The sequence below is a fragment of the Chelonoidis abingdonii genome, chromosome 3 (assembly GCF_003597395.2).
Source record: "Chelonoidis abingdonii isolate Lonesome George chromosome 3, CheloAbing_2.0, whole genome shotgun sequence".
In the NCBI taxonomy this organism is placed as follows: domain Eukaryota; kingdom Metazoa; phylum Chordata; order Testudines; family Testudinidae; genus Chelonoidis; species Chelonoidis abingdonii.
Window position 1 is genome coordinate 16,229,894 of NC_133771.1, and position 131,559 is coordinate 16,361,452.

At 44.5% G+C, this 131,559-nt stretch overlaps 2 protein-coding genes across 2 annotated transcripts; one reads left to right on the forward strand and one right to left on the reverse strand.

The window, feature by feature from the left end:
* The first annotated feature begins 12,144 nt into the window (after nucleotides 1-12,144).
* On the forward strand, nucleotides 12,145-35,007 carry MEP1A (meprin A subunit alpha). The gene is given in 17 exon segments (XM_032777619.2): nucleotides 12,145-12,213; nucleotides 12,295-12,319; nucleotides 12,427-12,480; nucleotides 13,709-13,717; nucleotides 13,720-13,748; nucleotides 13,859-13,934; nucleotides 15,122-15,239; nucleotides 19,061-19,236; nucleotides 25,514-25,735; nucleotides 26,430-26,515; nucleotides 26,517-26,580; nucleotides 29,215-29,430; nucleotides 31,434-31,796; nucleotides 31,799-31,903; nucleotides 33,000-33,173; nucleotides 33,991-34,195; nucleotides 34,778-35,007. Coding segments are annotated over 17 exon segments (2,139 nt in total). The 3' UTR covers nucleotides 34,926-35,007.
* Nucleotides 35,008-51,274: 16,267 nt separating this feature from the next.
* On the reverse strand, nucleotides 51,275-121,559 carry ADGRF5 (adhesion G protein-coupled receptor F5). The gene is made up of 18 exons (XM_075063632.1): nucleotides 121,346-121,559; nucleotides 95,596-95,725; nucleotides 86,898-86,961; nucleotides 84,534-84,704; nucleotides 80,653-80,832; nucleotides 80,022-80,234; nucleotides 78,790-78,994; nucleotides 73,551-73,738; nucleotides 73,175-73,381; nucleotides 71,858-72,070; nucleotides 69,382-69,531; nucleotides 67,777-67,982; nucleotides 65,664-65,843; nucleotides 63,136-64,533; nucleotides 59,002-59,043; nucleotides 58,843-58,902; nucleotides 55,706-55,790; nucleotides 51,275-51,966 (listed from the first exon to the last, which is right to left on the reverse strand). The coding sequence occupies exons 1-18, from the start codon at nucleotides 121,420-121,422 to the stop codon at nucleotides 51,887-51,889; spliced, it is 3,849 nt and encodes a 1,282-aa protein (XP_074919733.1). The 5' UTR covers nucleotides 121,423-121,559; the 3' UTR covers nucleotides 51,275-51,886.
* Between the last annotated feature and the right edge of the window lie 10,000 nt (nucleotides 121,560-131,559).

Below are 131,559 nucleotides of genomic sequence, written 5' to 3' on the forward strand. Positions count from 1 at the left end.
AGGAGGAGAGGGGAGGGCAAGTTCCTAATGCCTATGGATGTCATATAGAGCCATCATTTTAAATTACCTCCATTTTTGATTGCACACATCATTTATTTCAGACACAGAGACATTTATGCAAGATTTCTGTTGGACTTCTGTCAGTGCACTTACAATGAATTACAATAGAACAGCTTGATCTCAACTGTCACTTGAAAAAGGGTGCAGTCTCTAGGGGGCAGTGGCTCAGACAATGAGCTTTACCATTCACCTAGCACTGTAGCCAGATAGCTACTGGAAGCCAATGTCATTTGTGGGGCACCTGTATAATGTGCTCGCTGTGAGAGCTGTATTCCATCCCAGCTAATGCTTCCAGGCTGGCCCTATGTAGAGGGCACCAAGACAATTTTAGAGATATCAGAGGCATGGGGAGGGGATAGTGCTTGTGCCTGTTTGCATTCTCCCCCCACAATGAAAATATTTACACAACTGTGGAAGAAGGGTTGAGGGGAAACATGTGGTAAATTCTTGGACTCCCACAGTTCTGTGGTGAATAGAGGCCTTCTCTCCCCAATGCTGCTAGTCTGACCATTTTGTGAATTATAGAGCTGGTTGAAAATTTTAAATAGAAAATTTGATTTGTGATGAAACAAATGTTCACAGAAGGTATCTGCTTCCCTCAACGTTTTTTTTCCAATGGAAACCTGTAAACTGAGGGGTTGGGTTTGGGCAGTTGCACTTTGGTTGCCAAAAGCGAAACCATTTTTATTTTTTGGAAGAAAAAGTGACACTTTACACTGAAAATTTTGATGAAAACAAAAATGTTTTGTCTTGCCAAAATGCTCCCAAGGAAAAATACCCATTTTCTGACCCTCTCAAGTGATTTATCCATTTAAGCTGCAGATCTGTGAGCATCCAGTCGGTGATGCCTCCATTCTTAGCAACCATGTTTTTCCTTATGCCAGAATGGGGACTGGAGAGTACATGGAATGGAAAAAAGAGTGAGCTTATCCTGAAGAATTTGGGGCACTATTAAATAACCCTCGTTGGGTCTCAGATTAGGGATGGTTATGAAATGGGAAGACAGCTTAATCAATAAGTTGATTTATGGCTGCATCTGATACAACAAGAACCCAATTTTCTGTACAAAGTGCAGTACTTTTGATGTTTATAAGTGGTTGCTGAGACCATCATTGACAGCGTGGTATACCAGCATATACAAAACTAGCTGGTCTTTTACAATGTACTCCTTTAGGCTGTTGTGTCTGGCAGTTGTGGCTACCTGCACCTCCACCTTTATGGTATTCTCATCCTTTTGTCTATTTTTGGGCCCAAGGTCAGGGCAAGATTTCACTATTTCCGTGATTTTGAAATTGGCTTTTTAGGTTTGAGATCAGAAACTCCACTGAAGATAAGGGTAATAATGAAATGGTTATGCACATAGGCCTAAAGGAAAATGATTGGGTTTTACTTACTAGGCTGGGAGCAGTACAAGCAGTATCATTCTGCAAAGGTTCACTGACATCTTGATAGTAACATACATGTGTTGATTCATTTGATAATTTGTAACACAGCTGAAAAGCAATATCCCGGAAATAAATGCAGGTAAGCAAAAAGGGTGTGTGTGTGTGTGGGGGGGGTGGAATAAAAGTAATATGGCAGTGTGATGAAAACTAACATTAGATCAGAGCTTACTTTTGGGACCAGCAAAACCTACAGCCAGGAGGGTGACAGACAGCTCCCCCAGTACGCTGGAAAATCCCACATGTAACATGGACGAAGCAGATTCTGCAAAGGAGGTGAAAATGTGTGTGATGCTTATTGGCTACCTCCATGGAGAAAGGAGAAGAACTGACCTTTCAGTCACGGTGAAGGATAGCCAGTAAGGAGGATGTAGAGCTGGGAGGAGAGGAGGGAGGAGGGGTTGAGAGGGAGGTGTTGGTGCAAAGAAGAGTTTAATAGGCAATCGGACACCCTCCAAGGATAACCATGCAGGGAGCCCATCACATCGTAATGTTTGCTTCCCTAAGAGTACTCCTGGGCAATTAGTGGTCTGTTCATAGATGTCCACAGAATGAAACCACAGCCAGAGGATTGGAGAGATAGTCATGTGGGTAGTCCAAGCAAGGGGTCCTCTGTTCCGAAGTGTCCTGTAGAATGAAATGGTAGGGGAACCTCAAGGGGGGTCAATCTAATTTAACATCTGTTTGGTTCATGAATTTTACACTTATATGTATCTTTAGCAAGTTACTTGGTATTAGACTCTCCTTTGACAGAGATATAGGCAGGAATCTTTCTGCAGCTTAAATATCTTCAACCCTGCACTGGGACTTTGCTCACACTCTTATTGTGGGAGAGATTTTCCATTTCCTGCCATCGCTTGCTATCTATCTTTTGTGGTGTGCCTGGTTTCCTTACTGATGGAGGACGTTGTGCTAGTTCTTACTGTCCTCTCTTGTGATATTTTGTTTATCGAGGTAAATATTTTAAAAGTAGGGCTAAGTCATGCGATTAACTTTTAAAAATTAATTGCTATTAAAAAAATTAATCACAATTGCTGTTTTAATCATATTGTTAAACAATAAAATACCAATTGGAATTTATTAAATATTTTTGGTGTTTTTCTACATTTTCAAATATATTGATTTCAATTACAACACAGAATACAAAATACACAGTGCTCACTTTTATTATTTTATTACAAATATTTGCACTGTACAAATGATAAACAAAAGAAATCGTATTTTTCAATTCACCTCATACAAGCATTATAGTGAAATCTCTTTATTGTGAAAGTGTGCCTTTCTACAAATGTAGATTTTTTTTGTTACATAACTGCACTCAAAAACAAAACAATTTAAAACTTTAGAGCCTACAAGTCCACTCAGTCCTACTTGTTCAGCCAATCGCTAAGAGAAACGAGGTTGTTTACATTTACGGGACATAATGCTGCCTGCTTATTTACAAACTCTTCTAAAAGTGAGAACCGAGATTCACATGGCATTTCTGTAGCCAGCATTGCAAGTTATTTCCCTGCCAGATATGCTAAACATATGCCCTTTCATGCTTTGTCCACCATTCCAGAGGACATGCTTCCATACTGATGATGCTCGTAAAAAAAAAAAATGTGACTGAACTCTCTGGGGGAGCATTGTATGTCTCCTGCTCTGTGTTTTATCTCCGTTCTGCCTTATATTTCATAATGTAGCAGTCTCAGATGATGACCCAGCATGTTGTTCATTTTAAGAACACTTTCACTGCAGATTTGACAAAACACAGAGAAGGTGCCAATGTGGGATTTCTAAAGATAGCTACAGCACTCGACCCAAGGTTTAAGAATCTGAACAAGTGATGTCCTAAATCTGAGAGGGACGAGTTGTGGAGCATGTTTTCAAAAGGCTTAAAAGAGCAACACTCTGATGCGGAAACTACAGAATCCGAACCACCAAAAAAGAAAATCACCCCTCTGCTGACTCAGATGATGACTCAGATGATGAAAATGAACATGCATTGGTCCGCACTGCTTTGAATTGTTATTGAGCAGAACCCGTCATTAGCATGGATGCATGTCCTCTGGAATGGTGGTGGAAGTATGAAAGGACATATGTATCTTTAGCACATCTGGCATGTAAATATCTTGCAACACGGACTACAACAGTGCCATGAGAACACCTGTTCTCACTTTCAGGTGACATTGTGAACAAGAAGTGGGCAGCATTATCTCCTGCAAATGTAAACAAACTTGTTTGTCTGAGCGATTGGCTGAACAAGAAGTAAGTCTGAGTGGACTTGTAGGCTGTAAAGTTTTACATTGTTTTGTTTTTGAATGCAGTTAGTTTTTGTACATAATTCTCATTTGTAAGTTCAACTTTCATAATGAAGAGATTGCACTACAGTACTTGTATTCAGTGAATTGAAAACTACCATTTCTTTTATTTTTACAGTGCAAATATTTATAATAAAAATAAATAAGAAGTGAGCACTATACACGTTGTATTCTGTGTTGTACTGAAATTAACATATCTGAAAATGTGGAAAACATCCAAAAATATTTATATAAATGATATTCTCTTATTAACGGCATGATTAATCACACAATTAAACATAATTAATATTTTAATTGCTTGACAGCCCTATTAAAAAGCTATCTTAAAAGTCAGTTTGATGATGACCATTTCACAATTTGGATTGTATATTTGACATTAAATGAAGAAAGAAAACCTTTAGGAGGCATATCTATAGGGCCAGGTTTTGGATGCCTTAGTAGGCTATCCAGAACTTACACTGGTGGTGCATAAAACAGGCATTTGTATGCATAAGTGCTGATCTGAATGATCAGAGGAAAGTGACAATGTCTAAAACAATTAGCTATTTGTATAGTTGACTAGAATGTCCCCAGTTACATTGGATTGCATAAAAAGATATACAGAATATAAACCCTCCTGCTTCAGGACACAAGCCAACCACTAACACCCTGGAGGTTAGGGAAGAAACTTCGTCCATGGGCAGGTGCTGTGCAATTGTCTGTTATGGAGATTTTACTCCTTCTGTTAAGCATCTGGTATTTAGCCATTGCCGGAGACAGCTTACTGCAGTTTGGTGTGACGATTCTTATGTATTATACATTTCTGTACCGTTAGAGTAGGTAGAGAGACAGACCTGAGCTGCAATGGTCAGATCCAGTTCTGAGGTTTATGAGGTGCCCACATACAGGGCCTGGGTTTGGTAAAAGTATAACTGAAATTCTTGATAAAATATATTATTGCATTGGCCGACTGTAAACTGTGGTTTATCCCATTTCAGCTACAGGACGGCACGTTTTTTTGAAGGTAATATTATCGTGTCGAAACATGTAGTTGATCTGATTATGCTTCGGGGAGGTTGTGGCACATGTTTTAAAATGTTAAGTAAATCCACATATTTTTTCTTAACAACCAGAGAGAAATGCTCACTGAAAAACTACTCATGTAGGTGGAAATTTCCCATCCTTGCATCCTGAGTGGTAGTTTGGCTAACAAGGCTCTTCGTGCGGTGGCAATCTATTGTTTGTGTTAGATACACTCCATATTTGTGCAGCTTGCATGTGGTAGTGATTCAGTTACTGCTGAATTACACAGTAGTAATGTTCTTTACACTGTCAAGTGGATCTTCAGCTGGTATAAATCAATGTAGCTCCATTGAAGTAAATGTAATAGTCCATCTTATGTTATCCAGGGAAATGGTCCTCGGTCTTTTGAAATGAAGATAAAGAATTAAACTCACAATACAGTGGGTTCCTGGTATACTTTGGGGTTGTGTTCTTGAAAAGGGCGATGGATACTGAAATGACAGATACTGGGGAAATTTTCCCCATAAGAAATAATGGGCCACCCCACCTCTTCCAACCCCCCTCCATTCCGCCCCACTTCTTCATGCCCAGTTCTGCCCCCTCCTCCGAGCATGCCCCATCCCCGCTCCTTCTCTTCCCTCCCAGATCCTCCTGAATGCTGGGGGAAACATCCAAAGAAAAGCTATGCAAAAGGTGAAGCGACGCTTAAGCAGATCAGGACCGACATGAATTGAAATATATTCCCCTATTGATGAATGACGGATACGTTAAATGACAGATAAAGGGGAGACATATACTTGGGACCCCCTGTAGCAAGAATGTTAAACTAGAATGACAGATTTTTTAAAAATATATAAAGTTTAAAGCATTCCCGCTCTTTTTTCCAGGAATGTCCAAAAGGCTTACCAGTTCTTCAAGCTGAGAGTCAATCATAGACAAAATTGCATCGATTGATCATCATTTTATAAGAACTAGATACTCAGATAAGTAAAGTGCATTTATGGGCAATCTAATTCCATGCCCTAGCTGAAATTCCCCTAAACATGAGTAATAACTATTAGCAATAATCCAGGGATTGAAAATCCCTTGTGCTCTGAAGTTTGGACAAGTTACAAGGATACAGTCGCTGAACATATTTTATTGGAACGTGTATTTAGCCTTTGTGTTTTGAAAGCCCTGGAAACTGAAGTTCAAAAAGCAGGTAGCAGTAGTTCAGACCTCTCCCACAATGAGTTGCTAAACCTTTTCTGGAAGGACCAACAACTCTTTTCACACAGGCCCCTAAAAAGGAATAACTTTTGATCATTACTTACATGAGTCGTATTCAAACTGCGGTCCTAGATGCAAAAGGTTTGTATGCTGCTTACTTTTCTCCTGGCCTTCCCAGTTCATCCCTTCCATTAGTTTTAATAACAGTCATAAAACAGTGTAACCACTCAATGCAGCTCAGTGGTTTGAGCCTTGGCCTGCTAAACCCAGGGCTGTGAATTCAATCCTTGAGGGGGCCATTTAGGGATCTGGGGCAGAAATCTGTCTGGGGATTGGTCCTGCTTTGAGCAGGGGGTTGGACTAGATGACCTTCTGAGGTCCCTTCCAACCCTGATAGTCTATGATTCTATGAACAGAAACAGCTAGCACACCGTGAACATTTTGGCTTTGTGCGTTTTTGGGAAAATGAACATCAGCCCAAGTTCATGAGTTATGAACCTGGGCTGTATTACAGATGGAGAGTAGCTAACTGTAGAGCAATAAATCCAAGGGAATGAGAAAAGGGCTGACTAATTCATTTGTGACCTTGCTCCCCATATGCTTTATAGAAATATGCTTATGAGTGTAAATATGACATAACTGGAATATGGTTTATGCTAGGTATGCCATGTAACATGTCTTTGCAAAGGTTATGTTCAGCTGAATATATTCAGCCTATTTGTATGCATGTATCATTTTGTCGGAGAAAAACTCAGTTCTCGCTTTTTCGTTTGGGTGCAGCAAAATCAAATACTTTATTATTTCTCCAGCAATTGCAATAGAGGGAGGGGGTGCCTTAGGACACTGGGTTGCCCCAGTCCTGGACAGGTCTCTCAACAGGTAAACAATTTCAGCAGCATTTATACCTTTGTTACAGACAATAACTAGCAATAATATAGACAATAATGAGCAACAGCTGCATTTTGTTTATACATGGGCTATCCTGCTATCTTATTTTCCTCACTTCTGGGCGCCAGTCTACGTATTGATTAATCAGTCAAGGTTCGGAATAACTTCTCACACAGTTCTTCCCTACTCGCCTCACACTATCTCACTTCTACAAATCTTACGTCATTAGGGTTACAGCTGGCCTAACTTCTTTGCTAACAGACTGACATGCATTAAGATCCCCTACAAATCCTTGTCAATTCTTTTGCTTCTCCCACAATTTTTATATCTGAAGTTATATGAGTGTTGGCTCTATGTGTGTATTTAAGTTGTTTGCTGTAGGAAGTACATAAGGTAGATTTGGTTAACATAGGGTGAAGGGGTTGTTCAAGTAATTGGGAGTACTTGGCTAACAATGGACCTTGATAGATGCCAATCCACATCTGAGCTTTCCTGGGATCTTTCAGACTAACATTTAGGCAACGGTGTCGGCCTGTAAAGAACTGAGTCATGCATGGACATGTGACTTGCCCATGTGATTCCAAAACTGCATCTTGTAGCTGTGATTCTGCAAAGGAAAAGGCAAGGGGTTTCCACCTGCAAGAGAGACTATATAAGGCCCTGGGAAACCCCTCCATTTTGTCTTCAGCTGGCTCAACTGATAACCTCTCCACCCCAAAGAGATGCCTGAAAGAAACTGGAACAAAGGACAAGAACTACAGGGGTGTGAGTGATTGCTGGACCCAGACTAGGAGAAAGTCTAGTCTGTGAAAGAAGCTCATTGGAACATTTCTGTGGGTAAGATTTACCTGGAGTTAGTTTCTTACTGCATTAGGCTTAGACTTGTGCGTTTTGTTTTATTTTGCTTGGTAATTTACTTTGTGCTGTCTGTTATTACTTGGAACCACTTAAATCCTACTTTTGATATTTAATAAAACCACTTTTTAATTATTAATTAACCCAGAGCAAGTAATTAATTCCTGGGGGAGCAAACAGCTGTGCATATCTCTCTATCGGTGTTATAGAGGGTGAACAATTTATGAGTTTACTCTATTAAGCTTTATACAGAGTAAAATGGATTTATTTGGGGTCTGGATCCCATTGGGAACTGGGTATCCGGGTGTTGGAGAAAGGAGCACTTCTTAAGCTGTTTTCAGTTAAGCCTTCAGCTTTTGGGGGATATGGTTCAGACCTGGGTCTGTGTTTGCAGCAGGCTAGCGTGTCTGACACAAACAGGCAAGGTACTGTAGTCCCAAACTGCCAGGGAAAATGGGCTCAGAGGTAGTCCCAGCACTTTGGGTGGCATTTCCAAAGGGGGTTTCTGTGACCCAAGCCATTGCACCATTCATCAGCCATTTCTCTCAACCTCTTTTAGCTATTTAGCTCTCTCCATTCAAAGGGCAATATTCACTGCTGGAAGGAGCAGCCATATTTCCTCTGACATGCTGGATTTGGGCCACTCATGCCAGCAGTGAACCTGACCCTGTCTGTAATGTGAAGCAGGCAATGATGGAAAGATTCACAAACATATTGCAGTAGTTCAGGAATAAATCCTGAGAAGAATGTTGTTTAAGTTCACACACTCAGATAAGGCCAGGTCCAAAGGACACACCTGTGGCAGTAGATAAAGTAGATTGGGGTGTTTTTGTTCTGGCCACGAATTGGGAATATAAAGATTGAATAACTGATTTTTTTCTAATAAAGAACCAGGAAAAGTGTTGTTTGGGTCATTACAGACCCCAGTCCTGTAGCCCAAATGTGAATAATCTTATCTCTATCAATGGCAGTATGGGAATTTTGAAGTCAGTGACACAAGTCACATGAGAGAGGGCTGCAGAATCAGGCTCTTGGCTTGTAAACAGTGTCCCTTTTTTCACTTTCTTTGACGTCAGGGATCATTAATTCTTGCTTTGAATGATACCCAGTGCACTAGCTCACATCAAGCCTAGGAATCTCAGCTAGGGCATGGAATTAAATTGCCCATAAATGCACTTACTTGACTCAAGCACCACCACCATAGAATATCTCCTGGCCCCAGTGCAGTGGATCTGTAGCCACATCGGTCCCAGGATATAAGAGGTACAATGTGGGCGAGGTGATAGCTTTTATTGGACCAACTTCTGTTGGTGAAAGAAAGCTTGAAAGCTTGTTTCTCTCTCACCAACAGAAGTTGGTCCAATACTACCACACCCACCTTGTCTCTCTATGCCCCAACTAATGTGTAAGATTGATATAATGTCACTGTGAGATTGAGTGCTGGCATTTCACTCAGAGTAAGAATCAAAGACCCATGACGTTAGATTAACTAATAAAAAACACAAAGGTCAATTTTACATTCCCAGAGAGCAGAATGCTCCAGCTTTTACCTTGGTTATATGAGGCACTCAATAGTTGTTCCACCTTTAACAATAAGAATATTATTTGTGACCTTATTCACTTTCACCAGTCTTTAATGGGAGTAGCTTTATTAAAGCCAGAGGGCTTGCACTAATAGAAGTGAGCTCAGAATCAGGGCCCTATTGAAAGGCCTAGTCTTCACTAGGAGGTTTTTGCCTATTTAACCATTCCAGTATAGTTCAACCGGTACAACCTTCTTAATATTGACACCAGGATAAGCATCCTTATATGGATATAACAGTATTGTTTATTCTGGTTCCCCAACCAGCGTAAACTATACTGATATCAGCACTTTTATACTGATATAACTGCGTCTACATTAGAGCTTTTATTGGCATAAAGTCACACCCCAACCAACATAGCTATGCCAGCAAAACTTGCTAGTATAGACCTGCCAGTCAAGTTGATATTTAAGAAATTAACAGCAATACTAGGAGGACTGGAGTTACTCTCCATTTAGGAGCCAGTTCAGAGTTTCATTTGTAGACCTCAAATGTGTCACCTTCATGAAAGGGCCATAGCCTCCATGTGAATGTTCATATTGGCACCAACAAGCATAAACACCCATTTTAGGCATGTGCGAACTCTACAGCTAAATTTTGAAGGCTTGATCCAGCTCCTCTGGAAGTCAGTGTGAGTCTTCCCATTGATATCTATGTGAGCGGGATCCGGCCTTAAATGCTGATTAGAGTATCCCATTAATTACCTTCTGCATGGAACTAAACAGAGGGATTACAAATTCATTCCATAGTTTGCACTTGACTCAGCCTGTTGACAGTTTGCGTGGCACACAGAAGTATTGTATATATTGCATTCATTTCTTGAAACATCTTTTCTTACAGATCTCATCCCTTGGATGAAATCTGAAGTCCCAGTGTATCCTTGAAATGCACTGACTCTAATCACAAAAGCTGTAAACAAAAAATCATCCACTACAGACAATATAAACTCTTTGATTTAAACAACAATTGTGTTCCATGACATCAGCACATTTTCAGTTGAACAACTTAAACTGAACTTCTCTGGTGGTTTTGGCAAAGTAAACAGGTAGCTTCAACTCAAACTGTTTAAGTGTCTCAGAAAACTGAAAATGCGTCTCATAGATATGAGGAACTTCTCCAAGCAGAACTGTGCCTTCCTCCATGATTCAGTCTTCCCGTTGATCTCTACTGTGCATAATACTGGCGACATCCTTGAATCCAAACTCCTCCTCCCCTATCTGTACATCTACCGATCCCCACCCATGCAATATTGAGCCCGTTCAATATTTCTGCTGAGATTCTCATCCATGGTTTCATTTTCCTTCTTCTTGACTATTGCAGATTCCTCTAGGCTAGCTTCCTCTAACCCCAGCTCTCCAAAACTTGTAAAATAAAGAATGCTGTTACCCATGTACTCAAACATACAACCACACTACTCATTTGCTTAAACAACTCACTGACAGCCCTCTCCTGACCCTCATTCATTTCAGGACTCAGTTCAACATTGCTGAGATGTTTTGATTTAGGGGGTACTTCTGGTTTTACTTTTGTGGAAAAGGCAATTATGAATGATAAGATTTCATTAGACTTGGCAGCCAAAATTACACCTGTGCATTGGCTTCAATGGGAGTTGAAATGGAAGGTTGTATTTGACTATGTCTCTACTTCCTGAGCCATACTAATATTTGGGGATGCAGTCTGTATGAAAAATGCTATACAAAATAAATTGTATTAAGTTAAAACAATGAGGAGTCCCTGTGGCATCTTAGAGACTAACAAATTTATTTGGGCATAAGCTTTCATGGGCTATAACCCACTTCATCGGATGCATGGAGTGAAAAATACAGTAGGGAAGTACAAATATACAGCACATGAAAAGATGGGAGTTGACTTATCAAGTGGGGGGTCAGTAATAATGAGGCCAATTCAATCAAGGTGGATGTGGCCTATTCCCAACAGTTGACAAGGAGGGGTGAATATCAACAGGGGGAAAATTACTTTTTGTAGTTTATTAAGTTAGTACATCATGAGGTGGCCATATAAGCACTTTTCTTTATAATCCAAAATGTTAACAGTGCATCTGTGTATCTTTTCAGGATAATTGTTCTTCCAGCAGCTCCCATTGGCCTGGAGCAGCAATCCGTGGCCAGTGGGAGCTGCGATCGGCCGGATCTGCGGATGGGGCAGGTAAACACAGCAACCCGGCCCACCAGGGGCTTTCCCTACACAAGGGCGACCCCTATTTGAGAAACCCTGTGCTAGAGTAACTGAAATTAGAATTGATTGGCTCTAGTTTTTTTGCGGCCCCAAGCAAAAAAAAACCCAACAACCTCCAAGAGCACAACAGCCAACGCAAAAAAAAAACCAAAAACCTCTGAGAGCGAACTGCTGAAGCAAAAAAATGCCACCCCTGGAATGCCGCAATGCCGCCTTTGGAGTCGTGCCGCCCCAAGCGCGTTCTTGGTTTGCTGGTGCCTAGAGTTGGCCCTGTCCGCAATGGAAATAACTTCCTTAATCTCTGGGCCAAATTCAGACCTGGAAGTAGTACTTGAGGTCAGGGTCTGGCCCTTCAGCTTTTGAAATGAAGACAGAAAGATATCAGGCTGCTCAATTACATGTTCTTGCAAATGGACTTAGGTAAACAATGATAATGATATCTCATGCAACTGAAAAAATACTTACTATTTTAATAATAACTCTCCTGGTAAAAATGATGGGTTCAAAGTTTCTTTCACGATGCTAAGTGCAAAGTTCAAGGAACTGCTCTATAAATTGTAAGCGTTGTGAATTGTAAATACCCTGTTTTCTCTCTTCACTGCAAGAATGGTTTCCAGTTACTTCTTCCCATGCCTGTCTCTCATATTATGTTTTGCCTATTGCACTACATTCTCGGTAAGTCTAACTCTTGTATTGCCAGATCTTCTCTTTCAGCATGTTATACATCTTGTACAACATGTATTTTACTTCTTTCAGGTTATACACCCTCCAAAGGGAGATGGTAAGGACTCAGTAAACTATTTCTAGTGTTGAGATATTTTCTTTTATTTTCTGTGGGTGAAGCGGGGGATGCATAATGTTTTTCTTCTTTATTTGCTTTTCTTATAGCACGTGATGCTGATGCTGGTGAATTGAGGGAGGACATTCCAGCAATAAATTTAGGTGGGTTGCATTTCTAATTCCCATGTAGTCTTTTTGAGATGGTTGTAAGCAAAATGCTGGTGCAGCCTTCTAATATTTAGAAGCTTTTAATTTTTTTTTTGGTCATTTTTTTTTTGAAAAACTGGGTGATATGCTCAGGCAGGGCAGGCAGTCATATCATAAACAAACATAGTGAAGGCAGACTGGGACTGAACATCCTCCTGCAACACCAGTATTCCTGAATCTTAGCTCTGCAGCAATCCTGCTGTCCAAGCTTTGGGCTTCTCCTGGATGAAAACCACAGGTCATACAGACCTGTGTGGTAATTCTGTGATATTAATGAACATCCACTAGGGTGAGAGCCTTTCACTCCTCAACACTGAGGGCTATTGGGCCAGGTCTACAGCTGAGGGGAATTTACGTTGAAGTGAATGATACTATTCCAATTGACGGTATGGCCCAGAATGGGGTTCCAATTAGGAATGGCTTTAGAAGCCAGTTAGCGCACACACACCCCCGCCATAACAGCTGGTTCTAGAGAGTGGGCAGTAATTTAGTGGCTTTACTGTGTTTCTGTCTGAACTGTATAGAAATTACATGGAAAAACACACAACAAAATAAACCCATCTCATTTAATTTTCTATTTTTTTGTAATCTGATTTTGATATATAAATAAAATATATATTGTTGCATATACAAATATATTGATAAATATATATATGCATATTCTATTCTATTCTTATCATTGGAGTGGCTTACCTAAGGATATAGTGGATTCTCCATCACTTAAAGACTTTATGTCAGAACTGGATCTCTTTCTAAAAGAGATGCCCTAACTCAGACACAAGTTATCGGCTTGAGGCAAGAATCATGGGCTGAAATCCTATGGCCTGTGTTATACAGGAGGTCAGACTTGATGATTAGAATAATTAGAATAGTTTCCTCTAAACTTAAAATCTATGAAGCTATGATTATAGTGAGGCAAAGACATTGGAGCATAGACAGCCATAAGGCAGAGTAAACCTCTCATAACGTGCTTTTTAGTAACCTGTCGAATTAGATAACAGCATCTGCTGTTAATTTAGAGACAGATCCATTACTTCAGTGAAACTAGAAACAGGCCCTTAATAATTATCCATAAATGTCAACTTGTGGCCTTCAAACTTCCATAGTTCCATAAACTCAGCATTTTTCAGGATATAAAATTTGAGATTTAATTTAAATAATCTATTCCTAAATTGCTTTGCAGCTGCTGGCCTGATATCTTTCAGGGGGATATCTTACTGCCAGTAAATATTTTGTAAATGCATGGATATAATTCGTACTCGTCATATTTGCAATACTATTAACCCTCTTCCCTATTCCAGGAGGGATTAATCTTTCCTTCTGTTTTCAACAGAATGACCGTAATGCACTGAGAAATGAGATCTACAGATGGAAGTTCCCTATTCCCTATATTCTGGGTGATGACCTAGGTAAAGCAGACTATATTTTACTCTTCAAGTTTTAGGGCCAAATCCTGGTCTCACTGGAGTTGACAGGATACCAGAATCTGACCCAACAGAAATGACAATATTCCATCCAAAGCTTTTCAAAATACATAAATAAGCAGGCCCACCAATTACACTAAGATCAAATTCCACGGCATCACAAAGATATAGCCAAAAATGTAATTTAAAGTGTTTGTGTCTTACTGCGTGTAGCAGGGTGGTCACCTGCTCCGAGCCTGAAAGGGTTACAGCTAGAGCGACCAGACGTTCCGATAAAACCAGGACCGTACCGATATTTGGGTGGTTGTCCCATGTCTCGACTAATCAATTTGTCCCTATATTTTGCTCTGCCGGCGGACATCCCCGCCATATGTGTCCCGATATTTTCTTCATCTCATCTGGTCACCCTAGTTACAGCCAGCCCTGGAAAAGGGCTGGGGCTGCGAGTTAAAGGCTAGGCTGATTGGGGAAACAGCCTCAGCTGGGGCCACACCCCATTCAGGCCACAGCTGGTCTTATAAAAGGCTGTGAGCCAGGAGTTCAAAGAGTCTCTCTCTGACTGTTGAGAGAGACAGGCCTCGCTGCTGGGGAACTGAGCAAGGTACCTGGAGTGTAGCAGGGCTGGGGGAAGGTGAGAGGAGCTTGGGAGCACCAGTCTGGAAAACCCCCAGGCTGCAGGCCTTGCTAAAGGTCAGGAAGGGTATTGGGGTTGCAGAGGTGCAGCCCAGAGTAGGCAAAGGCAGCAGATCCAAACCCCCCCTTTGCCAATGATGAATGGCTTGTACATTGCAGTCTGCCCCAGTGAGCAGGGGCTAGATGGTGACTGGCAGTAGCCATAGACTGAGGTGAGTCGGGATAGAGGGTTGGGGGTTCCCCTGGGAGGGGAGACCCAGAGACTGGGGGGATACTGCAGGGGGCAGAACCCTAGAGAAGGGACACGGGGGTCCGAGAGGGACATGGAGGCCAGTGACAGGCAGGGGACCACCCTGCAGAGGGCACTCCGGAGCTGGAAACAGAGCTAATTCCCAGGATGACCAACAGGAGGTGCCACAGCGGTGAGTTGTTCATCGCTACACTGCGATATAGCATAATGCATGTACAGCATATAGCTTATCTCCACAAACAAGTGATCTACAATATATTAAAGGTACTTTTTGAAATATATTTTCCAGATCTGAATGCCAAGGGAGTCATACTTGAAGTGTTTGAAATGTTCCGTCTTAAGTCTTGTGTGGATTTCAAGCCATACGAAGGAGAGAGCTCCTATATACGATTTCAAAAATCTAATGGGCAAGTATTATGAAGACCTCCTAAATTCTTGTTTAATTTTCTTTGTGTAGATTTGCTGCATACCCTTAAACAGCCACCACCTTCTTCCCAAGAGGTGTTTCCATTTCAGTGGTGGGCAAAGTGGTCCCTCTGCACACTCTTTACCTATTTTGCAGGCGTGTTGGGAGGCAGAATTCGGGCTTTGAAATCTTTGGAAGAAAAGATGCCATGAAAGCTCAAGTTATTGAAACGCAGTTTTTATTTCCTGTGTATAAACTATCCCCAGATCTTGAGTACAAAGGCAATAACTAGAAAAAGATAAGAATCTTATCAAGTGTATCACTTATGTATGTTTCTTTTTTCTCAGGGTTTCTTAAAGGCCTTTTCAGAGTCATAAAGATTATTCTATTTTCCCCTGTCCTCCACTCTGCCTTGGCTCATTTATCCTCCAGACTGAAGATATTCTTTCTGGATCCCATCAGGGCCCGTTCTGAGTCATCCAGAGAAGTCACCAGTGAATGACATAAAGTGGCAACACTTAGATGCTTAGATGCTGAGCATGTTGCCTCTGCAAAACTCCTGCTGGCCCAGGTGCAAGAAACTGAAGTTAATAGCTCAGATCCCAGCACATTGTGCTGCTATAACATTAGAGGTAAATATGGTGTCCAAAACTAGGCCAGTGTATTATATACTCTCTCATAAGATTTCTAAGTGTTTCTCATCCTAAATCCCTCTAGTGACAAATTCTTCTTTATCACAAGAGGTGGAAGGTTCAGTCTTCACTGTTGAGGGTGGTGTCTGTATGTATATTCCAATCTGGCCAAGTGTTTCATTGCAAAATGGCACCCAAGATGAGACCATAAGAGGAGAGATTAAAAAGATTCAGACTGTTCATCTTAGGAAGGAGACAACTAAGGGGTGTGTGTGTGTGTGGGGGGGGGGGGATGATAGAGGCCTATACAATCATGAATGGTGTGGAGAAAGTGAATAGGAGAGCATCAATTACACCTTTACATAGCATAAGAACTAGGGGTAACTTGAGGATAATTTCAAACAAAAGGAAGTACTTCTTCACACAGCACACAGTCAACCTGTGGATCTCATGGCCAGGGGACGTTGTGGAGGCCAAAAGCATAACTGGGTTCAAAAAAGAATTAGATACGTTCATGGAGGATAGGTCCATCGATGGGTAGCAGCCAAGGTGGTCAAGGACGCAGCCCTATTCTCAGGGTGTCGTTTTGGCAACGGAGGTGGGGAGTTCAAATGACACCCCCATACCCCCTTGGGCCAAAACTTTGAAAGGTCTCAATTCTGCCTTCTTCCTGTTCTTCTCCTCTCGTGGTACTGCTCTGCAATCTACCCCAATAAAGGAGAACTAACAACTTAAAATGCCTTGTTCAAAAATGTTAAGTAACACTTAACCTTCAAACTCCTGAACAGCAAATGTAACTTTACTTGTCTGCATAGTAAAGAGTGGCATTTTTATCTGTTTGAATAATCAAAGTGGTGCTTTCCGTGCCTTCTTGGTTGCAAAGATTTGAACTGCTTTCTGAAGGTCCACCGTCTGGGCCAGCTCATGCTCTGTTGAGATGGTTGCAAGGCCGACCAGCCTCTCCTGTGTCATTGTGGAACATAGATGTGTTTTTATTAACTTCAGCTTGGAGAAGCTGCGTTCTCCACTGGCAACGTTTACAGGAATTGTTAGAAGTATGCGCAGAGCAACAAAAGCATTTGGAAAGAGGGTGGTCATCTTATTTGTGCACATATATTCCAGAACAGGCTTTGGAGTTGATCCTGCTGAAATGTATCTTGAAAGGGCTTTCAGTTCATCACCTAAATCACTCGCATCAATATCGCGCATGTCAACACTGTCTCTAGTGCCCTGCATTGCTGGTGTAGGTCTTCTTCAGGTATAGTGAGGAGTTTTGGAATATCATACAATGTACCAAATATACTGCTGTGTTCCTGGAGCTGCATGAAACATTCTTCAGCTGACCGTATTGCACAGTCTAGCACCTGGTTAAAGAATTCAACTTTGAATTGTTGTTTGGGTTCTCTTATGGGATTATCCGGTGTCTCTTAATCAAAATGTCTTCTTCTTTGGTGACCTTGAGGAGGGGAGCGAAGAGGGAGGGACCTGGGCCTGCCGTCTTCTCCAGGTCCCAACCCAGGGACCCTGAGGTTTGTGGTGAACCATTTGAACTAGCGGTTCCTTCCCTGGGCTACTTCCCTCTCCTGCCCTTCAGCTTGTGAAGGGGCTTCTTGCCCTCCTTCTACACAAACCAGGTGCCCCTTACCTAGGGTTTCTTTTGGATTTCTCAGCCCACTGGAGCTCTCCTCCAAACTTTCCTTTTATCTCTCTTCAAAATTGTTCTCTTCTCCAACTCCTTCAAACTGCTCTCTGCTCCAACCAAACCTTCCTGCTCCAACTCCCACACTGTCTGACTGAAGCAGGGGTTTTTATCACATAACTGACTGCTGGTGCTCTAACTGGCTTCTGGCTTCAGGTGCTCTAATTGGCTTCAGGTGCTCTAGTTAATCTATAGGAAACCTTCTTCCCCTTGCAGGGAATAAGTCTCCCTGCTAACAGTCTCCTGCTGCCCTCTGGCCATGCTGTATCACAGTATGTATGTCTGTTTGTGTATGTGTATGTGTGTGTGTGTATATATGTGTGTGTGTATGTATATATGTATGTATGTGTATATATGCAAGCAAGAATCAGGCTGGAGATAACGAGGTTAGTTCAATCAGGGAGGATGAGGCCCTCTTCTCTCAGTTGAGGTGTGAAAACCAAGGGAGGAGAAACTGCTTTTGTAGTTGGCAAGCCATGCAGTCTTTGTTTAATCCTGAGCTGATGGTGTCAAATTTGCAGATGAACTGAAGCTCAACAGTTTCTCTTTGAAGTCTGGTCCTGAAGTTTTTTTTAGCAAAGGGCTTTGGCTGGGGCTGCAGGTTCTGGGGTGGGACAGGGCTGGGGAGGAGGAGTTTGGGCTGCAGGCAGGCTGCCGTCAGCTGGAGAGGGGCCAGAGACTCCCTGCAGTCCTCTCCCCCGCTGGCATCACACTCACCTCACACCACTGTCACTGCATGTGCTTCTAGAGCCCCTCTCGGGTCCAGGAAGCCCCCTTGCTTCCCTTATGGTGGGTGCAGGGGAAGGGGGCTGCCATAACTTGTACACCTCCTCCCCTGCTACCGCCCCTCGCAGTAGCCTCACTGGGGGTGGAGAACGGGCTACCCCTTGACCAGTGGGAGGCAGGATAAACCTGGGTCAATCTGTCCTGGCACTAGTGGTGGGGGGTACTAGGACCCTGTGGCGGCAGTTGATGCTGGTAGTTGGCAGAGCACAGCGCGGAGCTACAGGGGGCAGCTGTCTGCTGCCCAGGGCACAGGCAGGGATGCTTGGAGGAGGTGCATGGGGACAGCAGGCCACAGGGAGGAGGACCTGGCCTTGAAAGCTGGTGAAGCCGGGTCCCTGTGCCCTGAATATTGCTGGAACATAGACACCACAGGCCCATATAACTCACTGCCCCGTCTGCAATCACATCCGCCAACTCCTTTAGCACCCTCAGATGTAGAAGACTGTAGCGGAATACGATACCAGTTTTCAAGTACATAGAAGTTTGTTACGAGGAGGAGAGTGAAAAATTGTTGTTCTTAACCTCTGGGTATAGGACAAGAAGCAATGGACTTAAATTGTAGAAAGAGTAGTTTAGGTTGGACATTATGAAAAACTTCCTAACTATCACAGTAGTTAAGGGACTGGACTAGATGACCTCTTGAGGTGCCCTGCAGTCCTACACTTCTAAAGTTATATGACTATGCAATCTCTCTCTCTTTCTCAGGTGCTGGTCCATGGTGGGTGACCGACAGACTGGACAAAACCTTTCCATTGGGCAGTGGTGTGACCATAAAGCTATTGTAGAACATGAGCTCTTACATGCAATGGGATTTTATCATGAACAGTCAAGGACAGACCGGGATGATTACGTGAACATCTGGTGGGATGAAATTCTTCCAGGTCAGCTTTAAATGGCAATACAGATTTTAGGAATTACTGAGACAGAAAATACATTATTTTTCTCACTAGTACACTAGGTTTTAAAGCCTCCTGACATGGAATTTTAGAGCCAGATGAGAGTTGAGGGTGCAGCATTGGACATCTCTAAAAGCTGAAACTTGTGCACATTTAGATGTAGTAGGTAGTTTGACATCATTTTATCTCCGCTCTGCTTTTTTTCCTGAGGATAACACAGATCAGAGAGGCAGCATTGCCTAGTGAATAGGGGACTGGCCTAGATGTCAGGAGCCCTTAAGCAAGTCACTTCACCTCTGCTTTCCCTCTCCCTATTTCTCTGCATTCTCTTTTTGAATGAGAAGCTCTTTGGGGTTGGGGCAGTGTTTTACTATGGAGTTATACAGTACTTAGCACATTGTGGTCCTAGTGCTAGACGTTCATGTGATATAAATTATAGTAAGGAAAGGAGAATGCACACATAAGTAGAAGAATGGAAGAATTGAGGTCCAACAAAAACCTGTCCCATGTGACCATGTAACAAAGGACTGGCATCCTTATTGCTAGTCTCAGCACCAAGATCGTGAGCCACTCTTTTACTCTTAGTGGTGGTTCTTTTTGCTCGGTGTTGAGGTACGTTGGTGGGACTGTATAGGGAAGCTTGCAGAGTTGTTGCATGGTATATATGATTTCAATCACCAGGGCTATCCACCCACCACCTTTCACAAGCACTAAATAAATGCAAGACAAACCGAAAGAAAATGTACCAGAATAATTCAGTTATCTAATTAACTGATGGTAAAAATACTCTCTTCTGTCCTCCAAGCTGAATAGCTGTCATTTTGTATGGAACAGGTAACAGTAGTGTATGCATGCTCACTCAGCGCTGCCCCAACATGTGTCTGACCCGGATGGTGGCAGAAAGGTCTCTAGAAGCGAGAAAGGAGTTGAACGTCCATGCCCATTCCTTCTTTAACATCTGTGTTGGGACTGCCAGCATGACTGGGGCAGCCAACTGTTGATGGGGGGCTTTACACACCATGTTTTTCACCATTAAACTGAACTAAGAACAACTTGCCTCACTTAGGTCACCAAACAGTCATCAGATGGCAATAATTTTCAGTTGCTATTAACTTGGGCTGGATTTGAACCAGCAGTAAAATATAATAATAATAATTAATTAATATTAAATACAGGGCCTACATGCCTCAGCTGAGTTTGGGGTTCCACTGTGCTAGATGCTGAACAAACACATAGTAAGAAACAGTCTCTGATCCTTGCAATAGAAAAGACAGACCAGAAAGTATAATTATCCCCATTTTTCAGATATGTTGAAAGGCTCCACAACCCATTACCAATAGAAGCATAGAAAGGTAGGGCTGGAAGGGACCTTGAGAAATTCTTTGATGCAGTCCCCCATGCTGAGGCAGGACCAAGTCCTAGACCATCCCTGGCAGGTGTTTGTTCAACCTGTTCTTAAACACTGCCAATGATGGCAATTCCACAGCCTTCCTTGGAGGCCTATTCCAGAACTTAAAGTTTTTCCTAATATCTAACCTAAATGTTTCTTGGTGCAGATTAAGCCCATTGCTTCTTGTCCTACCTTTAGTGAACAAGGAGAACAACTGATCACCGTCCTTTTTATAACAGCCCTTAACATATTTGAAGATTGTTACTAGGTTTGCACCTTAGTCTTCTTTTCTCAAGAGTAAACATGCCCAGTTCTTTTAATCTTTCCTCATAGGTCAGGTTCTCTAAACCTTTTATCATTTTTGTTGCTCTCCTCTGAACTTTTCCAATTTATCCACATCTTTCCTAAAGTGTGGCACTCAGAACTGGACACTACTCTGCCTGAGGCCTCACCAGTGCCACGTAGAGCAGGACAGTTACTTCCCTTGTCTTACATATGACGGTCCTGTTAATACACCCCAGAATGATATTAGCCTTTTTGGCAACTGCATTACACTGACTCTCATTCATAGAATCACAGAAGATTAGGGCTGGAAGAGACCTCAGGAGGTCATCTAGTCCAACCCCCTGCTCAAAGCAATTTGTGATCCACTATAACCCCCAGGGCCTTTTCAGCAGTACTGACACCTAGCCACCATTTTGTGCATGTGCATAACAATTACCTTGAATTTTCCTTCCTAAGTATAGTACTTTGCACTTATCTTTATTGAACTTCATCTTGTTGAGTTCAAACCAAATCTCCAATTTGTCAAGGTCATTTTAAATTCTAATCCTGTCCTTCAAAGTGTGTGCAACCCCTCCCATCTCAGTGTCAGCCACAAATTTTATAAGCATACTCTCCACTCCATTATCTAATCATTAAAGGAAATATTGAATAGTATAGCACTCAGGACTGAATCCTGTGGGACCCCACTAGATATGCCCTCTCAGTCTGACAGCACACCAGGGATAGCTACTCTTCGACTATGGTCTTCAACTGGTTGTGTGCTCATTTTATGCTAATTTAATCTAGACCACATTTCCCTGTTTTGCTTATGAGAATGTCATGTGGGATTATGTCAAAAATCTAATTAAATCAAGAGATGTCATAGCTACTGCTTCCCCCTATCCACTAGGCCAGTAACCCTGTGACAAAAGGAAATTAGGTTGATTTGGCATGATTTATTTTTGAAAAATCCATGCTGGCTATTCCTTATAATTCTATTCTTCTTCAGGCACTTACAAATTTATTGATTAATAATTTGTTCCAGTATCTTGCCAGGTATCGAAGTTAGGCTGACTAATCTATAATTTCCTGGGTCTTCTTTGTTCCCCTTTTTAAAGACAAATGCTATGTTTGCCCTTCTCCAGTCCTCTGTGACCTCACCCATCCTTCATGAGCTCTTGAAGATAATGGCTAATGCTTCTGAGATTGCTTCAGTTAGTTCCTTAAGTACCTTAGGATGAGTTTCATCAGTCCCTGCTTACTTGAATACTTCAGTTTAGCTGAATAGTCTTTAACCTGTTCTTTCCCTAATTTGGCTTGCATTCCTTCCCTCTTTTTGGCAATATTAATTGTGTTGATTATCGGATCACCATTAACCTTTTTAGTGAAGATTGAAGCAAAATAAGCATTAAACATATCAGCCTTCTTGATCCCTGGAGCCATCCAGTCATCAGTTTTCTTTATTCTTTTCATATGATCAATAACACCCCTCTCTGCCTGACCTCAACTCAATATGACACATCTAATAAAATTGGAATTGACTGGGAGCATTATAACATTCTCCTGCCTAATCCAAAACAGGAAAAAATATAGCAAGTGCTTGTTAGCGTAACTTTACTGCAGGTACAATCTTCTGCAGGTGTCATTACAAACTATAGATCCCACTTCCCACTGAAATAAATCCTGCAGGCCTTACTGAAGGAAAACACCTCTTCAAGTTTCTTAGGGGAGTTGAGAGACTGCAACTCCAGCTGGGCACTGTATGAAGGACACAGTGGAAGGTTACACATGCAGGGCCAGCTTCAGGCACCAGCGGAGGAAGCATGTGTCTGGGGGGCTCATGCTAAGGGGCGGCATTCCGTCCATTCTTGGGACAGCACAGTCCGGGCAACTTTTTTTTTTTTTGTTTGAGGCGGCAAAAATATTAGAGCTGGCCCTGTCCACATGCCTTCCTCATATCTTGTATTTGCATAAAGACTGGATCATCTCTGACTATGAATCACTGGCAATAGGTGTCAGCAAAGGCTGGATCTGTACAACCTGCCAGCTGCTTCTTTTATTGGCAGCTAGTGCAGTGCTCTTTTTAGAAGAGATCTTCATCTGAAAGTTATAATGGATCTTCTGCGTGGATAGCTTCCTCTGACCTGTAAAAAGCTATAGTGCTACACTGGGAGGAGTTACATCCTTTCTGATAATTAATCCAGTCAAAGGCCTTGGCTACACTTGAGAGTTACAGTGCAATAAAGCCACCCACAGCACTGTGCCTCACTCCCCATCCACACTGGCAAGGCACGTACAGCGCTGTGCCTCCTTGGCTACAGTGCTGCTGGTACTCCACCTCCCAGAGAGGAATAACAGCTGTTGCGGAGTGGCTGAGATGCTGGTGCTCCAGTGTAAACAGGGAGTAATGTTATTATGCAGTGATTGGCCTCCGGAAACTCCCCATAATCCTTTTAACTGAAGCTTCCTCTCTTTGTTTTGTTGTGAACTCTGGATGGGGAAGTGCCCTTTCAAAGCTGTGTTTTGGGGACTGCTTATCAAAAAACCAAACACAGCTACTGTTTGCTTTGAATAAGTGAGAGGCAGGCAGGGGAGCTCCCTTTGGAATGCACACAGCTAGTGTTTGCTTGAAGAGAGAGGCGGGGCGGGGTGGTGTGGGGTGAGGGGGTTGGGGTCCACTTCCACAAGCGGCTGCTTATCTGGTCTATGAGAAAAAAAACACACAGCTGCTGTTTGCTTCAGTGAGTAAGAGAGGGGTGGAGGAGGGAGGGGGGTTGGAACTTACAAGGCAGCGTACTGACACACTCTCAGCACCCCCAAAAACCCACTCTCTTTCCCACACTCCCTGTCACACTCCACCCTTTTGAAAAGCACGTTGCTGCCACTTGAATGCTGGGATAGCTTCCCATAATGCACCGCTCCCAGTACAACTGCAAGTGTGGCCAGGACAGTGCACTGGCAGCTGGCAGTGTGGACAGACTGCAGCGCTTTCCCTACTAAGCTGTACGAAGACAGGTTTAACTCCCAGCGCTGTACTGCTGCAAGTGTAGCCATACCCAAAGTCTCAATTCAAATCTCTAAAAGGAAATAAACATAAACTTCCAAACAATCCTCAGCTCTGAGTCCCAGACCGTTGTGTTGAGCATGTAGCTGCTACCCCAATAAGCTTCACTGGGAAATAGTACAACTGAGGCTATTTAGTAACAATGGTTCATTCAGTGCAACCACATGCTATTTCTAATTGAGGAGAATGAGAATTTTAATAGCAGTGAGAAGCAGCCAAAACATTCACGGTATAATTTGAAACATTAATTTTTTCTCTCTTTCTCTTAGACTCTGCAAGCTTGAAACTGGTCCCTTCTGTGAATTATTTGCACTAAATAGGGGCCATTTTTCCTTGTAAAAATAGGTCTTTCCTTTTTTTATAGCAACATTATTTACAGGAAAACAATGGAAATGTTACAATTTCATGTGCTTCTGCAGCCAAATTGCCATTTTAGTGTCATAGGGAATTGAAAATGGATAAAATTGCAGCAAATGTTACAATATCTAGTGTGGAAAAACTGCATTTTCACTCAGCTCTAAATGGAAGATGGCTTTTGTCTGGCACGCCAGCGGAGACTGGGAGCACTCTACACGCTAAGGATGCATGTTGCATGCATCTCCCTACTGAGGAGAAATACCCCTGGTTGTTCTACAGTGAGCCGAATACCCAGGCAAACATTTGCCTCAGTAATTAAAGGCTCCAGAATGAAGCCTGTTCATCATTCCTTAGGGCTTAATCCTGCAAGGTGCTGAGCAATCTGGTCCCAATTCTTGCAAAGCACTTATTCTTGGACTTAACTTTTAAGTGTGTGAGTAGTCCCACTGAGGTCAATAGATTCACTCACATGAGTAAAATTGAGCAATTACATGCATGCTTTGCTGGATTAGACCCAGAGAGTTTCATACTTTGCAGGATTGAGGCCATGGCTAGAAGAAGACAAACTGTAATGTGAGTCATAAAGGAGGCAGAGAAAGGAAGCAAATGAGACTGAAACAAGGAGATGTCTGAGGACCTTCAGAAAAGGAAAAAACATTCAGAACCACTTTTTCAAAATGTGGCCTTATATATACGTGCACCATTTCTGAGCACTGTTACTAGCACATGCAGGCACGTGCACAAGTTCAGACTCTGCTCTCATTGAACTAGTTTACATAAGTGAGTTACGGCAGAAGTTGGCTCTTACGCGCTATAGGTACAAGATGAGTGACAGTCAAGCACAAATATATTTCATGCATGAAAATTCGATCATTTGCCTTCACGAGTGGTAGCACTCAAAAGCTACAGCTGGCAGTTATTTAAATGTGCACTAGCAGAAGACACGTGAAATGAAAACGGGGATCTAAAATAAGAGGACTTTGTTGTCAAAATTGCTTCATAAACCAATAATGTAAGATTCTAATTCTAACCATATGGTATTTGTCTTTGAAGCCACCATATTGATTCCGTTCTGCATTAATATATTGTAACTTTTGAGCTTTAGTATGTCCATCCCAGGGACATTTTTGCCTTGGGAAGGATTCTGACCATTTTAAGAATGACTCACTCATTTGTTCTTTCACCAGGCCAATCTCACAACTTTGTGAAGTACGACAACATGTTAATCTCTGACCTGAACACCCCTTACGATTATGAATCAGTAATGCATTACGAGCCATTATCATTTAACAAAAACGAGGGTGTCCCAACAATCACTGCGAAGATACCAGCATTTAATGACATTATTGGGCAGCGCTTGGATTTCAGCACCGTTGACTTAGAAAGACGGAATCGCATGTACAACTGCAGTAAGTCCACACTGAGCCATTGTCAAGTTTGCTGTGTTTTGGGGCTTTAACAGGATTTCTTTTCTCCCCCTTAATTTTTATGTCTAAATAAATAAATAAAGAGACGAGAGATCCAGACTGGGAGGAACTATAGAAAACTTGTCCTCAGTTTACCTTACTGCAGTGCTAATGGGGATGGGTGATGTGTGGAGCAGGTTATTTTCCCCATCCAAATCCCTCTGTAGGTCTCTGCTAGCCATTACTTCTTTTGAAGCAGTCCAGTAAGTGAATGAAAGACTTAAACTCATCCAATTCTATACTTCCTTCCATGCTGTGCTTATTCAGGGATCCCCCTCAATGAATTAACTTTCTCCTCCTTCAGATTCTTGCTTGAGGGTCACCTCGGTTGTGACAGCTCCAAGAAATCAGCCAATTGTCAGGTTGGACATCCGTCAGGGACAGCTGATTTTATTTGCTACCTTCAGGAACCAAGAAGTTGTGTAATAGCTGTCTATGGAATCATTTTGAGTACTCAGGGAGGGTAAAGGTTGCAGGATTGTATATGTGCTGTATGATGTGTTGCACAGAAATTTATCCATCAGGAAAAGCATACAGAAGGGAAAAACAATTTGAACAGCATTATCCCAGTCTTCCTTAAAACACATTTTATTTACTAGAGGCGTCTTTGGCTTTAACTATATGCATGTTCTTCCAGCTTCCACTCACACCCTTTTGGACCAGTGTGCTTTTGAGTTTGCCAATATCTGTGGCATGATTCAGGGCACCAGAGATGACGCAGAACTGGGTCCATAAGAAGAGCAGCCTCGCAGGAGAAGAAGACCACACGCTCCTCGGACGCTGCAAAGGTAAAATAAAAAATAAATATGTACCTGACTAAAACTTAGGGACCCCAAAGGTCACTTGGTTCATGCCTTAGCGAGGGTAACAGCTGTGTTTTAAAGACCGCTTCGGAGAGATGCTAACATTGCAGTCACACTTGGAAAATCTTGGCAGCTGATCAAACTGAAAGGTACTTCAAAGCCAGGAAAAGAACTATCTTTGAGGATACCGTTCTAAGGAAGGCTTGTTTGTTATGACTCTGGCCACGCTAGCACCCTTTTCCCTTTTCACAGCCCCTTGGCAATGTGCTTTCTTTCGATAATGAGGAACAAAGGTGCCGATATTACCAGTGCCAAATCAGAATCTTTTTGCAACATACACTATATTCTCCAAACCAGCTCAGCAATATAGAAGAGGACAAAGAACATGTATTATTGTTTAATCAGAGGTATAATAAATATATGCTGGAATGTGACCTGCCATGCCTGCCACCGTTTGATTAACAATGATTTTAGCACAACATAAGAGTGAAGAGTTGCATACAAATCTCTGGTAACTGTTACCTTTGAAACATAAATGAAGAATGAGGTATGTTGGGACTGGAACAGTCTTAAATCAATATTTGATTTCCTAAAGAATCAAACAACATATGATTTTAAGGTCCTTCTATTCAAGTGTTTAATGATAATTTTACACAAAATCCTCAGTTTTCTGTTTTTCAGATTAGGTAGAATCACAAAAATGCAAGGTCAGTCCCTAGTATGAGCCAGTGACAGAGCCCGGCAGCGTCAGTCCTGGAAGCATTTGCTCACAAATTAAAGTAAAGAGAAATTCCCAAAGGCTTGTTTGACAGCTAAGGGCCTGATTTGCCACTGCTTAGTCAGGCAGAACTCCCTCACACTTTGGGAAAATGTGACTTCAGTGGGAATTTTGCCTAAATAAGAAGTACAGGTATAATGACTCTTAGCATGAGCCACTATCATTTGAGCTAAAGGAGTAATTCCATTTGCTGGCTGTGGTGGCACATTCTTATCCTCTTACGTGGACCAGCCACTAAAGTGAAGAAGACATGGAGATTCACACTCTCTCAGGAATGGTTACACAGGATCAGATACAATTTTAACTAGGAATGGGAAATGATACTTGGAAGTAATCCAAAGGTCACCAGTAGAACATCCTGCAGGCTTTCTTTGAATTCTTTCCCCTCCTGTGATAATCAAAGTCCAGGCACCCCCAGGAGAGAACAGGGGGTCTGAACACCAAGGGATAAGCAATTGAATCTACAGGTTCTACACAATGTTACAGAGTAGAGCTGTAGATTAAGTACGGTCTTTCATGAAAGCATGTGATGTCCCAAACTTGGTGGTCATTAGGAGATCAGTGAGGAGTCCGGTGGCACCTTAAAGACTAACAGATTTATTTGGACATAAGCTTTTGTGGGTAAAACCCCACTTCTTCAGATGGTTATGGCTATGAATGTATGTGTGGAGATATGTGTAGAACATTGTACTTGTAACAAAGGTGCAACTGCAGTGTTACCTCCCACCAGGCAGGCAGGTAGGGCACCTTCCAGGCTAGCTGTTTACATGAAACAAACTCCAAGCACCTGGCATTATGCAACCCAGGGAAAGATAATGGTTGGTGAACTAAGGCAGGAGGGAGTTTCCCTACTCTCTGTAACCATGAATTCCCATAGCCTGAAAGAAAGAGGAAAAAAACTGCAAACCCATTGAGTTAAAAGGGAAGGAGTTTGAAGTGCAGGCTATCCAGAAACTGAGGGCCAGCATCTAAGCAGGGTGCTGTTTCTTAAACACTGGATCCCTTCTAGGACAGAGGGCATGCTGGGAAACTGTTCAGTGGCAGTAGGTATCTTGTGTTAGAGAAGGGGATTTAGCTAATATTAAAGTGTAAAGTCTGAGGTTGCATCTGTATGGTTAATTTCTGTGTTACTCATATGTGTTTGCTTTTCCTTATGATTTCATCTTTGAATCTGATTTTTCTATTAAATACACTTTTTTTTTACCTTAAGCAGTTTTCTGCTGACTGGGGGCAGGTTGTACTCCTTCTGGGATGATGATCCCAAAAGGAAAAGTCCAAGTGTCTGGTAGTTAAGAACTCAGGAGATAGACATGGGGAGACTTGGACGCAGAAGGGCTGTTGGGGTCACCCTAAAAGGAGTAACTAGGTGGGTGGAAGCCCTTTATGCTTGAAGGCTGGCTGCTGGTGTCGGAGCTCTGAGCTACAGTAGCATGGCACTAAGGCACCCAAAGTTACAAGGCAGGCAGTGACAGAACCTCTTTCCTGTCTGTGTGATCCCCAGAATGTCACATCCCCATTTTTTATTTCACAGGTGTAACTAAAAGGACTTTGGCTGTGTGACAGTACAGTCTAGTGGCTAGAGAGAGACTGGGGTCAAGCCCAGGATACTATTCCTGGGTCTTCTGTGTAGCCTTCCCGTGCTTCAGTTTCCCTGTTGGTAACATGGGGATATGAGACAATACCTAAAAAGACAGTGGTGCTGTGAGGCTTAAGAAAAGCACCACTAACTATACATGCAGTTGTTTCTTCTGCACTGCACATACATTTATTCCACCACAAGTCATATGCAGCAGGCAGAAAGATTAAGAGGAGGCAATAACTGATGCTCACTTTCTCTGTAGATGCTGGTTCTTCCATGTACTTCAACACTAGCTGTGGCCAGGCAGAAGATATGGCTCTCCTAGAATCCCGGATCCTTTACCCAAAGAGAACTCAGCTGTGTCTCCAGTTTTTCTATAAGATCTCCGGAAGCCCCTTGGACAAGCTTGTCATCTGGGTTAGAAAGGACAATGGCACCGGAATTGTTAACACACTGGTTAAAGTCAAAACCTTTCAAGGTATTTTTGAAAATATTAGACAACTACAAAAAATTGGAGTGAGTGAGGGGATACCATAGTGTGTTCAGAAATGAGACAAATTGGTTCAGAAACATGGGAGTTTTCCCAAACCAATCAGGTCAGCATCTTGCTATCCAGGTAGGCATTTTGGTATTTGAGCACAACATACCTACTACGTGGAAGGCTGTTTACAGGCCCTGAATGGTGAAATTCGGGTGGTCCCAAGCAATATAGGTCACAATTTTAATGCTTTGGGTAAGAGCAAAGCAGGCCTGAAAAAGATTTACATTTGTACCGTGAGGGGTAACTAATCACTGTGCTCATGCAAATAGGAGCAATGATCCCTGGCATTGTTAATGCAAATAAGAGCTTTCATTCCTGACAACTTGCACTTGAATTTGCTTCTAGAGCATTTTCCATGCAGAAAATTCATTAACTCCTCTTTGCTTGCCAGCGGAACGTGGTTCCAATGAGTCACTGAATTTAAGTGGCACCATTTAATACAAGTGCTTTGACTTCAAACTTTAAACTTGTGTCTGAACAGAGAACACGCCGAGCATCCTGGGGTCACCCTGGAATAATAGGGAAGGGTGAAGGGGTAGCCAACAAATGGTCTCAATATGCACCACACAGTCAGAGACCTAGTAGTCCAGATTCTGATACTATGTCAGTCATACTAAATGATCCCTGACTTCATGAGCAATCCCACTGATTTCAATGCACCTGACATGTAGAAATCAATTGGACTTCTCAAGGAGTCATGTGCTATTCAGTATGAGTAAAGGTATCAGAATCTGGCTCTCCTACAACAAAAAAGGGCAACATTCAGCCCCTATGTCACTCTAACGACTGCCATTGAGTCATCTCAAGGAAGGAAGGATTTGGACCTGATGGTTTATTTTGAGATTACTTTAGACCAACTTAAAAAAATGGAAAACCAAACATTGATGAGAGTTGCCACTTTTGTGGGTTTGCTTAACAGCACAAACTCAGCTACCATGAAATGGTTCTGTTGTGGTAGCAAAATCCAGGGAGTTTTGGGGATCTATGAATATCTTGCAGGTGGGATTTTCAGGATGAAAATGGCAAAATCGGGGTGATATTGGGACAGCTGGTGCCAGACTCTCTGAGCCTTTTGTTTGTCTTATTGACCTCTTATATCTTTTGTCTTTAAAAGCGTAAGCTCTTTGGGTTAGAGACTGCCATTTACTAAATATTTGTACAGCATCTAGCACAATGGGCTCCTGGTCTAGCTGGCCTCTGGTGATACTAAAATATAAATGTCTAATAGTAATAATAACAACCTGAGATCTCCACCCTTCAGGGTTATGGGGAAATCCACATGTCTTAGTAAGCATTTAAATAAGTGGTTGGATAACAACAAATGTGCTACTAAAGACTTGTCTATGCCACAAAATTAAGTTGACTTAAGTCAATGTACAGACACCACTGTAATTCATGTCCACATTTACTCCTTCTGTCAGTGGTGAGTGTCCTCACCAGGAGCATCCACTGACTGAAGTGGGGCATTGTGGAACACTGACAGCTGGAGTCTGGCAGCCAGACTCACAAATGGCTCTCCCCCACCCCAGCGCTGATAGCCCTAGCTGTCAGGTGGATGCCAGGCTCACAGGTGGGGGCCCCACTGCTCTGGGGCTGACAGCCCGAGCTGTCAGCCGGGGACCAGGTGAGCCACATGCCTGGCTGACAGCTCAGGCTGTCACACCAGGGTGGGGGAGGAGGCGGCTGACAATTTGGGTGGTCAGTGATAGGGCAGGGGTGGGGCCGTTACCACATCAACATAAGTGCTACACCTCTTGTGGAGGTGGAGTTATGATGTTGGCATAGTGGGCCACTTACTTCAGCGGAAGCAGCATTCTAGTGTAGACACTGACGTTATTGGTGAACGTAAGCCACCTTGTGCTGACCTAACTCTGTAATGTAGACCAAGCCTATGGTGTATTGTTATTAATTGTGTCCTTGGTTCTCGTTTCTTCCCATAGGAGATAGCGACCACAATTGGAAAATTGCCCATGTGACCCTCAATGTTCAAGAGAAGTTCAGATACGTCTTCCAAGGACTCAGGGGCAATCACAACAGCTCATCTGGTGGAATTTTTATTGATGATGTCACCCTAACTGAGACACCGTGCCCTGGTGCTGTATGGCTCATTCGGAACTTCACCCGCATTCTCCAGACTTCTGTTTCAGGCTCTGTGATGCGTAGTCCCCGGTTTTATAGCCCTGAGGGCTATGGTTATGGAATAACTTTGTATCCTCATGGCACATCTAATTCCTACTTTCCAAATTACACCCGCATTTCTTTTCACTTGTGCAGTGGAGAGAATGATGATGTTCTGCAATGGCCTAGAACAGACAAGCTATTATAACGGTGCTAGACCAGCACCCTGACATCAGGAACAGGATGTCCTCGAGCAGGAGCTTCACGACAGACAAGAGCCAGGTTTTGCCGAGTAAGTGGCTTCTGCGTGAAAATGACTGAAACAGCATACACAAGAGAGAGGGAGTGTGATCCAGTGGAGAGGGCATGGGACTTGGAGTCAGGAGGCCTAGTTTCCATTCCCAGCTCTTCTATTACTTTGTTGGGTGACCTTGGGCAAGTCCCTTCCCTTTTTTGTGCCTCAGGCTCCTTATCTGTAAAATAAGACTAGTGATACAAGCTCACCTGGGATAAAAATGTGCTCTATAAGTGTTAGGTGTTTATTAATAATTATTGTTTATTATTATAGGAGCAAATGAGCCCAGAGATATGAGTTTGATTCTAAATATAAAGTTCTTCAAAACGAAGTCAAGTCCCAGAATTCTGTCTGTGTTCTTAGAATGGGTTCAGGGAGGTCAGAACACTTCCAAGCCAGTGACATGATCTGATGAGTGGTGTGTCACAATGTGACATTGCAACGCCACAAGAGCATCACCTTCCCGTCATGCGCCTGACCAACTGAACATGCAGATTTTGCGGTTTGGTGACCTTGAATACGGACAGCTTGGTTGCATTTAGATTGTTACCCAAAGCAGTTTATTTAATGAGTAAAGTGGTTGGAAATCTGTGGGGGTTCTAAGTTATCATCATCCAAAGCATATCCAGTAATCCCCCATCCATATTTCTGTCTTCATCTATTGCCTCTTGCCTTATATTTAGATTATAAATTATTTGGGGAAGAGGCAGCACAGTGGGGTCCTGGTCCATGATTAGAACTCCTGTGTGATATTGCAATACAAATTAATACGAAGAATAAAGAGTTTGTCAAAGTAAAACCCCAAGAGCTGAGTCCCATCTTGCCATACCTTTCTCAGTATGATCTTTTCTATATTAATGTTTTTAATAACAAAGATTTTTCACAGAACAATAATGATTGATAAAATCCAGAACCTCTAAACTCTCACAGAGGTATTAAGAATCTAAATCTGACTTTGTGGCATGACTTCACCACTAGTTTAGTAATGCAGAAAAAGTCCTTGTAAAGCTTTAACATCTCTTGCTGAATAGCATTTGGTTCTAGGCTTTTTGCTGATTAAAACCAAGTCATGCATAATCATATTATTTTGCAGATAAAAATGATACTTCAATATGGGATAAACCATCTGTGGTTGGAACATTCGACCCTTCATGCAACTGTAACAGAAGCTTAGACTGGGGGTGGAGTAATTTCATCTCTCACAAACAGCTGAGACAGAGGAATTTCCTGAAAAATGATGACCTCATTATTTTTGCAGAATTTAAAGGTGCAGAATCTTTTCTTTCTCTTCACAGAATCATAGACGATTAGGGTTGGAAGAGACCTCAGGAAGTCATCTAGTCTAACCCCCTGCTCAAAGCAGGGCCAACTCCAACTAAATCAAACTAAACAGGTTCTTCTTTCAATGTCAATTCAGATGGGTATTCCAATAATGATTGTCATCAATCTCTGAGCCACTTCTATTTTGCTGGGACAGATTTTTAAAGATGTTGAGTTTGGTCTATTATATAGTATATATAAAACCTTAGAGCCTGAGATTTTTGAAATCCAGATCCACATTTTGCAGTCTGAACCCATCACTAACACACACAGGAATCACTTCACCAATAATTGAGATTACTTGGCAAATGACTTCATTGCAAGGCTTCTGTGGTAACTTTCTCTGTAATGTCCTCACACAGGGCTAGCTAAAAGGGGAAACTTCAGGGTTCTAGTACTTGGATGCCAAGATGGCATAAGCAGGAGGAGTTTCACTTTATTAGGCACTGGAGAATTTTCAGGCTATGCAAAGGGCACAGGTTCTATATATGTGTGTATGTATGTATATGTATATGTGTACGTGTATGTATATGTATAGAAATGTATGTATGCATTTATATACTATATATATCAATGTATATAGCAAGGGCATGTTCTCCTCTTTTTATACATGCAGAGCTTCCTCCAATACCAGTGAGAGCTCCCTACGTGGGGCAAGGAGAGATAATATGCCATTGCTGAGATCCTTTGGGATGAAAAGTACGATGTATAAAAATGTCAGTTGCTATTACCCACTGTGTCTCTCTTTATTTCCTTTTTAAAAGATCTAACCTATCTCAAAAAGACTGAAGTCCCTATTAAACCAGCCCAATCCATCACCAAAGGCCTCATTCTTGAAAGGCAGAGGAGATCAGCCCTGGACACTGGCCCCCTTGAAGACTGGTCATCCTACATGAGAGACCCGTGTGATCCAAATCCTTGCCACAATGATGGAGTCTGTGTGAATGTGAAAGGGAAAGCAAGCTGCAGGTACCAGGGGCCCCTTTTTTGCCAGCCGCCAATTTCTCATGCACTAGCTGATGCATCTAATAAACATTCAGCTCATGAGAAGCTAAAACTCTCAGTTCACCACTGCAGACATTAATATCAAATCCTCCACATTGTCAGGCACAGTGATGGGAACACAGTATTCGTTTGCTCAGCCTTTGGGAATTCTCTTTTCAGCAGTCCTCAGGGCAGTGCAGAAACTGCTCCCTCTGTGGGTGCTCCCAGGGGATGTAAATTGCCCTAAAGGAAGTGAGGATGATGTGGGAGACTTGGTCCAAGCCCTTCTATTGGGAACTGCCCCATGCAACCCAGCCATCTTGTGGGAAGCAGGGGGGAAAGTCTCCTTGAGTTCCCTCTCTTTCTCAGCTCTGGGATGGGATGGACCCTGCTCAGGGTTGTGTCTAGATGGAACATCCTCTGTCAAACCAAAGAGTCCTCAATCTACAGCAGACAGGCTCCTTAGTTCTTTCAGGAGTTCTGAATGTAGATGGATGATCTTGCAAAGGTCCTGCAGGGCAGGAAAACACCTGCCAAGCCTTTACATTTGTTGTCTTTTATTCCCAGGTGTCCTTCAGGCAACAGCTTCTTCTATACAGGTGAGAGATGCCAGGTGGCACTGGTCCATGGGAATCTCCTTGGAATGATGGTTGGTGGAGCTGCCGGAACAGTAGTAGTAATTAGCATAATTGTTTCCATGCTAACTAGAAGATAAATGCTTCAGCTTGATGATTTTCCTGGAGCTTGGGAGCATCTGGTTTTTAATGAAAACAGATGCAGGAATAAAATATGTAGAAACTCTCAAGATATGGATATAGAAATGTTCTACTAAAATCTCAGTGACAATGCTTTTGCTCTGCAGGGCATAGAATTTAAAGAGTCCTCACCTAGAACTTCTGTTTAATAAAAGTTTATAATATGAGAACAACCTGGAAAATCTTTTCTGTGTGTCTTTTTATCAGACTGTTTATTCTAAGACAAGCAGGAATGAAGCGATCCCATGCATTTGATCTAACCAGTGGAAAATAGCCAACATCCAAACTCAGATAAAGTAACTGGAAGAACTTTTTAAATGATTGAGAGAAATTCCCTTATGGAAAAAGCCCATCGAATTCAACAGGAACAGACCCAATGGGCTTCTTTAGAAATATAATAAACCTTGATAGCAATTACTCTAAAAACCTATTGGCCTAAATCCTCAGCTGGTGTAAATTGATGTAGCTCCACTGATTTCTATGGAGCTATGCTGACTGAGACCAGCTGAGAGGCTGGCAAACAGCATGTAATAGAACATAAGCTCCTTTCTATGAATCTTTGAACCATCCTATGGATTCTATATCAGGGATATAATTTTATATTAAATCCTAGTTATTTTCTATTAAATGCTATAGGAACTTTCCATATGGAGTTATCAAATATTTCAGTGCTGGTCTGTTCTGTGGGCCCAATCCAATGCCCATTGAAAGCAAAGGAAAAACTCTCAATAACTTTAGTGAGCATTGGATCAGGCCTTAACGATCAAAACACAGCATTAAAACATCAACAGAATTACAATAGGGATGGATTTGGCCTTTCAGTGCTTAGTGCTAAATTCAAATGCACATGGAAATATACAACAAAGTCACTGTCTCGTGGAACAAGGACTCAGGGGAGAGGGATGGGAATGTTTTATAAAGGAGACTGTGAGGTGCTGAGTGAATCTGGTGAATGCTGAACATCCTTAGTTCCTATTGATGGTGGTAGGAAGTGTTCAGTACTTACCAGGATCATATATTATCAAGTGGGGTTCCAGTTATTTTCCACATCTGAGATTTTATTTCCCAAGTTTCATCCAAAAGCAATTTCATGTAGGCAGAATACAGAACTTTTGAAGACAATGGAAGCTCAGACAATAGCAATTGGAATGACGCCACCTAATATTTATCGGACACCTGAAGGAGTAGCTATAGCTAAGGGGAAATGGACCATTGTGATGGGGTGTACCCACTGGTGAGCTGGAGCTGGTTCCCACCGGTTCGCGGGAACCAGCTGTTAAATTTAGAAGCCCTTTTTGAACCAGTTGTCCCGCAAGGGACAACTGGTTCGAAAAGGGCTTTTAAATTTAACAAAAGCTCCAGCAGCTCCCTGTCCTTCCCCTGGCCCCAGCTCACCTCACTCCGCCTTTGCCTCCTCCCCTGAACCCTCCCCCTGCTTCTCCTCCCCCTCCCCGGCTTCCTGCGAATCAGCTGTTTGCGCGGGAAGCCTGGGAGGGCTGAGAAGGAAGCAGTGGCTTCCTGCAGGTGAGCTGGGGCAGGGGGGTGGGAGCGCGAGTGCGAGGAGGGCGCCAGGTGCCGCACAGCTCCGGCCTGGCCCCTGACCCCGTTCCTGGCCGGTGCGGCTCTGGCCCAGCCCTGACCACGTCCCGCCAGGCGGTACGGCTGTGGCCTGGCCCCCAGCCCCAATCTTGGCCAGGCGGGTACCCCAGCTCTGGCCTGGCCCCAGCTGAGTGGCTCCAGTCCCAACCCCGGCTGAGTGGCTCCGGTCCCAACCCCGGCCCTGGCTGAGTGACTTTGGCCTGGCCCCCACCTCCAGGCAGCACGGTAAGAGGGCAGGGAGCAGGGAGGGGGTGTTGGATAGAGGGCAGGGGAGTTGGGGGGGTGGATTAGTGTTGGAGCGGTCAAAGGGGAGGGAAGAGGGGGACTGAGTGGGGCAAAGGTCCCGGGGGGGGCAGTCAGGAAGGAGCAGGGGTTGGGTGGGTGGTGGGGGGCAGTCAGGGGTAGGGATTCCAGGGGCAGTCAGAGGACAGAGAGAAGAGGTGGTTGGATGGGGCAGAGGTTCCGGGGGTCCATCAGGAATGAGCAGAGGGGTTGGATGGGGCGGCAGGGGGCAGTTAGGGGACAGGAAAGGGGGGTGGATGGGGCAGGAGTCCCGGAGGGGTAGGGGGCATGACCGCCTCGTAGCGTAAGGGGGAGGGAACCAGTTGTTAATATTTTGGTAGCTCATCACTGGGTGTACCTGACCCTTCGAGGCCCCCTTCTGGAGGCCCTGGGGGGCTGCCACTTCCCACCACAGGAAAGGAGTGGTGAAGGTGCGTCCTCCAGGCCTGCCTAGAGAGGGTGCATAGAAACAGCCAATCAGTGCCCAGCAGGCTCAGATAAAAGGAGCTGCAGGGGCTGAGCATGTCAGTTTCTGGCTGGAGCCAGTAGGGGAGGAAGGTGGCTCTGCTCTGACCAAAGGGAGTTTGATGGGCTGTATCTGCTAAAACTGGGAGCAAGAGGACCTGAGATCTCTAGCCCTAGGGTAGTGGACAGAGGTGCAGAGGCCCAGGGAATATAGCAGCAAGCAAGTAAAGGAAGCAATATGTGTTTGATGTATATAGGGTCCCAGTGTTGGGACCCAGACAACTGGGGGACCCGAGTCCTCCCAGCAGCTGGTGCTGGAGTGGCCTAAGCCCCAGAAAGGGAACAGGGCTAGTTTAAAAGCCCAAGAAAAGGGGCTAGATTTAAAAGGGCCCAGAGACAGAGCTGAACGCCCTGGTGAGGGTAGACTGACAGTTCCAGGGGCACTCTTTACTAAGACTGGAGAAGGGGATAAGTTTCCCTCAGAAGCCTGAGCAGAAGGCTGAATTTAGAGGAGCCCAAGAGTGGCTGAAGAGCGAAGGTGCCCTCATAAAGGAGGGGCTGAGTCCAGTTTGAGCCAGGGACTGGAAGACTTTTGTTTGTGTTTTGTTTTGGACTTGACTGCCCCAGACGGGGTTTATCTGTTGTTGACTGTGTGATTTATCTGGGGAAGTGAGCCACTGAAGACCTGCCTATTGAGGTCGACAGCATATAGACGGCTCCACAAGAAAAAAGATTGTAGCACCACACCCAGCCAACAGGTGGCTCATGAGAGGTGAATATCTCCCATCACAAGCAAGCACAACTACTGTGTGAGCAGTGGGTTGTATGAGGTGGACCAGATTCTACTCTGTTACACTTGCTTTCAATCTGCAGTTTACTGCAGTGTAAGAGAGAGCAGTACATGAAGACTGGCTATTTGAAGAACCACATATATGTGATTAGGGCATTATCAAGAAGTAAATGGTGGGGAAGACTGCGAGCGTATGTAGAAGTTAAGAGATTAAATATAATCCCTGGTATGAAAAACAGATCATGTAATAAAATATAATCGCTCCTTATTTCCCCGCTATCTATGTTTTTCAGGTGTTATCAGGGAGGAGGGAGAAAACTTGTTCACCTTAGCCTCTAAAGATAGAACAAGAAGCAATGGGCTTAAACTGTAGCAAGGGAGGTTTAGGTTGGACATTAGGAAAAAGTTCCTAACTATCAGGGATTCTGGAACAAATTGCCTAGGGAGGTTGTGGAATCTCCATCTCTGGAGATATTTAAGAGTAGGTTAGACAAATGTCTATCCAGGATGGTCTAGACAGTATTTGTTACTGCCATGAGGGCAGGGGATTGGACTCGATGACCTCTCGAGGTCCCTTCCAGTCCTAGAATCTATGGATCTATGAATCTTGCTCTCTTGGTTTGGAATTAAATCAAAACAAATATTGTTTTAACAGACTTTTCACCATTGGCTATCCAACTGGGCCTGAGATTATACCTTATGATAATATACACATGCAATTACCATTTGTCAACTCCTCATGTTAGATGATTGACTCCACCTAGGATAAAATATTAAAAGCTACTTAAGAAATGACGCGTTATTTCTTTGAATAAAAGGCAAACCCTCACAGATTAATAAAACGATATACCATGGCATTTCTAGCAAATCTCTTAGAACTGAAAAGCTCTCCTTAGCCTGCAAATTATGAGAAGCTGTTTCTTTTTAAAACTGCCTGCAAGTATGATGTGAGAAGTTGTAACTATTTCATTCAGGGCCTGCATCCATTTGAGGGCCCCTTGTGGTGTTGCTCTAGGGATCCTCTTCCTTAGAAAAGATTTCTTTTCTCTTTTTGTTCCCTCACTTTCTCCTACCTCCCTGATCAATACGCTCAGGTGAAATTCACCCCATGCAGAGAACCAGCATAAAGGCCTAGGAGGTACTACTAGTGATGTTCCATTTAAGTACTGCCATGAGTGTGATTTCATTGGTACCTAGGCCTTTTGGTCACATCATTGTACTGGGAATTTTGTAAGTTATGGTACATGTGACATCCTTTGTAAGGCTGCGGCTCGCACCCATAGCTAGCGGCAGCATCATTCCCTCCATATGTGACCAACCAATGACAGTGCTTTCCAATTTGGAAACTTGGGAACTGGACAGAGACCATCACATTGGTTGGAGTTGGAAGGAGGCAGGGCGGCAGGTTTGCTTGCTTGTTTTCTCTAGTAGGCAAAGTGTAATTTAAATGGTAACTGTAGAAGGAAATTTGAGGCTCCCCTATGCTTTGCATTCTGTCCCATTTTCATAAGAGGGGAGGTGTAAGGTGTCAGGTTATGCTCCAGGCCTGCAATACAGCCCTTTGGAATCACTCTAGCAATGCAAAAGAACTCTAACGTATTCAGCACTGCACCACACTTTTCCAGGCACCTCATCTAGGGAGCAAGTGAGTCCTGTGTTGGGGTGGGAACTTGGCCAGCATGCACTGTGTTCCAGGGATTCCTTGAGGGCCATTACAAGATGAAGTAAGTTAGAGCATTCTCTGGAGGGTTTGATTTAAATTACTGATCAATGAGCCATCAGATGACTGCTCAATCAGTTTATTAACCCAAAATAGATCAGCACTATACAGAAAGGGGTAATATTTGACCCAATCTGGGAACAGGTTTGCAGCTTAGATTTTCACTGTTGCAAGGGTCTGAGCTCATTTTGACTCATGTTTATACCAGATTTCACTATCTTATTATAGACCTTTATTTTCCTTTCTCTTATCTAGTTCCCCAATGATTTCTAGCACCTGCACCAATTATTTGTATCTGTTCCTACAGAAACCAGGAACAGAGGTCATACACAGTTCACTGGAAGCCTGACATGAGTGCAAAACACACTGGGAGTTTGGTTTATGGTTAGCATAAAGCCTTCTGGACATTTGATAGTGGATAACAAGCCCGAAGGGTGCTTGTGACATAGCAAGGTACAGTCCAGACTAATAAGCAGCTGTGTCACCCCTTCCCTGCAACCTTGAGTGCCTGACAGTGACTTGCTCAAGTAGCTCCTACTTGGGCTGCTCACAAACAGCCTTCTCGCGTGCCAGCCACATCCTGAGTTCTGTGTGTAGCTTAAGCCTGCCAGTCACACATCAATCACACTCTGGTTTTCACCAGCCTGAGTTATACTCCAGGGTGACCTCAACACTCCCACCCCTGCCCCCCCGAAATGTATGTCTTGCACTGCCTAGCCCTCTCCTGGACGGGACAAAATATTTTAAGTCCGTTATTCTTTAAAGGGACTAATATGCCAGTTTAGCTCAAATAATTATTCAGACCCTTCATTTAAAGACACTGGATTAGATAAAACAGAAAAATAAGTTTATTAACTACAAAGTCACTGTAAGGCACCCAAGGTTGCAGAACACAGATTCCTTTGTTTAGGACAGACCTGTTTGCTGGCCTCTGTTTGGATAGGGCTATGGGGATTGGAACCTGTGTTACTAATACCAGACGGTGGCATGTTATAACTTCACATACAATGTTGCCCCACACATATTTTGCCAGGACAATACCAGCAAATTCTGAGTTTTCCAATGATACTTTATAAGGAATACTTTGTACAAAGATTATTATAATAGTGTGCAGGGTGAGGATCCAGGGGTACATTCTGTCACAGTGCTTGAATTCATACTGAGGCTCAGATTAGCCCTTGATAGCTGAAGAGCTCATGGAGAGGACAAAAATGGTGTTCGACCACCTTTGTCACCCGTCTCTGGGTCCTACACCGAGAGCAGCTCAGCCCTGCTTGAGGATCAGGACCTGTCCTGTGAACTCTGCCTTTTGCTTCAGCTGCTGAACTGGAAGGCACTTGTTACCGTCAACTTTCAGAGCCTCAAAGCGAAATGTTTAGCGTGGAGCAATGTGTGTAAACTAATAACCATTGGCCTGAGAGCCAGGGCATTTCATGACATTAACCTGCTTTTTTTCTGGTACCCTTATGTTAACGAGTATATCCATGGACACGCCCTTGGGAAAGGGCCTAGAAACTTAACGAGTAGCCTATAACCAAGGTGATTTGGCCTCTGTTTTCATTCCTTTTAACTGTTTCTTCAACACTGATACAAGTATCAGAGGGGTAGCCGTGTTAGTCTGGATCTGTAAAAGCAGCAGAGAATCCTGTGGCATCTTATAGACTAACAGACGTTTTGGAGCATGAGATTTCATGGGTGAATACCCACTTTGTCAGACGAAGTGGGTATTCACCCACGAAAGCTCACGCTCCAAAACGTCTGTTAGTCTATAAGGTGCCACAGGATTCTCTGCTGCTTTTACTGATACAAGTAACGGTGAAGTCAAAAGTTTCCCCCCATTGCTATCAATGGCTCTGCTGCAGTGGTGTAAGCATTGTTATAGGCAAGCTTTTTAACCAGTATGTCAAGTAGACCTGCTCTGAGGCTTATGATGCTCATGGTTCCCTGGGGGACCTGTTTACATGGGTGCTCCCACTGTTGCTAGCACGAAGGAAGTGATACCTGTGATGGGAAATTTTTGCTAAGTAATCCAAATACAGAGACCCCTGTTAGTATACAGACCTGCTTGTTAGCCTGACCAGGTCTGACTTTCTTTTTTTTATGTAAGCAGAGTCAGGTTGAGCGCTACCCTGACATCTGGTGGTGAATTGTAGGGAGTGTGGAAAGAATCTCAAGAATTTCAAAGGGTGTGGAAAGATTTGCATTGGCATCCACCTCACACTTAGCATAAACCCACAGCAGCTTGGGATGGTGATTTTAACAGCTCTGGGATCCCCAATTTCTTTGTTATTGAGGCAGGAGGAAAAAAGAAGTTTGTCACCCTGATTGTGTGACTGGGGAGCTGTGGGACTACTTTGTGACAGAAACAACTCAACCTCAGTTGGGTGGTACTTGCTTAACATGGGACAGGGGTTCCAAAACCCTATGACTTAAGAGAGGTTGGGGGAGTGGTGTGTGTACTTATGGTATGGGCCCCTTTTGTGGGCCTAGAACACCAATTGCATATCCTTTTCTCTTCACTGTTAAAGAATAGAGTTAATTTTGATTCAATTAGGAATCTATCTAAAGCTAAGCTGAATTCATGTTGGACCAATAGTGCACCAGCACCAGGGCTTCCCTACTAAGAACTGAAATCACTGATAGAGCTGAACTGAGTGCTGTGTTAACTAGTGGGGGAGTCTGAAGACCTACTGTTAAGTGGCTAGCAGGACGAGTGAGCAGCCATGAACAGTAGCAGCGTATACAGGTTCTGTCAGGGGTAGTGGGAGAGCAGGCACTGGGTGGGGGTGTGGTGAGCTGTTTGGTGAAGGCTGCAACAGAACTTCATAGAGAGGCAAAAGTAGTTGTCCTGGCCCATGTCAGGGTCCCGTTAACACCCTGTGTGGACTTCCCCCCCCCAATTTCCACCCAGGCTTTGCGAGGGAGGGGTAAAACTCTACAGATAAACCTCTCTGAACTCTGGGTGGCCAGCTACCAGAGATTTTTGGGTTCTTGGACTTTGGGGGATTGGACTTAAGACCCTAAGGGGAAAAGGACATTGCCAAACGTACTGGGAGGTGGGTTTTTGTTTATGGTTTGTGTTATAACCCTGTTTGTGGTGTTTCTCCATGGGATGCTGCATTGATTCCTTTCTTTATTAAAAAGATTTTGTTACACTCAGACTCTGTGCTTGCGAGAGGGGAAGTATTGCCTCCTAGAGGCGCCCAGGGGGGTATGGTATGTAAGTGTCTCAGGTCACTGGGAGGGGGGCTCGAGCCGGTTATTCATTGTGTTACTGAAACGGAACCCCTGGATACTGAACTCGGCCCTTGTTGCTGCCAACCCAGAGGGGCACAAGGGTTACATTTATATTCTTACATCCTTACTAATAAGTGTGAGCAAAGAACAAAGACACCGTGTGTTGCTTCTGCCCAAGCAGATGGGTTTATTATTATAATCAGAAAAGTGAAGAAATAGTAGAGCTAAAGTGTTGCTGGGTAGAGTGGGAGTTTAATATACGAGTGTATGCTTGAAGAACAATCCTGCCTCAACTCCTCTCCCATGATAAGGTCAAGCAATCAGTCTGTAGGGGTGAGGAGGATGGGGGGAAGGTGTAAGAAACACCAAAAGCCAAAGAAATTCCTGTCCTTGACCGAAGCACAACCTCACTCCTTACCCCTCCCATGGGATACAAAAGAGGTGGTACCAAAGCCCCAGAGTCATGAGCCTCCAAAATGGAACATGACCATAAATTGTAGGGAGTGGGACCAACAGTGTGTACTACAGGTATAATTATGCCTGTTAAGAAAGAGGAGGTGGGAACGGGGACCCAGGTAAAGGCTCTGCAGTGTCAGAACTATGGATATGCTTGCTTGAAACTAATCCCAGTAAACATCTAATTGCCTGAACTTCACACTTCCTGTCTTCTGAATTATGTCTGTGTGACAAGAACCAGGGGAGGGGTGAAGGGAAAGCCCCTAACAAGGATCTGAGCCCCTGACGTTTAGGAAGGCTAAGGCAAAAATTCACACACACAGAAGTGAGACAGAGAGCTACTGCTCCAGACCAATAGTTCTCTGAGTTGTGGGAAGACACTCTTCAGTAATGGTGATAAAATCTTGTTTAATTGAAATGGTGATGGGGAAAATGAGTTCTTGCTGTTACACTATCAGCCTTAATAAAGCGGGTGTGATCTATGATAACTTTTAAAGCAGCTTGAAGGAGATAAGCTATGTAGAAAGTTCTACTGTGGACAAAGCCTACGTGATCAGTAACTTCCTGATATGTCACATACAGCTGCTGATCAGGCAGAATATTACACATGGCTCAGAGAGATAGGATCCCGGCTGTAACCTGATTTAGCAACTGTTTGGTCTTACGTCATACCTACACTACAAATCAAGGCTGACACAAGTTATATGGGAATATAGCTGCCACTTGGGCACATGCATACTTGATTGCTTGTGTTGGAACCAAATACTCAGCAGGTGTCAATGTAAAGCATTGTGCACTGCACATAGGTATCTCAGTGGGCCATGCACCAGCATCTGGTGTAATACCTTTTGGGGCACTTTCATAATGTTTTATGGGATAGTAATGACTTGCCCTGGGATCTCTGGGAGCTAGGAGGTCAACTTTCTCCATCCCATAATATCATCCATATCCTATAATTTTTTTTTTTTAAATACCCATAAACCCACATGGCACTTTTCAGTCTGTCATCTCTGACAGAACAAGGAGTCTGCAGAGGTATGCACCATTCTCATGAATATTGCAAGAAGAACCACAACAACTAGAGCCATGAGGATATCTTTGAGGACAGTTTGCTGAGGGGCATAGTGGAAAAATAACTCAAGGTTGTTAGTAGTGTTGGTGTTCATGGAACAGTTGCAGCTGGTCGAGTGCTGCTTCTGGGCCTGAGAAATGAGCACTGACTGGTAGGCTTTCATCGCAATGTAGGATTGAGATGACAAGCAGTGGCTGAAGAAGTTTCAGATGCGAAAGGCCCCATTCCAGGACCTGTGTGTTGAGCTTGCTCCAGCACAGGGACACCAGAATGAGAGCTGCGATGATGGGAGAAGTGCGTGGGGACTGCACTGTAGAAGCTTACAGTGCCGGATTGCTTCTGGATAGCGGGAAATCATTTTGGAGTTGGAAGGAAGAGGCACACTGGGGGCTGTTGTCATGCAAATGTGGGGCCACTAATTGTCTTCTGCTATGCAAAACTGTGACTCTTGGCAATGGGCAAGAAATAGCGGGTGGATTTGCAGCAATGGCATTCTCATACTGCATTGCGGTGATAGCTGGCACGCAGTCCACCTTATCACAGAGTATATTAACAGAAAGGGCTATTTTTCTGTGAAAGCGACAAGGTAGGTGAGGTAATATCTTTTACTGGGCCAACATCTGCTGGTGGAAGGTACAAGCTTTGGATCTACATAGGTTTGGGGAAGGAAGCAGAGTGTCTTTTCTAAATAGAAATAGAGACAGATTGTTAAGCAGAAAGGGTATTACATGTTGGAGGTGGTCAACTGAAACAAAGTAGGCAACTGGCTGGGGGTAGATTGTCATGCATAAAGGGTTCAAAATGGGTAAATATGGGTAGTAGGCAGTGTGATGTGTTAAATTGTTGTAATAAGCCAGAAAACCAGTGTCTCTGTGAAGTCCATGGGTTTGGTGTTTAGTAGAGTTATGAATTTAAGTTCCCAGGTTTGCCTTTGAAAGCTGCACAACACCTGTTCTCCCTCCTCTTCCTGCTTCTTGTTGTTCATCCAGGCATTTTTGTCTCAGGCTTCTCCAAGACACTCATGGTTGTCGGCATAGGTGGCGTATGAGTCTTCCATTTGGGGAGTCTTACACATGAGTGCCAGAAGCTCCCTGGAAGTGTGAGGGGGCACCAGCACCTTCCCTCTCCTGTGGTTCTGAGTCCAGCACAGATCGAAAACTCAGAAGGATCCAATTGTCCTGTTTATTTTGGAGGGGGGCAGAATTTTTTGCGATGTCTGTGCTGTTGAATCTGAACTGCAGCCATGATTCAGAACACCCAAGCTCATTTAAACCTATTTCAGAGCTGAAAGCTGCCTTTACAGCCCATATCTAGAGGAAATCTTTCTGAGCAAACTCTGCTTCCCCTCCCCAATCCTCCAGGCAAGCATTGTGGTATCAGCCCAAACAACTCTGAGGCAGGGTGGTTCTTACGATCTGTGCTCTCTACCTGCCGTTATGTACGCTAGCATCAGCCATTAACCAGTCACACTGGAAAGGATCCAACGTGGTCTCAATCTAATATGTCTTTGTGAGAGGGTACTGGAGTGATACAAAGTCTCCAGTAAATAAAGGGTTAATTCTGGCTGCGCCCTCCCTGCCTCCCCTTGCTCAGGATCAGGCTGTTGTGGTGGGAAGAGGCAAAATGGCTGCAGGACGTAGGGCTCCACACACAGGCTCCCCCCTAGTATGAATGAATCTCAGGCTTGGGAGGGGTTTGTTGATTATATTTGTCTGGCTTAAGGTAGGCCCTGCTGCAAACTGCTGAGTTATCTCATCAGCTTACATCACTCTGCAGAGCAGGATTTATAGCCTATCTTAGAGAGAGAGAGAGAGATTCAAAGATCTGGGTGTGTTTCCCATTGCTACCTACTAGGATCCTATCTATGCAGCATGAGGAATAGGACTCACTCAAGGCTTCCATCCAACCCCTAGAAATGGTCCTGAACCAAAACCCTGGATCCAAATGCCCCTGAACTGTACACTGCAGTGTTGTGGACAAATAATGCTAGACAGTTGTGGAGAATCAAGGCGTTACCTGTAGTATTTTTGATAAGTAGCCAGTGCCCCTCAGGTTATGTTTGAGACTCACCGGCTTGAATGCCAGGAGTTAAATCACAGAAGGCTGCTGAGGGAGAATCCCACTGAAAAATGAAACAATAACACAGATGGGAGTCCTGGAGGAAACAATGGAAGAGCAGTTTATTGGGGAATAGCCCCCATCCGGCTCCATCCAGGCTTGCTGTCCAAGGCTGAGTCTGGGATCAAAGGATCCTAAATCTACAAAATGCTGGCCTTGGAGAGGAAAGTGAGGTATCAGTAGCTGAAAGCTGACACCTCCCTTGGAACACGGGGAGCATGTTGTGAGCAGGAGCGGCTGGCTCTCGCAGCTCAGAGATGGGAATAAACTGGACCTCCCTCAGCTGTGGCTAGAGAGAGGCTAAGCAGAGGAAAGGAAGTCTGTGTCTGAGCCTTTTCTTGTATTGATCGAGTTTCCTAAATGCTTTGTACCTTTGAGGAATGAATGAATGAAGCTTTGCTGCTGGTTCAGTGTCACTGCAAACAGATGTTGTTACTGGCTCCTGAAGGGAAACTCTTACAGGGACCAAAACTGAGTTGGGCCTGGTTCGTTAACAGGGTTGGGAACCAGAGGGGCTGCAGCCCAGAGATCCAGTCTGAGAGTGATCGGACTGTGTGGTTCGACCCAGAGAGAAATACAGGGAACCAGGTCTGTCATCTATGTGGCACATTCAAGAGGAACTAAAAGGGCTTGAAGGCATAGTTCACCTAATAGCCCTGACAGCTGCCATCTTTAAATAACACCTCTTTTCCTTGAGTTACAAACATGGGACCAATGCTTTCCTGACAATTCTTTACATTTTATTTTATGATGCTGAATGTTACAGGACAACACACATCTGTCTCCTTTGAGCTCTATGCAAGCAGATTTTATTAACAATTAACATTGCAAGATATAAGTGCGTACAATAAGCACGGGTGCATTCTCGTTCTTTTATACTTTTGAGATATAAACTAGATACAGTAACTCCTCGCTTAACGTTGTAGTTATGTTCCTGAAAAATGCTACTTTAAGCAAAATGATTGAATCAAATTTCCCCATAAGAATTAATGTAAATAGGGGGGTTAAGTTCCAGGGAAATTTTTTTTGCCAGACAAAAGACTATATTATATATATATGTATACACACATGTACACAGTATAAGTTTTAAACAATTTAATACTGTACACAGCAATGATGTGTGTGAAGCTTGGTTGAGCTGGTGAAGTCAGACGGTGGGATATTTCCCAGGGAATGTCTTACTGCTAAATGATGAACTACCACTCAAGGGCTAACATGTTGTTAATGTCGCTTCACACTCTGCAAGGCAGCACGCATGGAGGGAGGGGAGACAGCATGGCAGATAGAGCCAGAGAGACACACCCTGTGCGTGAGAAAGGGAGATGTGCCTTGCACCTTTAAGTATGCTGACCCTATTCTAAGTGCATTGCTTTTTTAAGTAGATTAGCACGTTGAGACAGCAACTGCTGCCAGCAAGCACTCTTAGTAGTGAGCCCTGTAGTGTCCCCCCTCCCTGTGGAGATAAGGTACAGGAGATGGGGGTACAGAAGCAGGGGGAAGAGGGGCACCCTGACATTAGCACCACTCTTCACCAACCCCCTGAACAGCAAGCAGGAGACTCCTGGGAGCAGCTCCAAGGCAGAGGGCAGGAGCAGCACATGACAGTGGGGGTCAGGTGGGAGGAGGGACGGCTGAACTGCCTGGCAATTGATAGCCTGCTGGGTGGCTGCCACACAGGGAACTTAGGGGAACAGGAAGGGGGCTGCCGGTCCACCCTGGTTCCAAGTCCCCACCAGGTAGCTCCAAAGGGCTGCTCTTCCTGCAAGCAGTGGACAAAGCAGGCAGCTGCCAAACAACATTATAAGGGAGCAATGCACAACTTTAAACGAGCATGGTCCGTAACTGATCAGCAACGTAACAATGAAACAACATTAACCGGGGCGACTTTAAGTGAGGAGTTACTGTATTAGGGAGAAAATGAAAGTACAAAAATAAAGTGCTCTCCTTTGTAAAGTACTATAGACAGTATCCTATAAATGGAAGACATTAACAATTACTTCTTTTGAAAAGGAAGGGTTGTAAAATAACACTGAAAGAAGCTGCACAGGAATTACCGGAATTTGACCCAAAGCAAAATCTTTTAAGCAATGGAATGAGAGGTGGTTAAGGAAATTCCCCCTAGATTTTGAATATACTTTATTATACATTTTTGAATTCCGAATCCCTGTCTGGATTATCCAGACAGATGGTAGATAATGTTGTTTAAATAACAACCTGTTAGCTTATGTCAGTCCTTAAGAGGCTGTGTGACTGCTAAACATGGGTTTTATTTTTCTTGACAATCTTACCTTTCGAAAATGCAGCTGTTGCATAAATGTATCTTCCTTGGGGCAATGTAACACGCCTACTCTAAGCTTAGGTGGCTAGCACATGACAGTGTCATGAAGAAACAGGGCCGCCCAGGGGGGAAAATTTGCCCCAGGCCCTGGGCCCCGCAGGGACCCCCATGAGAATATAGTATTCTATAATATTGCAACTTTTTTTTTATGGAAGGGGACCCCCAAATTGCTTTGCCCCAGGCCCTCTGAATCCTCTGGGCGGCTCTGTGAAGAAATCATGGCACAACAGTTTTCATAGTTCACCGCAATGAAATGTGAATTTTACAGGGTATAAACTCCAGAATTGTTGAGCAAATACTAATTCTGTGGGTCAGTTCTATGTAGGGGAATATCCGCAATCATAGCTATAAGGCTGACATTTGTCGTATGTGATGTAGCACCTTTCATACTGCAGGATCTCAAAGCATTTTACAGATGATAGGCTAAGTCTGCACTTTAGGCATACACAGGTAGCACTGGAGAACACTGTGTCAAAGGATTCCCCTTTGAGTCCCAATTCCCTCCTTTGCAACCCTCCGTGTGCTGGTTCTGCTACTGTGGCCAGCAAGTTGGAGCGGCAGAACCAAGACTCTGAGCATTCGAGGCCACCTGCTCCAGAAAAGGAGGGAGAGATTAATACTGCTTGCTCTTATGCATTTGGACTCAGAGTTCAAGCAGCTCATGCACGGGCCAAAGGGAGATCTCACAAGCCCTTTTCCCCCTTGCACAGCCATGTAGTGCAAATCAGAATCGTTCCCTCCACTCCAGCTTCCCACGGTCCTGGACCATTAATCAGTGAAAAAGCATTTTGACCCCATGCTTAACCAGGCACAGGCAGCTGCTCTCACCCACTCAGACAGATGAGGGCATTGGGATCTGCTATAAAGTCCCATTCCCAGAGGACAATCCACCTTGCAGTGATGCTGCAGGGGAACTGGTGAGGGGCACCCCTAGACGTGGATGTGGTTATTGACAGCAGTTCAATGTCACAAATTTAGCACAACAGATCAGGGTTGATGCTTTCACTTGGTCCACGGCCTGGCACTGCTCTTGCATAGGGGGAGGGCTCAGCTGCCTGTTTGAGGCAGCTTTAGCGAACTTAGGCAGGGCTGAGATTCTTGACTACAGTCTTAGCCCACATCCTTGTGCTGGGGATGTGCTTGTTACATATTCCCCATTAGGTCCCTTTTCAGCAAAACCCTGAAGCATGTATTTCAATCTTTCCCTGCTCAGCAAAGTCCTGAAACACAATGATGTCAATGAGACTGAAGAAAGCACCTGAAATGAAGCACATGATCTGTGCTTTAGCAGTATAGGGATGGACTCCTCTGAAGTAGGGTCTTTGTCCTCATTATGAGGCTTGAATAATTTGGCAAGCACACAGCAGTGTTCTCATTAATGCAGGATCCATTTCCTGTTAGCCATTGAAACTACAACCACTTACAATACTTCACACCTATTCTAAGATCTGAGAATAAGGAGGTCATTTCAAAGAAGAACTTTCACACTGGAGGAGACTTTAAGGCAAAAATAAATTGCTATGGGTATAAAGAATTTGCTTGCCCAATACTTCTCTATTTCCCTTCTGCTATCATCCCATGCCCCTGTGTAACAGTGACATCTCTCTCCCCACAACACAGGTTTCATCTTATAGTGCAGTCACAGGACCAAATTCGCCACATGCGTACGTGGGCCCAATTCCACTGAGGCTAAATGGAGTTGCACCCACTGATAATGGTAGTGAATCTGGCCCCCTAATCCAGAACTGGGTGAATTTGTGAAATACCTTATGCCAAATTTTGCATGAAGAGTTCCTTTTATTGCAAACAATGTTGTCTTTGGCCACGAGTGTTTTGCAGGCAACTCTCGTAATCCTGGTTTAAGACATCAAAATCTGCAGCCATGGAAACAATTGTGAAGCTACAAATTCAGCACTGTGATAATAATTTACACCCCTTTCATCCTGCCTGGCACTCAAAGTGTTTTATGGTAGTGCTGATCCTGCAAGCCCTCCGAGTTTGGGCCTGCCATTGTGGTCAATGGAAGATCACTGAGTGCTTACATGATGGGACCTTATATACATATACCACAGGAATGCAGCCACCTGTGGACTGGAGTGCAGCAACCAACCATCTCCTAACACATTATATACCCATGAAGAAGGGGGAATTTTAGCTAGGGATATAAGGTAAGCCATCATGTTCTTACAAAAGTCCCATAGGGGGCCTTCAGTGTTAAACCACAGCAAGAAACACTTAGGTTTTTAAGTCACTTCTCTGACAGACCTCCCTGTAGTAATCATCAGGGTACTCCAGGTCTCAGAAGGTCAGCACTCTGAGCTAACCCATCTGGGGTTTGAACCTGTCATTCCAGGAATTCTAGACAGCTCAAGCAAGAAATTTAGACTGCTAAACCACCTGCCCCCTACAGGAGTGAGTAGGAGGGAGAGGATGGGCTGGGATGCACTTGTGCATATATTTATTCATTTGGCATCATTCAGAAAATTGGAAAAGTGAAATTATTAAGACCATGTGAAGTCTATTGTCATGTCAATTCTGTGCAGTGCTGAGCACCTCCATGTTGATGCTGACCGCCTTCAACTGTCACTGAGATCAAGTGGAGCCTACGCAGAATATTTTAAAAATTTTTTTAGCATTAGTGGTCTCTTTAACATTCCACATCATGAAACTTCCATACAGGTTAAGTAGAAGGGATGCTTGTTAAAGAACACGCCAAGGCACAGTGCAGTCTGGGTGATGTCCACTTCTCTATGATTCATAGAGTATTTTTTCATTCTTTTGACGTATGGCTCACAAAAAGACCCAGGTCCCTTCACACATTCTTGGTTCAACATTTGCAACACATCAGTGAAACACAGAATATGTGCTGGAGGTGTGCTCACTAGACGAACCTGTTGCTTCTGTGGAAGAAATATTGTATTTTCCTGAAAAGAAAAAAAAAACATGTTTTGGAGTTAAAGACACACTGTGCTGGTTCTATGTTCCACAGACCCATCTATCCATAACAAGGATTCCGTCTGGACAGTGGCTTCATCACAGACCACAAAAACAACATGACTTGTAATTTGCATCAGATGCTAACACAGACAGAGTACGCTGATTTGCATTAGATTAGATTGTTTGAAAGTGACACCTGAATTCCATGATGGAGTTCCAGATGCTGATGTAAATTCTGTCTCTGCAAGCCGACTGAGGCCTGGATTCTAAAGTGGGGGCCCGATGATAAACTCGTACATTCACAGTCAGGTAGGTCTAGATCAGTGTTTCCCAAACTTGGGACGCTGCTTGTGTAGGGAAAGCCCCTGGCAGGCCAGGCTGGTTTGTTTACCTGCCAGTACGTCCCTTGGCCTGCGCTGCTTCCAGCAGCTCCCATTGGCCTAGAGCAGTGAACCACGACCACTGGGAGCCGTGATCAGCCAGACCTGCGGACGCAGCAGGTAAACAAATGGACCTGGCCTGCCAGGGACTTTCCCTACACAAGCGGCGTCCCAAGTTTGGGAAACACTGGTCTAGATGATCTAATCGTCCCGTCTGACTTTAAACTATACGAATACTTAGGTAGCTAAATAAGTGACTCAATTTTCAAAGTGCTGAGCACCCAGTAGCTCCCATAGAATGCAATCAGGCTACTTAATGAGGTGCCTGAATACAAATGTGGGAGTATAACTTTAAATACCCATTTGGGAAAATCATGGAATGGTTTTTAAAAAATATAGGACAAATTCTGTTTGGTTGTACTGATGCAATCTTTTTGGCTTCAGTAGATTTTGCCCCAATAAGTGGTTAAAAAGACACTTTTAAAACACAATTGTTTGGTATCTATTATATTTACCTCTTGGATCAGATACCGTGAGTCACATAGGACTAAATCAAGAATTGCCTCTCCCCTTATGAGGTCCTGGACAAGCTGCTTGAAGAAGCAGTCATTAATAGAGTCTAGAAATTTAATCTCTGCATCCCACCCTGAGGTAACACACACAGTGTGACGTTATCTGATTACAATATGACCATATAGATCATTGTACAAGATTTGCTGCAAATATATAACAGTGGTTGCAACAAAATTTGTCAAATGAGGTGTCTATGAAAAGGTTATGATTTGCTGGTTATGATTATGCTATCTGGATGTATCATTTTTGTATGTGAAGTTATAGGTTTTGGCTCTGTATTTGGATTTCAAATATTTGCTCCTGGGGTAATGCCCATGAAGTAATTAGCCAGCACATCATGGAGGAACTATTCAAATTGAGTAGCCCATCAAAAAACATTTCACTGACAATGAACCATGGGAGATGCCTATCTACACTTAATGAAATTTCCTGCTGTGACTAGGCAAAATACATGGACATGTGACTTGCCCATGTGACTTCAAACTCCATCTTGTTGTAATTTTCCATAGTAAGAACAATGGGATGCCCTCCACAGGGCAAAAGCTATAAAAGGCCCTGGAAACACCTCCATTTTGTCTTCAATCCTGCTCCTTACCTCTGGAGGAATCTTGCTACAAACTGAAGCTCTGAACAATGGCCTGAATGACCCATCCAAGCTGTGGATGTATTCCAGTGACTTGACCTAAGCCAGCAGTTTATTTCATCACTGCTGCAATCTTAAACCAAGAACTTTGCAATTACTGTATGTAACTGATTCCTTTAACCAATTTTAACTCTCACCTTTCTTTCTTTCTTTCTTTCTTTCTTTCTTTGAATAAACCTTTAGATTTTAGATACTAAAGGATTGGCACCAGTGTGACTTTTGGGTAAAATCTAAGTTACATATTGATCTGAGTCTGTGGCTGGTCCTTTGGAATCAGAAGAACCTATTATTTGATGAAACTGGTTGTAAAGAACCACTCATCTCTGAATCCAGTGTTTTTGGTGGTGATATAAGAACTGGACTGCCTGAGGAAACTGCCTTTATGTTTTCTTGTTAGCCAGTGTTGTGAAACAGGAGTTTAATGTTGTGGCTGGTTTGGCATATCTTACACAAGAATAACCATCACTTTTGGGTTTTGTTTGCCCTATTTCTTAGCAGTTCATCTTGAATTTGGCTTTCTCAGTTATGACCCACTTAAGCACCATTACACACAGACAAATAGGAATAGTTGAAATCCTCAATATTATTGGGTTTTCTGTTTTTGTAGCCTCTCTAATCTTCCTGAGCATTTCACAATCACGATCACTGTCCTGGTTAGGTGGTTGGTAGTACATTCCTACTGCTATAGTCTTATTATTCAAGCATGGAATTTCTATCCATAGAGATTCCATAGTACTGTTTGGTTCATTTAAAATCTTTTTTATGTTTGACTCTGTTTTTTCACCTATAGTGCCACTTCCCCACCAGTGAAACCTACTCTGTCGTTCCTAAATATTTTGTACCTTGGTATTACCATGTCCCATTGATTATCATCATTCCACCAACTTTCTGTGATGCCTGTTTTATGAATATCCTCATTTAATACCAGGCACTTAAGTTTACCCATCTTAGTATTTAGACTTCTTGCATATGTACACAAGCACTTATAAAATTTATCAGTAGTTAGTTGTCAACCTTCTTGTGATGTAATTGAATGAGACTCTTTTTCATTTGACGGTTTCTCTTCAATTTATACCTGTATTTTATCAATTTCTATCCTCTCCTCTTATCTAGGATATAGATAAGATCCCCTTTAATAAATCCTCCCCTAAGGGATGTGTCTGTCTGAACTGTGTGCTTTTCTGCACCTGTCGGCTTTCCCTCAGGCCTTACTGTAAAAACCTCTCTGTGACCTTTTTAATTTTACATGCCAGCAATTGGTTTAGTTGGAGCCCATCATTCCTGTATAGGTGCCTCCTTTCCCAAAAGGTTCTCCAGTTCCTAATAAACCTAAATTCCTCCACCAGACAATTGAGAGCCTGTGGTTCTGCCTGTCTAAGTGGCCTTATGCATAGAACTGAAAACATTTCAGAGAATGTTTCCATAGAGGCCCTGGACTTTAATCTCTTACCTGGCAGCCTAAATTTGGCCCCAATGACCTCTCTCTTACTTTCCCTATGTCATTTGTACCTACCTGTACCACAACCACTGGCTTCTCCCCAGCACTGCACATAAGTCTGTCTCTATGTGTTGAGAGGTCTGCAACCTTCACGCCTCGCAGGTGTGAGAGGTCCACAACCTTCACACCATGAGGCTTTCCCAGTCATCACAAACCCAACTACCTATATTTCTAAAATCAAATCCCCCATTACTGTTGCCTGTCTCTTCCTAATAACAGAGGTCCCCTCCCCAGGAAGGGTATTCTCGGTGTGAGAAGATACCATGGCATCACCTGGAAGGATGGTCCCAACTACGGGATCATTTCTCTCTGCTCCAGCTTGATGTTCTCCTTCCACAAGACTTTCATTCTTCTCAACAGCACAGGTGTCAGACTGGGGGTGGGACTGTTCTACTGTGTTGTGGAAAGTCTCCCCTATGTATTTCTGTCTCCTTAACTTCTCCAGATCAGTCACTCTGGTCTCAAGAGCCCATACTTGGTTTCTGAACGTCATGAACTGCTTGAGATGACTCATTTTTTTTAGAAAAACCTAATCTAATCAATTTTTAAACAAACCTTAATAGAAAAGGATTTGAAAGGACAAAAAAAATCCTGTTTGTTGTACTTGTTATCACATCACCATTGTCACATACCTGCTTTGCCAGATAAGTTGTTTAGTGCTGCTGAGAATGGACAGCTCATCGAGAACACAGGGGCAGAATCACCCAGGGACGTTGACTGTAAGATAGAAACTGGTTTTAGTTAAAAGTCAGGAACATTTTCTGCAGCTACATTTTAAGAGATTGTGTGAATAGAATACTGTTCAGTGGAGCACACAGGTGTCATATAAATGGGGTGTTGGGCAGGCTAGATAAAGGGGCCTTTTAAACCAGTGGTTCTCAACGAGGGTGACCAGACAGCAAATGTGAAAAACTGAGACGGGGGGGCGGGGGGGCAATAGGAGCCTATATAAGAAAAAGACCCCAAAACCAGGACTGTCCCTATAAAATCATGACATCTGGTCACCCTATTCTCCACCAGGGGTACACGTATCCCGGTGGGTACCCAGTGATATTCCAAACCTTACATCAACTTATCTAGATACTTGCCTAGTTTTACAACTATGTATGTATGGCTACATAAAAAGCACTAGTGAAGTCCATACAAACTAAAATTTCATACAGACACTATACTGCTCTATATGCCATACACTGAAATGTAAGTACAATATTTATATTCCAATCAATTTATTTTATAGTGATATGGTAAAATGAGAAAGTCAGCAACTTGTCATTAACAGTGTAACGCTTTTGTAGTTTTATGTTTGATTTTGTAAGCAAGTCGTTTTTAAGTGAGGTGAAACTTGTGGGGTACACAAGACAAATCAGACTCCTGAAATGGGTATAGCAGTCTGGAAAAGTTGAGCATCACTGCTTTAAAGCAATCTATTGCAAAGGGATGCTATTGAGGCATCCAGTAGCATTCAACCTATCAGCACAAATTAGAGCCTTCACTTCTCTCGGTGTTTGCTTTCTTGTGGCTTGCTCTGTTTGGACTGGATTGTGGTTTTAGACTGAATTGTTTGTGTGCGTGCTGTGACTCTATTATTTGTCTGGCATATTCTCTAGCCAGGAATATGTACATTTATGGTAACGATCATGGACAAGAGAGAAGCAGACATTAAATTTAAAATAAAGTACAAGACACAGCCACAAATAGCCTCTGCCTAAATGGGCATATGGTATATGGGATTAGACTACAGGACCTTTCACTCCAGACAGCACAGGGCTTCTGCCACTTGAGCTCAAGGAGAATTCCCATTAGCATGGCCAATAGCCCTATACCTGACATCCTCTTCAGCAGATGAGATTACTACAAGCATTTCAGCAAGTCTGATTCCATCCACCAGAGGGCAGGTGGAACACAAACTATAAAACAATCGATATTTTACAGAGGGGCAGGGAGAAAATGAGTTTATCTTGCTGGAGATGATGGACATTTCCTTTATGGAAAAGTCCCATAGCATTCTATAGGACTGGAACCAACAGGGTTCTCCAGAGATAAAAAGGGGTTCAATAGAAACACCGTAAAAGCCTATAGAATTTAATGAGATCTCTGCAATAGATCGGTTTAAACTTTCTATAGCAGGGTCCTCATTCCCTATTAAATGTGATAGTGTTTTTATAAGGTTCGTCAGACTGAATGACTGTGGAAGAAAAGATGCAATTTAATAGATTTGAAACACAAGTCCATAAGGTGATCAAGGAAGATGAATGTGAATTAACTATTTTTAAGAAGGATGGTTACACAGGGCCTGATCTGCTTTGCTTACTTTCTCCTTATTGGCAAAACTCCCATTGAAAGAGGCCAAAATCCTGAAGGCTGCAACTTCCACTGATGTTGCTGGGAGTTTGAGTTGGCCCAGTGGGGGCTTTTTCTGAATCAGGAGTGAGTAAGGAGTGTGCAATTTTAGTTAGGCTGCTCATTTCTGATTGGAGTGAAGCACTGGATGAGTTTCCGACTGAACACTTATTACTCATTCATATCAACAGCCCAACCAGTGGCTGCAGATTAGCAAGTACCAGATGAACAATGACATGTTTTTTTAAAAAGCTGTGTGGAAATGTTTCCAGCCTGACAGGAGGCAGACACACTCTTTACAAAGAGTCTGTAGTGAAGGTGTGTTGGTGAAGTCCTCTGTCAACCCACAGAATAAGTATAGCACAGGCAGGCACAGTGCATGCTCTCCTGAACTGTCTAAACAAAGCGCCTTAAACCTTTATGTGGAGGTATCAGCTCTGGGACTGCAAGTGTATTTCATCCTTGGATTCTAATGTGCCTGCCAGCAAGGGTGCCAATTCGTATCAACTGCAGCAGTGGCTTCATGACAGCTATAACTCATTCTTCTGTGCATAAACTCCATTGTCTCTTATAGGCCCATATTTCTAAGAATTTAACCATTTAAAAATGTCAGGGCCATAGGAATGGCCATACTGGGTTAGATCCGTGGTCCATCTAGTCCAGTAACCGGATGCTACAAAGAGTGGTGAGGAAACCCTGCAGTAGGAAATTATGGGATAAATCTGTCTCTGGATGTAGACAGGACATGTCTACATTGCATCTGGGAGCGACCCTCCCAGCACACAGACTCATGCTAGTGAGGCTATCATAGCTGTGTAAACCTCACAGCTTGGGCTGGAGCAAAGGCTCTCAAGCTTGGAGGGAGGAGGTTGGAAGGGGTGGGCATGAGAGCCTGAGCTCCAGCCTGAGCTGCACTGTCAAAGCAACATCTACACAGCTATTGTTAGAGTGCTATCGTGAACCCTGCTAACACATGCCCTTCGAAGCTGTCATGCCCAGAAGCATGTGAATTTCTATCCCTTCCTGTTTGTAGTCAGTGGGCACTTCCCCCACAATCAGGCTCCCCATTTGTTTCTATGGCCCAGTGTGTGTCAATAGTGAAGCTGGTTGAAATGTTTTGAATTTCAAAAAAAATCAACCAAATTTCAAAGTTTCAAAGAAATGTTGAATATAATTTTTAAAAGGAAAAATATTGATTCAATTTTCGTAACACAACCTCCCCCATTTTTGACCAACTATAGGTCAAAATATTTTGAATTTTGAAAAAGGGGGAGATTTTAAAAAAAATTCATTTCTCCCAACTCTTTTCTTTTTTGAGCAGTTCTGGTAAATAAGTGTGAGTATAAAATATGTTTGACTAAATATACATCTGAGGCACCGCAGAGCATTAATAAAGTAACTATGAAATCCATTCTTAGAGAGGATTAACCTTTGTTTGCTGCGTACTCCATCTTCCAAGTGAATATTTGTTCAGCAAGGCTTCTATTACCTGTGGTTTGCAAACAAAGTAAATCAGTAAATCCATGCAGCCAATTCAAATACTAAGCATATCTTTGTATCGGGTGTAAGACATTAGTTGAATTCTTACCTTCTTGTCCCTGAGAGTTCCAAACACCAGAATGAATAATCCCTATAAAAATATGATATTTAAATATAAATAATATATTTAATTTTCCACATTTAACCACACTAGAGCATTCCTCTCCCACCATTTGTCTGTCTTGACTATTTAAACTATAAGCTCTTCTTGCTATGTGTTTGTACAGAACCTAGCACAATGGGGTCCTGATCTTGTTTGAGGTCCTCTAGGCATTGCTGTAATATAGATAGTAATAATAATTCAGGTCACAGACGCAAACCAACACAGACAAGAATTTCCAGGTTATGGATGTCATTGTGGCTTTAAATCATCCCATTGTTCCTAGGTACTGCATGAGAAGATGGTTAAATGCCCTGTTCTATAATGCACTAGTGCTTATTCAGTGTTTCCACAATATTGACTGCCATTCTTTCCCAGGCTATTACTGGGTGGTTAACATGTTGCTATCAAAAAGTAATATGCAAAGTGACTAGGGATGTAAAATTTTGAAGACGAGGGGAAAAAATATTTTTTTTCTTTTTGTTCCACATAAGAAATGAAATTTTGTGAAAAATTGAAATATCGGCAGTAGTTAGTTGCTTATCAAAACTAAACTTGATTAACTTTAAGAATGAGAAAAGTATTCTGCATAATTTAGTTAGCACATAAAAAGTACTGTTTGGTATATTTATGAAATAAAGAAGTATAAATTCTATTGTTTTGATTCAGATAATAAGGACAAATACTTCCAGCATTAGGGGTGAGCTGCAGCTTTACATGCAGGTATTCAGGTGCATTTTTTTGCCTACAGAAACATTTTGTTCATTTAAAATACTTATTAGTTATTATTAGAAACTATTTTGAAAGCCAGAAGGGCAGCAATAATTATTTTAAACATTACTCTAAAAATTATTTCACTGAAATATTTCATATAACAGTTCCTTTTCAATTTTTCCCAAAATTTACAACTTTTCCATGCAGGGCAAAAAAATGGGGAAACCCCCCCCCCAATATTTTTTCCCAAAAGTTTCCTTTCCCCCCCAAACCCGTACCTTGGTGACACAATAATTCTGATAGTTATTTTCAATTTTAAAGGCATTTCACCCAAGGAATCTGAGTGGTTTACACATATGAACTATTATTTGTTAACAGAGTTGGGTAGAGAAAGGTAATTCCATTTTACGGAGAATTTGATATTTCAAAATTTGTTGAGTGTTTTTCTCATCTGCAAAGAAACCAAAAATTTCAAAATTCTCAGTGAAAGGGAATACGGTCCTGCTCTAGAGCAGTCTGCCTGATGGGATGCCATGGAGCTATAGACCCTGAAAGCCCTGGGCAGAATGAAAAACAGAGAGAGGACTAGAACCCAGGAGTCCATACTCCCAGGTTACTTCATTAATGATTAGAACTCATTCTGCAAGTAAAAATTTTCACTCATGATTGGCAGAAAACAGTCAGTCAGGTGGGTTGGTCCATTTCAGTTGTTTACTTCCCACTTATTAGTATTTCTTATCAATTTATTGTGTCTTTGATGCCTTAGATCTGGACTGCCATCTTACAATCCCTAATTATTTGGAAGTGATAACCTGCTAAAGTATCACTGGAGGAAACAGAATCTGATGCTAGCTCTGGATACATAATAAATAGGAATACATCCTTAACCATAGTGAATCTTGCTCCCATGCACAAAGTAGAGCTGTTTGGATAATCTGGGGAAAGAATTGCCTCACAACTTATTGGCAAAGACCTTGGGAGTAGGGGTAGCACCTTCATCTGTGACCAATCAGTAAGAAACACAATCTGTTTATTGACAAAGAGTCCGGTGGCACCTTATAGACTAACAGACGCATTGGAGCATAAGCTTTCGTGGGTGAATACCCACTGTGTCGGATGCATGTAGTGGAAATTTCCAGAGGCAGGTATAAATATGCAGGCAAGAATCAGTCTAGAGATAACAAGGTTAGTTCAATCAGGGAGGATGAGGCCATCTTCTAGCAGTTGAGGTGTGGACACCAGGGGAGGAGAAACTGCTTTTGTAGTTGGCTAGCCATTCGCACTCTTTGTTTAATCCTGAGCTGATGGTGTCAAATTTGCAAATGAACTGAAGCTCAACAGTTTCTCTTTGAAGTCTGGTCCTGAAGTTTTTTTGTGGACATATATTGGTCCAGGCTGAGGTTGATGGTGGAGTGGAAGCTGTTGAAATCGTGGTAGAATTCTTCCCAGAGTCTCCTTCCCATAGGTCCAGATGATAAGATGTCGCCAGTGTAGCGTAGGTAGAAAAGGGGCATGTGGACAAGAGCTGAGAAGGTTGTTCCAGGTCAGCCATAAAAATGTTGCGTATTGTGGGAACCATGCGGATGCCCCACAGCACTGTGCTTGATCTGGTATATATTGTTACCAAATTTGAATAATTGTGTGTGGGATAAAGTCACAGAGCTCAGCTACCAGTTAGGAGGAGATTTACTAAAGGGGTGCTCTATATCCTAGAAAGAGGAGAGGATAGAAGCTGATAAAGTACAGGTAGAAATTGAGAGAAAACGTTCAAATGAAAAAGAGTCTCATTCAATTACATTATTGAGGCCAACAACTACTACTGATAAATTTTGTAATGTTGCTTGTACTTATGCAGAAGTCTAAATACTAAGATGGTGAACTTGAGTCCCTGGTATTAAATGAAGATATTGAATATAACAGGCATCACAGACACTTGGTGGAATGATGATAATCAATGGGACATGGTAATACCACGGTGCTGAGTCTTGTGACTTTATCCTCACGCACAATTATTTCAAATTGTGACATATATACTCCCAGACCAGTGGCATCTCACACGGGAAGTCCACTTCCTAGCACCCACGGAACAATTAGTGATGGTCCCGTTACACCACCTATTACTGAAAACTACCAACCGCTTGCCTCCTTCATGCCTCAGCTTCCATCCTGGCACACACACAATCCATTTTCTGCAGCCAAGTCTGAGGTACAACACATTTGCTCCAACCCCTCAGACAGAGACCAACCTACAAGTCTTCACCAAGCATTCTCAAAACTACGATAACCCACACGAGGAAATAAGGAACAAATCAACAGGCCGAAGTGTACTAGAAGCCTCCTGCTGCACACAAGCTCAAGAAAGAAACCCACAGAACTCCACTGACCATCACCTACAGTCTCAGCTAAAACCTCTCCAACGCATCATCAGTGATCTACAACCCATCCTGCAATGATCCCTCGCTTTCACAGGCCTTGGGAGGCAGGCCAGTCCTCACCACAGACAACCACCAACCTTCAGATTCTCACCGAGCAACCACACACTGCACCCATAATCATTCTAACTCAGAAACCAATCCATCGCAACACCTCGATGCCCACTCTGCCCTCATATCTCACACGCGACACCATCAGAAGAACCTAACCAGATCAGCCACACATCACCGGTTCCTTCACCTGCACATCCACCATGTAATATACGCGCCATCATTGCCAGCAAATGCCTCTCTACTATGTACGTTGGCCAAACAGGACAGATCCCTACGTATAAAGGATAACGGACACAAGTCAGATATTAGGAATGGCCATATACACAAACCTGAGAGAACTTCAATCTCCCTGGACAACACATAGCTGATTTAAAGGTAACCATCCTGCAGCAAAAAACTTCAGGACCAGACTTCAAGAGAACTGCTGGCTTCCGTTCATTTGCAAATTTGACACCATCAGCTCAGGATTAAGCAAAGACTGTGAATAGCTAGCCAACTACAAAAGCAGTTTCTCCTCCCTTGATATTCACACCTCAACTGCTAGAAGAGGGCCTCATCCTCCCTGATTGAACTAACCTCATTATCTCCAGACTGATTCTTGCCTGCATATTTATACCTGCCTCTGGAAATTTCCACTACATGCATCTGATGAAGTGAGTATTCACCCACAAAAGCTTATGCTCCAATATGTCTGTTAGTCTATAAGGTGCCACCGGCCTCTTTGCTGCTTTTTACAGCTCCAGACTAACACGGCTACCCCTCTGATATAATCTATTTACTGTAACTTCACAGGCATGAGCGTCTTAATCCTTCCAGTCTTCTTCTTCTATGAGTCTGTGTTAAGTGGTCATGAAAAATAAAGCAGTGCATACATGATACTCACTTGGAAAGCATTGAGGAGAGTAAATAGTATATGGAATACTATTGGGCTGCCATTGCTAAGGGTTGCGACTCCAAATCCCCAGGTAAGGCCAAATAGCGGCGTCAGAGTGGCAACATTTTTGATGGCTTGAATCAAGGAGCTCCTCTCCTGCTTGCTTGGCTTCTCCCCAATGGCAGGCCTTAGTATTTTGACTAGGATTACAACAGCAATGATTGAATTCACAGCCACAATGATCAGCGCAGGTATAATGAAGGCAAGGAGAGCTTTGCTCTTCTCCCAGTTGAGCCAGCAGGCATTTTCCCTCATGTAAGTGTTATGCGGCTGAGTGACAGCTATGGTGATGACTGATATAATAAGAGGGCACCCATATCCCAAAGAGAATGCTACAGCTTTCTGGATGGTCTTGCTAGTGTCATGTAAAATGAAGACAAGGTGATAGAAGATCATGAGGCCCAGGGCAAGCATCCAGAAAAAGAGACTGAGGTAGAATAAGTGGATGAAAAAGGTGGCAGCTATGCAGACATTCCCTTTCACTAGCTCCTTTTTGTCTTGTATGAAGGCAGTGACAATGAACCAGCTGTCTGCAATCAGAAGAGACACAGCTATGTTCAATATACAGACGTGACGCATGTAGGAGGTTCTGTTTTTGGTCACATGTTTCCATACCAGGGATTCAATTAATATGCAGATCATCAAGCTCACTATGGAAATGCTCAGGCCGATGTAGGTAATGTAATCTAGTGACTGCAGTTCGCCTCCAGAAGGGGAGGACCCCTGGTCGAATGACATCAGAATTGAAAACGAAGTCAAGTGATTGCAGGTGCAAATGACATAGTCTTCTTCATCCTTCGGATGACAACCAGTGTCATCCCATCCTCCTACAGCAGCAAAGTGAGAGAAGTTCCAGAAGACACACTGGGGATCTTTCAGGGAAGAATTGCTTTTGGCAAATGTCAGAGAGATCTCTGAGACCTGAGAGCCCACGCTGTTCGTTGTTGTCATCATCACCAAGCCATTCACATCCTTAGCTGTCTCATTGAGGTTGGGCAGAATATATCTGAGGGTTGAGAAAGCCACGGTGATGATGGTCAACTTTTCTGTCAAGTTCTTAATGTTATTTCTATTAATTAGCACATTACCGCTGAGGTTTGCTGAATTGGAGAAAGTAAAGCTCTTATTATAGTCCCACGTGCTATTTTCTGTGATAACTATACCTTGCAGCTGAACGTTGGTGTTGGTGATCAAAGGAATGGTATTATTAATTGGTCGGAGGGACCGGGAAAATTTCTCCACTGAATCCAGTAACCGAGAACTGTTCTCTGTTTGCTGATTGTTCAGATCTTTCCAGGCAGGTATAGTGGAATTGTTGACAATAGTGTTCACTGTAGAGAGGAAATTCTGTAATAAAGACAAACATCTGGTATTAATTAAGTTCTTTACGATCATTGCTACTATCAATAATAACATCTGAAATTTATCTTTTTAGCCTGGCCTTTCTCCTTCCGCCCAGTCTCAAACAACCCCTCAGACCTATCCCCCTGGATGTCCCATCTCAAGTCAGTCACTGAAAGCAGAGGTGCTTATCTTTCCTTCTAATACTGCTACACTTTTGCCTGGCTCCAGTCCTGGCTCCCAGGTTTGCATCCTCTGTGTTATCTCTGACTCCAGTCTCCCTTCTGCTCAAACATCCAGTCCACTTAGCTGGTGTAAATCAGCAAGTCTCTTGCTGAAACTTGCCATTTCTTCCAGCTAGATATATTACTAAAAATCAGCCCTGTCCTCTCTAATTCCTCTTCCTGTCCATTCCTTGTTCATCTCTTGCAATTCATCTGTTTTTATTGCCAATTCATTTCCCTTACCTCATCATAACAACCCCTCCACATTTATCCTGCTCCTTTTTCTTGTACCTGCTTCTAACCCATCATTCCTCAACACACACCTCTGCCATTCACACACACTCTTCACCTCAGCTGCCTCCCCCCATTTCCATCATCTTGGTTTCATTAATCCTCCAAATAACTCATAACCCCTCTCTAAACACCATAATTTATTAAAGACACAATCTCCCAAGTCCTTCCTTTATAAACCTAGGGGAACCATCTTGATTTGAGTAACTGTATGACCATACCAGTGTAACCTCTGTACTCCTCCTTTTCTCCTCTATCCCTACCGGTTGTCAGACTCACTTGTGTATCATGTCTAAAATGAAGACCAGACGCTCTGTTAGAGACTGTCTTCTATGTTCTGTAAAGTTCTTAGCACACTTCTAGATGCTGTACAGATAATAATCGTCCTCTCTCCTATTGCTCCAAACATGTCACCCTTTTGTGAATCCTTTCATATAAAAGCAAAGCTCCTGGTCTTCACCTTCAAGGCCTTTCATCTGTATCTTTGTTCTTACTTCCTCTTACCTTATCATTCCCTCAACTCCTACCTAGTCCACGTACTAACCAATCAGGGAGCATATTCCCATCCGCTGCAAAGGCCAAAGAGCCATCCAGCTTCTATAAGGCTTAACTGTAACTTACTTCCATTGCGCGTGGCTCTGCGTCTGTTGGGATATTTGAAACCAAATCCAGAATGCTAATTACTGCCACCAGGTTGGCAGGTGAAGTGTTTATTTCTTGTTGTTCCTTTAGTGTAGTATTATGAAGAGTCTCAAGATATGTGGGAAGCTGTTCTTCTGCCTGTGGGTCATACACCAAAGACTAGAATGGAAATTAAACATGATGTTACATATATGCAATGCACCTGGGGCTTGATCTTCAGTCGAGATACACAATGAATACATAGGGAAAGATGTGTAACTCCCACATCGGTCTAGTTGGATAGAGGAACAGGGTGATGGCAGGTGATTTTTAGAAGGGAAGACAAAGGATGCAACAGCAGGACTGTGTTTGTATCCAATGGACAGTGCAGATCAGAAATGGGGTTATGACAAAAGCAAAAATGGGAGTGGTCCTACCAACCACTCAGCCAGACACCATGCTGTGGGAATTATTCCAAGCCAGCGAGTAGCTGACAGCAAGGGATGGCTTATGCTCTGGAGCAGGGGTAGACAACGTATGGCACAGGTGCCAAAGGGGGCACACAAACTGATTTTCAGTGGCACTCACATTGCCTGGGTCCTGGCCACTGGTCAGGGGGCTCTGCATTTTAATTTAATTTTAATTGAAGCTTCTTAAACATTTTAAAAACCTTATTTACTTTACATACCACAATAGTTTAGTTATATATTATAGACTTAGAGAAAGAGACCTTCTAAAAATGTTAAAATGTATGACCGCCACGCGAAACCTTAAATCAGAGTGCATAAATGAAGACTCGGCACACCACTGCTGAAAGGTTGCCGACCCCTGCTCTGGAGCTACCTGTGAAGAGCAGTCATACGTGTGGGGTGTGTCTGCAGATAGAGGACCACTGTTAATGAGCAATGTAAAGGCCAGGGCAGGACAGAGTGATGGTTACCATCCAGCCACTGCAGTATGAACAGAGGGCAGGAACATGCTCCTGGGAGTTGCAAGCCAGCAATGCTCACTGATGGATAGGCAGCACTACAGTAGAACCAGAGGCAAGAAGCACGTGTTGTGCTAGTGTTGGACAGCTCTGGAGAGAGGCCTGTCTATTTGACTTTGTCATAATTTCTCCTTACTTCCTGTGAAGGCTCTGTGTTGTGGTGACCCTCCCTCTGGCAGTGGAGTGCCATGAATGCTCCATTCAGAGCTAGTCATCGTATGTGTACTATATACACTCACCTATGGCAGATAAAAGTCCTACTACTTCTAACAGCTAAGGGTTATTCACCTTTAAGACAAGTGGTATAAGTCTGTACTTATGGTCCCCAGATTGGTTAGGTGTGGTATAGCACACACATTGCGACGATGAGTATGGGATAAAGCCTTGGTTCAGGACAGAACTTAAACACATGCTTACTTTTAAAGATGTGCATAAGTCTCATTGACTTCAATGGGGCTTCAGTATGTACTTAAAAGTATGCATGTGCTTAAGTGCTGTTCTGAGTGGGGAATGCTTTCCTGAACCAGGGCCTATATGTCTAGTCAGAATGACCTGAACAGTAATGTCTGCACAGTAGGTAAGTATCATGCAGACTAAGCCGATGTTTCTCCGCCTTCTCAGGTTGGTAACCCTTTATTCAGAATCAAATATTTGCACTAGCCCCTTATATTTACTATGGAAACAAGCACAAAATGTGCATCTACAATAACAGCGCTCTGCCTCTATAATTTATTTGTGCGTGTGTGTGTGTTTTGAGAGGTTGACAAAGAAAAGTGGACCCTGCAGGCTAAGGGTGTGTGGAGCGTGGGGGAGCGAGATTTTCTTTGCTTTAGGTTGTAATAGAATTTTCAATGCCTCACAACCCTGTTCCTTCGGTTGGCTTGATAAGCGCTGCAGCAGGATGTTCTAAATTACTCTGCCGCACTCATAGCTCCGAAGCCCATGGAACAAAGGGTTTATTACCTAGCTTTAAAAGCACTTGTAATTGAACAGTTGCGTTTTTTCCAGTATTGAATGTCTTTTTAAATGGTTAAAGCATTTTGAGCAATAGAAACAAATTGAAAGCACTGTCTACTCTTTATTTAAAACTACTGAAAAAACATGAAAGGAACACAAAGTTGTTACCTCAGCACCACTGAGCAGTGTGTTTATTTGGTCAGATATGCAGCTGTTTCTAGCAACCTTCCAGTCGGTGTTGTTACACACATAGACTACAGTCCCTCTACGGGTGGTGCTTATACCATTCACACCTTGAGAGGCTGGGCATGGTTTTGTTATCTGTGCTCCTTGCCACCCCACACCAATGCTGCCTGAGCACGTAACTTCATTTTCTGTATTAAGAAAAAGAAATAAATGGATGACAGGGAATAGAATTCTCTAATTTCTCTGTATTTTCCTTATTACAGATAATTTTCCTTTTATCTATCTATCTATCTATCTATCTATCTATCTATCTATCTATCTATCTATCTATCTATCCACACACACATTTCCCTGGCACTCCTCACTGCAGCATTGTATCTGCATGCCTCACAAGCATTACTGAATGAAACCTTGAAGTGCTTGGGAGACAGAAAAGTCCTCTTATCTCCAGGATGGAAAACTCAGCACTGAGTAATTTACCCAAAGTAATTTACAAGAATCCTGTGGCAAAAATGAGAATAGAGTCAAGATCTTCATCCTAGACCTAGGACCTTAACCACAAGAACATCCTTCTTCCTAAAACAATCACAAAATTTTCAAAGCACTGTACAAGCAAGGACAAACTTATTAGCAGACATGGGCTCAGGTTTGAAATATTTGTAGCCGCAGCTGACCTATCCCAAATTAAGAGGTGTTTCGATATAGCATTTTGGTTTGGGCTGATCCTTAATTATAACTCTCCCTTGGATATAAATTTTGGGAGGCTGTTTGCCTGCAAAAGCACCCAAAGATTTGCTGTTGTATGGGATAAGAATTAATGACAAGGATGGGCGAATCTCTCCAACTCTTCTTCTGAAGCCTGAACAGACGTTTTTCTGAGGTTCAGCAAGGTTTGGTTTAGGACCCTATCCACTCGTGTTATTAATTTATTTTATTTTCATTTTCATGTACCTCAGCATATATTGGTTCCAGGTGGGAGCTGAAGCAGAAGAACTAAAATTCAACATTTCTCATAGATTTCGAGGCCAGAAGTGACAATTGTGATCATCTAGTCTGGTCTCCTGTAGAACTCTGGCCACAGAACTTTCCCAAAATAATTCCTGGAGTATATCTTTTAGAAAAACATCCCATTTTGATCTAAAAATTGTCAGTGATGGAGCATGCACCATGACCCTTGGTCAGTTCTTCCAGTGGTTAACTACTCTATTGTTTAAAAATTTACACCTTATTTCCAGTCTGAATTTGTCTAGCTGCACCTTCCAGCCATTGGGTCATGTTATACTTTTCTCTGCGAGATTGAAGAGTTCATTATTAAATATTTGTTCCCCATGTAGGTTCTGATAAACTGTAATCAAGTCATGCCTTAGCCTTCTCTTTGTTAAAATTTCAGCAGAATTGACTTTTCTAATGACAACCATATTTTCTATCAAAAACCATTTAGATAGAAAATTACCAACCAGATCTAACCACAGCACATGCTGCTGCATTTAAGCAGCCTCATTGTTACAATACATGTCCTTTGATTTGGCAAATACGTTAGGGTTGTACATTCAATTGCTATATATAATTACCAAGATTTCTTCTTACCTAGTATAATACTTAGATTCATAGGTGAACTTGTGACGTTATCTTGAATGCGGTTACCAAAGGTACAAAATGCCACGACATTTGACTTTGAGTTGCACCTTTCTGTGTAATTGCATGTGTAGCACACTTGGTTTCCTTGTGTGTTTTTCACTGCAAAGAAATATTTTAAGTGTGTTAACGTAATCATGGGTGGCAGGTATCGAAGACCAGTGGAGGCTAAGCCTCCCCTAACCCAGGTCGTGCTGCCCCCCCCCCCACATGCTCCACCCCAAGACCCTGACCTCATTCCCCACTCGTCCCTGATGCTGGTGGGGACTCAGCTCCAGCTGGGGGACTGGAGCTCGGTGATTGGGCTGGTGGCCGAGGGCTGCGGTGGCCAGGGCCAGCCCAGGGGTTGGGCCAGCTGGGGTTCCTCCAGCTGGCCCTGGCATGCAGGGCTTTGGGCAGAAAGGGCAAGGCCTGGAGACTAGCCTTCCTGAACGGGGGCGGGGTCACCCACCGCCCGTGAATGCAATAGTTTGGTTCTGTAGCTAGAGTAGAACAGGAAATGCTTGTGAAAACCTCCTTTCTCAGCCTCTTAAAGAACAGCTCTCTCAGCCCCTCTAGAGACAGTCTCCTACTGTTCAAGCGTACGATCTTCTGCTGCTTATGCTCATTCCTTGCTACCTTCTTATGTTGTCTCTTCTGTCTACAGACATAGTTTAAGCATCCTTCTGACCTTCTGCTATGAGAGCAACTTTCCCCCAAAGTCCTTTATGGTGCAGCAACAGTGGCTGGGGTAGCCACTTTCAAGCACCTCTTTCATTTCTGCTCTCCATGCTTCTGCTGAAGCCTTTCAGTTTAGGTTAGGATTTTTAACTCTTCATCTGGTGACTCTTAGGTTCTGCACTGTCCTCAGTTTATCTTTTAGTCATCCCAAGGGTCTTCAACAGTAACCTCTCCTATGTTATTCTCTGTGTCCTACTCACAAGCCTAATGATCCCCCCGTCTCCTACTGCTTTATACTCTCTCCCAGAAACCTCAGGCGAGCACACTGTGTCCATTAGTCTTCTTCGAGCCAAGGAAGGTTAGATGCAATTCCCCTCAAAGCCCATCCACAGTGATGTTAAATTAATCTGAATGTCTGTCTCCAATAACCGACTAGCTGAATTGCTGAGGGGATATTTTTAGTCAAATTAATTAAACCTTTGACTTTATTACACTTCTGTTCTTGCTTATTGTAGCTACAAGCAGAGCACAAATTCCTGGCAACTGCTGACTGATGCAAACAGAATGCACTGTATTTGCATAATTAGATGGTTATTCCTCTCTCTTTTATAATCTCATGAAATTTGTTACTTTTTTGAGCCACTTGGGAACTTCTACAATGTGCTAAATAATTGATAGAATGTATAACTGCACTAAATTCAAAGACCTAGAATCACACTGAAAAAGTCCTTTTGTCCATATTCTTGGTGAATATAGGATAGTTCCTTACATTGTATTCTTGAAAGTTTTGTCCCATTTGGTTTAAAATTACTCAAGTTGTGGAGTTTTCACCACTTGCTTTGAGAGGCTGTTCCATGGTCTAGTAGACATCACTAACAGGAAATGTTTCCTCTTACTCATCTTAAATATGCTTTTGCTTAGTTTCACGGCTATTACCCCTACACACCTGAGCCACCCTTAACGACGTCTCTTTCCTTGGTATTTACACATTTGAAATGCTTGGGGATGGCTATCATATCAACCTGAATCATGGCTATGCATCAGTTACATGGACCCACATGAAAAATATAATCCTAAATTTTGAATATAAAATTAAATGAATGGCTAGAAAATGTTGGCAAACTGACCAAACCTGATATGAAAATCACTGGTAGAAAGTAAAGACAGAATGCCAATGAGTACCTTTTAGGACAGGGGTTGGCACATCCCTGCGGCTCGCCGCTTCCCGCAGCTCCCATTGGCTGGGAATGGCAAACCGCAGCCACTGGGAGCTGCGGTGGGGGCCATGCCTGCGGACAGTCAATGTAAACAAAATGTCTCACGGCCCACCAGTGGATTACCCTGATGGGCCGCGTGCCAAAGGTTGCTGACCTCTGCTGTAGGACTTTAACATAACCAGATTTTGGATATGATCCTACATTCATGGAAGTAAATGGCAAAACTTCCATTAACTCCAATGGGATCAGGATCAGACTTTTTAAGACTAAATTATGAGAGTGTGCTACTTGCACTACGGCATAAACAGAAAGATCTTGGGTTCAAAATGGTGACAATCCCAAATTAGACATGATGTAATGATTAAGGGCAACAAAGCACAAGGATAGGAAGAGCCTGGATTACAGTAATGAGACTGCACATTTAAAAAAATACTTATAATTATTTGCTCACTAATTGTGGGGATCATAGAAGAAATGAATCTTATGGGGGGATGTCCACAATTATCCACACATTCAATACCATTTTCAGAGTAAAGTATTGACTTCCTTACCACTCTTACATTCCCTTTGTTGAACTGTGAATGTAACGTCATAATTTTCTGTTCCATTTATGCAGCACTTTAGCACCTGAGGTACATTGCATTGTATAAATCCTTGAATGGGATCCAGTACAATATTCTTTTTCAGAGGCAGAGGAACAATCTCAACTGTTGTACTAGCAGAACTTGACAAAGACTTCTGAAATAATGTGCAAGTATAGGTGCCTGAAAGCAATGAAACAAAACCAGGCCTCAGTTGAAAGCCATGGAAAGCAGACTGTGATGAACTGGTAAAATATCTGTATTATATCTTTATGAATATGGTAGATGTCTCTGTGTGGTTGTTTATGGAGGCGTGCTTGCTATGGAGATAGATCAAAAGGGATTGCTAAAGACACCGAGCAGGAAAGGTAAAACAGTGGCCCAGATCAGGAGCATCCCTGGAAGCACTCAAGCACAACAGCCAGGTTAGTAGATGCCCGCTGGATTGTGCACTGCACAAAACACAGCTGGAGAAGGAGCTGATGGTGCTTCCTTTATATGCACTAGTTGGAGTACTCACGATGAATGCAAAAGACAGATTCAAATCCCCACTCTGCCTGCTTTGGAGGAGGGACTTGGACTCAGGTCTCTTACCTCTCGCCTGAGTGTCCTAACTTCTGGGGTTAGGGTCTCTCCAGCTCTCTTGTTGAAGCTGTTCCACTCTGTATGAAATACTTATATATTAATTGTGCCGGAGAGACCATGAGACTGACTCTAGAGCCGGCTGGTTAAGTCATCCACCAGGGAGATGCAAGTTCCAGCCCCTGTTCTATTGAGTTAAATGGGAGCACTTGTGTGATGAAAGCTGTGCATGTGTTCAAGTGTCTTGCTGAATGGGGGCTTAGGTGAAGTTCTGATGTCAGGGCTGCCCAGAGGATTCCAGGGCCACGGGTCTTCGGGGCACTTCGGCGGCGTGTTTCCGAATTGAAGGACCCTCCGCTGCTGAATTACCCCTGAAGACCTGGCTGCACTTCGGCGGTGGGTCCCGCTTCAGCGGTAATTCGGTGGCGGGGGGTCCTTCCACACCAGAGCAGAAGGACCCGCCGCCGGTGAAGACAGGGAGCGGAAGAAGCTCCAGGGCCCAGACCCCACAAGAGTTTTCCAGGGCCTCCAGAGCGAGTGAAGGACCCCATTCAGGGGCCCTGAAAAACTCTCGTGGGGGCCCCTGCTGGGCCCTAGGCCTGGGGAAAATTGCCCCACTTGCCCCCCTCCCCGGGCAGCCCTGGGTAATGTCACCTACCTTGTCATTCTGACCGAAACACACTGTGAGGTGATGCCTTCACTTACCATTCCAGGCCTGAGTGGCAGAGTTCACTGTGAGTGTGGACATGGCTTTGCTTGGGGATTCCACCTTACAGCTGTATAGCCGAGAGTCTATCATCTGAGACTGGATTTTCCAGGTGAGATTATCGCAATTGCTCACATCACTGGTGCATGTTAGATTAAAACTGTGTCCCTCAGAAACATTTGTGCTTGGAGATATTGTTAGATTTGCTGAAAAATATAAGATAAACAACACATGATTGTTATTTGTCATTTGCATGTGGCACAATAGGTAGGCAGGGAGCCATGTGGAGAGAATGGAGACACAGTCCGTGCCCAAGGCACTTACACTCAGCTATGTGAAATCAGATTCTATCAGCATTCTGAAAAGGCTCCTTACCTCCTGGTGAATATATCACATTGATGGTTTTACTTCTGATGGCGCCATTCCCCGTGCTCAGCTCACATGTGTACGTTATCTCATTATCAGGTGGGTTTGGGCACTGAAAAGGACTGGCTTGGAGAGTGTACTCAGTACAGTTTGGAGTTAAACTGGCGGTTCCTGTATTGAAATAAACAATCCCAGAGCTGTCACTGCTGTCTGTCTATCTCAACCACAAGTAAAGCCTGTAGATACAGGACTTCTCCTAGCTATGCAAACCCTAGGTGCAGGCACAAGTTTTGACAGTGAGACATTTTAAACTCACCCATCCTGAAGTTCACACTCAGTCTTTACTTGGGCAAAACTCACAGTGGCCTAGGAAGGACTTCAGGATTGGGCCAAAGTGCACTTGCCAATTACCTAAGGCCTGGTCTACACTACGTGTTTATACCGATTTTAGCAGCATTAAACCGATTTAACGCTGCACCCATCCACACAACGAGGCCCTTTATATCGATATAAAGGGCTCTTTAAATTGGTTTCTATACTCCTCCCCGACGAGAGGAGTAGCCCTGAAATCGGTATTACCATATAGAATTAGGGTTAGTGTGGCCGCAAATCGATGGTATCGGCCTCTGGGCGGTATCCCACAGTGCACCACTGTGATTGCTCTGGAAAGCAATCTGAACTTGGATGCACTCGCCAGGTAAACAGGAAAAGCCCCGCGAACTTTTGAATTGCATTTCCTGTTTGCCCAGCGTGGAGCTCTGATCAGCATGAGTGGCCATGAAGTCCCAAATCCAAAAAGAGCTCCAGCATGGGCCGTACGGGATATACTGGATCTGATCACTGTATGGAGAGACAAATCTGTTCTATCAGAGTTCCATTACAGAAGACGAAATGCCAAAGCATTTGAAAAAAATCTCCAGGCTATGATACAGAGTCCACAGCACAGTGCTGTGTGACAAGTGTAACGGAAAGCCAAAGAATCAAATGGACGCTCATGAGAAGGGAGGGGAACTGAGGACTCACTATCCACAGTCCCCGAAAAGCTTGCATTCTGCTGAGCCCCAATGCTGAGGGTCAAACACTGTCTGGGGGGTCAGTATATTCATGCAATTTACTCCCTCGCCGTGAAAAAAAGAGGGAAAAATATGTTTCTGCACTTTTGTCAATCACGCTATGTCACTGCATGCGCGGTAGACAGTGCGGCAACTGAATAAGCAGATCATTCCTCTTTTCCTGGTGGCAGACAGTATGGAGCATAGGACTGGTAGCCATCCTCATCAAAAGCCCCATGAAATGCTCCGTGGCTCAGGTACGGTCGGTCGGGCATGCCTGGTCAACAATAGGAATTATCCCAAGTTATTCGCAAAATGGTACATGAATGGCTGTAATCTCCCATCAATAGCAACTGGTGGAACCCATCAGTCCCCCCCTTCATCAAAGAAAGATTGTACTACCTCAGATATCAGCAGCGGATCTGGCTCTCTCCCCCATAATTAATGCCTGCAGACTCAAGCAGCTGGAGACTGCCCTCCCGCCATTTATCTCAAAAACTCAGTGTTTTTATCTCCTCCACTTCTTTATACTCATCACACAAATTGGGGAACCCTGCAACGGCAGCCAAAGGTGGATAGAGAAGCACAGTGAGATGTTTAGGGGCACTCCCAGAAATGCATGTACTCTCATTTTTTCGTGGGAACTGACGGACGGCTGTGCTTGTTCTCATACACCTAGGTTCCTCTAGTACCCTTGCCGCAATCTAGCAGACGACTCATTTTAAATACATATTTTTGCTCTTCGCGCCCGCCGACCATCATAGCAATAGTCCAGCCAGGAGCACACATGATTAGCAGCAGACGGTCAAGAACGACTGATAACCAATCATCTCAGCGCCAATTTCACAATAGCACAGCAGATTGTACAGAATGATATAACCATCTCTGCTACTTGCAAAGCAAATGAATAGCGCTGATGAGCGCGCAGTACCACTCTTCAGCGCATCCAGTACACATACCGGTGACAGTGACAAAAGGCAAAACGGGCTCCATGGTTGCCATCCTATGGCGTCTGCCAGTGCAATCCAGGGAAAAAGGGCGCGAAATGATTGTCTGCTGTTGCTTTCACGGAGGAAGGAATGAGTGATGACATTTACCCAGAATCACCCACAACACTGTTTTTGCACCCTCACGCATTGGGATCTCAACCCAGAATTCCAATGGGCGGGGGCGACTGCGGGAACTATGGGATAGCTACGGGATAGCTACCCATAGTGCAACGCTCTAGAAATCGACGCTAGCCTCGGTACATGGATGCACACCACCAAATTATTGTGCTTTATGTGGCCGTGTGCACTCAACTTTATACAATCTGTTTTACAAAACCAGTTTATGTAAAAGCAGAATAATCCTGTAGTGTAGACGTACCCTAAGACACCCATTGGCCCAGTTCTACAATCTTTACTCCTGTTGAGCAGCACATACTCTCATGAGTAGCTCCACTGAGTCCAATAGCACTGTTTGGGTGAGTGAGGACAACTCACTGTGAGTAACGATTTCAGATTCAGGCCTGAGAGAAGTATTTGGAGCCAGATAATCTCAGTATTGGCAGATTCAAGGCGTTTCTTACAGTGAGCAGTGGAAAGTACAAAGAGATACCACAAATATTAAACTCATCTATTTATCTTAGGGGAAGCTAACATTTTTAAGGGCCACTCTGTAACTGTATTTTGGGTGTCAAGAGAGGAGGGTTAGACATAATGGGGCAAATTTACCAAAACTGCCTATCTAAATCACACCCACAAAATCTGAGTGTGCATCTGTTGTGCAAGCAAAACTCATGGTCGAAATGCTGACCTCACTGAAGTCAAAGGCAAAAGTCCCATTGGCTTCAGTTGGCCAGGATTTCACTCTGTATGTCTGAGTAATTCACAAGTGCATAAATCCCTGGATCCAAGTGCAATTCTTTGAGGGGGTTAACAGGCATGTGGACATTGGGGATCCAGTGGATATAGTGTATTTATATTGATCTGGAAAAAGGGGTAAACAGTGAGGTGGCAAAATTTGCAGATGATACAAAACTACTCAAGATAGTTAAGTCCCAGGCAGACTGCAAAAGCTACAAAAGGATTTCACAAAACTGGTTGACTGGGCAACAAAATGGCAGATGAAATGTAATGTTGATAAATGCAAAGTAATGCACAATGCAAAACATAATGCCAACTATACATATAAAATGGTGGGGTCTAAATTAGCTGTTACCACTTACGAAAGAGATCTTGGAGTCATTGTGGATAGTTTTCTAAAAACATCCACTCAGTGAGAAGCAACAGTCAAAAAAGCTAACAATGTTGGGAATCATTAAGGGATAGATAATAAGATAGAAAATATCATATAGCCTCTATAAAAAATCCATGGTATGCCCACATCTTGAATACTATATGGAGATGTGGTCGCCCTATCTCAAAAATAAATAAATAAATAAATAAATAAAATATTGGATTTGGAAAAGGTTCGAAAAAGGGCAACAAAAATGATTAGCAGTCTGGAGCATCTGCCATATGAGGAGAGATTAATAAGACTGGGACTTTTCAGCTTAGGAAAAAAGATGACTAAGGAAGGTCTATAAAATCATGACTGGTGTGGAGAAAGTAAATAAGGAAGTATTATTTACTCAGTGGCGTAGCTGGGGGGGAACAGGGAGAGCGGCTGCTCCCCCTGAGCACATTCCCCCAAAGTGGCACCTTTTTAACTCACTTACAAAAAAACGCGCCACCCGCTGTGGTGTGGTCTTTGGCGGCGGGACCTTCACTCACTCCGTGGGGCTTCAGCGGCATTTCGGTGGCGGGTCCTTCAGTGCCGCCAAAGACACCCGGAGCTACTGAAGGGCCTGCTGCCTAAGACCCGGAGCGCTGCCCTGTCAGTAAAAGCGCCACTGGGTGAGTAAAAGCTCCGCAGTGGGTGGCGCCTTTTTTTCTGATTGCTGCCCATTCCCTCTACCTGGCTATGCCACTGTATTTACTCCTTCTCGTAACACAAGAACTAGGGGTCACCAAATGAAATTAACAGGCTGCAGGTTTAAAACAAACGAAAGGAACTATTTTTTCACACAACACACAGTCAACTTTGGAACTCCTTGCCAGAGGATATTGTGAAGGCAAAGACTATAACAGGGTTAAAAAAAAAAAACTAGATAAATTCATGGAGGATAGGTCCATCAATGGCTATTAGCCAGGATGGGCAGAGATGGTGTCCCTAGCCTCTGTTTACCAGAAGCTGGGAATGGGTGACGGGATGGATCACTTGATGATTACCTATTCTGTTCATTCCCTCTGGGGCACCTGGCATTGGCCACTGTGGGAAGACAGGATACTGGGCTAGATGGATCTTTGGTCTGACCCAGTATGGCCATTCTTATGTTCTTATGTACCTTTGTGCAGTTACTCAGTTTGCAGTCATACTTCATATTAAAGTTCCATTTATATACAGTTAATAAAAGGCTAGTAAATGATTAATAGGTGTTTTAATAAGTGGTTACTCCTTTGCCATAGGTTGTTATAGAGTCCAAAAGGGCAACTGGTTGCTTAAGACTTACAACCATCTATAACACCATCTACTGATGTGCTTATAAAAACTCTACCATGTTCTGCTGATGTTTGTAGCATGCATGTGCTATATACATCTATTCACTATTTATAAATCCATTTGAAATGGAACTTTGATATCAAACATGATTCATTTTGCATGGGACAGTTCACACTTGCATGTGGGGTTTTGACCCAATCATTAGCTGTGCTCCAGCTGTTTTGGACCACACATTTCGCTTACCAAAGATAAGTACATGACCCATGGAAGGTACTCTCAGTATAAGGGTGACCCTGAAGTTGTGGACGACCAGTATAGGGACTTATACACCTCATTCCCAGCTTGCTATCAACAAAGCAGGAAAAGGGGAAGATGCACTTTTGGAAAGATGACTAGATATCAGCATGCTGTGCTGATCCTGGGATAGATTTCCAGCCCTCTGTGGCAGTTATGGGGTGGCAGAAGTTAGAGCAGCCCCCACTCAGCTCTAACAGTGCATGGCAATGGCTACAGTGGCACTAAGACAATGCTAGTGGGAACTTTATCTTGGCTTGGCACAGCACCCGCTGATTTGTGGTCTAAGCATCTGGGGAGTCCCTGAGGATCTGGCCTGTTTGTGCATGATACAGCTGCATATGCCTGCAAATTAGGAGGAGAGATTTAGAAAAAACTGGCCTGTATTTGGTGTCCAGGTAGTATTAAAGTATTGTATATTTCCATCGATGCAGCAGCTCAGCGATACTTTGGTACCGTTACATATAACCTTAGTGTCTCCTGATTGCATGATGTTTATTGGAGCTACTGTTATATTGCGTGTTGCTTTAAATTCCCATGTGGAGCTCACACTGCTGTCTATGAAAACGCAAGTATAAGGACCTGGAAAGGAAATACAATATTACTGCTGAGAACTTATTCTGCCTTAGTCCCCCAAAGCAATGAAAAATAAATTCAGCTAGTCACCCCCTAGCCCAGTAATAGCTTAATCCCTTTAACCTCTTTTTTGCTGGCCACTGTCATGGTTCCAGTGCTGGTGGTATGTGTCATAGGCCCATTGGGACAATGGCACTTTAAGGAGAACAATGAAGTACTGCATGTGCCTCTTATACCATGTAGCTAGTACCAGTGCTCCCAAGCCTCTTTTCTTTATCATTGCTGGCAATTTCACTCCTCGCTGTGTGCTTCAAGCTTGCTGCTGTGGCATCATATCTTACTCCTTTCTCTCCTTCCCCCCAATAAATAGTGCTGGATTTTCCTCAGCTGCTTTTCCAAAATCTACCTGCTCCCTACTATTCCCACTGCCAAGCCCTTTGTATCAGCCCAACACACTTCTTGCCTTAACCACTGACACCTCATCTTCTCTGGCTTCCTGAACTCCCGCCAGCCAAACTACTGCTGCAAAAATCATCTACATTGCCTGTATCTCTGATCAGGTCCAGCCCCTCCCTTCTCTCGTGTATAAAGTGCTGTGTAATAATACTTGGCTGTTTTCATCTATAGATCTCACATCACCCCCTTTTACAGATGATGTGAAGTAGCCTGACCAAGGTCACATAGTAGATCAGTGTCAGAGCTGGGAATAGAGCTCATGGTTCTTAACTCCCAGTCCAGTCCATGTTACCTGGCTCCTTAATGCTAAGCTCTAATATATCACCTCATTTCAAAGGGCTCTCCAAACATTTAATTTGCTATGGAACTCTAAGCTGTTACTTTTTATTATAATATAATAAATACACTATGCGGGCATCACCATTCAGAAGCTGATTCATTAAAGAAAGTCAGAGGAAGATGTTGGGGGGGAAAGGTGCACTTGCCCTTCTGTTTTAAATAAATAGAATCATTGCATTCTTCTTTGTTCCTTTGCCAATTACACACAATACACTTGCATATATAGACTCAATCGTACCGGTATCATCCTGTGTAACATTGGTAATTTTCAGAATTGACGTTGTTGTTTTTTCTATAATTATTGTAGATATTGAATGCCGGACTCTATTCAAGATTAGACTTCCAGAATGATACCAGGTCACATTCCCTGTATCCAATGGTATCACACACTTCATTTTTACTGTATCCCCCTGGAAAATGTCCTCAGGGGACACAGAGAAGTTGGTTTGATCTGGAAAGACAAAGAGAAACCTGCAGTATTATTTATTTTATTACTTCAGCTGACATTTACCCTGGTGCCTCCCATCTCAAAGAAATCCTAAGCATTTCACAAATTATACACATTCAGTGTCAATGATATGCAGTCACCTCTGGGGTGCAGGGCATCAGCCCGAGATTCATGAAAAAATCATGAGTGCTGGCAAGATTGCAGCATGATCTGAATGGGGCCACTTGGATCACGATGGAGTTTTACATGCTGGGAGATGTAATTAGCAAGACACACTTTCCTATTAAAAATAACAGCTACAGTAGGCCCCAACATATTGTGCTTGGTCCATGAGTCACATTTTAGCCAGCCCCACTGATGTATAAAGATCACTCTCTCTCCCGATTAAATTTCATACTATATGCTACTAAGCACAACTTACCTTCAGACTGAAGCTGACAATAGGGTCCTTGGGAAGGCACCTGTGTGATACAGTCACAGATCTCCTCTTGTGTTGGGATGGTACTAGGACAGATTGACTTGGCACTGCACACTGAAGCTGGCCATCTGTACCCACTTTCACAAGAACAATGGGTCTCATTATTACTGGTGAGACTGCATACTAGTATAAAATAGAAAGTCTGTGTTAATGATGCGTTATTCACAATATTTTGCACAGCATGGTTCCCTTAAGTATATTTACCCTACTGGATGTGTATGCAAAAGTTTATACAATATGCTGTGCATCTTAAATGTTCACTAGCAAGATATAAGCCTGAGTATCTGATGCCCTGAGAATCCTGTTATATGAGTCATGAGCAGCTAAATAAGAGGTGGTGATACTGAGTTTGATTCATTACTCTAAGGCTTGTCTATATTACCCGCTGGATAGGCGGACAGCAATTGATCTAGCGGGCGTCAATTTATCGCGCCTAGTCTAGATGTGATAAATCGACCACCGAGCACTCTCTTGTTGACTCCGATACTCCACCGGAGCGAGAGGTGCAGACAGGGTCGACAGGAGAGCATCAGCTGTCGACTCACAGAGGTGAGTAGATCTAAATACGTCGACTTATTCATGTAGCTGAAGTTGCGTAACTTAGATCGATCCCCCCCAGCACAGACCAAGCCTAAGAGTTTTCTTTTAAATATACAGCATGGACTGAAAATTACCCTGTTCCAAACCCTTGGCTTTGTTGTGTTTAGTCTTGGATCAGTGTGTTGAAATAGCCCTGCTCGTCTATGAGAGCAATGATAGTTTTATGATCAGATATTTCACAAACTATCTGGGCTAAAAACAAACACTGTATATCATCTGGACTGGTTTCAATAACGTTTTGTAGTGTTTGTTTCTAGTGAGATATTGAACCATAAAATGATATGATTCTGATCTCTACCTTGAACTTTAGAATGGAAGGGCATTTCAAAGGGCACTATCAGAAAAATGCTGTAGACAAATATACTTCATATCATCTAAAATCTTAAGTCTCAGTTTTTGAACAGCATAAACCCATTTTCTTACTGTTTATGAGACTAAATCAAAGTTAACTTTCAGTGACATAGCATGAAGTATTGACAAAATGTTTTGAATAAACTAGCTCACGGACAAACACTTGGAAAGATGAACACACGTATTTAGAACCAGTACACACAGCATTCCACTGCTCCTGGATCAGAGATTTAAATAAAAAAAAAAAATCAGGTCCTGAACTATTGTAAATACATGTGGTGTTTATATTTTGTTTCATATTTTAACTATTCAAAATACTTTATAGCTGCAATTTTGTATAACAACTAGTGGGAAAATAAAGGTTTTTCAATTCTTTGCTCTTTAATAATGTCCCTTGGAATCACATTGGAAAGAAAATTAGCCCATGAAATGTGTGTCCACATGCTAGGGACAAAGCATAGCCTCTCAGAGTGATTTACATTCCAAATGTCGTTAGAGGGAAGTAAACACTTTGAAAATTGGCGCTGCAGCTTTCTGAAACATAAAAGTAAATCAGACTGCTATTATTATTGTGGTATTAAAGCCATAGCAGAAGGTTTTAGCATAGGGTTTCTCAGGCTCCCTCCCTTCCTACAACACAGAGGAGCATTCAGGCCTCTCCTAATGTCAGTGTTTTGTAAGAAGGAGAGGTGTGGAATGCAAAGACCAGAAAGTGCTGTTATCTATGAATTTTTCTGTCTTGCTGGATCCTTCCCACTCAGTCTTGGTCTACACTATGAGTTTATATCGAATTTAGCAGTGTTAAACCAAATTAACCCTGCACCCGTCCACACAACGAAGCCCTTTATATTGATTAAAAGGTCTTAATACGATAGCTTGTACTCCTCCTGACGAGGGGAGTAGCGCTGAAATCGGTATTGCCATTTCAGATTAGGTTAGTGTGGCCGCAATTTGACAGTATTGGCCTCCGGGAGCTCCCACAGTCACCATTGTGACGCTCTGGACAGCAATCTGAACTTGATGCACTGGCCAGGTAGACATGAAAAGCCCTGCAAACTTTTGAATTTCATTCCTGTTGCCTAGCATGGAGCACTGATCAGCAAGTGACCATGCAGTCCCAGAATCAAAAAGAGCTCCAGCATGGACCGTGTGGAGTACTGAAGCTGATCTCTGTATGAGGAGATAAATGTTCTTCAGAACTCCGTTCCAAAAGACGAAATGCCAACCATTTGAAAAATCTCCAAGGCTATGATAGATAGAGGCCACAGCAGGGACTTCAACAGAGTGCTGCGTGACAAGCATAATGGAAGCCAAAGAATCAAATGGACGCTCATGGAGGAAGCAGGGAGGACTGAGGATCTAGCTATCCCACAGTTCCACAGTCTCTGAAAACCATTTGCATTCTTGACTGAACTCCCAATGCCAGAAGGTCATAAACATGTCGCGGGTGGTTCAGGGTATATGTTATCAATCCTCCCCTGCCCCCATGAAAGAAAGGGAAAAAAACCATTCTCACCTTTTTTCAATGTCACCGTATGTCTACTGGATGCTGCGGCAGACGTGGTGCTGCAGTGCTACAGCAGCATCCCATTGCCTTCCTTCCTGGTGGCAGATGGTACAATATGACTGATATCCGTCATCATCATCCCATGAGTGCTCTTGGCTGCCTCGGTGAGGTGGGCTGGGAGCGCCTGGGCAAAATGCTTTGTCTCCGGAGATTCAGTCCTGCTGACTATCATAGCAGTGGAGGCTGCCTCTCCCCATTTTATCTCAATAAAGTCAGTGTTGTTTCTTATTCCTGCATTCTTTATTACTTCATCACAGAAATGGGAGGATAACTGCCATGGTAGCCAGGAGGGGTGTGGGAGGAGGGAAGCAACGGGTGGGTTTTGCAGGGGCACCCGCTAGAATGCAGCTCACATTTAGCGAGAATGTCTGGGGCTCTGACCCGGAGTGGCCATTTGCCTCTCTGGTTCTTTAGTAGACTTGCCTGATATTCTAGGCAGGACTGACTCTACCTTTAGACAAAACATAAAGAAGGGAATGACCTGGGGAGTCATTCCCATTTTTGTCCATGCGCCCCCGGCCAACCTCACCGAGACCAGCCAGGAGCACCCATGACAGCAGCAGACAGTACAATATGACTGGTAACCATCACTGCCAACTTGCAAAGCAGCAGACAGTATAATATGATTGGTAACCATCTCTGCTAACTTGCCAAAGCAAGGGGATACTGCTGTGTAGCACTGCAGTACCGCGTGGTCAGCAGCATCCAGTAGACATATGGCAACTGTGAAAAAAGGCTGAACGGGCTCCATGGTTGCCATGCAATGGCATCTGCCAGGACAATCCGGGGAAAAGGGCGCAAAATGATTGTCTGCCGTTGCTTTCACTGAGGGAGGAATGACTGACGACATTTACCCAGAATCTCTTGCGACGCTGTTTTTGCCCCATCATGCGTTGTGATCTCAACCCAGAATTCCAATGGGTGGGGGAGACTGCAGGAACTATGGGATAGCTATAGGATAGCTACCCACAGTGCAACATTCCGGAAATCGATGCTAGCCTAGGTAACAGAGACAGCCCTAGATTTGTAAACCAGGCCTGCTTGGTATGGTGCTCTGACCCTCTCTAGTGGCACCTAGCCCAGCTAGAGATTGATGAGTCTGCTACAGATTTAGCTAAGAGCCATGTGGCTTTTAGTTCATGAAGTAAAGGCTCATATACTAAGCTTCAGAGGTCTCAGGTTCAATCCTGCCTGCCGACAAGCAGGGTCTATCAGCATTACGAGTTCATTGCCTTCACATAGCAATCAATCAAATTATTGACAAGCCACTGCATCGTGCAGAACATCAGAAGAGCGACCGACTCACCTGTAGTAACATTGAGGCTTGAAATGTTCATTGCTGCATCTAAGGTGTTTACTATGACTGGAAAACTAAGATTCTTGAAATAATCTTTGATGGCTTCCAAGAGAGATGGATCTGTATAACTGATCTCAATGTCAATCTTGTATTCCATAGGGGGAAGGCCAAATGTAGCGACTGAAAAGAAAAAGGATGGATGTGTTAGGATGTATTATAATAACTGAAGACTTCCAGACTAGCATCTGTGCTGTCTATAGCTATTGAATAAGAGCTAACGAGAGGTTGTACTGAGGCAAATAACTGTAATATTGGCCCTTCTTACTCAGCAGCTCTTCCATGTGGCTGTCCTATCTGCCTGTGCTTCTGACAGAGGGTCAAATCATTGCTTCTGAGTGGGCAATCAAAGGAGGTGAGAGTAACAGGCAACCCACTTCAGTGGTTTGAAATCTATCAGAGTGAAGGGAGTTAAAGCTGTCTTTCTGCTTTGACCCAACAATAGTATCCATCCCAGCTGAATATCCATTGGCCCAGATCTATAAAGAGGTTCGTGTTTTCTCTCAAACCATTTACTTGACTTATATAGTTGTGTAAGCAGGGTCTGAATGAGCACTCCCCTGACAGCTAGTGACACTCCCGGGGCAAAGACTTCAAGAGCAGACTGTGTTTGCATAGACACGCCTAGGTGCACAGCACGATGGTGCTGCTTTGCCAAAACAATCAATTTTGGCTGGTTTGGGGTTACAAATCACTCTAGTATCATATCACTCATAGTATTGGACACCATCAGGTGGTCAAGGGACATCTATTTAGAACACATCACTGACATCAGCAATACCAGGAGAGAGGAGCTGGAGTACTACTGAGAAGTGAAGTTGGGAAAGTAACTGAAATACTTCTCTGGTGTGTTGTAGTTACAGAGGGACAGCCTATCCTAAATTCTCAGTTACTGAGGCACAATCTACACTCATTGCTAGATTTGCTTTCCATAAGCTACTCTTAGTATAACCTTTTATGGATGATTTACCCAAATATTTGGATGCTAATACAGTATCTAAACTGTATTATTAAATGTATTAACCTAAATTTGGGATATTGCAGATTATGTACTATATGTATTTTATGACTTTTAAACCAAACTTTGCACTTTTTGACAATGTAAGCATTATATCCAGATGTACAGACTCTTTCCCTATAATCTGTGTATTCGATAATTTTAACATTCGCTTTAACAAAAAAAATGTAAATTGGAATGCAGGAGTAATGAAATGTCGTTATCCTTATTGTATGAGTAAGGGCTGCAGAACTGTGCTTAGCATGCACTGACAGAGGGAGTCACCCTAAACTGAACTGAGCTGTCTAAGCGGATGGGTTAGGGGTGCCAAATCCCAGTAACAAAATGAGAGCAGATAGGGATAGCTGATTCTATCTGGTTGGGCAGTGGCTGCCTAAGGATGTCTAGACACCAATGGACCTGCCTCTCTTCAATATTTAATGACAGAGTAGATTAGGCTCAGTGGAGAGTCCTTCTCCCTGGCTGTTATTCCTAGAGCTGATGTCATGTCTGAGCCAGTGTAAAAGCTAAACCTTACACTCTGAGTGGGGACAATGAAAGACAACATAGAGACTGCAGTGGCTGTGAGACTCCCCTCTATCTGCTGCAATCTCTAAGAGTTGGGTGAAGTGGTGGAACCTCAGAACTTGATGTTGCAGGAGTAGCCAGTGGCAGTGGCTGGGGATAGCAGAGAAACATCAGAGAGAGATGGTGGCCAGCAGTGGCAGCAGAGAGACAGTACATAGCAGTGGTGGCACTGAAGCAGCAGCAACACAGAAGCATCAGCAGAGACACAGTGGCAGCTGGGGGTGGGGAGGTGAGAAGCCTAGGCGACTGCCTCCCACCCCTACCAGTGGGGAGCTGAGAGCCAGGGGGGCAGCTGGGCTCCGGGCAAGGAACTACATGGAGAGCTCTCAACCCCCCACACTGCCTCTCTTCAGTTGGTGGACGCGCTCCTAATGCGGACACGCCCAGCAACACGAGGAGGGGAACATGGATATCAATTAATTAGTGTGGTGGCTATAAGTCAACCTAACATAAGTCGACTTAGGGCTGTAGCATAGACATACCCTTAGTGTGCAGTGGAGATATATACCGAGTGACCAAGGATAGAAAAGGGAGGTGGCATAAGCCATTCCTTGGGGGAGAAGCTACATAGTAAAATGTGTTTAGACACTTTCATCTGTGATTGGCCACAGGTTTGCACCACAGTGATTCACAGGCTTGATCATTGCCACTCGCTATGTCTAGGAATGACCCAAGAGACCTGTTCCCCTGCTACCTAAAGGAAACCTGCTGTAATGCCAATGTTGACATACCCTGTCGCTTCTGCCTGTGCAGCTCTGTTGGGACGTTCTCTTCTGTTCCATTTTCACCGTCAGGCTGAAAAAAGAAAGCAGTTGTATAAGCTTTATTTTAATTTATTTATTATACCTGAGTTGGTGAAAACTGAGAAGACAATGGAACTCTGCCAGATCGCACAGCTAAGAGTTTGGTCCATCATCTTTTTCCACATGCTTACACAGGTCAAAAGCAGCCAGTGATTTCATGCTAATGCACTGACATCTCCTTATTTTCTTCTTCTTCTTTTTGATTACTTGTACACTCCCCGTAAGTGTGTCCCACGGTGAAATTCAATTCTCCGCAGAGGCCCAGCACAAAGCCTCTAAGCCGCCTGAGTCCAAATGAACCCTATGCACTTTATAGAATGGATACATGGAAATTATCCCTGTCTCAAAGAGTTCACTATCTAATTTTAAACGTGATATGACCAATGACAGTAAGACACAATCGGGGAGATGGGGCAAGGAGTAACAAGGGTTACAGTAATAAGATCATGCTGTTACTCACTATGTGATTATATTGAAGGTTCCATTAATTTGACTCTCATGATAATTTAACCCATTTTTTGTAGGTAAATCTTAGATCATTTTTGGTCATCATGATTTCTGACAGCAAAGTAATACTGTGTATTAAAAGGTCAATGTGGGTAGGCTTGCTCCTGCTCTCATTAAAATTGATGGCAAAACTCGTTGGCTTCACTACAAGGAGGATTGGGCTCATAATTATATGTGCCCTATCAATGGAAATGTTTATTAAAGGGATATTGCAACAATGAGTAACCAGTTGTTGTTTTGTAACCCTAGAGCCTCCAGCCTGTCAGACAATGAGAGATAACCAACACACAGAATCCCACCTCATTTTTATTACAGATCAGCTCAAACCAGCTCCTGTCCATCAGCTGGAAGCTCTGTGAAAGCAGAACACCAGGGAACGCTGTACTCACACTCTAGGGACAAAATTGGATGAAAGATGTCAACCTAAAGATACAGAACTTCAAAATAAGCCACACCACTTATCTAGCTAAGGTTCTTCTATGGCCCTGGTATCTGAGCACCGCCCAATCTTTAATGGATTTCTCCTCACGACAACCCATAAGGTAGCAGCATTTTAACAGTGGGGAGTGGAGGCACAGAGACACTAAGTGACTTAAACAAGGTCACGCTGGAAGCCTCTGGTAGAGTGGGGAATTGAATACTGCTTCTCCCAAGTCCCAAGGGCGAGTCCTAACCACTGAACCATCCTATCTCTTGCTCCATGCCACGTCAACATTTGGCCAAGAGCGTTTGACACACATACAGTCATTTATCTAAGCTGATAGGGGAGCATGTGGATCTAGTGAGAAGACACTGCCTGTGAGGTCCTCCCACCTGAGTCTCCCAAAGGCTGTGGATTTGGGCTAGGACTGACCCTGCTGTAGGACCTCTGAGGCCTGGTCTCCACTATAGAGTTAGGTCGACATAAGATAGCCTACGTTGACCTAAAAATGTCAGGGTCTACACTACAAGGTCCTTCCTGCCATTGTAACTCTCCTGCTATGCTGATTGAGGGCTGGTCTACAGTATGCAGTTAGGTCGACATAAGGAACCAAGCTGTGAAATTGCAGATGCTGCCCTGCTCCCCAGAGAGAAGGTGGGGGGGTGGGGGGAGCCAGAGCAGCTGAACCATGCTTCCTGGGGGCGAGAAGCTCAGGGTGGCTTTCCCTGCTCCCAGCGGGGAATGTGAGGGAGGGGGGGCAGTCCACTGGGAGCCTGGGAGCCTGTTGGGCAGCGGGGCTGACAACAGAGCTGAGAGACCAGTCACTCAGCTCCCCACATTGTCCCTCTTAGGACGGCAGAAGCGCCCCTGGAGAGGATGCGCTCCACTGACCCAAGGAGGGCAGTGTGGACAAGCACCATTGAAGTAATTACTGCCGTGGTTGTAAGTCAACCTAATATAGGTCAACTTACATTTCTAGTATAGACATACCCTTAATAACTCCACCTCTGTGACAGGCATGGCATTTATGCCGATGTAGTTAGGTCAATGCAATGGCAGAGTAGACACTGTGTTGCTTGCGTCGACTTAAGTGCTCTCCACAAGGTGTCCCACAATGACCCATTGTGACTGCTCTGGTTGCCATTTTTAACTCCTCTGCCCAGCAGCCAGGTACACAGGAACAAGCCCCTCCCTCCTTACAGGACTGCTAATTTTTTAATTTTCATTTCGTTTGGTTGGTGTGGAGAGCTCACCTAGCAACTGACCAACTGAGCATGCCAGGTCCATGCTCCAAATGCGCTCTAGCCTAGAGTACACAGGAGGTGGTGGATCGCCCGTGTCTGTGGGGAGAAGAGCCTGAGCAGGCACAGCTCAGATCTAGCTGTAGAAATGTGGACATTTACAAGTAGATCTCTTGGGTTACAGGGAGAGAAGGGCTGCAAGAGAGACCCGCAGCCATGCCAGATGAAAGCCAAGGAGCTGTGTCAGGCCAGAGGAGACCAGCACTGAGCACCCAGAGGCTGCAACATCTCCAGGGCGAGCCCCCTCCCACTGCCTACTCATGCCGCTTGGGGGTACAGAGACTTGTCTGGCTCTGGCAAGGGAATGGGGCTTAGAGAATGGGGGTGTCTGTCAGTCCGGACTCCTAGGTTCTCTCCCTGGCTCCAGGAGGGGAGTGGGGTGTAGAGGTTTGGGGGGGTATATCATTCAGAGATCATAGAAAGTGGTGCATTTGCAAGGTTACATTACTCCACTCACAGCATGGTTCAGACCAGGGTGCCAAAAACACAGTGGCAGGCACAACACAGCAAAGCAACATACATTGCTAGGGGTGGGGGCATTATTAAAACAGTCTTTCAAAGCCTCCCTGAACTGTAAGCTCTCTGTCAAGTTCTTCTTATAGTCCTGGTATCTGGCTGCTCAAAATCAACAGACAGTTGATCCACTTCCCCCCTCCACGAGGCGTAAAATTCTCTCCCTTTGTTCCACAGATATTATGAAGCACACAGCAGGCAGCTATAACCATGGGAATATTTTTTTTTCACTGCAGTCTAACCTAGTGAGTAGACTGCTCCAGTGCCCCTTCAAACGGCCAAAGGCACATCAACCATCATTCTGCACCTGCTGAGCTGATTGTTGAAATGTTTCTTGTTGCTGTGCAGGTGTCCGGTGTCCAACTTCATGAGCCATGAGAGTCAGGGATAGGCTGGATCTCCCAGGATCACCGTGGGCATTTCAACATTTCCAATGGTGATTTTTGTGGTCTGGAAAGAAAGTGTCTGCTTGCAGATTTCTGAACAGGACTGTGTTTTTAAAGATATGTGCATCACGCACCTTCCCAGCCCATTCCATGTTGATGTTGGTAAAAACATCCCCAGTGATCCACCAATCCTTGCAACACCATAGAAAAGTATCCCTTTCTGTTTATGTATTCTGTGGCAAGGTGGTCTGATGCCAAGAGAGGGATATGCATGCCATCTATCGCACCACTGCAGTTATGGAACCCCTATTGCAGCAAAATCATCCAGTATCTTCTGCACATTGCCTGGCGTCAGAGTGCTTCTTAGAATCATAGAATGATTGCAGAAGGCAATCTTAGCAGAAGGCAATCAATTGTCTTGCAGACTTGGATCAAAGCAACCCCCCAGGTGGATTTCCCAACTCCAAATTGATTCATGACTCAACGGTAGCAGTCTGGTGTTGCCAGCTTCCACATTGCAATCGCCACTCACTTCTCCACTGTCGATGCAGCTCTCATTTTGGTGTCGCTGTGCTGCAGGGCTAAGCAGAGCTCCTCACAAAATTGCTGGAAAGTGGCCCAGCACATACAAAAGTTCTGCAGTCACTGCTCATCAGCCCATACCTGCACGACGATGCAATCCCATCAATCAGTGCTTGTTTCTCAGGACCAGACACAGTGCTCCACCACGTTCTTTTGCTCTGTGACTGCCAACAGCAACCAGGAATTGTTTGTTTCCATGGCTTCCGGCTACTTGAAAGGAAATTGCCATATTCCATGCGGCGGCTCCTCTGGTGGCTCTGGAAATACTGCAGGATCAAGTGTGTTGTGTTTGCCCCACTCACCACAACAGTGCAGAGCTGTGCGGGATCCATGGTTGTCCAGAGATGGCAGATGCATGGCTATACTAGGCTTTTGAAAACAGGCGTGAAATATTATGATATGTAGAGAAAACTGCATTCTGGGACATTCACGTCATGTTCCCAGTCACCCCTGCGGGAATGTTTTGCCCCCATGAGGCATTGAAAGCCCTTCCCATAACACCCGGTACTAGATTCTGGCAAGTTGCACTGTGGGATAGCTACCCAGGGTGCACTGATCTCAGCAATGATGGAAGTGCTACTAGTGAGGACGTGCTGTGCCAATATGCACAACTGATTTAACTGCTGCGGTGGCTGTACGTCGACTTAAGTTGACTTAATTTTGTAGTGTAGACATGCCTTGAAACAGGAATGTCAGCCAAGATCTGAGTAGCCCAGTGGGTGACAGGGAGAGGGAAATGGAGCTAAGGATATGGGCACTTAGCTGATTTTTTTTTAAATCTGGGGGTCCAGTTTCCCCCAGCCCAATAGCAGGAGCGCAGGGTTTTATCAGCTCTCTCTGGATCCCCCTCAGGTGAAGGACTGGTGGCATCCCAGTCATTTGAAAACTCTTTGCTTCTGTTTAGGTAGCAGATCAGCCACCTATTTCACAGGCCATTACTAGCATGCTTTAGACAGGGGCATGATGGCACAAGGGACATAGAGCAGCCGAGTTCATACAGGGGTCTGCCAAGTAGAGTAGAGCATATGTTATTTTTATATCATACCCTAGAATGCACTGGCACCGTTCTTAGTGATGGGCGAAAAAAACAAGTGGCGATACAGAGGCAGGAAGTTTGCATCTTTGCCAGTTTGTGGAACTTAATTCAAACCTTTATTTACAGAGCTGGTGAATAGCTTGGCACCCCTTAAGACACCTCATCACACAAAGGAATCATGTGGTGTGTGATTAGAGCTGCTTCCTCCTCAGATTACATCAGTTCTCATTGTAAAGATTACCAGTGCATATGTTGCTGCACAAGTAGGGATGTGAGCCTTTCTCCTGGCCAAATTTCTGCTTAAACAGTTACATGATGCTTACCTAAGTCCACTTCCTCCCTCAGTTTGAAGCTGTAGGAAGAAGTCTTAAGTTTTTCTCCGAAATGATTGTCGTTTTGCTGTGCACTATTAAACAACTGCCACGGTGCACCAAGAGGTGACTGCAATTCAGGAACTGGTGATGTTGGTTTGTTTGCAAAGCATTTTGGGACTCTTCTGAATTGTAGATACTATATAAATATTAGAGGTGGTGTATTTAAAAGAGGGTAAAAAATGCAAGCTGTCACATTAAATCCTAAAGGGTTGCCTGGTCCTACTTGCCCCTAAGGAAAGTGTGTGATCTATGTACTATGCAGAAAGCCAAGCTGGAGCAAGGTGAGTTGAGCTGGGCCTTTCTGCTTTAGGGAGCTGGCAGTTTTGTCTCTCTCTGTTTTGAGGTTCTTGTCTTAGGGTTCTGAATTCTAAAAAGTAAAGCAGTGTTACATCACAACCTTCCTGAAGGAACACTGTATGGTTTTTATCTATCTTCTTTGCGTGTATGCTGTGAACATAACCTAGGATATCAGATATTTTTATTCAATATACGCTCTCCACTCAAAGCATTGTGGTTAAGTAACAGCCTGCAAAAACAAAACAAAAAGAGGTACCTTCTCCCTGTTAGTCATCAGTTGTAGGAAGTAAGGTGCTGGTGGAACCAGAGAGCTGATGCTTTTAGCTCCTAATCTTGGACAACCTGTTAACTCAGTAAAGCCGCTAGTACAGACAGGGTGAAAATCACTCCTCATCACACTAAGGCCAAGTAAACAGGTTTAGTGTGGGGAAATAAGGGGGAGAAAATTGATGCCCCAGCCCAGTCCACCAACAGCTGTCTATGATAACTGCTTTATGCAAAGATTCCCCAACACTGGTTCTAGCCATTGACCCCTCCTCTGTCTTGTTCCTCTAGGTTCCTCTCTGCTCCATTGTATTCAGTATTAGTGCAAAGTCCATCTCAGTGGTGCAAAGGGGGTGGAGAGCTCTCTCTCTCTCTCTCTCTCTCTCTCCCTCCTTAAATCTGCTCCAGTGAAGAACAAATGCTCTCTATAGGCACTCACACTTCGAAACACAGTGGGAATGCGAGGCTCCCACTGCACGTAGAAGATCTGGAAGTTACGGCCCGACACAAGGGGCTTTTGTGCCCTGTGTGTGGTGCTGAATTGTGCTCCATGATGAGGATCTGCACAAGAATGTGTGCTGCGAGGTGTGTGTGTGGGGTCTATTGCCCAAGAACCCTACAGTGGGGTCACAACAGGCCACAACCACTTCTCCCTGCAGGCTATCTTCATCTTATTATTATTTATTTCTAGTGCAGTTGTATGTTGAGGCCCCAGTGGAGATAAGGACCCCATTGTTCTCGGCCCTGTAGATACACACAGAGCAAGAGGCAGTGTCTTCCTTAAAGAACTTACAGCCAAAAAACAAGGAAGGAAGTATTACGAGGTCTAAGGATTAGCATACTGGACTAGGAGTTGGCAGACATGGGTTATAGTCCTTCTCCCTACACTGACCAGTTGTGGGACCTGGGGCAAGTCATTTCGCTTCACTGTTTCTCCTCCCACCCTTTGTCTTGTCTATTTAGACTGTAAGCCCTTTGGGGCGTGGACTGCCTGCTACCACGTGTATGTCCAGCACCTAGCACACTGGGGGCCTGTTGGTGCTGCCATAATAAATATTATCCCTATTTGCCAGGTGGGAAATGAGGCACAGCGAAAAGACATTTTGCACAGGAAGACGATGGAAGAGGTGAAAATTGAACCTAGATCTGAGTCCCAGCTCTGTTTTAAACAGGAGACACTATTATCATAGCAGCTGACGCTTTTGTCCAGACCTTGTCCCAGCGCCTGCTTTCAGGGTACTGGGAGCCAGATACAGGGTACTGGGAGCCACAGCTACACTGTGACGTCACAGTCTATATGGTTTTATAAAAATATGCTAATAAGTGAATATGATGTAACTGGAATATGCTTCATGCAAAAGGTCTCTTGTAAGGTATCATTACAAAGCTTATAATCTACTGAGTGTGTTCATCCTATTTGTATAAATGTACCACTCTTGTATCTGAAACTAGAAATATGAAATATAACTCTGAGGGCCTATTGTAAATATGCAAAGTGTGGGCCATTAATGGTGGTTTGGAATCTTGATGACTCCCATTAACCAGGACAATTGTCTGCAGATGGCTCTCTTTTACCTGTAAATCTTCCTGTATACCTATGTGCAGGCAAGTGGGCAATGAAGTCTTGCAGTGACATGTGATCATGTCACCTGACCTGGAATCCATCTTTAACCTGGTGTCTTTCCATTGAGAAGGATGGGGTGGAACCCGGAGGGGGACAAAGGATTCCTGCCTTATGCAAAAGATATATAAAGGGGTGGAACAGAACAAAGTGGAGGAGCCATCATGAAGAATCCCCTAGCTACCGCCTGAACTGGAACAAGAGCTGTGCCAGGGGAAAGAATTGTGCCCAGGCCCAGAAGGTCTGAGGAAAAAAATTAATGAAGCGTTTCTAAGGCTGAGATTATCTGTATTCAGTTTGATTAGACACAGATTTGCACTTTTTATTTTATTTTGTTTGGTGACTTACTTTGTTCTGTCTATTACTACTTGGAACCACTTAAATCCCACTTTCTGTATTTAATAAAATCACTTTTTACTTATTAATTAAATAAGCTTCACACAGGGTAAAACGGATTTATTTGGGTTTAGACTCCATAGGGAGTTGGGCATCTAACTATTAAAGACAGGAATACTTCTGTTTGCTGCTTTCAGGTAAACCTGCAGCTTTGGGGTAAGTAATTCAGACCTTTGGCCTTTGTTGGAGCAGACAGGAGCGTCTGGCTCAGCAAGACAGGATGCTGGAGTCCTGAGGTGGCAGGGAAGGCACGGGTAGAAGTAGTCTTGGCACATCGGGTGGCAGCTCCCAGAGGCTTTCTGTGATCCAACTCGTCACACACACAACTATTGACAAAATTACCACCCAAGCATAGCCCACAGAGCGAGTATTTAAACCAAACTAACTAAGCCGCCAATAGCCTGACATGGTAAGAAGGCAGGAAATATGACGTCTTGCTCAGTTTACGCTGAATGCGTTGAGTTGGGGATGCACTTACTGGTCCCTGTGGGTTATTTCTGCAGTCAGTGGAGCAGGACATTTAGCTGTCTATGCATTTATAAAGGATGGCTACATTGCAAAATCCAGCAGCTCCTCAAGTTGTTCTCATTTGACCCAGTGGACAGGGCACAATAGGAGACCTATGTTCAGATCCTGGGTCTCCTCGTTGACTTTGGGCAAGTCATAATGACACTGATCTCCTTTGAGGCTGATGGAAGGAAAAGTGCTATATAAGAGTTAGGCAGGGTGACCAGACAGCAAATGTGAAAAATCGGGATGAGGTCGGGGGGTAATAGGAGTCTATATAAGAAAAAGACCCCCAAAATCGTGACTGTCCCTATAAAATCGGGACTTCTGGTTATCATAGAGTTAGGCGTCGTTATAAACCAACTGAAAACCACCATAAAAGTTGAAAGTTACTTACTGAGGGATAGTCGAATGGGTCAACTGAGGGATAGTCGAATGGGTCAAAATTAACTTCTATCAAAGCATGAGTAGACGTGGTGACAATTAGAAGCAGAAAGCAGAAGACTGTAATGCCCAGGGATGGCATTTCACCCAATATTTTATTGCAGAACCTGAAGGAAAAATATAGCAAAAGGTTAGGAATTTTTCTATTGATTTATACAGTGAAAAGCACTGTTTTCAGTCAAATTATGGTCACTCTAGTGCTAGGTGAGCAACAAGCCACAACGAGGGGGAAATATTTATTTATATGATGTACTTTCTTTCTCTCTGCTACCACATGACTTTGTCCTTCAACTCCCTTTCCCAGGGTATCCTGGTCCTAAAAGGCTCCCTGGCTTTTTTTGTGTGCTTGTAGTACTTTTCCCTGAAATGTGCGAGCTCTGCTACCTGCCAAGGGAGAGAAAAGGATTCCTTTCATTGCTGTTATACATACTGGGGAGCACCTGGACGTGCCATTCAGGGATTGGCAGGTGCTGTACACAATGACTCCTGCCCCAAAGAAGTTTCAGTCCCAGGACAAGATGGTTTTTACCAGCAACGTGCTATGAGTGCCATTCTCATGATCAGCATTGCAGTTACTAGCTTGTTGAAACTAGACTAGTCTCGTGGCTACGGCAGTTGAGTGGGACTCAAGAGTGCTGGGTTCTATGCCTGACTCTGCTGTGCACCCTTGCCTGAGTCACCTCACCTCTTGTTTTGCTTCCGTTTCATCTCCCACTATTTGTCTTGTTTATTTAGACTGTAAGTTCTTCAGGGCAGAGACTGTTTCTTACTCTGTGTGTGTACAGCACCTAGCACAATGGAGCCTCTAGGCATTACTCTAATAGTAACAATAATGTTCAGGAATAGCGAAGAGTTTCTAAAAGGTGTCAGCTTCAAGCTAGTGTTTATATTCACCTCTATGTAAAGGATGAAAGTAAGGCCAATGCACCGCTTTCAGTGCGGTATGTTTCCGGATCCTCTTCCTAGACAAGGAGGAAAGGAGCCTGCTTTCCTGGAGAAGCCATCCACGGGGATACACATTTGTAAAACAGAGAAGGACGCCATTGTGAGGGGCAGGAACAAAACTCACTCCCAGTAAAAAGGGACAGGAGGTGAATGAAGATACAAAAATTAAAACCCAGCAATTTTTCAGATTTCGAACACCAACTATGTTGGGTTCATTTAATCAAACCATTGGAAAACGTGGAGGAATTTTTTTTGTACAAATGTTTGTTTCCTTCTAAAGACTCTTTTTCATAAGGGGAAAAAAAGCTTTTCTATGAAAAAAAAATGAGCAGCTTATTTTCTTGCTTACACCAGTATACATCTATAGTAATGCCACTGAAGTCACTCCTGCTCTACACTGGAGTAAGCAAGAGGAGAATCAGTGTAATCATAACTCGTTTGGAGCTATTGGGCCAAATTCTGCTCTTTTTGTTGTTATTTACTATTTGCATTACTGTAGCACCCAGTGGCGGATTAATGATTTTGCCACCCCTAGGCCCTGAAATAATTGTCGCCACGCCTGCCCCTGGCCCCTCCCCAACTCCACCCTTTCCCCACCCCCATTCCAACCCCTTCCCCAAAGTCCCGCCCCAGTTCCACCCCATCCCTGCCCCTATTGGATCCCTTCCCCAAATCCTCGCCCTGGACCCACCTCTTCCCCCAGTCATTGCATTCCCCCTCCTGTCCTCTCCCTCCCTTCTCCATGAAACAGCTGTTCTGTGGCGCAAGCGCTGGGAGGGAGGGGAGAGAAACTTGATGTGGTGGCAAGCTTGCAGAGGAGGCGAGCTAGAGCAGGGGAGCTTCTCCATTGGTGCTCAGATTTGCCACTCCTTCAAATTTGTCACCCTAGGCTTAGGCCTTGTCGGCCTAGGCATTAATACACCGCTGGTAGTACCTATGAGCCCCAGTCAGGGACCAGCGGCCCATTGTGCAAAATCCTGTACAAACAGAGAACAAAAAGACAGTCTCTGCTCCAAGGGACTTGCAATCTAAAGTATAAGAAAAGAGACAACAAATAGATAGAGCCCGATGGGGAAGCCCAAGGAAACAAAGAGATAGCACTGGTTAGCATGACAGGCAGGGGTCTCTGTACACCAGCAGTTTAGCCGTTGTTAGCATCATGGCAAAAGAGATTTTTGAGGAGCGAATTGAGGGTAGATAATGAGATCACTTTGCTGACATTTACAGGGCACCTCTCCCAAGTGGGAGAGGCAGCGTGGGAGCAAGTACGAAGGCACTTGTTTGGTAATTTAATAAGTGGGCAATGGACATTGGCATCATGGGCTGATTGGCAGTGGGAGCTGACATTTCCATAGCAAATGAGAGAAGGTAGGTAGGGTAAGGACAGGCTGTGAGGGTGGGGCCCTGAAAGTGAAGTCAGGTAGGTTATGTCTGACCCAATAGAAAAGGCCAACCAGCAGAAGGATGCAAAGAGAGGGGAGACACGGTCAAAGTGTCAGGTCAAATGATCCTTGTAGCAGCCTTCTGAGTGGATGTGAGAGGGGCAAGATTGCATTTGTCAAGGTCAGAGAGAAGGAGGGGGTGTCATAAACAGATAGCTAAGGGTTAATATCTCTTTCACCTGTAAAGGGTTAACAAACAGTGACCTGCAACACCTGACCAGAGGACTTCATGCTAGTACCTCATTTTTGGACTCTAAGGTTCAGATTGAGGAAAGAATACTATGACATGGTGGCAGTGGTGGGATAGAATCCAGAAGCCAGTAGGAATATTCTTTTTCTTTTTCTCTGCTAGCTGCTTATAAGCAGAGAGAAGGGGTTTTTAAACCTACAGCCAGAGAATTTTTTTTCCTTGCTCCTTTCTAGTTGTGCAGAGAGATTGCCTGACGGGCACACACATTTAAGGTTAACAGAGGTCTGTTAATTAACTAACGGCTGTGAGTCAACTACACCAGCAGAAGACATATGCAATGAAGGGGTTTTTTGCTCTAGTTTATCGGGAAGGCTACTTGAGAAAAGTTAGAAAGGCACTGTTGCTAGGGCAACCGAGGAAGCAACAGAGAAGCCGCAGTTCAGGCAATAAACAACAGAGGGCCCCAACACAAGAACAGGAACCATGATACCCAGGAGCGCTGAGACAGGAACAAATCAAAGATGCAGACCACAAGTGACAAATGGAAAAAGAAAAAAAGAGGGGGAGCTTAAAAAAAGGAAAAACATCAAACTGGCCCACAAAAGAGAGCAAAGCAAAAAGATGCGGCCACCAACGAAAAATGGAAAAACACAAAAAACAGAGTGAAGAGAGGAAAAAGAGAGAAGCATGAAATGGACTTGGCGCGGGCCAGCAGCATGCTCCAGTCATTCTAACAATCTTCGACAATGATTGTTCCACATCACAAGAAATTCCACCTACAAGCAGTGATGACATTGAGGCCTTCTTAGAAAATTTTGAAAGGGCTGCCTTGGTACAGCATCGCTGAAGACCCAGTCACATGATAGAACTGAGGCCACGCCAGTGGACCCTTAGCAGACGGTGCTGATGAATACCTAAGGAAAACATGACGATTATTAACTTTTTCAACCAAGGCCAGATACAGAAATGGGATAAACACCTGAACATGCCTGTCGGTGGTTCAGAACCCTACATGAAAAAAAAAAAAACAGATGTGTCATTCCCCCGACATGCTACCCAATTGCAAAGAATTATAAAGCCTGAATATCAGAAACAAAGGTTAACAATATAGATGATCTGACCTCCTGATCATGGAGCAGTTCATAGATGGTGTTCCTGAGGAAATAAAGAGGTACATCCTAGATGGGAAACCCACAAAGGTAATCAAGGCGGGGGAGATTGGAGCCAAATGGATGGAAGTGACAGTTCAGATTGAGGAAAGAATACTATGACAGGGGGCACTAATTGCAGTGCCAGATGACGAGAGCCTGGAGGACAGTGTGAGCTGTGTGGATGGATAGGACAGGCTGTATCTTGGTGATGTTACACAGAAAGAAGATTTAGACATAGCCTGGGTATCATGACAGAGATCTGAACTGAAGATGTGGCCCAAGTGATGGGCCCGAATGACAGACAGGATGGTGATGCTGTCCATAGGGCTTGAGAAAGGAGGATGAGGGAGGGTTTGGGAAGAAAGATTATGAGCTCTGTTTTAGCCATGTTGAGCTTGAGCTGACATCCAGGAGGAGAAGTCAGCGAGACTGTCTGAGGCTTTAGTTTGGACAGAAGGAGGCAGGCCTGCAGTACAGAGGTAGATCTGTGAGTTGTCAGCACAGAGAGGGCAGGTCAGTTTGTGTTTGTGGATGACATTGCTCAGAGATAAGCTGTAGAAGGAGAAGATAAGGGACCAAGGACAGAGCCCTGAGGAAAGCTGGAGGGGAGGATGAGGGGGATCCTCTGAAGCACTTGCTGAAGGAGCGATTAGAGAGGTAAGAGGAGAACCAGGAGAGGAGTGAGCCACAAAAGCCAAAGGAGGACAAGATTTCAAGAATAAGGCCATGGCCCACTGTGTTGAAGTGGCTGACAAGTCAAGGAGGAAGAGAGTAGAGAACTAGTTCTGAGATTTACCTAGGAAGAGGTCGTTACAGCCTTTGGTGAGAGCGGTTTCAGTGGAGTGCTAGGGTTAGAAGCTGCATTAGAGAGGGTCTAGGATGGAACTGGAGGAGAACTCCAGACAGTGATTGTATGTGGTGCAGTCCATGAGCTCAGAGATAGAAGGGAGATGGGGAAGTGGTTGGCAAGGCAAGTGGGGGCCAAGAGGGGTTAAGATGGGAGGATTACAGCATGTTTGTATGGGGAGGGGAAAAGCCAAGGGAGAGTGAAAGGTTCAGAAAAGAGTATAGGAGCAGCTATGAGTGGGCATGGGGGAGACTAGCAGGTGGGATGGGGTCACAGGGGCATGTGGACAGTAGGAGAGATGCCAAGAAACTTCTGTGTCTGTAACAGGGAAGAAGGAGGAAAGAGTTGTAGGAGGCGAAGGGGGACGGCGGGCAAGTGAGGGGAGGCGGAGATTGTGTCCTATTTTGCCCATTTTCTCGTTGAAGAAATTGGTGAGATCCTGTGTGGAGAGAAAGTGGAGGCAGGAGGAACAGAGGGTTTGAGGAGTGAGTCAAAGATGGTAAAAAGGCAGCTGGGATTAAAGGCATGAGATCTGATTAAGGTGGCAAAGTAGACTTGTTTAGCTAGGAAGATGGCAGAACTGAAGGAGGAGAGAATGAATTTGTAGTGTAGGAAGTCAGGCTGGTCATGGGATTTTTGTTTGAGATGCTCCTCGGTGTAAGGGCAGGGGCAGAGAAAATGTATGTTGGAGGAGAACCAGTCACGTTGGTGTAAATCCAGAGTAACTCCATTGGAACAGCTCATAAGGGGGCATTTTGGTAAGACAGAGGTAGGGCCAGTGATACCCAACTATATGGACCCATTTGGCATTCTGTCCTACGGATGGCGAGGTGCTGCTGTCCTGAGTGGATCCTTCTCCCCAGACCCTGGGGAAATCAGTAATGCACAGCCCAGTGCCTTATGCTGTGCACCGATACCAGCATCCCTCATACCAAGCCAGGACCTCCGTTCAATGCTGATTTCAGGGGACGAGTGCCCCTTGTTCACTAACAAACCTCACTTCATGAAATGTTAGGAAAATGCTTGTAATCTCCCACTGTCAGACCCATCACACACTGTGGCTGCAGGCCAGACAAATTCACATGGAAATATTTGCATGCTTTATGGTACTTTATGAAAGACTCTCTGTGGTCTTCATGCAAATTCTATGAGTCTATATGCCCAAACTCTTTGAGATCTATGAAGTACAGGGGAAATGTGTGCCGTTAACTGTAGGCACATTCATAAATCCACAAAACATAGATGAGCAGAATATTTATTATTGCTATCACTACTACTGCTACTAATTAATCATTTATATTGTTGTGGCACCCAGAGGTCAGGACTCCATGTGACATGGAAACACATAACACAGAGACATCCCCTGCTCTGAGGAGCTTACAGTTGAAACAAACCACAGGTGGATAAAGCAAACAGATGGGGAGAGGAAACAATGAACCAATACTGACCATCATGAAAAATAGCAGTTGCGCCGAGCATAGACAGCGCCTTGTGAAATTCTGCATTCCCCGTTCCTCCATTCACAATCTTGTGTGCAACTGCAAACACTATGGGTCAGATTCTTTCCCCAAATACATCATCGGGGCAGCCACATAACTCAGAGCAAATGTCCCATGAGCTATATCTTTAGTAGGTGCCTTTGGTAGTTGGCCAAAGGAGACATGCACTAATTGCATTGCATCTCAAGAAGTGTTTACCCATGAAAGCTTATGCCAAATAAATCTGTTCGTCTTTAAGGTGCCACCGGAATCCTCATTGTTTTTGTGGATACAGACTAACATGGCTACCCCTCTGATACTAATTGTGTTTTTACTAAAACATAAATATTTATTTATGTATTAGGTAAACACTGAGGTGTACATTTTAATTATATAGTATATCTAAACAGGTTTCTAAATTTATCTTGTTTCAGAGCAGGATGGTACAAAGAACTGTCATATGCTTTCTTGTTTGCATATGAACGAGTAATAAGAAAGATTATTTTCCTGCTGAATGAATGCATTGTTTTGATATTCTTTATTATAATGTTTCCTTCCAATACATTATGTTATCTAGCATATCATTAATAAACATAGATCTAAATTTTCTGGGATTAACCCAAATCTGAAATTAAGCAAAAATTAAGAAAATGGTATACAAGCATGCACTATTGGTTATCACAGCAAAGGGCACCTGTCACATCAGATCCTTTGTGCTGAGATAGCATGAAATGAAACTTAGCGCAAAAGTATTATTTCTGCAGAACATAAAGCTTCTCTCTCAAGCACCCTGTTGGGTCTGTGGTAATACCCCTGTAGATTTGTGTTTCAAGGTAGCTTTTAAGTTATCTCAGCAGCAATGGTGTTTTATATGGACACTATAAAAAAACAGTGAATAGAAGTAATAAAACATTTCTGAGCCATTGTGTCAGCATGACAAATATAGTGAAAGAGACTAACACCCTTGGAGACTGAGAACATGATGGGAGAACATGGTAATTTCTTTCTTTCTTCTTTCCCCTACCCCAGACAGTCCCTGACCTCCCAGAGTTATTTAGATCTAACTCTGCTTAGTCTTGCCCCAAAGGCAGTTCAAGCAAGGTCTTCTAAACAATCTCTAATCACTTTAATTTTGGATTCCCTAGTCCTTCCTACTTCCTCTACAAACTTTCTTTCTGCATTTCTCACATTGTGAAGGCAGACAACTAAAGTGATCTTATTTTCCTGGAGAAAATTTCTGCCAAGCCAAAAAGTTGCTTCTGTCAGAATTCCCAGCAGAACATTTCAGCTGTTCACTGCAAAACCCAGAGCTAGAAACCTGAGATCTTTTTTGATTTTCAGCAACCACCCACTGATAATCCAACATTTTCAAGAAAAGCAGACAGTTTCCACCCATTAGAGCAAACCTCTAATTTTAGGTTGAAAAAAGTTTCGGTGGGAAATATTCAACCAGCCCTCACTCCAAGGCTGATGCAGATGCCTTGGCTGGCCAGGTGTCTGTACTCCTTCATTGACACATCTCTAAGGCGTAACAGCTCAGAAAGCAAGAAAGACACAACTTTGCTTCTGGCTCTGCCTCCTGCACTACAGCATTTGAGAGTTTGCTGTCAAATCACTGGCTGAAAACAAATTTGGCTCGCGGATACAGAATAACCCTACAAAACATACACCGGGGAACCAACCTGAGCTGGGAGAGGATAGTCTGGCTTTCCATGAGCTGAGAGCCGCTCTTCTTCATTCCCAACTTCTGAGAGTTTCTCAGAGCATCGCTGAGTCTTTAAAGTGCCTCTTACAAACCCAGCCTAACGTTTCTTGCAGATGAAAAGGCTGTAAATGAAATCCAGGTGTGTAATCTCATTTATCTGCCCAATTTTCCCTGAGGAAAGCTCCCTGAATTCAACTCGTGCCATCTTAAAAGTCTTTCTCCCTTCCACTAGCTGTCTGCCTGCTCCCAAAGCAGGATGTTTAATGAACTGGCCGGGTTGTCATTGCTGCCTGGAGAATGGCTGTGGTTTGTGGCTGGGACTCCCTTTCAAAGCAACCTCAGTGGCACTGTTACAGGAGAAAACACGCTAGGTATTTTAAGGTGTCGTTTCCTGATACCTCTCACCAAGAAAGTATATTATTTTTTCCCTACACGTGATCCAAGTCTCCAACCTCTTTTCTGCACATTGCTCCAGCAAGTGGCTTAACTTGTTCTGCCAGCATTACTCATACGGTTTGTTTGGATTAAACAAAGTGTCATGAAAGTAGTAACTAACCTGACAAAAATGAGGTCTGGCCAGCTGCCCCGGGGTGCTCTTCTTTATGAAATTGCAATGGAATGATATTTACTGCCTTTGATTTAATTGCCAAGGGGAAAGAATATGAAAGTTACTCTCATAGGCCAGCAGGCTGGTTGCTTTTCAGAGATTCACAGAGTTCGAGCAGCCCCATATGTAACAGGAATATTTACAGTTACATGATATATCACAGCATCATTGCAGGCTGCGATGCACCACTGTCATCAAAGTCTAGTTTAACAATGGTTTAACCCCAGCCTTCTCAGGGGCTCAAGCTTTTAGGGAACAGACTGCCAAGTGTTTACAGAGCTCTGCCTAATGTATACACAAAATGCAACTTTGTTAACTGGACTCCGAGTTCATTTCATAAGCGCCTGTGAAAAAACTGCACCGTTAAATCCAATGTCAAAGCATCGGGTACATATTCAACACGCTATGTCAGGGCTGGTGGCCAGCCACACCTCCTAATCACACTGCTAAGTGTTTTTTTCCTCATCTCATTCATAATTTACAATCTCATCACCGGAGGCTGTAATTATGCCAGATTTTACAACTTCAGACAGATCTGGCTGGGTCACTATTTGGATGAAGGAAGCCAGAAGAAATTGTTATGCACTGAAGGAAGGGTTGTTAATAAGTCAGTAGGTGAACCTGGTCTCTGAGTCAGCTGGTATTATCTATAAGCATTTCTGCAAGGGTCACAGGACCAAAGATTACAATCAGTTGTGCTGGGTGCTGCACAAACACAGATAAAGTGGCAGTCTCAGCCTTCACGAACTTAAACTGAAAAGGTGCAAGGCCCGATGGAAGGCCCGATGGAAGGCTGGGGCTGAGGCTGTGACATAGCAGCAAGTGAGCGTGGAGCAAGTGAGCCCAGCTGTGTTAGTTTCATGATTTGCTGGTGTTGGGAATTAACAGTGAACCGAATGCTCAGCATGGCATTTGGGAACACAGTGCTGCTAACAGCCCCTACCTTCACCACTGTGCAGACCTGGGACAGTTTAACTGTCTGGAGCAATAGTAACCTGCCGTGCCTGCTCTGTGAGCCCAGTCAGAAAGGTCAGGTGAGTGAATTGCAGCATGGCCACTGTGCCTGCAGTGTTGCCGGGGCAGAGGAAGTTAAGGAACTGGTCAAAGTGGTTGCCCTGAGACTAGTAAGGCTGGGAATGGCTTTCCCCATGAACCTTTGGGTACCATACATGGGAGAGAGGCCCCATTGCTTTCCCCCAAGGGCGGTGCATAATGGAGGCTGAGAGAGCCTAAGCCTCCTCAAACCTCATGCCAATGGGGGAGGGAGGGGGGAGGGGGCAGTGGAGGATTTGGGGCCCCTGGAAAAATCTCCCCTCACCATGCCTCTGGGGTTGGAGGAGCTTGTGCTCCCTGCTGCAGCCCCAGGGATATGGTGGGGTCACAGAGCTTTTCTGGTCTCAGGGGCCGCAGCACCGGAGCAGGGGGAAGGAGTGAGCAAGGGGTGGGGCCTTGGGAGAAAGAGGCAGAGTGGGGGCGGAATGGGGATTGAAATGGGAGAAGGGCTGTGGGGGAAGGGACAGAATCAGGGAGGGGCTCTGGGCTCGGCATTCCACTTTCTGAGGGGGAAACAAAGGGAAGCCACATGAGCGGTCATGCGACCCTCCCCAGCAGTATGTGAGGGAGGAGGTGTGACTGGGGGAAGACCTGTCTGCTGGCTCGTACCCTGCGCCAGACTCAGCTGTTAGTCTCGGCTGGGCTGGGGAGGATGGGACTTCCTCTTTCCCTGCACAGCATCCAGGACGGGGTCAGACCCACCCTCAGATTTCTCCCCCAGCTGTAGGAAGGTTTGCAAACTTCCCCTACTCCCATGTTTCCTGCACCCATCGCTCCTCAGCTTCAGGGGGAGGGATTCCTGTACAGGGAGCTGCATCTCCATCTGCTCAACGCCCATGCATTCAGACCCTCTCATACTCAGACCTTCCCACCGTGTCTCACCCCCGCCCCACATTCAGACACCCCCCCAACGAGCCCTACTTCCCCTGCACCTGGACCACCCTGACGAACCACCCACACCCAGATCCCAAACCCACCGAGCCCCAACCAGCTGCACCTGGATCCCCACCCCACTAAGACCCCTCCTCCCATCCCCAGAGCCCCCACACTGAGCTCCCCACAACCAGATCCTCCTGCTGAGCTCTATTCCCCCCCACACCCAGACCCCACCCTGCTGAGCCCCAACCACCTTCACCTGGACCCCCCTGCAGAGTCCCATTACCTTTATACCCAGAGCCCCCTTCCCAACAAGCCCCTGTGCATCCAGATTCTCCCCTGCACTTGGATCACCCACTGAGCCTCCTGCATCCAGATTGCCCCACACAGAACCCTCTCAACTCACACCTGGATACCCTCACACTAAGCCCCTCCACACTTGGATCCTGCCTTGCTGAGCCTGCCTGCCCACACCTGGTGCACCTGGCACAGAGGGGCAGGGCCCTGGGGTGTTTCTGGGGCGGGTCCAGTCCTTGCATTGTGTCAGGGTTGGGTGCAGCCTCACCACTGATTCCATGTCCCAGCGGGTTGGAGCTGCAGACTGATCTCCCACCTCTGTGCAGCCAATGGCCTGTGCTCCCCAATGCCATGCTGGAGCCTCCACATTCATTTGACAGATAAACTTTGCACAATTTTGCAGAATTTTAAAATATTGTGCGCAGAATTTTATATTTTTGGGTGCAGAAAGCCTTCAGGAGTACTCCATGCAGTTCTTGCACCCAGAAGAATGCAAGAACTGTGATTGTGATGGGCTCTTACATGGAGGTTGTGTGGTTGAGTGACTGTCTCATGCACCCCTCCTTGTACACCCTACATCCCCACAGTGGACCATCATAACCTGATAAAGTGAGAGTGTAGCCCACTGACCCACCCCACCCCTTATTCCTCATCAATAACACTTCAGTCTCCCTGGACACTCAATAACAGACTTAAAAGCAGCAATATTAGGAAGTTTAGAATTGAAATTAGAGGAAGGTTTCTAACCATTAGGGGAGTGAAGTTCTGGAACAGCCTTCCGAGGGAAGTAGTGGGGGCAAAAGACTTATCTGGCTTTAAGACTAAGCTTGATAAGTATATGGAGGGGATGTTATGATGGGATAGTTTAATTTGGGCAATTGATCTTGGATTATCGGCAGATAAGTCTGCTCAATGGTCTGTGAGGGGATGTTGGATGGGATGGGAACTGAGTTACTGCAGAGAATTCTTTCTTGGGTGCTGGCTGGTGAGTCTTGCCCACATGCTCAGGGTTTAGCTGATCGCCATATTTGGGGTCGGGAAGGAATTTTCCTCCAGGGTGGATTGGCAGAGGCCCTGGAGGTTTTTCGCCTTCCTCTGCAGCGTGGGGCATGGGTCGCTTGCTGGTGGATTCTCTGCAGCTTGAGGTCTTCAAATCACAATTTTGAGGATTTCAATAACTCAGTCATGGGTTAGGGGTTGTTATAAATGTGTATGGGTAGGGTTTTGTGGCCTGCCTTGTGCAGGAGGTCAGACTAGATGATCATATTGGTCCCTTCTGACCTATGAGTCTATGAGTCTATGAGTCTAATTCTTCAACAACAAAATCTTCAAAAACAGACTCCAACAAGAAACTGCAGAGCTGGAATTAATTTGCACACTGAACACCATCAAATTGGGCCTGAATAAAAACTGGGAGTGGATGGGTCACTAGAAAAAGTAATTTTCCCTCTGCTGATGCTCACACCTCCTTGTCAGCTGTTGGAAATGGGCCACCTTGACTGCATTGACCTTATTAGCACAACAAAAGTAATTTCCCTTCCTTTGGTATTCACCCATTCTTGTCAACTGTTGAGATCAGGTCACTTCAACCTGAATTGAATTGGCTCATTAGCACTGACCCCCAGCTTGGTAAGGCAACTCCCATCTTTTCATGTGTTATAATATATATTCTGCTTACTGTTTTTTTTCACTCCATGCATCTGATGAAGTGGATTTTAGCCCACGAAAGCTTATGCCCAAATAAATGTGTGAGACTCTAAGGTGCCACCAGGACTCCTCGTTGTTTTTAGTGGTGTCTGAGTAGCCTGGGAACGTATGAGCTCATTCCCACAAGCACCGAGTGCCCTCATCTCCCATCAACTTCAATAGGGATTGCCAGCATTCTGTGCCTATGCCAGCAGTCTCAGCTATGCGAACAGTGGCCAACGTTCTGATTTCAGTGAGGATGTCCATTTATTTTCTGAGATACTCATCACCGTGTATCTAAGCGCCTATTGGCTGCCATGCTTATTGCTCCTGGTAGTTATTGAGCTATTTTCTCTCTCAGCCATGTATGGGAGAAAGTCTATGGTTCCAGCCCCTGAGGGGAAAGAAAAGCAGGAAGGGAGGAATTAGGAGAAGCTAGAGACTTAAGTCCAGCTTTTTAAAGGCATCGAGTTACCTAAACATGCAGATAGGCATCTACAAGATGTTTCAGGAATGCCTCAGTACCTAACGCTCCTAGAAATTGAAATCAAGAGAAGTTAGACACCGAGGTGCTGTTTTAAAAAAATCACAGTAGGCACCTAATGCCTTTAAAATCTAGCCCTTACTACACAAAGGGTTGTGACTAGAGAGGGGCAAAAATTTTCAGCTGAAATGGATTTTCTTCCTATTTTTTGATTCACTGAAAATTTTTAAAATATGTTGGTTTGAGGTTGACCCAAATTTTTTTTTTTTTTTTTAATTTTGGACTTGCCAGGGACCTGAAACTTCGATTAGATGCCAAGCACTTGCTGTAACTGGCCATTGGATTAAGGGACTGGATTTACAGCTGGTGTAATTTTGCATAGCTCATTTGGTGTCAGTGGAGGTACACTAGGATCTGGCCTGTGGTCTTTAAATCTACCAGCATCAACTGTGCATTTGATCTAAGAGACCAGATTTCTGGAGCCTAAAGTCATAATTTAAGTGTGAACTTTCTTTTGCTGTCTGCGGTTCTTTCCTGTCTGCCAATATGGACTGGCTTTGCCTCCATTTGATTATTCATCGCCTAAAACATGACTTTTGACAGGGGTATAATATGACTGGTGAGTAGACAATGTTTGTTTCAAACAGAAAACACACAATGACCATAATAAACACGCCCACGCACAACAATAATTTATGGGCGAGTTTGCTGTAAGGGTAGGTGGGGGAAATTGTGCTGACTTTAGATAACGCATCTCATAACTTTAGAGACCAACATAATGTAAACAAATATTAATCAAGGATTCCAGGCTTAACCACTTGGTGATAAGGATTCAGGGGGTAAAAAATAGGCTGTGACGCACTTTTCTGCTCTGACTTTTTGAAAATGAGCATATAGGATCTGATTATGCCTCTGTTTTTCCAGTTTTATGCCAGTGTAATGAAAGTTGTCTGCACAGCCCTGTAGTTCAGGAGTTCTCAAACTGGGGGCTGGGACTCCTCAGGGGTTCGCTTGGTTATTACATGGGGGGTTGTGAGCTGTCAGCCTCCACCCCAAACCCTGCTTTTCCTTCAGCATTTATAATAGTGTTAAATTAAAAACACTATTTAATATATTTATGGGGAGGGGGCGTAGCACTCAGAGGCTTACTATGTGAAAGGGGTCACCAGTACAAAAGTTTGAGAACCATTTCTGTAGCGCAATGCTGTCGCAAAAAGGGCTAATGCAATCCTTGGATGTACAGAAAGGGACCTCAGGAGGTCATCTAGTCCAACCCCCTGCTTAAAGCAGGACCAATCCTCAGCTAAATTATCCCAGCTAGGGCTTTGTCAAGCCTGACCTTAAAAACTTCTAAGGAAGGAGATTCCACTACCTCCCTAGGTAACCCAAGTAGAGAAGTGATCTTTGCCTCTCAATATACTGTTGATAAGACAATAGTGTAGCCAGCCCTGGTGTCCACAATTCAAGAAAAATGTGGAAATACTAGAAAAAGTTCAAAGGAGGGCCACAACAATGATCTGAGGGATGGAAAACAAGGCTTTTCATGTGAGGCTTACAGAGTTTAAGCCATTCAGCTCATTGATGAGAAGCCTGAAATGTGACTTGATCACTACATGTAGGTTTTTACACATAGAAAAGAGAGCTGATGGCAGGGCCAGGGTGGGGTGGCAGAGGAGGAGAGCATCTCAACCCTGTTGACAAAGGCACAACAAGAGACAGTGGCTGGAAGCTGAAGTTAAATAAATTCAACCTTGAAATAAGACACAGTTGCTCAGCAGTGAGAGTGATTAAACATTTGAACAGGAAGGAGGTGGAGTCATCATCATTTGGAGGTTTTAAGATGAGATTAGATATCATTTACTTTAACACAGTTTCTGGAAGAAATTCAACAACCTATGTGTGTGGGATAGGGTAGGAGGGGGATTGGGCTGGATTTGTTTTCACCCCCTTCTAAAGCACCAGAGCTGTCCCAGCTGGAGCTGGGACACCGGTCAGGGTGGCCAGTGCTCTGTGGTGGTACAGAGAATTCTCTTTCTAGATGCCTGGCTAGTACATCTTGCTCACATGCTCAGGGTCTGACAGATTGCTAGCAGTCTGAACGAATTTTCCCCAAGGTCAGATTGGCAGGGACCTTATGGTCTTTCTCTGCAGTGTGGAGCACAGTTCTTCTGCTGGGATCATCTGGGCATAGCTCAACTAATCAATTCCCAGGCATTGCACTGATCATGGACATTGGCAGCACCTCAGTCTCTCCCTGTGGCACAGAACAGTTTTGTCTCCTGAGGTCTGAAATGCTTTAGCCCAGGTCTACACTAGTCGGGGTTCGACCTAAGATATACAACTTCAGCTATGTGAATAGCGTAGCTGAAATCAGTGTATCTTAGGCCGACTTACCTGGCCGTGAGGACGGCGGCGAGTCAACCGCTGCCACTTCCCTGTTGACTCTGCTTCCGCCTCTTGCAAGCTGGAGTTCCGGAGTTGACAGGGAGCGCGATTGGAGATCGATTTTATTGCATCTACACTAGTTAATAGGGGTTAATAGGCGTGTACCTGTGTAAAATATAATGGCCTGTGAAGTCAGACCACATGATCTAAGGCCACTTCTGGCCTTAAACTCTGTGGAACTATAAATGATTTAGTTATTTAGTTAATTATGCCAGCGGAACAGCAGCTATTTAGACAATGCCCTTAGTCTGAGAAGTTATGCTGTCATACACCTAGTGGTGAATCAGGACCCAGTGCTTTAGGAATATGCATGGTGACCATTAAACAAGACTATGATGACCATTCATGGTGCTCTCCAGACCCAGTATTCATAATGCTACTTAGCAGGGACAGGCAGCTGAGTTTGCCTAGTTCTCAACCCAGCATGTACACTGTAGCTTGGAAAGTTTCTCTTCAACTTGCATATGGAGCTGTGTAGGAAATGATTTTCGAGATTTCTGACAAAATTTCCCATTCCAGATCAAGCAAAAAAGTCAAATACTTTAAAATGTTAGTAAGCCAACACTGAAAAAAACAGCAGTCAGATTGGGCCTAGTAAACCATTTCATTTTGCTGTCAAAACATTTTATTTTGATACTTTTTTTTTTAATTTTTAACTATAAATTAGTTATCTTAAATTTCTAAACTATAAAATTAGTTTTGATCCAAAAACCAAACTTTTTCCACTTGGAAAATGTCAAAACTTTCCATCTAGGCAATTTTGAAGCTTTTTGCTCAATTTCTCCCAAGAGGAAATTAACCAGAATTGACCTTTCCCAACAGACCATTTTGATTTTGACAAATTGACATTTCCAGATGAAAAAGCAATTAGTTGAAAAATTCCCAGTCAGCTCTACTTCCGTGTTATTGGGCTCATGTTCCACTGAAGGAGACTGTGAAAAAAGGAGCAAAAGGGGGGAAAACCAAACAAAAATAGGATGAGAAATGGCAGGCATTATTCTATCCGATTGAGGTTCTTACACCTTGCCCCTCACCGTGGTATTTGAACACAATGTGTTTGGGAGCGCTCTAGAAGAGCACGTCACCCTACTTTGGCATGGGCTCTTCTCTGCTGGCTATTGTGATTGGAGAGATGCAACCGTGAACTTTTTCTTCCCCTCCTTGTAACATTTTGGAGTTTCTAGAGCCCAGCCCTTGGCCTCAGGGAATGAAAAGACTAGGAGCATGTGTATGAGCACAAAGAAGTTTGAGAACCTCTTGTACTCTCTCCCATCATATGCACACCGACGGCCCTAATCTAATAACATCCACTGAAGTCAAACTTCCATTGACTTCAATGGGTGTTGGCTCACATCCCTATAGTGGGCCGGGCACAAGCTACTGCTACACATTGAAGTCCTAGAAAGCCCAGTGACTGGATCCTTCCTGCTGGCTGAGCCTTTTTAACTTTCTATTTATTTTCCTGTTATCGCCACGGGAGCTGCTGAAATGACACAAATGCAGCTGCCTCTGGCTAGCTTTGTAGGAAGTGGCTGAAGTAGCTTGGTATTTACATAACCCACTCTGGAGGGTGAAGGAGATTCCTGCACAAAGGAGCAGCCTGTTACACCTAGCAACCAGAATTAAAAGTCCAAAACAGTGTTCAGTGCCTTCCACCTACTCAGGTCCTGCCAGAAATAGTACAGAGTAGCTTGGATATGGCGAATACGGCCCCAGCATTTCCAATGGGTTATGCCAAGGCTATTGTTTTCTTATGACCTTTTTATGCTATCAAAGCTGTTGGTTCCATTTTAGTCATAGGCATTTGGAAGGTGGTTAGCTAGTGATTCACCACTGTGTTACTCTAATTTTATGCCAAAGTAACACCACAAAGAATAACTCTGGTTCTGGAACATGAGGCATGTCTACACAGTATGGCGATGAGGACTACAGTGGTGGGATTTCTAAAGTGCATTAACGTATTGTACACTAGTTGGGCTCTGTAGACCCTGCTGGTGTGCACTAAATGTTCACTAGTGCTCTTTAACGTAATATTGTTTGAAAAGGAAAGACATTAAGACGTGCTAGGGAATGTTTAATGCACACCAGAAGGGTTTAGGTGGAGCAATTAGTGCCCAATATGTTAGTGCGTGTTAGAAATCACACTGCTGTAGCGCACGTTACTGCACCATGTTGACAGTAAAAGTGCAGGAGTTCAAAAGGCAACATTTTTGTGTGAAGACCATTAACTTGGCCATCACCTCACTGATTGATCCAGGCACCTCCAGAGCTAAATGCATGTGCTGCTTCAGCTGTACCTGGGGCTACACCAATTCATATCCTCTGTGGAGTGGGGACCTCTAACACACGCTCATCAGTGGGTTACACTTGCTCTTTGTAAAGGTTTTAAGTCAGCAGGGTCCTTGGGCTCTGAACAGAGCAAGCCAATGACATTACTCTGTTGTAAAACTGAAATAACATAGTAGTGACTCTGAACTGCTCATTTCACTTATGTGGGGCTCAATCCTCCGCTGGTGTAAAGGGATAGCACTCCATTCAGGCTGCCTGCTGCTGAGACTGGTGCAACTCCACCTGTGTTCGTGATACTGGTAGCCCTGGCGCAGACGTCTGGCTGTAGGCACTACGTAAAGCCTGGCAGCAATTAGACTGGCTATGAGCAGGGTTAAAGATCATAGTGCTTAAAACAGTTCTGGGAGCCAGTAGTCCATCACCACTAGGGGTCCTCGCATTGCTAATCTCACCCTACTCTTTGCATCCCTCCACAGGCTCCGTGTCCTCCAGCACATCAGACATAAGCTGCCTGTCTTCATTCTAAGGCCCCTCGTGACTAGGGCTCTTATCAAATTCATGGCCGTAAAAAATGGATTGAAATCTGGTCTTCCCTATGAAATCCAGTGTTTTGGGGGCTTTTACCCTATATACTAATGAGGTAAAGTATGCAAAAGTACTAGGCCATCAAGTGTTTAAAAAAACTTAATCGTGATTAATTGCAGTTTTAATCCCACAGTTAAACAATATTTGAATACCATTTATTTAAATATTTTGGGGTTTTCTATATTTTTAAATATAGGGTCAGAGTTGGGGGCTCCAGCCCCCATCGTGGTGCAGGCCTCAGCTGCTCTCAGGGATAGTGCATGGGGCTCCAGCCCACCCATCACCTTGAAAGCTGAGCACTGGGGCTGCTCCAGAGCTGCAGGGCTGCAGCTTCAGTCCCCCCTGCACCCTCTGCCGCCAACATCTCCTGCCCCACCATTAATTTTGATTTCAGTTAATCTCAGGTGTTAACTGCAATGAATTGACAGCCCTAAAAAGTACACAGCGTTTCTCAAACTTGGGGTCCCAACCCAAAAGGGGGTCACAAGCCAAGTGTGTGGAGGGGTGGTATTGGTACCCTTACTTCTGTCCTGCCTTCAGAGCTGCGCAGCCAGAAAGTGGCAGCAGCTGTCTGGGCGCTCAGAGCTGAAGTAAGGGTGGTATCTTGGGGGTCATCACTTTTTGGGGGACAGCCTGAAATATTTTCCATGGGGATCCCCGCAAAAAAAATAAAAGTTTGAGAACCCCTGATTCAGCAGACTCCCTTATCCAGGGCGGCTTACAAACGTAACGGTAGTAGTAACATGCTGTTTATGTACTTTATGATCACATCTGCAAAATTTGCTATTTACGCCATGACTAACTCATGAAAAATGTGTGATTTCTCTGCCACTTAAGTAGGGAGCCCCACCTTAGTTATCGTCTCTTATTCCCTACTGAGCGGTCGGCTCCCGCCTCCGTTTGGCCCATGACGCCAGCCTCCCCTATCCACTTGTAAAATTTTCAGCCAAACACCATTGTGCTTTCTCCCTGGCTGCCTCTCATGCGCCGCATAAGCATCTGCAAAGCTGGTGCAGCCTCCTCCTCTGAAACCCTTCTTAAAAGTCTCCTTTGCTGGGATTCCTCTAAAAACTTGACACCAGGAGGCTGTTGCTGTGTTGAGACACAGCCTCTCATACTGCCCAAGAGTGTCCAATTGTTTCCTTGTCCCACATGGTCACCATCTGTTGTCTCTTGTCTTATACTTAGATTGTAATGTCCTTGGATCAGGGACCATCTTCTTCTTCAGTGTTAGTGCAGCACATAGTACAATGGACTGGGGCTCCTACATGCTACGATAATAATGATCATTAAGGCTAAGTTTTAGTCATGGGTATTTTTAGTAAAAGTCATGGACGGGTCACGGGCAGCAAACAAAAATTCATGGCCTGTGACCTGTCTGTAACTTGTACTATATACCCCTGATTAAATCTTGGGGACGGGGATGGCCCGGGGTGCTCGGGAGGAGCAACCCAGGGGTGCTGCAGGTGCTCAGGGGGTGGCCCAGGCCCCCTGCTGGTGCTGTGGGAGCGGGTGGGGGTGCGCAGCCCGGGCCACCCACTGGTAATGGGAGGTGGGAGAATTGGCAGGCGTGGCAGGATACCTACCTGTCTCTGCGCCTCCCTGAAAAGGGTGACATCCCCCACCCTCAGCTGCTAGGCAGAGGTGTGGCCAGGCAGCTGTGCACACTGGTCAGCTCCGCAGCTCCCATTGGCCACAGTTCCCAGGCAGAGTTGTCTGGCCACGCCTCTGCCTAGGAGCTGAGGGATGGGGGATGTTGCCACTTCTGGGGAGCCCTCTGAGGTAAGCACCACCCAGAGCCTGCCTCACCCCAACCCATGCCCCAACCCTCACCCTCTCCCTCCTCCTCCCAACCCAAACTCCTACTGCTGCTGCTGGGTGGGGGTGGGGAGGCAGCACGGCGGTCTGAGACTGGCCCAGTAGTGACCAGTGCAACTGTTCCAGGGGCTGCCTGAGCTGCTCACTGGGCCTGATGCACCGGCCACTGCAGAAGTCACAGAGGTCATAGAAAGTCACAGAATCTGTGATTTCCGTGACAAACTCGCAGCCTTATTGATAATTAATAATAGCTAACACAGGTGGAGCTCAGCCAGTGTCACTAACAGTGGGACATTGGTGATACATTTCCCTAATAATGATTCTTTCCTCTATTACAGATGCATGTAAAGGCTCCACACTGAGATCAGGACCATGGCGTGTTGGGTCCTGTAAAAACACACAGTAAGAGACAGTGCCTTTCCCAAAGAGCTAAGACAGGACAGATGGGAAAGAAAGCATTATTGGCTCTATTTCACAGATAGGGAACTGAGGCACACAGGGATTCGTGACTTGCCCAAGGCCACACAGGAAGGCTGCGGCAGAGCCAGGAATGAACCCAAGGCTCTGGCATCACAGTCCAATGGCTTAACCACAGGACCCTCCTTTGCCTCGGAAGGACATGTACGCCAATTTCAGAAGCAAGGGACAGCTGAATGAAGAACCTGCAATAAAGCACGTAGCGAAGCTTTGTGAAATATTATTATTATATTTAGTGCCATAAGACTGAGTTAAAGCAGGAACGCCAGTGAAGCCTTTCCTTTCTATTTTAACAATGGGAGGAAGCTCTGGTTTATCAGCAGAATTTCCTAGGATACTAAATTGGACACTAGAATTCCACTCTATTAAACTTCTCTGGCAGGTGTTTTAAGATAAGTGCTTTGCAGTAATATTTAAATGGGGATCAATGGAGCTCAGACATTGCTGGGCTACAGCAAACCCAATGTGCCACAAGATCTTCTCTGGTCTTGAAGCTCTGGATATATTCGAGTGGTTAAGCAGGAGAATTGTCCGTCGCTGACCAGAGAAGTTTTAGCACCAGGGGCAGATTGGGAAGTGAGATCTGTTCCTGGCACTTGCCTTGCACACCTACCGCCTTCCATAACCCTCTTATAAGCCGATTGACAGGTCTGGCAATGTCATCTGCAACTAGAAAAATTAAGCAAAATCATCCAGCTAGCAAGAGGTTCTGTGGAGAAGGTACTTATACAACCCTTCCCAGCAAAGGAACAGAGCACCTACCAAACAGGAACTCATTCATCTTCCCACCACCAGCTATGTGTTGCAGGGACGAAACTTTAGTGCGGTTTCACAGACAGAGAACTGAAGCAAAGAAAGGGGAAGTGGCATGTCCAAGGGCACCCAGGAGTTCTGTGATAGAGGCAAAATACGGAGCTTGGCTCTCCTGAGTCACAGCTCAGGGCTTTCATCACTGACTGCTCTGGTGTAGCTGCACAAACGGGAGAAGGGAGGACAGGAGGCTTTTTTACCCCATCTGCATCCACCATGCAGTACGCTGCCAATTTGGGTGCAGCACGCAGGGATGTGGAGCTAGTTGGTGCTGCTGGCAGTGGTTACCACTTGAGAGGGGTGCAGGGGCGGCTCTAGGTATTTTGCCGCCCCAAGCACTGCAGGCAGGCTGCATTCGGCAGCTTGCCTGCAGGAGGTCCCCAGTCCTGCGGATTCAGCGGCACGCCTGCGGGAGGTCCACTGAAGCCGCGAGACCAGCGGACCCTATGCAGGCATGCCGCCGAAGGTAACCTGCCTGCTACCCTCGCGGCGACCGGCAGCGCACTCCCCGTGGCTTGCCACCCCAGACACTAGTTTGGCCTGCTGGTGCCTGGAGCTGCCCCTGGAGGGGTGTACTAGCTCAGGGGCAAGGCCGTGGCCCTTGTTCTTTCCTGCACATCAGCTGGCAGCTGCATGGCTGCAGCGGTGGGGATTGCACTTTTTGAAAGGTATAGCAAGATCTGCTTCCCCCCAGCTTCCCCAGGGCCCTGGAGAGTGCATCCCTCTAGTGCCGTGACTGGGACACAATTTAGCACAAAGGTGTTTGCAAAAAGAGCAGGCATCTTCCTGAGGTTCTTCACCCTGGCAGTTCCAGTTACTGCCCGGTGGGACACGAAAGCGCAGAGCTGTTGTGTCAGAGCTGGCATTAGTTGCCTCTGTGGGGAGCTAGACAGCAGACGGGAAGACTCAGGGTCTTGTGGTGAAGTCCTAGGGTCTCAGGGCACCTATCTTCAATTCCACAGCCTCCATGCGGGACTGTCGCCAGGCAACCTACTCTCTCAGTGCCCCTCAGTTCCTCATCCGTAATGGGAGCACTGGTACGTCCCCACCTCACAGGGTGTACCAGGAGGATAATCCCACAACGTTTGGATGCTCACTTACTGTGATGCTGCAGGGGCCATATAAGCGCCTGACTGACAGGAACTCAGTGTGCTACAGCTTCCGTGCCACACAGAGCCAAGCGGGAGAATGCTGAGAACTGCCAGCTCCAGGTGACCTTTAAGCTCTACCTAACAGGAACATTCATTAACATGCTATCGTGAAACAGGGAAGCAACGAGCTGAGCCTGGGAGTGAGAGAAACCACTTCTCCTTATTCAACAGTGGCCCAGCACAACTCTGGGATCTATCTCTCCAGCTGGTAAAATGGTGGCTGTGATGGGCTGGGGAAAGGCTTTGAGGAGGAATTTATTACAGATGTTGGCAGGTCAGCTGTAGCTCAAATAGGAGTGATGGGCTTGATGCAGAGATAACCGTGTGAGCGTCTATCTCCTGTGCTGTACAGAAGGTTACTCTAGATCAGTGGTCCCCAACGCAGTGCCTGCGGGTACCATAGCACCCACCAGGGCATTTATGTGCGCCCACCTAGTGCCCAGCAGGGGAGAAAATCTGTGGCCCAGCGCCTGCCAGAGACAGAGAACTCCGGGGCTACAGGCTGCGGGCACTGGTGTTCTCTGTCCCTGGCAGGCGCGGGGCAGTGGTTTTTCTCCATAGTCGAGAGAAGCTGCAGCCCCGCGCCTGCTGGGGACAGAGAACTCCGGGGCTGCAGGCTGCGGGTGCCGGTGTTCTCAGTCCCTGGCAGACAAAGGGCTGCGGCTTCTCTGGGGCTGCAGACTGCAGGCGCTGGTTTCTTGGTTCCCGGCAGGCATGGGGGCTGCGGCTTAAGCTGGGGAGAAGCCGCGGCCCCACATCTGCCAGGGACAGAGAAGTCCGGGATTGCAGGCTGCAGGTTGCGGGTGCCAGTGTTCTCTGTCCCTGGCAGGTGTGGGACCTGCCTAGTGCCCAGCAGGGGAGAGAAGCCAGGGCCCCGCGCCTGCTGGGGACAGAGAACTCTGGGGCTGCAGGTGCCGGTGTTCTTGGTCCCTGGCAGGTGCGGGGCCGCGGCTTAAGCCGGAGAGAAGCCATGGCCCCGCGCCTACTGGGGACAGAGAACTCTGGGGCTGCAGGCTGTGGGCTTCAGTGTTCTGTGTCCTCTCGGCTTCTCTCCGCACTGCCCAGAACTGGTGCCAAAAAAATTAAAAATAAATAAAAATGCTCCAACTCTGCAGAATGGACAGAATGCATTCTCGCAGCATGTGCTGCCCCAGGCACGTGCTTGCTCCACTGGTGCCTGGAGCCAGCCCTGTATGTGAGTAATTGTTGGCGCCTGCCACACTCTTCTGAAAACATGAATGTGCTACTGGCCACAAAAAGGTTGGGGACCACTGCTCTAGATGATCATAATGGGCCCTTATGGTCTTAAATCTAAATGCTGAGGTCTCCTAAGGCCAAGGAACTACCTTCAATCATTTTAATTTTGCATTACAAAGAGAAATATAGTTCCAGATACTGGTGTGGCTTTGACTGAAATGATTCACATCCATGTTCCCTCACTACAATCCACTTAGCTCACAGCGCACCAGAGATGTCAGCCACAGGCCACGATGCTGGGGCCGCTTTTCTCGCTCTAGGTGAATGGGTTAATGAGTGCAGAGTACTCTAGTAAAGCTTCAGGCTTTTAACAATCAGAGGAAGCTCTGCCTTGATTGAGGAATTTCCCATGCCTCTAATTCAGATGTTAGAAAACTGCTCTTTTCAGCTAGGAGGAGGGGTATTTAAATAACAAGATAAAACAATAAGCAAATGTAAGGGGACCAGGGTAAACATATTTAGTTACAGCTCAACCCTTTCAAGAAGGGGTTTTTATTTGTTATCAGAATCAAAGGAGCCAAGCTCAGGGGATAAGATCTGGGGAAGTTTGATAACAACAAATGCCAGATTCACAGTAAGTTGTACTCCTAGGACCAGGTCCTCTGCTAAATCAGCTTTGCTCCGTCCACTTCAATGGAGCTTCATTGATTTGCACTGGCCGATGATCTGGCCCTAATTTCTTCATGTCATTTTTCATTGCAGGGCTTGGTACAAAACATTGCAAGATAATGAAAGTAAACAAAATGATGAAAAAGTTTCTTGGTAAGCAGGAAATCTGTGGATTGAAAAATGCACCTTCTAGGGTATAATAGCAACAGGTGACCTAGAGAGCAAAAGAAATTCTAGCCTTCCACAAATTAATACTGATCACCTTTATAGTTCTGACCCACCGCTTTCCTATAGTTACAGACTTGTTTCACCTGCTAAAACGACGATAAAAACAGAATTCATAAAAATATTTTGCAGTTATATATCACCTTTTTTCCCAAAATTGAAATGCTCTTTACAAACATATCTGAACATTATTCTCTCACTGATGAGGAAACTGAGGCACAGAGGTGATGCGACATGCCCAGGGTTACATAACAGCCCAGTAACACAGCCAGGAATAAAATCCATGTCTTTTGACTCCCAGTCCCCTGGGCTAATCACTAGATAATGCTGCCGCATAAATGTAATCACACTTGGACAGTTTTGTCTTTGCTGAATCAATGCTTACATGAGTCTACAGTGTTGGAGTCAGGATCATCAGATCCTTCCACAAGGTGCATGTCAAAGGGAGGTGATCTACCCTGAAAGCATCTGTGCTTTCCCACTGAGTCACAACTTGACACTGATGACAAGCCAACACAGAGGTGATGGCTGCTTTGCCAGGATACAAATTAACGGCAGATAAATGAGTTACTAAAAACCCAGGGAGGGTAGAAAAAGTGATGGAAAATAAAGATAACTGTGAAACCCAAAGGAAGTCCCATGCTAAGGTCTCCTGTACTGCACTTCATATGCAAAGTCCTTCTCCTTTAAAACCCTGTTTGGTCTAATGTGAAAGTGACAGAGACAGACTGCAAGAGATCATGTGTAAAATAAATGATTATGGCATAATCTGAATGGAATATGTCACATTTATCTACACTGCAAACCCCAGCCAGAGGAGAGATTTCACAAGGGGAACATTATTTTGTCATCACCAGGCTGAACAATCGAGCTCTTTTTATAGTTCTTGCAGTTTCTCAGAGGCACCATGTTTAATTTTGTTTCCTACATAAAACCAGTGCCTCCTTAATACAGCACCTCCTATCACCTCCATCTCTGAGGCACTGAATTTTATCTAGTTTAGTCATAATCGCAGTTAATACCTACCCAAAAGGACATAGCAGAAGGTTACATACTGTAGTTCCCACTTCCACAAGCTGAAAATATCATGCTGGAAGTTGTCATCTTATCACCTTAAAATGAAACATTTATTATGACAGTCATGCTAATGTAAATCTGCACAGGGTCCATGGACTCTGACTGAGTTATTTCAGGTTTGCACTATGAGCTTAGAGTCAGGCCCTGAAAACTTTTCTGACCAAATGATTCCACAGCACGAGGGGGAATGGCTGTTGTTATAGTCAACATGCATAGTCCTTACCTGAAGGAAAGCAAGTGCCAGGCTCCTCTGAGCCAAGTGTGAGCTTCAGCCTCAATCTCTGTCCTTTGTTTTCCCATAAAATCCTCTATAGCTCAGCGACATCAGGAAGACACACCTGTTTTTTACCTTTTGGGAAAAATAATAGAACAGCCTGAGCGCAATTTTCAGAGACACACACAGAGCAAGAAAGAGACTTTGGATTTAAGTGAACAAACCAAACTAACATCCAACAAAGATCCCAACTTCCCCTTTCTGTGGCCAATGAGGATCTATCTCATCATTCACATTTCAGGGTGGAACTCCAGTAAATACCACACGGGACTGACTGGCTCTCTGCCATATGGGCAGGGCTGATTTTCCCCACTGTCTCAGTTCTCACGGTGTCTAGAGAGCAGAGGTGTGTTGCCTTCTCCTGCTGCTGGTGGTCTGAAACACTAAGATGGCATTTAGCCAGGAGAGAGGGAATAAGCCCAGGGAAATGTAAGAGTGAAAACCTTTTCCATGGGATTTCCTGTGCATGAGGAAAAGTGAGGCTGGGGAGGGAGGGGGGAGGGGAGTTCCCCACAGGAGTGATGGAGAGTTTAATTTCAACACAAAGCAAACACTATTTCACCCGTTGCTTCATTTTTTTGATAGTTTGTGGGGATGAAATAAAAAAGGTGACTGGCTTAGGAGACAAAGCCACGTTGTCAGATGTGACCTGGACTCTTTTGGGCCTCCATCCCCAAAGGAGACTTAGACTCAGGGTTGCAACACCAAATGTCTGAGCACCCTGCTGCCTCGTGGAATGCCCAGCTCCCGGGGTGGGCACCCCCTAGAATGCCAGGGGAGAGAGAAACACCTGTGAGCAGGAGAGGGTGAGTCGCATAATTCCCACCCTCTACTGAGATAGGTGCCCAGCTATCAGTCAGGGGTAGATGCCTCCCTCCACCCAGGTTTCACAGCTGGCAACCCCTGCCTGGGGGCAAGCGCCTAAGTCAGGTCAGCTCTTTAGCCACTAGTGGTGCCCTTCTTATATCCAAAATCCCAGTGGTTGAACACTCACCCATGATGAAGGAGACCTGGGCTCAAATTCCTACTCTATCTGATATGCACTAGGTACTTGAACCAAGCTCTCTTGCTTTGTAAGTGAGTGCTCTAACCACCAGGCTGTAAACTACTCTGGACTGAGGTGGAGAGAGAAGCTCTCAAACTTTCCTGTTGAAGCTGTTCTACTCTCTTAACAGATCAAGAGGAACTGATCACAGAACTACAAAATAATGGTAGCTTAGGTACAAGTGATCATAACTTGATCACATTTATAATTTGCAAGCAGAATAAAGTCCAGACCAGCTCTATAGATACACATAGTGCTTTAATAGGGTTAATTGCACAAAGCTGGAAATAATTATAAGCCAAATCAGCTGGAAGAATATAATCAGAAAAATGCGAATGATGATTGGGAATCATTTAAGAACACTTTACTAGATTCTCCAAAAGCCACATTCAAGGAAGAAGGCTGTACTGGCTTAAAAATAAATGACCTGGTTTAGAGGGGAAGTGAAGGTAGAAGAACATAAGAATGGCCCTACTGAGTCAGACCAAGGGTCCATCAGCCCAGTATCCTGTCTTCTGACAGTGGCCAGTGCCAGGTGCCCCAGACGGAATGCACAGAACAGGTAATCATCAAGTGATCCATCCCCTGCCACCCATTCCCAGCTTCTGGCAAACAGAGGCTAAGAACACCATTCGTGCCCATCCTGGCTAAGGGTACGTCCAGACTACCTTCCAGATCGGCGGGTAGCGATCGATCCCTGAACTCGCTCCCATTGACTCCGGAACTCCACCAGGGTGAGAGGCAGAAGCGGAGTCGACGGGGGTGCCGCGGCCATTGATCCTGCGCCATGAGGATGGGAGGCAAGTTGAAATAAGATACGTCTACTTCAGCTACACTATTCCCGTAGCTGAAGTTACGTATCTTATATCGACACCCCCCTCCCCAGTGCAGATCAGCCCTAATAGCCATTGATGGACCTGTCCTCCGTGAATTTATCTACTTCTTTTTTGAACTCTGTTATTGGCTTGGCCTTTACAACATCCTCTGGCAAGGAGTTCCACAAGTTGATTGTGCGTTGTGTGAAGAAATACATCCTTTTATTTGTTTTAAGCATTCTGTCTATTAATTTCATTTGGTGATCCCTAGTTCTTGTGTTATGAGAAGTAGTAAACAACACTTTCTTATCTACTTTCTCTACACGAGTCATGATTTTATAGACCTCAATCATATCTCCCCTTAGCCATCTCTTTTCCAAGCTGAAAAGTCCCAGCCTTATTAATCTCCCCTCATATGGAAGCCATTCCATACCCCTAAAAATTTTTGTTGCTCTTTTCTGAACCTTTTCCAGTTTTAATATATCTTTTCTGAGATGGGGCGATTTAGCAGGGTGGACCCCTGCTCCTGCCCTGAAGGGGTTAAAAATAGCCCTGGGAAGGGGCTGTGGCTGGAGGAAGCAGCCTTTAGGGTGGGGCAAGAACCCTGGGCTGATTGGGGAAAGTAGGCTCAGCTGTGGCCATGCTCCAATCAGGCCCAGCTGGCCCCCTATAAGAGGCAGAGAAGCCAGAAGCCCTAAATAGTCTCTCTCTAGCTATAGGGATAGATGGGCCTGGCTATAGGGAGCTGGACGTAAGGTACCTGAGTGAAGCAGGGCTGGGGAAAGGCAGAGGAGCTGGGGAGCTTGAGCCTGGAAAGCCCCAGGCTGCGGCCTAGCATTGGGCTAATAGGTACTGGTGGTTGCAGAGGGCAGCCCAGGGGTAGGCCAAGGCAGCAGGTCCAAGCCCTCCTTGCCAGTGATGAGTAGGCTGATACTGCAGTCTGCCCCAGGACATGGGGCTAGACGATGACTGGCAGTAGCCATATACTGAGGCAAGGTGGGGATAGAGGGTGCGGGTTCCCCGGGGACAGGAGACCCAGAGAGAAAGGGGTTACTGCCACAGGGCAGCACCCCATGTAAAAGGGCACCAGGTCCAGTGAGGGACAAGGGTGCCAGAGGACAGGCAGATCACCATCCTACAGAGGGTGCTCCAGAGCTGGAATGAGCTAATTCCCAGAAGTCACCAGCAGGAGGCGCTGCAGGGGGGGAGTCCGCTCGTCTACAGGCGACCACATCTGCATGCAATATTCAAAATGTGGGCATACCATGGATTTATATAGAGGCAACATGATATTTTCTGTCCTGTTATCTATCCCTTTCTTCCCAGCATTCTGTTCACCTTTTTGACTGACGCTGAACCTTGAGTGGATGTTTTCAGAAAACTATCCACAATGACTCCAAGATCTCATCCTTGAGTGGTAACAGCTAATTTAGACCCCATCATTTTATATGTATAGTTGGGATTATGGTTTCCAATGTGCATTACTTTGCATTTATCAACACTAAATTTCATCTGCCATTTTGTTGCCCAGTCATCCAGTTTTTGAGAGATCCTTTTGTAGCTCTTCGCAGTCTGCTGTCAAAGTTAGAATTAGGACTTACAATTTGTCAGACCACTCTGTTTATTAGCGCAGCGCTCCGCCAATAACATTCAGAATATGTGAGCCGCCATGCAAGACCCAAACAATCTTATTTATACAGATAAAAGAGCGGGAATTAGACAAAGGGACAAAGAAAGCAAAAACAGTAAAAATCACCTGGGGCACAGCATGCATATCCCACTTTCTTACTAACTGTTATCGATTTAAGGCCAATACTTTACCAATTGCCCTTAAACGGTGCAATTGTTCTATGTTAATGTCTGTATTCCTGACAATTTTGCTTAAAGGTACAGACAACATTTCTTTAATCCTTTTGATTTTTACAATATAATTCATTCTACTTTCACAATCCCTCCTTTTGGTCAGGCGTACGCCATGACCAACCATTACTGGGTTTTACAAATTAACCGTTCCTTATTTCTTTGTTCATCAGTGATAGTTAAAATTATTATATTAGCACTCTGTTTTGGGGCAGTTATTTGGGTGACACAATTCTGGATACAACAGGAGATTAACTGAAAGCATACAAAAATTACTAAGATTTCAAACAGGATAGTTAGGGCTCTTGAAACAACCAGCTTTCTATGCCAGAGAAATTTAACAGGTTACTTAGCCACTTTCATAAAGAACTTGGCTCTTTATGAGGAAGATATGCCATTTGTTTTAAGTGGCTAGCGCGATCTATTACCTCATTGGTATTGTTAGGGATAAACACACAACATTTTTTTCCAATGAGAGTACAGGTTCCTCCTTTGGCCTCCAGCACTATGTCTAATGCTTGACGGTTTTGGAGGGCCACCTGTCGGATCATCCCTGTTTCTTTGGCCAGGGTTTTTAAACTTCTTCCGGTTTTATTTGCCATTATTTTAACCACTGCTTGTAACCTTAGGAGTTTTTTTGCATGGTGTATTACTCCTCGAAGTGGGATAAAGGAAGTGCCAATGGCCTTTTCCCAAGTTAAGGGGCTTATGTTATGTATATACCATTGGGCATCTGTTAAGTCCCTTCTGTTTGCCTGAAATTACGAAGGCGTTCTCGTGGGAGGGACTTTAGTACTCGGAATTGTGGGAAGAGTTGGGCAGGATAACAGATACCTGACCAGTTAACTGGTAATACAGTATAAGCTTTGGTTCCACAAACTCATTGATGGCCTATTAAGGCCGGGAAGAGTTGATTGCATTCATTTGTTACATAGGTATCTACAAATGAGGAGTAATATTTTTCAAAGGGCACAGGGTAAATCTTCTTATGAGGAGTGCTAGTGTTTGTGTGGCATTGGATGATTGTATTATTTTTACTAAGATTACTGTAGGGGGAACATGAGATTGATTTTTTTGTTTGATTCCAGGTTGAGAAAAAATTCATATCCCCATACCCAGCCCGCCACTTTTTAGTTTTGTTTGAGTAATTCCATACACCATTTGCCACAATATGCTGAAGGCAACGGCTTTTTCCCAGATCCAGCCCTGTCCCATTACACACCCAACACCAATGACCTTTTGCCCCCACCACACTTATCCATTTAGATACATTTATTCCCACTGTTTTCCAAGTGTTATTACTGTTCCATGTTTTGTTAAATGGACGAGGTGCTCCAGTAAGGTCTGGGAAATTTAGTGGGATAGCCAGGACAGGAACACCAGCTTGAGAGTGGGCTGGGATGTGGCTGAAGACCCAGCATTTAGAAATATTAAGGGTCTGAACTATTCACACTTGCTGCTGGATAAAAGAATTGTCATTGTGGTAGTATCATTATAGCGGTGCTTCTCGTTAATCGTGCAGTGCTCCTTCTTGTCTCGATAATGCGTATCTTCGATTGCTTGCATTTGTCTCTGCCCGCCTCCGTCCCGCCCTATTGACTTTTGAGTTCCGTCTCCCTAATCTGACCTTGTTTGTTTACGATGGTCGTGTTTCGAAAAATCCAAGTCGTCTCTTGCAGGCATATGTCTGTTGTGTCACTCTTCTGACGTCTAGAAGCATGTGCCATGTTTCCTTCTGTTTACCTCAGCACAAGTTTTCCTGAATTCATGTTGCCTTACCTGCTGCTTTTTGTCGCGTGACGCTCCCCCACCATCTACATGAGTCCTCGCTATGCTTTGGTTGTACAGTGATTTGATACCTCTGCAAGCTCGGGTTATGCCCTAACAATTGCGACCCCTATCAAGAACGGCGCGCATTTTTGATATCTGCTGCTTTCCTGTAATGTTCCCGGTGTAAAGCTTCTCTTTTTAATACTTCCCTCTGCCCTGGCTATGTTAATTGCCCTGCGTTCACTCGATGGCAAGCACTGCAATGTTGTATGTGTCAATTGACTGTATTTTTTGTACTGAAATTGCCTCGTCGCCTAAACGTGCTACCTGCTAGAACTGCCCAGATTGCATTTCTATTCCCTTTTCTATACCACCGCCGTCCTCACTGACTCACCTGCGTCAGTTGACTTCTGCCCCGAAACAAAAAGTATCTGGGTTGCCGGATTTTGCTCTCATACATCTGATCTTTGCGTCTCTCCACTTGTGCCCTTTGTGCCCCATTTTCATTCCTTACTCATTGCTGCAGCCTTGCTACACTGTGTTTCGACATGTCGTTAATGGAAGGATGGTTACTACTGCTGCACACTAAGAGGTGGGTGTCTGTGTGGAGCTCCCATTCAAGCTCTTTGGCAGCCTGTCCTGTGCTGCTGTGCACACTTGCCAAAGCAATATTGGTAAACTGGTAAGTGCCCTCAGTGATTCAGGGCTTGCCCATAGACTCTTCTTGCATTGCAGTTCATTTATACAAATGCCTAAGTGGTCAACGATTTGAATTATTTTTAGGTCGTATTGTATGTTATTTAGTTGGTTGGACTGAAGCGTTGTCCTTGTCGCAAGTGACTCACTGCTCGTTGCTAAAATGTTTGTGTAAACCATATGTGCTGCCTGCCAAGGGAATTGCCTGCCACTCTGTCCAGCTGACCGGGCGTACACACTTACTGGAAAAATTGTGCAACACGCATAAGGACTGTATAATCATACTATCACACTGCTGACTGTCCTACCACCCAAAGTGCACGTGCTGTGGAAAGGTGAAATGTATTTAACGACATAACACTTGCTAAGTTTGTAACTCACGGGTTAATCTGGCAGAGCTTTCCACTAGTCCATTTATGGAAAATGCGATTCCACTCCATTCATTAAGCATAACTGGATCTTTTTGACAATCGTATGGCGCCTCTCCAAACTGTGATAGCATTTACTCAGGTCCCAGACTAAATATTGACTCACGAGTACGCTCTTCCATATTGCAGGATTAATGCAAACTGTAAGTCCTTTCCATTCACGGTCCAAGCCGCCTGTCCGGTGACCCACCTCTGATGTTTGCCACAACCTTGAGCCAGGTGACTGGGGTCTACATACGCATACCATGCAAAAACACGCCTTGGAACCTCAGTGGAAGGGTCTGCATCTAGGCTATGCTTCACTATACCGGACCAGCTGTTAAGCACTCTGCATCGCAGCAGTGTCATGCTTCACACGTGTAAAAAAACCACCCTCCCCGGCACCAATCAAACATCTCAGAAACTGCGCGACGTCAGTTTTAACTCCAGAAGAAGATGTAAAGGAACAGCCTGGCAATACCTTACAATCTCGCTTCTCGTAAGGGTTGCTAGAGCAGCATGACACCTAAAACAGCATAGGCCCAAAAAGCGAAGCAGTACGTGACCTAGGCCTGATTTGCCTGGTGGACAAAACTGCAAACTGCGTTCCTCAGTTGAGGTTGTCAAAACCAGAAGGGCCTTGCTCCACGATCAGCCTCTGGTGGCACCTGTTTCTGCGCTGCTGGAACTAAGATCTGAAAGCCATACCTGGTAAGGCGAGCGGAGGAGAGGTGGCTTGTATTGCGTTGTAATAGCAGAGTTTCTACAGAGTGAGGGACCATAAGAGTAAGGGGGAGCGAAGGACAAGGGATTCAGACATTTCGCCTAGGCGTGCTGCAGCAGCCACAGCACGCAGGCAGGGGGGCAGGCCTTGGGCCACAGGGTCCAAAGTGGCAGAGAAATAAGCTACTGGGCGGTTCTTGCCTCCGTGCACCTGAGTGAGAACTCCAAGTGCACATCCAGATTGTTCATGGCAGAAAAGGGTAAAAGGCTTAGAATAGTCTGGCAGCCCTAAAGCGGGGGCAGAAGCCAAACCTTGTTTGAGGGAAACAAAGGCAGAGTCGGCTTCAGGTGGCCATGGCATGGGATTAAGGCACAGAGAGTTGAGTGAGTTCCTGTAGAGGTTTTGCAAGGGAGGCATATTGGGGAATCCATTGCCTGCAAAATCCAGCCAATGCCCAAAATTTTCGGACCTGGCGTGGGATGTGCAGGGTCGGGGAAAGCTAAGGATAGCCTGGACACGGGTGGGAGAAAGCGTACGGGAACCCTGGAGAGGAGAAAACCCAAGGGTAGTGTGACAGAGGTTTGACAGAGCTGTAGTTTAGAGCGAGAAGCCTTGTGACCTTTGTTTGCTAGGGCAGTAAGGAGCACTAAAGAATCAGTTTCTGAGGCAGATAACGACGGGAACAGAGAAGCAGGTCATCTACATATTGGACTAGAGTGGACCCGGATGGGAAAACAAGGTCAGCTAGGTCTCGGGCTAATGCCTGGAGAAGTAAGATGGACTTTCCGTATACCCCTGAGGGAGCGTGGTCCATGTATATTGCTGTCCCCTGTAGGAAAAGGCAAAGAGGTACTGGGAGTCAGGGTGAACTGGAACAGAAAAGAAAGCAGAACACAAATCAACAACAGTAAAATGAGTTGCAGCTGGTGGGATAGAAGCCAGGATCGTTGCTGGGTTGGGACAACAGGAAAAGCGGGTATGACAATACGATTAATGGCTCGAAGGTCCTGAACAAATCGCCATGATTTGCCATCAGCTTTTCGAATGGGGAGGATAGGAGTGTTACAGGACTGGAACAGGGAACAATAATGCCTTGCTCCTGCAGGGCAGTTATGACCGGAGCAATGCCAGCCTCTGCCTCAGGGTTTAAAGGGTACTGGGATAGGTGAGGCAGGGGTTTGGAAGAGTCAACAGTAATGCAGACAGGATCAGTATTTAAGTGGCCCACCTCAGAGGGATGGGTTGGCCACAGAGAGGATGGGACCTGCAAAATTAGGTGCTCAAGGGACGGGACCAGTGGGCAACAAGGGACCAGAGTAGAAAGGGATGTTTCAGACAGCAGGGAGGCTACAGAATCACTTAGGGAAGACTGAGGAATTTGTAAATAGACCCCATCCAGGGAACAGTATATGGTACAGCCAAGCTTACATAACAGATCCCGACCCAAAAGGTTTACCGGGAGTGGAATCAGAGAGAAGGAAGGCATGATCCGCAGAAAGGGGACCAACCTGGACCGGTAGAGGTTTTGAAAGGGGATAAGGGTTTGGGACTTCCGTAATGCCCACAGCGGACATGGTTTTTCCGGAGCGGGGAACCTTAGGCAGGTCGGTAGTACGAACTGCAGAGAGCGAAGCTCCCATATCAACAAGGAAAGGGAGAGAAAGATCATTGATAGTTAACATACACTCACTCGTGGGAGTGAGAGGTAGTAAAGGGGCTAAAATTTCCTGAGGTTCCCCAGTGTCCTGTCATTGTTGTGGGGCAAAGTAAGGTTGGGGGCTGACTGACTGTGCTGGCAGGGGGTTTAACTGGTTGTTCACAGAGTTACCAGGCCAGCTTGGACACTTATTCTTCCAATGTCCCGGCCGTTTACAGTAATTACACACATCCCCATAACCTGAAAATCCAGTTCCCTGTCCCCTCCCACGACCACGTCCCCTTTCCTGGTGTTTTCCCCCTCCCCAGTACTGTTTGCCCTGCCCTGAATAATGCTGTATTTGCAAGGTGATTAACTGCTGAGCTGATTGTTCTTCCTTTCCTTTTAAAGTACTTTGGCAGTGCTCTGCTACTGTTTGCAATTTGTTCATGGTTTCGGTCTTCCATCCAACACTTATTCATTTTAGCAGATTGCCAATAGCAGGCAGGAGGCCATTAACAAATGCACTAGCTAGGACGCCCTGTCCATTTGTGTCTGGTTGCTGTATACCAGAATGTTGCAGAAAAATGTCAGTTAGCCGGGTGCGATAGTCACCCGGTTTATTGTTGTTGCTTACAGCCATTTATGGCCATCCAGTTGGTTTTAGGAGTCCATACCTGAGGGATGGCTTCAAATAGATTTTTAGCTCGTTCCTTACACTTTTTTCGGTATTCAGCATTAGGACCAGTGTCTGGTACAGTAGAGTGGCAGTCAGCAGCGAGCCAATCTGCTGCTGTGAGCCATTTTTCATGCTCACTAGGGGCTGTGACAAGTAGCTTGCACAGCTGCAGGAGGTCTGCCTCAGAGGGTTCATAGGTATCACAGACTAACAAAAATTCCTCTGCAAATTTGGTAGGATTTTCTCGGGGCTTTGGAAAGTCTTTTACAATTGAAAGGAGCTCAGTGTGAGTCCAGGGTTTATAGCTCCAAGTGGGACTGCCATCCTGGCCCCCAGTATGCAGGATTCGGATGGGAGCCTGAATATTTTTAAGGCCCAAGCGCGAGCTTTTACGAGGCAGAGTGTGTCCAGAGGAATGGGCCTCGGCAGTACCGGATGGTCCGGACGGGTCTGAACTGGAGATTTCTGGGAATTGTTCCTGAGCTGGGAGATCTGGTGACTGTTGTTCCTGAGCTGGGGGCGTGGGTGGCC

Coding starts and splice junctions, on each gene's coding strand:
- ADGRF5 (XM_075063632.1), bottom strand. CDS start 121,422: ATGGGAAAACAAAGGACAGAGATTGAGGCTGAAGCTCACACTTGGCTC. Junction 72,071..73,174: donor TGCCACTCAGGCCTGGAATG/GTAAGTGAAGGC, acceptor CATTGCTTTCAG/GCACCTATACTTGCACATTA. Junction 58,903..59,001: donor GAACTCTCAGGGACAAGAAG/GTAAGAATTCAA, acceptor TGCAAACCACAG/GTAATAGAAGCCTTGCTGAA.